This window comes from Apium graveolens, chromosome 1 (genome assembly GCF_009905375.1).
Source record: "Apium graveolens cultivar Ventura chromosome 1, ASM990537v1, whole genome shotgun sequence".
NCBI classification, from domain to species: Eukaryota; Viridiplantae; Streptophyta; class Magnoliopsida; order Apiales; family Apiaceae; genus Apium; species Apium graveolens.
In genome coordinates this window covers 196736257-196878268 of record NC_133647.1, presented here as the reverse complement: position 1 = coordinate 196878268, position 142012 = coordinate 196736257, and the positions used below count along the sequence as shown (strand labels likewise).

The 142012-nt window shown below is 34.6% G+C and overlaps 15 protein-coding genes, 2 long non-coding RNA genes and 1 other non-coding gene across 21 annotated transcripts; 11 read left to right on the top strand and 7 right to left on the bottom strand.

The window, feature by feature from the left end:
* Positions 1-5259: 5259 nt before the first annotated feature.
* On the bottom strand, positions 5260-5634 carry LOC141723869 (uncharacterized). The gene is made up of 3 exons (XR_012576387.1): positions 5544-5634; positions 5372-5451; positions 5260-5287 (listed from the first exon to the last, which is right to left on the bottom strand). It is a non-coding gene; the product is annotated as an uncharacterized LOC141723869 (long non-coding RNA).
* A 1803-nt stretch (positions 5635-7437) lies between these two features.
* LOC141676977 (putative cyclic nucleotide-gated ion channel 20, chloroplastic) lies at positions 7438-9726 on the top strand. Its single transcript, XM_074482711.1, has 2 exons — positions 7438-8034; positions 8485-9726. The coding sequence occupies exons 1-2, from the start codon at positions 7750-7752 to the stop codon at positions 9595-9597; spliced, it is 1398 nt and encodes a 465-aa protein (XP_074338812.1). The 5' UTR covers positions 7438-7749; the 3' UTR covers positions 9598-9726.
* Positions 9727-11385: 1659 nt separating this feature from the next.
* LOC141715040 (uncharacterized) lies at positions 11386-12948 on the top strand. The gene is made up of 4 exons (XM_074518529.1): positions 11386-11722; positions 11767-12007; positions 12122-12355; positions 12453-12948. The coding sequence occupies exons 1-4, from the start codon at positions 11386-11388 to the stop codon at positions 12946-12948; spliced, it is 1308 nt and encodes a 435-aa protein (XP_074374630.1).
* Positions 12949-20024: 7076 nt separating this feature from the next.
* Positions 20025-22609, top strand: LOC141676973 (putative cyclic nucleotide-gated ion channel 20, chloroplastic). Its single transcript, XM_074482701.1, has 2 exons — positions 20025-20977; positions 21428-22609. The coding sequence occupies exons 1-2, from the start codon at positions 20741-20743 to the stop codon at positions 22496-22498; spliced, it is 1308 nt and encodes a 435-aa protein (XP_074338802.1). The 5' UTR covers positions 20025-20740; the 3' UTR covers positions 22499-22609.
* A 694-nt stretch (positions 22610-23303) lies between these two features.
* Positions 23304-27711, top strand: LOC141715035 (putative cyclic nucleotide-gated ion channel 20, chloroplastic). The gene is made up of 2 exons (XM_074518524.1): positions 23304-23594; positions 25730-27711. Exons 1-2 carry the CDS (start codon positions 23304-23306, stop codon positions 27674-27676), a joined length of 2238 nt encoding a protein of 745 aa, XP_074374625.1. The 3' UTR covers positions 27677-27711.
* Positions 27712-34762: 7051 nt separating this feature from the next.
* Positions 34763-36601, top strand: LOC141715016 (putative cyclic nucleotide-gated ion channel 20, chloroplastic). The gene has a single exon (XM_074518505.1). The coding sequence runs from the start codon at positions 34763-34765 to the stop codon at positions 36599-36601; it is 1839 nt and encodes a 612-aa protein (XP_074374606.1).
* An 11186-nt stretch (positions 36602-47787) lies between these two features.
* LOC141676965 (uncharacterized) lies at positions 47788-50441 on the bottom strand. Its single transcript, XM_074482690.1, has 7 exons — positions 50170-50441; positions 49868-49985; positions 49523-49611; positions 49362-49408; positions 49167-49255; positions 48661-48794; positions 47788-48580 (listed from the first exon to the last, which is right to left on the bottom strand). Exons 1-7 carry the CDS (start codon positions 50272-50274, stop codon positions 47891-47893), a joined length of 1272 nt encoding a protein of 423 aa, XP_074338791.1. The 5' UTR covers positions 50275-50441; the 3' UTR covers positions 47788-47890.
* Positions 50442-65687: 15246 nt separating this feature from the next.
* LOC141723863 (ARF guanine-nucleotide exchange factor GNL2-like) lies at positions 65688-70318 on the top strand. The gene is made up of 2 exons (XM_074525798.1): positions 65688-66911; positions 66984-70318. The coding sequence occupies exons 1-2, from the start codon at positions 65872-65874 to the stop codon at positions 70042-70044; spliced, it is 4101 nt and encodes a 1366-aa protein (XP_074381899.1). The 5' UTR covers positions 65688-65871; the 3' UTR covers positions 70045-70318.
* A 150-nt stretch (positions 70319-70468) lies between these two features.
* On the bottom strand, positions 70469-76454 carry LOC141676958 (uncharacterized). The gene is made up of 10 exons (XM_074482679.1): positions 76095-76454; positions 74656-74750; positions 74175-74239; positions 73826-73869; positions 72997-73074; positions 72724-72877; positions 72068-72241; positions 71277-71342; positions 71107-71199; positions 70469-70767 (listed from the first exon to the last, which is right to left on the bottom strand). The coding sequence occupies exons 1-10, from the start codon at positions 76232-76234 to the stop codon at positions 70753-70755; spliced, it is 924 nt and encodes a 307-aa protein (XP_074338780.1). The 5' UTR covers positions 76235-76454; the 3' UTR covers positions 70469-70752.
* A 2876-nt stretch (positions 76455-79330) lies between these two features.
* LOC141676949 (putative serine/threonine-protein kinase WNK9) lies at positions 79331-82283 on the top strand. Of its 2 annotated transcripts, none has more exons than XM_074482667.1 (7): positions 79331-79551; positions 79638-79675; positions 79761-79988; positions 80107-80327; positions 80456-80604; positions 80704-81142; positions 81237-82283. In XM_074482667.1, exons 1-7 carry the CDS (start codon positions 79477-79479, stop codon positions 82178-82180), a joined length of 2094 nt encoding a protein of 697 aa, XP_074338768.1. In that variant the 5' UTR covers positions 79331-79476; the 3' UTR covers positions 82181-82283. The 2 variants fall into 2 exon arrangements, with proteins under 2 accessions (XP_074338768.1, XP_074338764.1); XM_074482663.1 differs by having other exon boundaries at positions 79332-79551; positions 80447-80604.
* Positions 82284-84312: 2029 nt separating this feature from the next.
* Positions 84313-87075, bottom strand: LOC141723853 (photosystem II D1 precursor processing protein PSB27-H2, chloroplastic-like). Its single transcript, XM_074525788.1, has 4 exons — positions 87047-87075; positions 86745-86816; positions 85590-86002; positions 84313-84602 (listed from the first exon to the last, which is right to left on the bottom strand). Exons 2-4 carry the CDS (start codon positions 86809-86811, stop codon positions 84465-84467), a joined length of 618 nt encoding a protein of 205 aa, XP_074381889.1. The 5' UTR covers positions 86812-86816; positions 87047-87075; the 3' UTR covers positions 84313-84464.
* Positions 87076-89965: 2890 nt separating this feature from the next.
* LOC141676934 (cysteine synthase-like) lies at positions 89966-93762 on the top strand. 2 transcript variants are annotated; one of them, XM_074482655.1, is made up of 10 exons: positions 89966-90124; positions 90255-90364; positions 91004-91061; positions 91467-91730; positions 91815-91952; positions 92055-92106; positions 92677-92756; positions 92927-92986; positions 93099-93151; positions 93420-93762. In XM_074482655.1, exons 1-10 carry the CDS (start codon positions 90083-90085, stop codon positions 93475-93477), a joined length of 915 nt encoding a protein of 304 aa, XP_074338756.1. In that variant the 5' UTR covers positions 89966-90082; the 3' UTR covers positions 93478-93762. The 2 variants fall into 2 exon arrangements, with proteins under 2 accessions (XP_074338756.1, XP_074338749.1); XM_074482648.1 differs by having other exon boundaries at positions 93099-93179.
* A 583-nt stretch (positions 93763-94345) lies between these two features.
* Positions 94346-97020, top strand: LOC141723849 (cysteine synthase-like). The gene is made up of 10 exons (XM_074525775.1): positions 94346-94514; positions 94629-94738; positions 94868-94925; positions 95130-95393; positions 95458-95595; positions 95722-95773; positions 95944-96023; positions 96223-96282; positions 96376-96456; positions 96732-97020. The coding sequence occupies exons 1-10, from the start codon at positions 94464-94466 to the stop codon at positions 96822-96824; spliced, it is 987 nt and encodes a 328-aa protein (XP_074381876.1). The 5' UTR covers positions 94346-94463; the 3' UTR covers positions 96825-97020.
* Positions 97021-101320: 4300 nt separating this feature from the next.
* LOC141676925 (cysteine synthase) lies at positions 101321-104665 on the top strand. Its single transcript, XM_074482643.1, has 11 exons — positions 101321-101371; positions 101656-101703; positions 101831-101940; positions 102069-102126; positions 102524-102787; positions 102867-103004; positions 103145-103196; positions 103616-103695; positions 103792-103851; positions 103977-104057; positions 104361-104665. Exons 1-11 carry the CDS (start codon positions 101336-101338, stop codon positions 104451-104453), a joined length of 1020 nt encoding a protein of 339 aa, XP_074338744.1. The 5' UTR covers positions 101321-101335; the 3' UTR covers positions 104454-104665.
* A 74-nt stretch (positions 104666-104739) lies between these two features.
* Positions 104740-105339, bottom strand: LOC141715005 (receptor-like protein 9DC3). The gene has a single exon (XM_074518493.1). It carries the CDS (start codon positions 105337-105339, stop codon positions 104740-104742), a length of 600 nt encoding a protein of 199 aa, XP_074374594.1.
* A 5250-nt stretch (positions 105340-110589) lies between these two features.
* TRNAL-CAG (transfer RNA leucine (anticodon CAG)) lies at positions 110590-110669 on the top strand. The gene has a single exon. It is a non-coding gene; the product is annotated as a tRNA-Leu (tRNA).
* Positions 110670-113790: 3121 nt separating this feature from the next.
* Positions 113791-117371, bottom strand: LOC141676913 (uncharacterized). 2 transcript variants are annotated; one of them, XR_012557224.1, is made up of 2 exons: positions 116931-117371; positions 113791-116796 (listed from the first exon to the last, which is right to left on the bottom strand). It is a non-coding gene; the product is annotated as an uncharacterized LOC141676913 (long non-coding RNA). The 2 variants fall into 2 exon arrangements; XR_012557225.1 differs by having other exon boundaries at positions 113791-115525.
* Positions 117372-117498: 127 nt separating this feature from the next.
* On the bottom strand, positions 117499-120814 carry LOC141676904 (uncharacterized). Its single transcript, XM_074482629.1, has 4 exons — positions 120656-120814; positions 119991-120218; positions 117967-118042; positions 117499-117733 (listed from the first exon to the last, which is right to left on the bottom strand). Exons 1-4 carry the CDS (start codon positions 120734-120736, stop codon positions 117705-117707), a joined length of 414 nt encoding a protein of 137 aa, XP_074338730.1. The 5' UTR covers positions 120737-120814; the 3' UTR covers positions 117499-117704.
* Positions 120815-142012: the final 21198 nt, after the last annotated feature.

Sequence of the window (142012 nt, the reverse complement as noted above, 5' to 3'; positions counted from 1 at the left end):
AGTAATGCATTGTAGTAATTGCAGACTTCCAGGCCATAGAGTCTCTAAATGCCCAACTAAGAAGTCTGGTGAGAATGAAGCTGCACTTGATGAAGAGGCAAGTAAGAAAAGAAAAGACAACACCACAGAACCTGTGAACAAGTCAGCCAAGGAGAAGAAAAGGCAAAAGCTAGCTGTGAGAAGGCCTCAAAAAGGAATTAAAATTAATGAGCCACAAACTCAAAGCTCACACACTGGTGCTAAAAAGGTAAATGAGCCACCATATAAAGGTAAAGGGAAGTTGCCTATGCAGGAGGAAGAAAAAGATGACAGTGATGAAAGTGAGATAGGTGAAGAAGATGTATAGAGATTGTTTGAGCAGGATTATACAAATGATGAAGCTGATCACCAGGAAAGGGAGGATGCAGAGAAGTGTCAAGGCATTGATGATTTAATTGAGGAAACAATTTCAACATTTAGGATGAAACAGAAGAAGGCCAAGGCAGTGGCTGAAGGTGGAACAGAAGGAGTTCAGCTGGCTGATGATGAGCCCCTTGCTTTCTTTAAGAAAGTTCCAAGAAAGAAGATGCCTTTGGTGAAAGGTAAGGGTGCAGATGAATGGGAGGTTAGTGGCAAGAACTATGCTCAGTTCAGTGAGAAGCTTAGAGGTCTTGTAGGGACAAAGGCTGTGCTCATGCCTATACCAGGATTGGTCCCTTTCAGACCACCAAGATGTACACCACCTGCAAACACACCACTTACAAGAGCTAAACAGAGCAGTAGTTCACCAGAGAAAAGGACTAATGCATTTAGACTAAGCACTGAGTTAAAGAGGCTGAGTGGGTTCAAGAACACTCCAGAAGATCCAATTAACCTAGCTGAGTGAATCAAGTTTGCATTTTAGGCCTAAACATTATGACTTTAAGACATTGGATTTGCTTTTGATGTAATTTTATTATCTGTGTTGGTTTAAGACCTTGGATGTGCTTTTGATGTAATTGTAAGACTTCTTTGGATTTGGTATTCAAGACTTATTGGCTAATTTATGCTATTTATTTAGATTTTTTTCATGTTACTCTCAACTGTTATATGTCAAAATTTATTATAATTGTCATGACAAATTGCAAAGTAGTACAAGTAGCAAAATTTGGTCTTTATGACCTTTTCATTCATTGCATATATGCCAAACATACAACACATTCTGATCAAAACAATTACTCCTAACCACCATTACACATACACATTTACTGCCATAAACCAACTACTACATGTTCATCACAAATGCAACCACCAACACAGCTACCAATATACAAATCTTCAATTGTCTTTTCATTTTTTGCTTCTCAGCCTCCAACATAATTCTATCATCAATCAGCACCTTTCTTTCTTCCTTCAAAAGCTTCTTTTTTTCAACACTCACGGATAAATCATCTTCAACAAGCTTCAACTTCTCCTCCAAATAAATCCTCCTGTGATTTAAGTAAGTAATCACTTCCAAAGCTCTTGGACAGAAATCCTCTTCAAACCATTGAAAATAATGACATCCTAGCCCTTCCTATAATTACAAACCACCACAATTTAAAAAAAAAATTATCAAGTGTTCAATGCAAACAAATTATTACCTTAGCTATGTGACAAGTATAGAATCGCCTTCTAGGATTTTTTAAAGTCCAAGAAACACAAATTCTAGCTTGTCTCCCACAAAAACACAATTTATGTTCTTCCTTCTTCACCGACTGCAGAGAGGAGGAACTTCCGGTGCTTCTACCCATGGGGCTTCTATTGGTCGACATATCAGCAATAGCTATATAATCCGAATTGAAGTGAAATGAAGGGAATTTGTATTTGGGTTCATTCAACAATCAAGAACCTTAATTGTTATATATATATTGACTCAGCTGTAAAAGAAGTAACCGTTGCAGTCAGTCACGTCAAAAAAAAAGAACCGTTACATACACGCTGTCAAACAGATGCATGCCACGTCAATTCTCCCGTCAAGTCAACAACGAAGACTAACGAGCCTATCATTACTTGCAACTACAGTGGTGCAAGTGAGACGCCGGTAGCTTGAGTGTGTTTTCTGATATGTGTCCTTCAGTTCAGTGACCATATTGAGATTTAACCCTTAAATTGGTGGATCTGCAATTTGTTTACAGAGTCACAGATGCTCACATAAAATCTTGAGTAACAAAGATTAAATTACAGGTGATGTATTTTAAAATGAATTATTCATTAGAATTATCTGCCCGATGCTAAGAAGTAGGGACACTTTTATTTCCAGCTAAATTGGCCCAAAGTGGGTCGTTGTGGAGTCCCCACGTCGGATTCTCGGACACAGTATTCCCATATCGGACACACGGATTCTTCCATGATATTTTGTAGTTCAAATCTATTTTAGCAAACTACATTTACAAAATTAAGTATTCATGTACATAAATATTGATTATCGTATTCATTTTTGCATAAACTAAAAGATTTTACTCGTATTTTTGTGTTTTAGATTAATAAATAACTAGCATAAAAGCCCGTGCGAGGCACGTGCCGTTCGTTTATGCAGTATTTTTAAATAATATTTATGTGTCATTATATTATTTCGAGCGTAAATATAATATTTTATTCTTTGACAAAATATGTAAATATGAAAATGTAATATTTGCAACCTAATAGCATTAATAATAATAATAAGTACTATGTTTTTAAAAAAATTATGGATCAAAAATACATTTGAACTGGTTTTTCTATTTTCAAATTCGTTAGGATATAAGGTCATTATCATATTATCTATATGTTCAAAATTACATTCGAAATAGATACTGAAACTTTTAGATTTTAAATTTATTATACTACATTAAAAGTATCTGTAATTTATTGTTGAAAATTATTAAATTATTTCATATAATATAACATGATTTTGATGAAAACATGTTCTTGATATGTGAATTACGATATCCTAAATCGTGATTAGATGAAGATGTATGACATGTGTTATTTTATATATATTTCTTTTTTTAGCGTAGATTTGGCGTCATAGTTAAGTAATACATGTTGGAGCATATCATTAACATAGTCTTTTTTAGCATATGTTGCACACACTTTGTATAAATAGAAGTTGAAACATATGTTGTATGTAAAAAAACTTATGCCTAATTTATTATAAAAGTATAATTGAACTACTAACCTTATAATTGTACCCAATTTTTTTTTGATATCTTTAATATGGTTTACCCTTTTAATTTTCATATCAACTATATAGTACTTCAATGTCATACATTTTTATTGTTAATTTAAAATATTAGAAGATTATTACTTTGATACAGTATGTTATAAAATTGACTCGTTATAAAAATTTAATTTTTTATCATTAGTTTTCTGAGCTTGATAATTAAGATTTTTAATGATTTTCATGTAATTCTTATAAACCAAATCTCAAATAAATGATTTTCTACAATTTCAAATAGCAAAAAGAGAGTAGATATGAGTTAGGCCCTATAAAGTTCATAAAAACATGAAATATTTAGCTCAATTAGATGTGTAGTTACTATTTTAGCTTTGAGCAAATTCACATTTTTAAATAATTTTTGATACTTGTATTTCTTAGGGGTGAGCAATGTAGCATATCATGTTCAATTGTTAAAGATCAAATCAGATATTCGATATTCTGAATTATGAAAAACTATTCTTGTTCTAGTTCCCTTTAATCAGATATTAGTTTTAACCATATCGCCTGAGATTATCCGGTTCAGAATTAATTCTTTATTTTTAGTTTAATTTGTAAATGATTAATCAATTTAATTGTAGTTTGATTCATTTTTTAATTGGTATGTTATATATTGATTGACGGCATATTATAAATGATAGTTTTAAGACTTTAATATAAGAAACTTATTTCTTTATTTTATTTTATTTTAACCAATTAAAATTTATAACTCAATTCTTTTAGTAGGTCTTGTAAACGCTTTTTATTATTATTTGGTTGACTTTTGATTAAGAATATAGAATTCCCCTAAATTCACCTTTAAATCACATGTTATAATATTTCAAATTCATATATCATCAATATTACATCATTTAGATATATTTTCTGACACCAAATTTGATGTCTTTATCACTATTCTTATATCTATAATTTTTTTTAAAAGATTTAGTTACACGTCGAATTCTGAATTCATAAATTTAAAATAAAAAATAATCTAAATAAGAATATTCTTTCAGTTATCTTATTTAGTGTTCTCCAAAAAATTGCAATCTCTTTATAAATCACCTTTTATAAAAAAAAAAAAAATTAATATGATATAGTCCATGTTGAAAGTCCATCAATTTTTCCTTTCAAAGATGTTTACTGAAATTTTAATTTTTGTGCTTAATTAATTCGTCACATTCATGACTTAAAGTTTCTATAATATTGTATTGGTACTCGTTTAAACTATTAAGTTAGATTTGAATTCGTTCATTTTTATTCGAAATGAGTTATATCTGAATCATGGTTTGAGCCCGATTATTCAGATTCTTTTTCATTTTAAAATTCATTAACGTGAATTATTAATTTATAGGTAGTAATCTACATTTAAACAATATACGAGACTTACCTGAAATAATAACTTGATCTCGAATAAATAAGATATTAAAGAGAATATAAATACAACAGTCTTAATGTATGTGGTTAATGTTTTTTAATAACAAAGTGAATGTTTGTGTAGCTCAAATGGTTTATGTGGTGTTTTTACATTCAAGAGATCATGCGTTCAATTCTTGTGAATGACAATATTTTTTATATATGAGGAGGAGTTAGGTTCGGAGTTAGGTAATTTATTTGCTTAGGAGGGAGGCTTGGCAATGACAATATTTTTTATATATGAGGAGGAGCTAGGTTCGGAGTTAGGTAATTTATTTGCTCAGGAGGGAGACTTGACATGTACCTGTTGGGCTATTATATAGATAAAGGATAAAGGATGATTCATTTTTCAAGCAATTTCTGGTTTTGTTAGTAAGTTTTATTATGTTTAACATGAAATATATATGAATTTTTATTTATTTTTCCGTGTCCCCCGCAACCGTATCCGCATATTTTTATATTTGTCGAATTTCCGTATCCCCGCATGGCCGAGCCCCTACGGATTTGTTTTTGGTAACCCCAAATGGCCTTATATTTATGGAGTTAACCGGATGCTCTATATACAAGAGTATTATCTCTTATCTCCTCGATGTGATACTACGTTTTCCACCACCAAGAAAAAAATGAAGTTGTTTAGCTCTTTTATTCTCTGCACGTTTTGTTCTTGCCAGGGCAGACCCTATGTATTTGAGTGCCCTAGGCGGGATTCAAAAATGGTGCCCCATATTCATAACCAAAAAATCACAATAAGATATATTCATTGTATAAAAGAAAACTTACTTGAATCTAAAGTAGCAAGTGAATATAATGAATTTCTTGTACGCTAAATATCCAAGTTTTCAACCTCCTGCAATAATCTCCTGCAAGCCACTGATGTAGTATCATGAATATAGAATAGTCATCATTACTAGTACACAACAATGTCAAAATAAAGTTATAAAAATGAGTTTACCTTTATTGATTTTGAAACTTTTTTCTAGGCTTTTGAGATGTGAATCTCTCTATGATTTTGCTATAATCTAGAGAACTTGCCAGCTCACTTTAATAGACAATTAAGCCAATCCATTAAGTCTATCTTGAGACATCGAAGAGCGGAGATAAGATTTGATCAGTTTCAATCTAGAAAATATCCTTTCCGCCTCTACCACTGTAACAGGAATGGTCACAACGATTCTATAAGCTATCCAAGCATTTGGATAATTTATTTGTGTTGAACTAGAACTTAAATAATTAAGCACATCTATTGCCTTTGTTATCTCATCGGGTATTACCATTCGAAGCACTAGTAACTTGTTAAACAACTCTGCGCCAACAATATCATATCGCGTATCATGTCTAAGAAATCCCTCAAGCTTCATGCAACAAGATTTTAACCCCTCATCATCACCAGATAAATGCTTCTTCAGGTTAAATAAAAACCCAAATTTTTCCTTATAATCTTGAAACTGTTTAAATCGTTCTTTGAGTTGAAAAGCACCTTGATCAAATGTCTATTTCTTGAATCTTTTGGAAAATGTTCTAAAATTTTTCTAATAGGTCCTTTTCTTACCAATGAATCTCATAGCCACTGATCAATTTTCTTCTACGTACCAGGATCATAATTGATACTAACATCTGAAATTTCTTTCTCAGTCTCTTCTACATTATTCTCGACAAGCCCATCTTTTAAATTTTGAGTTTCTGGCTCCTCGGTTTCAGTCTCCTGCTCAAATTCAGTATATGTAGCTTCATTCTCAGATTCTTTTCTAATATCTGTATTCTCAATAGGAACCCCAATATCACCACTATTAGTTATTTTTTTCCCAAAAAACTTGTCAAGAGAGCCCATTTGTAATTTCTCTACTTCCGCCGCTTTTAATTTCTTTTGCCTTTTTTGATGCCCCGATAACTGGTTTCGCTTCATTTCCAAATTATCTAGTCATCAAACAAAATAATGCAATTAATTTTAGTCATCAATCCCAAATCAGTAAATGACAAAAGACATACTACTTTTTACAAAAACAAATCTCAATTATTCTCTAATTATTCACATCAAATCCTTAAATTGAAAAATAATAATAAACAAATAGTAAATTACAATATTATTAAAAAAGTAATTAGAATAGAAATCTTTAAACCATACATGTGTTATAATTGCTGAATTGCAAAGCACAGATGATCCGATCTTCACGATGAGTCGATGACTTCCAGTATTTTGATAATTGATATTCAGAATGAACAGAGAACAATCTGTGATAATTGATATTCAGAATGAACAGAGAACAATCCAGTATTCTGCATTATCGTATTCATTTTTCATAAACTAAAAGATTATACTCGTATTTTTGTGTTTTAGATTAATAAATAATGCATTTGATTCATTTTTTAAGCAATTTCTGGTTTTGTTAGTAAGTTTTATTATGTTAACATGAAATATATATGAATTTTTTGTTTATTTTTCCGTGTCCCCACACCCGTATCCATAATTGTATATTTGTCGAATTTCCGTATCCCCGCACTACGCACTCGCACTCCCGCAACCGTGTCCTTGCTTTCTAGGCCCGGTGCTATTTGCTTTTTGCTGTGAAGTTGATACTTTTCTTCATTGGATGCCTATGTCTACTTTAAGTGTTGCTCAGAAGTGAGGAAAAATATACATCAGAATTCAGCAATTTTACAATAATTAAACTTTTGTCTTCTGGTGTCACATGCAACTTTCTTGTCACTAGTGTGATTGTATCCTGGTAGTCCCCAATGCATAAGTGGTAGGATTTGTTTTTGGTAACCCCAGATGGCCTTATACTAATGGAGTCAACCGGATGCTCTATATACAAGAATATTATCCCTTATCTCCTCGATGTGATACTTCGTTTGACACCACCCAACATCAAGGATTCTCATTCACTTCCTCCTTCCTAGCAATTTCTTCTACCAAGAAAAAAATGAAGTTGTTAAGCTCTTTCATTCTCTGCACGTTTTGGTCTTGCTCCTTTTTGAGTTAAATCATAGTGATCCGTCTTCTTCTCTGATACTTTACTATCCCTCGTATTGCAAAACTCATGTTGCTTTGTAACTGAGAAACGGATGATCCTGATAAAGACAAGGCGTTAACGCAATCTTCCACTAATGTAGAAAATAATCCACAAGCAAAACCTCTGTTTAGAAGGTCCGTTTCCAGAATGCGAAGTCCATCATCAGTATCCATCCCAGTTGACTCTCTGGATTCTGATGACCAGAAGCTTTTTAATAGCCCCAATGCACACAGCTGGGCGAGAAGACTTTTTGCTTCATTGTGTCAATATATTCCCGGGGTCATCAATCCTTATGCTACAATTGTTCTGATATGGAACAAAATCTTGATTTTCTCGTGTTTATTTTCAGGTTTATTGGACTCGCTGTTCCTTTTTCTGCTGTCGGCAAAGCAAAGGCACAATTGCATAGCTGTTAATCAAACTATGACAAAAGTACTTATATTTCTGCGAAGCGTGACTAATTTTATTTATTTATTGCGTATACTTATTAAGTTTAGATTGGCTTATGTCGCACCTGAACCTGGCAACCCGGGCTTTTTTAATCTAGTCGATCATCCGAAAAGAATAGCTCTCAAATATCTTTCTGGATATTTTCTTGTGGATTTCTTTGTAGTATTACCTCTTTCCCAAGTGATTATGTGGATGATCCTCCGAAAATCATACGGGTATTCTGGGGAAGATGATGTGGTAAATGTTTTGCAATTAGTAATGATTTTTCAGTACATGGCCATGTTAAGTAGAGTTCTTCCAATGCTTGTTGGTCATAAGTCTAAAAGCAGCCTCATACATGATTCATGGTCAACAAAGTTTGTTATCAATCTTCTTGGTTTTGTTCTCTTTAGTCATGTGGTTGGGTCATGCTGGTATCTTTTTGCATTACAGAGGTTAAACCATTGTCTCCGAAATGTTTGTAGCCAGTTTTGGTGTTTTAAGTATTTGTATTGTGGCCAAGAAAACGGCAATGGAAGATATAAAGATGATCCAGCATCACGGAAAAAGTGGAAGGACAACACAAATGCTACTGCTTGTTTTGGTCCAGGAAATTTCAACAATGGAATCTATGTTCAAGCTGTTGGTCTTACAACAGAAACCAACCTGCCAATAAGATACTTATATTCCCTATTTTGGGGGTTCCAGCAGATTAGTACTATGGCTGGAAATCAAATTCCAGCTTTCTTTGTGTTGGAAGTTATTTTCACTATGTTTATTACTGCTACGGGTCTTGTGCTGTTCTCTCTTCTCATAGGAAATATGCAGAACTTTCTCCAAGCTCTGGGGCGCAAGAGTTTAGAAATGTCTGTTAGGCGTTTGGATATTGAGCAGTGGATGAGCCTTCGGCAGGTGCCAGAGGAACTTAGAAAGCAAGCCCGTGAATCAGAACGATTTAATTGGGCTGCCACCAGAGGCCTAAATGAATCGACGCTCTTGGAAAATTTACCTGAAGACCTTCAGAGAAATATACGTCGACATGCCTACTATTTTGTTGAAAGATTCCCAACCTTTGCTCTGATGGATGACTCCATCTTGGATGCCATTAGGGAAAGATTGAAACATAAAACATATATCAAAGGAAGCAAAATCCTTGTTTGTGGAGGTCTAGTTGATAAGATGGTTTTCATTGTTAGAGGGAAGGTTGAGAGCATTGGAGAAGATAATAATACTGTTATTTTGTCCGAAGGGAATGTTTGTGGGGAGGAACTTATTACATCTTGCCTTGTGTATTTTGGTATAAATAGAGATGGAAAAAGAATTAGGATTCCTGTGTACAAATTGGTAAGCAGTAAAATGGTGAGGTGCTTAACTAATGTGGACGCATATACACTCCAGGCTGCAGATCTCACGGAAGTCATCGGTCTTTACTCGGGCAATCTGACAAGAATTCCTTATGATCAAGGTGTAACTAGGAAGGTATCTGCTTACAGGAAGGGTCTTGGATCAAATCATATTAAACTTGCATGGAGATGTAGGAAGAACAGAAGAAGCGTGAACAATTAGTTAGAAAGCTGATATAAGGTGTTAACAGATTCTACATGTAATAGCATACCTATACATAGGTACTTAGATTTGCATTGTATGATTTGCATTGTATGTTCTTATTAAATTGCAATTTAGTTTCCTCTTTTACAGTTCTTGTAAAACAAGTCTTTTTCTCCAGTCCTCGGACATCTGGAGATTTCAAAAAGAAAAAAAATTGTAATTCATCCCAACTGCTCAGCCTTCTAAGAAGTAGATAATGAAAATACTTAAATTGGTGGGTTAAATCTCAATATGGTCACTTAACTGAAGGGCACATATCAGAAAACACACTCAAGCTACCGGCGTCTCACTTGCACCACTGTAGTTGCAAGTAATGATAGGCCCGTTAGTCTTCGTTGTTGACTTGATGGGAGACGTTACAGTCGTAACGGAAGTTACACGTGGAGTGACATGGCAACAGGTGGCGATTTACGTGTACGCCAACTAAGCAGGAGGAATTATAATAGGCAAAAAGAAATATAAACTGTCATAAAACAAACAGAGAGCAATTGGGTGCGAGTGGAGAATTGGGGGAAAAAACCCTAATCATAAAATCGGTCAATTGAGGGTTAGATCATTCATAAAATTGATCGATTGAGGGCGTTTAGGAGTTGGATTACCAACCTACATCTTCAATCTCTGCAGTAAAAGGTATGTCCGTGTTGTTCAATATATGAACTCATATATGTGTTGAGATGTATGTATGTGTGCATTTGATTTTATATGTATGTAGGTGTATATTTATGTGTTATTTTATGTTTTCACAGCATGTCTACCACTATATATCTTCACCATCATAGTGATTTCACACCTCCTCCTACTGTCACTTATGTTGGGGGTAGAACTGAAGTTATAAAAGATTTTGATAGTGATTTGTTATCGTTTCGGGATCTTGAAGATTTTGCTGTAAAATATGAATATGATGTGAATGCTTTGGTATATTTTAAGTGTGATGGTCACAGCTTTAAAGATGGGACTAGATTAATTTATGATGATGTATCTGTCAGAGATTTGGTAGCATTATCTAAGCCCTATGGTAGGATAGACCTTTATGTTGATCATTTTGACCTTGATGAGTTAGTCGATGTTCCACACACCCCAAAATAGAGTAATAAGATTGCTAGTGTTGTGGAGAAAATTGTAGAAGTAGAAACAGTTGGTGATAATAATGAAAAGGAGGAGGATGGTTTGAGTGATGACACGGATGATCCTGATGATCCTGAGTATGAAAATGTGAGAGAAAGTGAGGAATCAAATGAAGAGAGTGAAGTTCCTGATAATGAATGTGGAAGTGATGATGAGTTGCATGCTATACGGGCCAATGCTAAGAAGTTTAAAGACAGCCTTTATAATGCTATGAATATACCTCAGAAATCTCCAAGTGAAGACTCTAGCTTTGAGTCTCAAAACTTGAGGTCTCTGTCATCCTCAAGTGAGGATGAGAATTCTAAAATTGGGTATGTAGGTCCACCTAACCCCAAGAAAAGAAGAGCATTTAAGAAAATTGGAGGTAGGGATGAGGTTCCAAAATGGGAAGTTGGGATAAAATTTGTGAGCATGGCTGAATTTAGGGAGTCTGTGAGGAGATATGGTGTCCTTGAGAGAAGAGGGATTCAGTTTGTTACTAATGATGGTAGATAATGCCAAGTATGTTGTGAGGGAGAGTGTCCCTTCTACATGTGGTGTAGTAGGGACAAAGACAGTGAGACATGCACAATCAAAACACTTGTTGACTCACACTTGTGCACTAAACTATACAGTAACAAAATGGCAACAACTAGATACTTGTGTGATTTGTTTGGAGATAGGATTAGAAAGAACCCTCAGTGGAGTTGTAAGGAGATGGCTGAGACTATAAAAAATGAATTGGAAATTCAAGTTCCTAAGATAAAGATTCTTAGGTTGAGAAAAATGGCACTTGAAGGAATTGCAGGCAGTCTTAAACAACATTATTCAAGGGTCAGAGATTTTGGTCATGAGGTGCTTCTTAGTAATGCTCGCAACACTGTAAAAATTTCAACAACCAGATTGAATGAAGAGGATCCTGTCAAGTTCAAGAGGATATATCTATGCTACTTTGCTCTGAAAAGTGGCTGGAAGGCTGGTTGTAGAAAGTAATAGGATTAGATGGATGTTTTCTTAAAACAGTTTGTGGTGGTCAGTTATTATCTGCTGTTGGAAGGGATGGAAACAACCAAATGTTTCCAATTTGTTATGCTGTTGTTGAATCTGAGAACACATATTCTTGGAGATGGTTTATTTCCTTGATGAGGGATGATTTGGATTTAGAAGATGGCTTTGGATTGACAATAATAAGTGATCAGCAGAAGGGATTAGAAAATGCTGTGAATGAGCTCCTACCATCTGTTGAACACAGACTCTGCACAAGGCATCTTTGTGCCAACTTCAAGAAGAAGTAATGTTACTTACCTTACTATTCAATTTCTTTACTTCACTGTTTTTATTTCAAGTGTAATGTTTCTAATGCTTCCACTTATTTCAGGTTTAATACTGGGATTTTGAAGAGGTGCTTTTGGACAATTGCATTATCAACACACAAGGTGGCTTATGCAAGAGCTATGAGAGAACTTGAGAAATATTCTAAGGCTGCCCATGCACACCTGTCAAAGTTTGACCCCAAGCAATGGTGCAGATCTTATTTTGCAACCCATTCCTTGGTTGACAATACAGACAATAACATGTCTGAAAGTTTCAACAACTGGATCATCAATGAAAGGTACTTACACTTAACTTTTTTTAATGTTTTGTGTCCCCTGTACATGTAACTATTTTGATCACAGTCTATTTTGATCACAGTCTATTTTGTGGACTAGGTTTATGCCCCTGCTTACAATGCTACAAGAGATTCACTATAAGCTGATGACAAGAATGACTACAAGAAGGGATGAAATGCTGAACACTAATCTCCAGATATGTCCCAGAATTAAGAAGAAATTGGATTTTCTAGTCACAGAATCAAGAAAATGGTCTGCTGCTTGGGATGGGGCCAAGAAGTTTCAGGTGAAGAGTGGAACAAGATCTGTAACAGTTGATTTGGAGAATGGAAGTTGTGACTGCAGAATGTATGATCTCACAGGCATACCATGCCATCATGCCATTGCTGCTATCCACTCAAGGAGGCAAGAACCACTTGACTATGTGTCTGTGTACTATAAAAGGGATAAAGACCTTGCTACCTACAAATTTTCACTGGAAGCAATGAAGGGGGAAGAATATTGGGATTTCCACTCAACTGAAATAATGTTGCCACCAGATATTCCTAAAAAACTAAGAGGAAGGCCCAAGAAAATGAGGAGGAGAGAGGAGTGAGAGGGAGGTAGCAGAAGTCAAGCAACACCATCCCCTGGAGTTTTACTACAGAGGTTCACCAATAAGAGAGTAATGCATTGTAGTAATTGCAGACTTCCAGGCCATAGAGTCTCTAAATGCCCAACTAAGAAGTCTGGTGAGAATGAAGCTGCACTTGATGAAGAGGCAAGTAAGAAAAGAAAAGACAACACCACAGAACCTGTGAACAAGTCAGCCAAGGAGAAGAAAAGGCAAAAGCTAGCTGTGAGAAGGCCTCAAAAAGGAATTAAAATTAATGAGCCACAAACTCAAAGCTCACACACTGGTGCTAAAAAGGTAAATGAGCCACCATATAAAGGTAAAGGGAAGTTGCCTATGCAGGAGGAAGAAAAAGATGACAGTGATGAAAGTGAGATAGGTGAAGAAGATGTATAGAGATTGTTTGAGCAGGATTATACAAATGATGAAGCTGATCACCAGGAAAGGGAGGATGCAGAGAAGTGTCAAGGCATTGATGATTTAATTGAGGAAACAATTTCAACATTTAGGATGAAACAGAAGAAGGCCAAGGCAGTGGCTGAAGGTGGAACAGAAGGAGTTCAGCTGGCTGATGATGAGCCCCTTGCTTTCTTTAAGAAAGTTCCAAGAAAGAAGATGCCTTTGGTGAAAGGTAAGGGTGCAGATGAATGGGAGGTTAGTGGCAAGAACTATGCTCAGTTCAGTGAGAAGCTTAGAGGTCTTGTAGGGACAAAGGCTGTGCTCATGCCTATACCAGGATTGGTCCCTTTCAGACCACCAAGATGTACACCACCTGCAAACACACCACTTACAAGAGCTAAACAGAGCAGTAGTTCACCAGAGAAAAGGACTAATGCATTTAGACTAAGCACTGAGTTAAAGAGGCTGAGTGGGTTCAAGAACACTCCAGAAGATCCAATTAACCTAGCTGAGTGAATCAAGTTTGCATTTTAGGCCTAAACATTATGACTTTAAGACATTGGATTTGCTTTTGATGTAATTTTATTATCTGTGTTGGTTTAAGACCTTGGATGTGCTTTTGATGTAATTGTAAGACTTCTTTGGATTTGGTATTCAAGACTTATTGGCTAATTTATGCTATTTATTTAGATTTTTTTCATGTTACTCTCAACTGTTATATGTCAAAATTTATTATAATTGTCATGACAAATTGCAAAGTAGTACAAGTAGCAAAATTTGGTCTTTATGACCTTTTCATTCATTGCATATATGCCAAACATACAACACATTCTGATCAAAACAATTACTCCTAACCACCATTACACATACACATTTACTGCCATAAACCAACTACTACATGTTCATCACAAATGCAACCACCAACACAGCTACCAATATACAAATCTTCAATTGTCTTTTCATTTTTTGCTTCTCAGCCTCCAACATAATTCTATCATCAATCAGCACCTTTCTTTCTTCCTTCAAAAGCTTCTTTTTTTCAACACTCACGGATAAATCATCTTCAACAAGCTTCAACTTCTCCTCCAAATAAATCCTCCTGTGATTTAAGTAAGTAATCACTTCCAAAGCTCTTGGACAGAAATCATCTTCAAACCATTGAAAATAATGACATCCTAGCCCTTCCTATAATTACAAACCACCACAATTTAAAAAAAAAATTATCAAGTGTTCAATGCAAACAAATTATTACCTTAGCTATGTGACAAGTATAGAATCGCCTTCTAGGATTTTTTAAAGTCCAAGAAACACAAATTCTAGCTTGTCTCCCACAAAAACACAATTTATGTTCTTCCTTCTTCACCGACTGCAGAGAGGAGGAACTTCCGGTGCTTCTACCCATGGGGCTTCTATTGGTCGACATATCAGCAATAGCTATATAATCCGAATTGAAGTGAAATGAAGGAAATTTGTATTTGGGTTCATTCAACAATCAAGAACCTTAATTGTTATATATATATTGACTCAGCTGTAAAAGAAGTAACCGTTGCAGTCAGTCACGTCAAAAAAAAAAGAACCGTTACATACACGCTGTCAAACAGATGCATGCCACGTCAATTCTCCCGTCAAGTCAACAACGAAGACTAACGGGCCTATCATTACTTGCAACTACAGTGGTGCAAGTGAGACGCCGGTAGCTTGAGTGTGTTTTCTGATATGTGTCCTTCAGTTCAGTGACCATATTGAGATTTAACCCTTAAATTGGTGGATCTGCAATTTGTTTACAGAGTCACAGATGCTCACATAAAATCTTGAGTAACAAAGATTAAATTACAGGTGATGTATTTTAAAATGAATTATTCATTAGAATTATCTGCCCGGTGCTAAGAAGCAGGGACACTTTTATTTCCAGCTAAATTGGCCCAAAGTTGGTCGCTGCGGAGTCCCATGTCGGATTCTCGGACACACGTATCCCCGTATGGGCACACCGATTCTTCTATGATATTAATATGAAATTTTATCTTTAGAAATTGTAGTTCAAATCTATTTTAGCAAACTACATTTACAAAATTAAGTATCCATGTACATAAATATTGATTATCGTATTCATTTTTGCATAAACCAAAAGATTTTACTCGTATTTTTGTGTTTTAGATTAATAAATAACTAGCATAAAAGCCCGTGCGAGGCACGTGCCGTTCGTTTATGCAGTATTTTTAAATAATATTTATGTGTCATTATATTATTTCGAGCGTAAATATAATATTTTATTCCTTTGACAAAATATGTAAATATGAAAATGTAATATTTGCAACCTAATAGCATTAATAATAATAATAAGTACTATGTTTTAAAAAAAATTATGGATCAAAAATACATTTGAACTGGTTTTTCTATTTTCAAATTCGTTAGGATATAAGGTCATTATCATATTATCTATATGTTCAAAATTACATTCGAAATAGATACTGAAACTTTTAGATTTTAAATTTATTATACCTACATTAAAAGTATCTGTAATTTATTATTGAAAATTATTAAATTATTTCATATAATATAACATGATTTTGATGAAAACATGTTCTTGATATGTGAATTACGATATCCTAAATCGTGATTAGATGAAGATGTATGACATGTGTTATTTTATATATATTTCTTTTTTTAGCGTAGATTTGGCGTCATAGTTAAGTAATACATGATGGAGCATATCATTAACATAGTCTTTTTTAGCATATGTTGCACACACTTTGTATAAATAGAAGTTGGAACATATGTTGTATGTAAAAAAACTCATGCCTAATTTATTATAAAAGTATAATTGAACTACTAACCTTATAATTGTACCCAATTTTTTTTTGATATCTTTAATATGGTTTACCCTTTTAATTTTCATATCAACTATATAGTACTTCAATGTCATACATTTTTATTGTTAATTTAAAATATTAGAAGATTATTACTTTGATACAGTATGTTATAAAATTGACTCGTTATAAAAATTTAATTTTTTATCATTAGTTTTCTGAGCTTGATAATTAAGATTTTTAATGATTTTCATGTAATTCTTATAAACCAAATCTCAAATAAATGATTTTCAACAATTTCAAATAGCAAAAAGAGAGTAGATATGAGTTAGGCCCTTTAAAGTTCATAAAAACATGAAATATTTAGCTCAATTAGATGTGTAGTTACTATTTTAGCTTTGAGCAAATTCACATTTTTAAATAATTTTTGATACTTGTATTTCTTAGGGGTGAGCAATGTAGCATATCATGTTCAATTGTTAAAGATCAAATCAGATATTCGATATTCTGAATTATGAAAAACTATTCTTGTTCTAGTTCCCTTTAATCAGATATTAGTTTTAACCATATCGCCTGAGATTATCCGGTTCAGAATTAATTCTTTATTTTTAGTTTAATTTGTAAATGATTAATCAATTTAATTGTAGTTTGATTCATTTTTTAATTGGTATGTTATATATTGATTGACGGCATATTATAAATGATAGTTTTAAGACTTTAATATAAGTAACTTATTTCTTTATTTTATTTTATTTTAACCAATTAAAATTTATAACTCAATTCTTTTAGTAGGTCTTGTAAACGCTTTTTATTATTATTTGGTTGACTTTTGATTAAGAATATAGAATTCCCCTAAATTCACCTTTAAATCACATGTTATAATATTTCAAATTCATATATCATCAATATTACATCATTTAGATATATTTTCTGACACCAAATTTGATGTCTTTATCACTATTCTTATATCTATAATTTTTTTAAAAGATTTAGTTACACGTCGAATTCTGAATTCATAAATTTAAAATAAAAAATAATCTAAATAAGAATATTCTTTCAGTTATCTTATTTAGTGTTCTCCAAAAAATTGTAATCTCTTTATAAATCACCTTTTATATAAAAAAAAATTAATATGATATAGTCCATGTTGAAAGTCCATCAATTTTTCCTTTCAAAGATGTTTACTGAAATTTTAATTTTTGTGCTTAATTAATTCGTCACATTCATGACTTAAAGTTTCTATAATATTGTATTGGTACTCGTTTAAACTATTAAGTTAGATTTGAATTCGTTCATTTTTATTCGAAATGAGTTATATCTGAATCATGGTTTGAGCCCGATTATTCAGATTCTTTTTCATTTTAAAATTCATTAACGTGAATTATTAATTTATAGGTAGTAATCTACATTTAAACAATATACGAGACTTACCTGAAATAATAACTTGATCTCGAATAAATAAGATATTAAAGAGAATATAAATACAACAGTCTTAATGTATGTGGTTAATGTTTTTTAATAACAAAGTGAATGTTTGTGTAGCTCAAATGGTTTATGTGGTGTTTTTACATTCAAGAGATCATGGGTTCAATTCTTGTGAATGACAATATTTTTTATATATGAGGAGGAGTATGAGGAGGAGCTAGGTTCGGAGTTAGGTAATTTATTTGCTCAGGAGGGAGACTTGACATGTACCTGTCTAACCCCGGGCTATTACTGGCTATATATAGGATAAAGGATGATTCATTTTTCAAGCAATTTCTGATTTTGTTAGTAAGTTTTATTATGTTTAACATGAAATATATATGAATTTTTATTTATTTTTCCGTGTCCCCCGCAATCGTATCCGCATATTTTTATATTTGTCGAATTTCCGTATCCCCGCATGGCCGAGCCCCTACGGATTTGTTTTTGGTAACCCCAAATGGCCTTATATTTATGGAGTTAACCGGATGCTCTATATACAAGAGTATTATCTCTTATCTCCTCGATGTGATACTACGTTTGCCACCACCAAGAAAAAAATGAAGTTGTTTAGCTCTTTTATTCTCTGCACGTTTTGTTCTTGCCAGGGCAGACCCTATGTATTTGAGTGCCCTAGGCGGGATTCAAAAATGGTGCCCCATATTCATAACCAAAAAATCACAATAAGATATATTCATTGTATAAAAGAAAACTTACTTGAATCTAAAGTAGCAAGTGAATATAATGAATTTCTTGTACGCTAAATATCCAAGTTTTCAACCTCCTGCAATAATCTCCTGCAAGCCACTGATGTAGTATCATGAATATAGAATAGTCATCATTACTAGTACACAACAATGTCAAAATAAAGTTATAAAAATGAGTTTACCTTTATTGATTTTGAAACTTTTTTCTAGGCTTTTGAGATGTGAATCTCTCTATGATTTTGCTATAATCTAGAGAACTTGACAGCTCACTTTTAATAGACAATTAAGCCAATCCATTAAGTCTATCTTGAGACATCGAAGAGCGGAGATAAGATTTGATCAGTTTCAATCTAGAAAATGTCCTTTCCGCCTCTACCACTGTAACAGGAATGGTCACAACGATTCTATAAGCTATCCAAGCATTTGGATAATTTATTTGTGTTGAACTAGAACTTAAATAATTAAGCACATCTATTGCCTTTGTTATCTCATCGGGTATTACCATTCGAAGCACTAGTAACTCGTTAAACAACTCTGCGCCAACAATATCATATCGCGTATCATGTCTAAGAAATCCCTCAAGCTTCATGCAACAAGATTTTAACCCCTCATCATCACCAGATAAATGCTTCTTCAGGTTAAATAAAAACCCAAATTTTTCCTTATAATCTTGAAACTGTTTAAACCGTTCTTTGAGTTGAAAAGCACCTTGATCAAATGTCTATTTCTTGAATTTTTTGGAAAATGTTCTAAAATTATTCTAATAGGTCCTTTTCTTACCAATGAATCTCATAGCCACTGATCAATTTTCTTCCACGTACCAGGATCATAATTGATACTAACATCTGAAATTTCTTTCTCAGTCTCTTCTACATTATTCTCGACAAGCCCATCTTTTAAATTTTGAGTTTCTGGCTCCTCGGTTTCAGTCTCCTGCTCAAATTCAGTATATGTAGCTTCATTCTCAGATTCTTTTCTAATATCTGTATTCTCAATAGGAACCCCAATATCACCACTATTAGTTATTTTTTTCCCAAAAAACTTGTCAAGAGAGCCCATTTGCAATTTCTCTACTTCCGCCGCTTTTAATTTCTTTTGCCTTTTTTGATGCCCCGATAACTGGTTTCGCTTCATTTCCAAATTATCTAGTCATCAAACAAAATAATGCAATTAATTTTAGTCATCAATCCCAAATCAGTAAATGACAAAAGACATACTACTTTTTACAAAAACAAATCTCAATTATTCTCTAATTATTCACATCAAATCCTTAAATTGAAAAATAATAATAAACAAATAGTAAATTACAATATTATTAAAAAAGTAATTAGAATAGAAATCTGTAAACCATACATGTGTTATAATTGTTGAATTGCAAAGCACAGATGTTCCGATCTTCACGATGAGTCGATGACTTCCAGTATTTTGATAATTGATATTCAGAATGAACAGAGAACAATCTGTGATAATTGATATTCAGAATGAACAGAGAACAATCCAGTATTCTGCATTATCGTATTCATTTTTCATAAACTAAAAGATTATACTCGTATTTTTGTGTTTTAGATTAATAAATAATGCATTTGATTCATTTTTTAAGCAATTTCTGGTTTTGTTAGTAAGTTTTATTATGTTAACATGAAATATATATGAATTTTTTTGTTTATTTTTCCGTGTCCCCACACCCGTATCCATAATTGTATATTTGTCGAATTTCCGTATCCCCGCACTACGCACTCGCACTCCCGCAACCGTGTCCTTGCTTCCTAGGCCCGGTGCTATTTGCTTTTTGCGGTGAAGTTGATACTTTTCTTCATTGGATGCCTATGTCTACTTTAAGTGTTGCTCAGTAGTGAGGAAAAATATACATCAGAATTCAGCAATTTTACAATAATTAAACTTTTGTCTTCTGGTGTCACATGCAACTTTCTTGTCACTAGTGTGATTGTATCCTGGTAGTCCCCAGTGCATACGTGGTAGGATTTGTTTTTGGTAACCCCAGATGGACTTATACTAATGGAGTTAACTGGATGCTTTGGTTGACACCACCCAACATCAAGGATTCTCATTCACTTCCTCCTTCCTAGCAATTTCTTCTACCAAGAAAAAAATGAAGTTGTTAAGCTCTTTCATTCTCTGCACGTTTTGTTCTTGCTCCTTTTTGAGTTAAATCGTAGTGATCCGTCTTCTTCTCTGATACTTTACTATCACTCAGATTGCAAAACTCATGTTGCTTTGTAACTGACAAATGGATGATCCTGATAAAGACAAGGCAGTTAACGCAATCTTCCGCTAATGTAGAAAATAATCCACAAGCAAAATCTCTGTTTAGAAGGTCCGTTTCCAGAATGCGAAGTCCATCATCAGTATCCATCCCAGTTGACTCTCTGGATTCTGATGACCAGAAGCTTTTTAATAGCCCCGAATGCACACAGCTGGGCGAGGAGACTTTTTGCTTCACTGTGTCAATATATTCCGGCAGTCATCAATCCTCATGCTAGAATTGTTCTGAAATGGAACAAAATCTTGATTTTCTCGTGTTTATTTTCAGGTTTATTGGACTCGCTGTTCCTTTTTCTGCTGTCGGCAAAGCAAAGGCACAATTGCATAGCTGTTAATCAAACTATGACAAAAGTACTTATATTTCTGCGAAGCGTGACTAATTTTATTTATTTATTGCGTATACTTATTAAGTTTAGATTGGCTTATGTCGCACCTGAACCTGGCAACCCGGGCTTTTTTAATCTAGTCGATCATCCGAAAAGAATAGCTCTCAATTATCTTTCTCGATATTTTCTTGTGGATTTCTTTGTAGTGTTACCTCTTTCCCAAGTGATTATGTGGATGATCCTCCGAAAATCATACGGGTATTCTGGGGAACATGATGTGGTAAATGTTTTGCAAGTAGTAATGATTTTTCAGTACATGGCCATGTTAAGTAGAGTTATTCCTATTCTTGTTGGTCACAAGTCTCAAAGCAGCTTCATACGTGATTCATGGTCAACAAAGTTTGTTATCAATCTTCTTGGTTTTGTTCTCTTTAGTCATGTGGTTGGGTCATGCTGGTATCTCTTTGCATTACAGAGGTTAAACCATTGTCTCCGAAATGTTTGTAGCCAGTTTTGGTGTTTTAAGTATTTGTATTGTGGCCAAGAAAACGGCAATGGAAGATATAAAGATGATCCAGCATCACGGAAAAAGTGGAAGGACAACACAAATGCTACTGCTTGTTTTGGTCCAGGAAATTTCAACTATGGAATCTATGTTCAAGCTGTTAGTCTTACGACAGGGTCTAATCTACCAATGAGGTACATTTACTCGCTGTTTTGGGGGTTCCAGCAAATTAGTACTTTGGCTGGAAATCAAACCCCGGCTTTTTTTGTGTTGGAAGTGCTCTTCACGATGTTGATCACTGCCATGGGTCTTGTGCTGTTCTCTCTGCTTATTGGAAATATGCAGAACTTTCTACAAGCTCTGGGGCGCAGGAGTTTAGAAAGGTTTGTAAGGCGTTTGGATATTGAGCAATGGATGAGTAACATGAAGTTTCCAGAAGAACTTAGAAGGCAAGTCCTTCGATCAGAACAATATGAATGGGCTGCCACAGGAGGTCTTAATGATATCATGCTAATGGAAAATCTAGCTGAAGACCTTAAAAAAAATATACGTAGACACCGCTTCAAATTTGTCAGAGAATCCCCAATCTTTTCTTTGATGGATGATTCCATTTTAGATGCCATTATGGAAAGACTGAAACGGAAAACGTATCTTATGGGAAATAAAGTCTTTGTTTGTGGAGGTCTAATTGATAAAATGGTTTTCATTGTTAATGGAAAGCTCGAGAGCATTGGAGAAGATAAGAATGCAGTTTTTTTGACCGAAGGAGATCTTTGCGGTGAAGAACTCATTACACTGTGCCTTGAACATATTGCTTTACACGGAGTTGAGAGAAAAATCACGGTTCCAGCACACAAATTGGTAAGCAAAAGGATGGTAAGATGCTTAACAGATGTCCAAGCATACACAGTCCAAGCTTCAGAGCTTGAGGAAGTCATTAGTCTTTACTCCGGGCTACTAATTAGAAATCCTCATTTTCAAGGTGCCATTAGGCAGGAAGCTCCTTACAGAAAGGGTCTCAAGCGCAGCAAATCATTTTAAACTTCCACAGAGATGCATGAATGAGCTGTTGTAATTCTTCAAAAACGAAAGTTCCCTGTATTATGTCCATACTTGACGTGTGCTAAAGAATCAAACGTATCGTTTGCAAGACTTTTGTTTTGGTTTGTACATTGTCATCACTACCACCAAGCTTAAAAACTTAGCTTACCCTCTCAGCTTGAGGGGGAGGGGGGGGGTGGGGTCAGGGAATAACTGCGAAAAGATTGTCTGATTCTTATTCGAATTTAACTTGAGTGTGATTTTGTCTTGTGCACTATCAATCCATAATTTGTTATCATCATTTGTTATCTACAAAATTTTGATGTTTTAGGGACAGGCAGAGGGTTCGAGGGAGAAGGGGTGGGAGAAACAGCCCCGAGAGCCTCGACCAAGGCTCCAGCTCCCTACAAGGGAGGCGTAACAGGATTACAGGAGGGAATAGGATTCCGAGAAATGGTGTAAAGATGAGAAAGGCCTGACAATAATTTTAAACTGAAAAAGTAGCAGGTTCCTTTAACTAGACATTTTTTTACTTGAAAAAGTAAATTTTTGTGATTCCAGATAACATATTTTAGGATATCACATGTACACCTTGTGCAAACTTTTAACTGGTGCTCCAAATCTTTAGTAAAGGGACGAGTTAGCATCACATGGATGGACACTTTGTGGTTTTATGCAAAGAGATGTTAAAAGTATAGGAGTTATCAAGAAACACTTTGATAACGTATGGTATACTAGTACTAACTGCTTCATATGTACTAATGGCTGAATACGAGACCCTCGGTTTAGAAGGTCTGTATCTAGAATGCCATCATCAATATCTGTTACAGTAAATTCTCTGGACTCCAGTGACCAGGAGTTCCGTAAAAGCTATTACAGGGATACTAAAAGTAGTTGGGCAAGGAGAACTTTTTCGTCAATGTATCAATATTTTCCAAGCAGTGTCCTGCATCCTCATGCTGAAAGTGTTCGAAGATGGAACAAGTTCTTCATCTTCTCCTGTGTTTTTAAAGGTTTTTTTGACTCTCTTTTCCTTTTTCTGCTGTCGGTGAAGTGGGATGACAAGTGCATAGTGGTTGATCGGACCATGACAAAGGTACTTATTTTTCTGCAATGCCTGATTGATTTCATTTACTTATTGCACATGCTTCTTCAGTTTAGACTGGCTTGTGTTGCTCCTGGATCTAGAGTCTTGGTTAAAAATGCAAGAAGAATAGTTTTCAATTATCTTTTTGGATACTTTCTTATTGACTTGTTTGTCTTGGTACCACTTTCCCAAGTAATTATGTACTTGATCCTTCAAAAGGCGAATAGGTCATCTTGGGTATTGTTATACCCAAAATTTGACATTGGTTTGACTCGGATCAAACGCGGGATAATTAAAGTCAAAAGGTGTTGTGTTGCAAAGAAGGGCATCTAGGCGCGTCCCTGATGCCCAGGACGCGTCAACCGTGTTGAAGTTGCTTGCTTAGGACTGGTTATGTGGCAAAGAAGTGTGGAGTACGCGTCTAGTAGGTAGGACGCGTCTTGTGTTGATGGATTGTCCTATAAGCTTTTTATAATGGTTAGGACGCGTCCTTTGTTTGTGGATTGTCTTAGGACGCGTCCCATGTGTGGTGAATGCATTCTTAAAGGTAAACCGAGGACAAAGCATGCATGCGGATGAGCAGTGGGGATTATTTTTACTAACATATTTGTTGCAGGTACTCTTTGAAGAATTCCCTCCTTGAGATGGTCAAGGAGGGGGATGTCTGTGAAAAGCTTTAAGGCCTCTAGGGGTGTGCCTGATGATTGAAGGTCTCCTCCTGTATTCAACGGGTGTCCTTGTTGGGGATGCGGGGTTAATATTGGTGTGTGCTTTGGGAACTCTGTTTTTGTTTTCAACGGGTGTACTCATTGGAGAACTTTGGAGTCATCCTGCACTTTGCACCCAAGAGCTTGGGATCACCTGTCATGTTATCTGGTGGGTTATCCTCATTCGGGGGACATGGATGCGTCCGACACTTGGGGTGAACCGTGGCTATACCTGCATCCGTAAATTAAGGGAGATAGCTGTAGTGGAGTGTTATCCTTGCGCAGGGAGATGCACTATCCGTGAAGTCATACGATTATGGACGAGCCTTGGGCCTTTACGGTTGGGCCTCATAGTTGGACATTCCTAAAGCTAGCGGAAGATGGATTCTGGATGGGCTTCTACCGGGCCTAGGGATAAGAAGTCTAAGCCCGTTAGATTTCTTGTTCCTCAAAAACTACGTCATGCTTGATCCCTATATAAAGGGTACGTAGGCACATTGAGAGGGGTAAGAAGTTGAGAGCTGAAAAGGAGCCACCACTTGCCCTAATCAATCTTAGCCACCGATTAATACACAACCACCACACACCGCTTGATTTTACGGCTAAGAACCACCATCATAGATCTTAATTCCGGCGAGAAACCTTAAACTTTGTTGTTACCAGATTCCTCAGTACCATTAGGAAGGAGTCTCGTTGCTGGCAGGGTTTTCCAGCAAATCATCTTAAACTTGCATGGAGTTACAAGAGAAAGCAACTGAATCATTCAAAATCCTCATAAGTAGTGAATAAAGATTCTACATGTGCTACATTTGTAGGCTTTTAAGACCTGTTCCTTTTTATCCGAATTCTGAACATATCGTTTTAAGACGCTAAGTCTTCAAGAATTGGGTTTGCGAGTATATACAATTGTTAAAAATGGAAATAAAAAGTCATGTTCAATACATTCAATTTTTTTACATAATCCTTAACTTTGAACTGAATATTTTTAAAATTTCGTTGTACATGCCTGTTTGACATTGTTGTTGCAATGTTTAGTTTTATGTCAAGCAATGATTCTCTGTCCAAAGCCTTGCTCCTGTCTGTATCTGATCATAATAATAAGCAGAATCTCAAGTTTGTTTTATACTGATGACAGATTGGCAAAACATAGACCAATTTTGTAATGAAACCTGAGGAAAATGTTTTTTCCAAAAAGTGCTTTTCAGAAATGACGATTGTTACAAGAAGGAAGTTGGTTAGGAGTAGGCTTTTCTGTTTTCTGGTAATTGATAGCCTACGAATTTGCCAAATGTGAAAAACAAATTTCATTGTAGAAGCAGTAGATTGAGGTAGATGATTACATAATGAGCAGGTTTACATGTTTAGCATTTATGCAACTCTGCCAATGAACTACAGTAAAGCTGTTTAACACACTCACTCCTCTTGGTTCATGAACAGTCATCGTCGCTGATTCTTCATAATCAGTCACATTCCAAATTAAGTCTTACCTGGTACCTTGAGCAAATGCATGTATCAGAGAAAGATCAGGTACTGATGCGTTGTACAACGTCTATTTCCATTCCAGTGAACTCTCTGGACTCCGATGTCATGGACTTCCCTAGTAGTCATAACAAAGATGCTGATGATAATTGGGCAAGGAAGATCTTTTCTCCACTTTATAGATGTATACCAGGGATCATGCATCCTCATACTAAAAGTGTTCAGATTTGGAGTAACTTCTTCATATTCGTGTTTTTATTTGCATTTTTGTTGCAAACACTCTTCATTTTCATGCAGCGCATAAATCTGGAAGAAAATTGCATAGCTGATTACTTAAACTCATGGACTGGTTACGGCACCTTAGGGACTGTGGTATCTGTTCTGCTAGGCCTGACAAATATATTTTTCTTACTGCACATGATTTTGAATTTTAGAGTGGCTTATGTTGATCCTGAATCTAGAGTCTTAGTTTATGATCCGAAAAAAGTAGCTCTCAACTATCTTTTTGGATACTTTATTATTGACTTTTTCTTGGTATTACCGATTGCCCAAAATATTTTAGGGTTCATACTGGAAACGTGGGTATGGTCTTTTGATCTAGTTGGGTTTTCTGGTCTAGTTGAGGTCGTATCGATTTTGCAGTATTTGATTGTGTTATGTAGAATTCTATCAATGTTGGCTGATCAGTCTGCAAGCATCTTTGTCTGCAAGTCATGGTTATCAAAGTGTGTTATAAATATTCTCGCATTTTTTCTTTTTAGTCATGTGGTCGGATCATTTTGGTATTACTTTGCAACCATAAGGGTAGCACAGTGTCTTATAAATGCATGCGGTGCACGTTTTCACCAGTCCTGCTTAACTTTTATATCTTGTAGTTTTGATCTATCCAAATATGAACCAGCATTATGGAAAGAGTGGAAGGACAACAGCAATGTTACTGCTTGTTTCGATCCAGAAGGTTTCGAGTATGGAATCTATAAGTTAGCTGTCCTTCTAATGAGAGAATCTAATCTATCAGTGAGATACTTATATTCACTGTCTTGGGGGTTTCAGCAAATTAGTACTTTGGCTGGAAATCAGACTCCAGCTTTTTTTGTGGTTGAAGTTCTCTTCATTATGTTTGTGGGTGCTACAGGTCTTTTGCTATTCTCTCTTCTCATTGGGAACATACAGAACTTTCTCCAAGCTCTAGGACGCAGGAGTTTAGAAATGTCTGTAAGGAGTTTGGATCTTGAGGAGTGGATGAGCCATCGACGGTTGCCACAGGAACTTAAAAGGCAAATACGTGAATCAGAACGGTATAATTGGCTAGCCACCAGAGGTGTGAATGAATTAATGCTATTGGAGAATCTACCTGAAGATCTTCAAAGAGATATACGTCGACACCTCTTCAATTTTGTTGAAAATTTTCCACTCTTTTCTTTAATGGAAGAACCAATCTTAGATGCTATTAGGGAAAGACTGAAACAAAAGATTTATATTAAAGGAAGCAAAGTTCTGGTTTGTGGAGGTCTTATTGATAAGATGGTTTTTATTGTTCAAGGGAAGCTTCAGAGCATCGGAGAAGATAATAACATAGTTCCTTTGTCCGAAGGAGATGTTTGTGGCGAGGAACTAATTACGTTGAGCCTTGAGCATTATGCTCTGATTAGAGATGGAAAACAGGCTAAAATTCTGGCACACAAATTGGTAAGCAATAGGTCAGTAATTTGCTTAACAAATGTCGAAGCATTCACACTCCGAGTTGCAGATTTGGAAGAAGTTACCTGTCTTTTCTCTGGGCATCTGATTAAGAGTTCTCATGTACAAGGTAACAATAGGAAGGATTCTTCTTGCAGGCAGCGGCTTCCAGCAAATCGTCTAAAACTTGCCTGGAGATATAGAAAAAAGCGGCTGAATCATTAGTCAAAAATCTGATAAAATAGTTGTTAATAATTGTGTATGTACAAGGTAACAATAGGAAGGATTCTTCTAAGATTGTTTATTATCACTCCGTTTACCAAAATTCATTCAGGTTTCTAACTTGAGCAATGAGTATATTAGAGAGTATTAAGGTATCAATGCATAATACATCAGCAATAGTCATTCCAATGAATCTTCTAGAGAAGTTCACTAACATTCATCTTAAAGATGCTAGAATTAATTGTAGAAGAATTCTTTCTTCAATTTTTCGATATATTCCAGGACTCATGAATTCTCATGCAAAAAGTGTTTAGGTTTGCAGTGAACTCTTTATCTTGTTGTATTTTTTTACATCTGTCACAAACATTATCCATATTTATGTTGCAGCCCAAGCACAATAACAATTGCATAGGTATTGCAGCTGAAGCAGGATAACAGATATAATTTTGTCTTAGTGCATCATCAACATCCATTCCTATGAGCTCTATGGCCTCCAGTGACTAGGTGTTCCCTTGTAGTCATTCTGAAGACGCGGAAAATAATTTGGCTAGGAGAAGGTTTCTTCTCCTCATCCGCGGATCATGAATCCTCATTCAAAAAGTGTTCAAATTTGGAGTAGAGTTTTTCATTTTCTTATTTTTATTTTCATTCTTGTTACCGACACTATTCATCTTTCTGCAGCACGTAGAGCCAGACAACAACTGCATAGTTGATAACAGCTCCGCGGGAGCTGTATTGTCTCAACTGCTAGGATTGACTAATTTCATTTTCTTATATCATGTCTTTTTTAGGCTTAGAGTGGCTTATGTTGATCCCGTGTCTAGAATCTTAGTTTACGATCCTAAAAAAGTAGCTCTTAATTCTCTTCTCGGATAAAAAGTCATATTAAAGTTAATTCTGCAAGAAGAGTTCTTTCTTCATATATAAATGTATTCCAGGAGTCATGAATCTGTTGGAAACGTGAATGGGCTTTACACAACTTCTTTGACTCAAGAATACAGGCAGTATGTTTATATTATTTTGATAATAAAACTCACACTCAACCCACTTTGTATATATATTAAATAGAGCATACAACATATTTTCTTTCACAGGCTTCAGCCTTTTTATCTCTCTGGAGCTACAGCTCTTTTCTTTTACTCTTACAATTCACTTAGTACATAATATTACACAGAGGGTGCCTTATTTATAGGCTTAAGACTTAGAGTTTACATCATGCCTTACATCATGCCTTAATTAATACTACAGCCTACAAACTAGACTATCCGATCAGCAACAATTTTATCTTCTAGTATGACCAGATTACCATGCAGGCTCCTAAAGATTGTCAAACTACAGACCACCATTTTTCATGGGATAATTAATTAACAACCAGGTTCCAGCTTTGCATTTCTACTAATAATTCTTCTAGATAGCCGCCTTCTTTGACTTTTTTTGTTCTTTTGAAATTTCACAGCTGCAGTGATTCTTTCTCATTGATTTCTCCAACTGGTTCATGCATGCACCTTCAACTCCATAGCTGTATTACTATTAATGTGATTCTTATTTTCTTTCATTCATATTACTCCAAGAAGTTAATTATATTAATAATGAATCTAAAAGAGTTTGAAATTCTAACACTCCCCCTCAAACTCGACTTTGCATTCCAAGCTTCTCTTTCATTTTATAGAACACGTCCGGCTTCAACGGCTTTGTAAATATATCCGCTAAATTTTCTTCTGTCTTGCAGTGCACTAACTCCACAATTTTCTCGTTCACCTGTTCTCGAATGAAGTGATATTTGATATTGATGTGCTTGCTCCGACTGTGTGATACTGGATTTTTCGCTAGAGAAATTGCAGATTTATTATCCACATAAATTTTAACCGGACCTTTCTTCGCAAGATTTAACTCGCCCAATATGTAGCCTAGCCACATAGCCTGACATGCGCATGCTGCTGCTGCCATGTACTCTGCCTCACATGTTGAGAGGGCAACTGTCTGTTGCTTCTTTGATGACCATGAAAATATTGCTAAACCGATATGAAAAGCATATCCCGATGTGCTTTTTCCGTCATCCAAATCACCGCCATAATCACTGTCTGAGTAGTCAACTAATTTCGAATCTTGAGAATGCGTGTAAAATAAGCCATGATCTAGCGTACCTTTTATGTATCTCAAAATTCTTTTAGCCGCCATGAAATGATCTTGCTTTGGCTTCTCCATGTACCTACTATCCAATCCAACTGCATACATAATATCTGGACGAGTAAAAGTTAGGTACCTCAGACTTCCAACCAAACTTTTGAATAGTGTCGGATTTACCGACTCCCTCGTTGAATCAACTCTGAGCTTTATGCTCGGTTCTGCTGGCGTGCTCACTGGTTTGCATTCCTCCATCCCGAATTTCTTTAAAATATGCTCTGCATATTTTTTCAGAGACATAAAAATCCCGTCTTTGTTTTGCTTCACCTCGACTCCAAGAAAGTATGACATTTGACCAATATCTGTCATCTCAAATTCGTTAGTCATAACTTTCTTAAAATCATCAAATATACCAGGGTTGTTTCCTGTAAAGATCATGTCATCCACGTACAAGCACACGATCATAATATCTCCCCCTGAATTTGTCTTCGTATAGAGGGCATGCTCGTATGGACTCTTTACAAAACCATTTTTATGGAAGTATTCATCAACCCTTGTGTTCTATGCTCTCGGGGCTTGCTTTAACCCGTATAGTGCTTTCTTCAGTTTGTAGACTTTATTTTCCTGGCCTTTTTGAACATATCCGGGAGGTTGCTCGATGTAAACTTCTTCTTCGAGATAACCATTTAGAAATGCTGACTTCACATCCATCTGATAAATCTTCCACTGATTCTGAGCGGCAATTGCTGTAAGAAGTCTGATTGTGTCAACTCGTGCAACTGGAGCAAACACTTCATCATAGTCAATTTCGTATCTTTGCTTGTAGCCTTTAGCCACCAACCTTGCCTTGTATTTCTCCACTTCTCCATCTTGATTCGTCTTGGTCTTGTAGACCCATTTGACACCAATTGCTTTGTGTCCTTCTGGAAGATCTGTGAGCTCCCATGTATCATTTTTCTTGATTGCGCCAATTTCTTCATCCATGGCTTTGTTCCATTTGCTTTCTTCAGAAGCTTCCTCAAATGTAACTGGGTCACATTCAGCCATTAAGCAAAACAATGAATAATCAAAGGATGTTTGTACCGGACTTGTAGCTTCGTAGATATTATCCAGACTCCGCATCTTTCGTGGTGCTCCCCCTGAGCTGCTGCTTCCTCCCGTGGATGGTGTCGATCCAGGAGTTTGTTGATTTGGACTTGGTGGAGAAGTTTGATCATCATCTCCGTCATCTTCAATGTTCTGGTTATCACCGTCATCGTCATCGCCATTGAAAAATAAACCAGCAACTTTTCTTTCATCCTCACTCCATCTCCAGTAATCTGATTCATCGAACTCAACATCTCGAGAAATGATTAATTTCTTCGTCAGGGGATTGTAAATTCTGTACGCCTTGCTCCTTTTGTCATATCCGGTAAATATGCACTTCTCGCCTTTATCATCCAACTTCTTTCTTTTCTGATCAGGAACATGGGCATATGCAATACACCCAAAAATTCTGAGATGTCCCACTGATGGTTTGCTACCACTCCATGCTTCATTTGGAGTTTTGTTTCTAACACTTTTTGTTGGACAACGATTCAACAAATAAACTGCACATAAAACGGCTTCGGCCCAAAAGGTTCTCGGCAAGTGCTTTGCTTTCACCAAGCTCCTTGCCATGTCAAGAATAGTGCGATTCTTTCTTTCTGCAACGCCATTTTGTTGAGGAGTATAGGTCGTTGTCAACTGATGATTGATTCCATGTGCTCTACAAAAGCTTTTAAACAGATTAGAAGTATACTCGCCTCCTCTGTCTGATCTGAGTACCTTCAAATAATGACCACTTTGCTTTTCTGCCAGTGCTTTGAACTCCTTGAATTTATCAAGAGTCTCCGACTTTTCTTTGATGATATACACCCAACTTTTCCTGCTAAAATCATCAATAAAAGTTAGGTAATACATATTACCTCCAAGTGATGAGATATCAAATGGACCAGCAATATCTGTGTGAACAATCTCCAATGGCCTCCTGGCTCTCCAAGATTTTCCAACGGGAAAACTTTGTCGATGTTGTTTTCCCTTTACACATGCTTCACACAAATTTTCTGGTTCGTTGATTTCTGGCAAACCGTCCACCATTTTTGTCTTTGACAATAATTTCAGACCAGAAAATCCAAGATGACCATATCTCAAATGCCACAACCACGAGTCATTTTTAATGACCGACTTTAAGCACTTCTTCATATTTGTTTGCATATCAAGCGTAAACAAACGATTCTTTGACATCTCCACATTTGCAATCAATTCCCGAGCTTGATTTCTGATAATGAGGGAATTGTCCTGCATCTGTATATTATATCCTTTCTCCACAAGCTGACCAAGACTGATAATATTATTTTTCAATACAGGAATATAATAAACATCATTTATATATTTCTTTTCACCTTTCTTTGACATGATCGTGACGGTGCATTTTCCTTTCACCGGAATCTTTGACGAGTCACCAAAAGTAACCTCTCCGCTGATGGTGTCGTCTATCTCCGTGAATAATTCCTTGTGACCAGTCATGTGATTACTGGCCCCTGAGTCAAGATACCAAACATTCTTCTTGTTTTCCTCATCTCCTTTATAAGTGAGGAACATAGCAGTTCCAACGTCTTTATCTTCTTTTGCTGCAGCAAAGTGACTCATTTCTTCCACTTTTGGTGCTCTACACTCATAACTGAAGTGACCAAATTTATTACAATTATAACATTGAAATTGAGACTTGTCACCTCGTTGTTGAAATCCGCCTCTTCCACGGCCTCTGAAATTTTGACCACGACTAGATGGCCGATTCCCTTCAGAATTATGGCCTCTATTGAAGGATTGCCTTCCTCGTCCTCGTCCACCACGGTAGCCACCTCTAAAGCCACCTCTTCCACGTGCAGAACTGCTACTGCCAGAACTGTCACCAATAGACACCTTACTTTGCAACGCCTTTTCCAAATGGCTTGCATCATCATACTGGTTCATCCGCTGCTCATGAGCTTGAAGTGAACCTACGAGCTCATCAATAGAAATTGTGGACAAGTCCTTTGATTCCTCGATAGAAGTAACAACGTAATCAAATTTCCTCGTCAACGAACGAAGTAATTTTTCCATCACCCGAACATCATCGAGACTTTCACCATTTCTTTTCATCTCGTTTGTCACGGCTTTCAAGCGCGTAACAAATTCACCAATATTTTCTGAATTCTTCATCTTTAAATTTTCAAATTCCCCGCGTAACACCTGGAGCCGCACCTTTTTGACTTTTTCGACTCCTTGGAATGATTTTTGCAGAATCTCCCATGCTTCTTTCGCCGTTTTTCATTTGAAATTTTTTCAAAGGTTGATTCGTCAACTCCTTGAATAATTGTATATAACGCCTTTTTATCTTTTTTCCGGGTCTCTTTCAAAATCATCTTCTCCGCATTTGAAAGGGCCACTTCAGTGGTAGCATCTACGGGCTCGTCATAACCACTTTCAACAATATCTCAATTATCGTATGAACCGAGTAACACCTTCATTTGGATACTCCAGTTCCCGTAATTTGTTGCCGTCAATTTCGGGATTTGTGGTTGCACCATCGTCGCCATTTTTCACGAATGGAACCTTAGCTCTGATGCCACTTGTTGGAAACGTGAATGGGCTTTACACAACTTCTTTGACTCAAGAACACATGTTGTATGTTTATATTATTTTGATAATAAAACTCACACTCAACGTACTTTGTATATATATTAAATAGAGCATACAACAGATTTTCTTTCGCAGGCTTCAGCCTTTTTATCTCTCTGGAGCTACAGCTCTTTTCTTTTACTCTTACAATTCACTTAGTACATAATATTACAGAGAGGGCCTACAAACTAGACTATCCGATCAGTAACAATTTTATCTTCTAGTATGACCAGATTACCATGCAGGCTCCTAAAGATTGTCAAACTACAGACCACCATTTTTCATGGGATAATTAATTAACAACCAGGTTCCAGCTTTACATTTCTACTAATAATTCTTCTAGATAGCCACCTTCTTTGACTTTTTTTTGTTCTTTTGAAATTTCACAGCTGCAGTGATTCTTTCTCATTGATTTCTCCAACTAGTTCATGCATGCACCTTCAACTCCATAGCTGTATTACTATTAATGTGATTCTTATTTTCTTTCATTCATATTACTCCAAGAAGTTAATTATATTAATAATGAATCTAAAAGAGTTTGAAATTCTAACAGAATCTTCATGCAAAAATTGTTCTTTCTTTGTTGAGGAAGTTCTCTTTACTATGTTTGTTACTGCTGCAGGTCTTTTGCTGTTCTCTCTTTTAATCGGAAATATACAGAACTTTCTACAAGCTCTGGGACGGAGGAAGTTAGAAATGTCGGTTAGGGGTTTGGATGTTGAGCAGTGGATGAGGCATCGGCAGTTCTCAGAGGAACTTAAAAGGGATGTTAGTTAATCAGAACGTATAATTGGCTTGTCACCAGAGGTGTTGATGAATTAATGCTAATGGATAATCTACTTGAAATTGCTAAGCAAGAGGACTGTTAGATGTTTAACAAATGTAGAAGCATTTACACTCCGAGCTGCAGACCTGGAGGAAGTATTCAGTTTTTACTCACACAAGGTGAATGTTTAATGCAAGTTGGGAAGAGATGGGCTTTTCATTGACGTTGAAAAGTATATTCTTGTTTTCTGGTTAACTTGCAGTGTTAGTTGGCATTTTAAAATTACACTTGTGGTAGAATGAGTTGAATGATTCTATCATGTTGTGGTCAAATGTCAAGAGAGCTTCATCCTCCCTTCCCTGCAATTTTCCTATTTATAAACTAAAAGAGTTAACGGTTACGTTCTTTCTCAAGTCAATGCTCTCAGTTTTAGCCCTTTTTCTCTACGTCAGTTGATCATTCTTTGTTTTTGAATCTTTGGTATCGCTCATCTGATACTATCGCCTGCACATTTACAAATGGCTGAAAATGAAAATCGTCAGGGTGTAAGATTTATGTCCAGAAAGCCATCATCAGTAATCATTCCAGTAAACTCTCCAGACGGAAATGAGCTCCCTGATCGCCCTTATGAAAATGTTAAGGCTTGGGTAAGGAGAACTTTTTCGTCATTGTCTCAATTTTTTCCAGGCAGGGTCATTCATCCTCATGCTAAAACTGTTCGGATATGGAACAAATTCTTCATCTTCTTGTGTTTATTTACTATCCTTTTAGACTCATTGTTCGTCTTTCTGTTATACGCTAATCAGGTTAACAAGTGCATAGGGGTTAACCAAACCTTGACAAAAGTATTTATTATTGTCCGAAGCCAGACTGGTTTGATTTACTTGTTGTATATGCTTCACAACTTTAGATTAGCTTATTTTGCTCATAAATCTCGAATCTTAGTTGACCATCCGAAAAGAGTAGCTCTCAGATATCTTTCTGGACACTTTCTTATCGACTTCTTTGTGGTCTTACCACTTTTCCAAGTGTATATGTGGTTGATACTCGAAAAGCTACACCTGTCTTTTGGAGCACATGGTGCAGCAATGTTTCTGGCTGTAGCCATAGTCTTTCAGTATATGGCCATGTTATATAGAGTTCTACAAGCTTATCGGTTTACAAGCTTCATATTTCAGTCATGGTGGGCACTTTGTGTTTCAAATATTTTCGGGTTTGTTTTTTGTAGTCACTTGATCGGTACAGGCTGGTATTTCCTAGCATTGCAGAGGGTGAAACAATGTCTTAGAAATGCCTGTGGTGAGTTTTGGTGCTACAAATATGTTTATTGTGGGCACGGAAATGAAATTGGGAGATCCGGATATGATCCAACTTCATGGAATAGGTGGGAGGACAACAACAACGCTACTGCTTGTTTTAGTCCAGGCGGTTTCAAGTATGGGATTTACTTGCAAGCGGTCAATCTTACCACAGAACCTAGTGGAGCTATGAGATACATATATTCACTGTTTTGGGGGTTCCAGCAGATTAGTACATTGGCTGGAAATCAGACTCCAACTTTAAATGTATCGGAAATTTTCTTCACAATGTTCATTACTACCACGGGTCTTCTATTGTTATCTCTTCTCATTGGAGATATGCAGAACTTTCTTCAAGCCCTCGGACGAAGGTATTTAGAAATGTCAGTAAGGCATTTTGAAGTTGAGGTGTGGATGAGGCGTCGTCGGTTACCAGGAAACCTCAGAAAACAAGTGCGTGAATCAGAACGTTATCATTATGCTGCCACCAGAGGTATAAATGAACTTGCGTTACTGGAGAATCTACCCCAAGACCTTCAAAGAGATATTCGTCGACATCTATTCAAGTTATTTGTCAAGAAATTCCCAATTCTTGCTATGAGGGATCATCCCGCCTTGGATGCCATTGGGGAAAGAATGAAACAAACAACGTGTATCAAAGGAAGTAAACTTTTGGATCGCGGATGTCTAATCAACAAGACATTTTTCATAGCTGGAGGGGAGCTTGAGAGCGTTGGAGAAGATAAAATTGCAGTTCCTTTGTCCAAAGGGGACGTTTGCGGTGAAGAACTTTTTAAATTAGGCCAAGAGCATTCTGCTCTAAATAAAAATGGAAAGACATTAAGGATTCCAGCACACAAATTGGTAAGCAATAGGACAGTAACATGCTTAACAAATGTTCGAGCATACACTGTCCAAGTCGCAGATATAGAGGAAGTCTTCAGTTTTTATTCTAAGCTTCTGTTCAGAACTCCTCTAGTTGAAGGTGTCAATACGAGGAAATCTCATTCCAAGCAGGGTTTTCGAGTGAATTGTGTTAGATTTGCATGGAGAAAATGAAGGAAAAACAAATTTAATGATTAGTGAAAGTCCTTCTCTGGTTACTGGACACATCTGTTCATTTCAGACATGCTAGGTAAATCTTACTTGCAACTATTGTAATCTTGATTTTTTATAGGCTATTATAATCTTTAACATACGTACACATAATCAAAACGATACTTATTTTGAGACGGAGAGAATATGTTGATTAGAACATGATAGAAAGTTGTCGTAAGAGGATGCGTCCTAACAAGAAGGCGCAACCTAATAGGCAACACTTAGTTAAATATGAGCAAAAAAAACGATTCGAACCTAATGGTGTTTCGCTTTGGAAAGTACTATCTTCCATTTCTTCTGCTCCCCCCTCTACTTCGTCGTCACTATCAACATCTATGACAAGAGAGATCGGATTACCTTTCCTAAATTTTACATACTTACATTTGGTACCAACCAAGTCAGAACGGATCCCGACTCGCATTAGGTTGGACCTCGTAACCATCGTTTTTAAATTCTATCTTTCTGTTGTAACCTTTAATAAACCTCATATCTTTCTGTTGTAACCTTTAACAAAGCCTCTGCACGAGCTTTAGGCGCGCCCTCAAGCTCGCGTACAGAAGGCTTTTCTGAAAAATAAAAGGGGTAAATGTATAAACGAAAGAAAGGGCAAAAGGAAGAATAAAAGAAGAAAAAGTTAGGGCGCGTCCTTACTTGGTTCTGTGTTGAATTGAATTCTAATTCTGGGAACATCGTACAAATAGAAAAAATTCTCTTTCCACCCCTTCTCGTGGCTGACTTTTTTGAAGAAAACCCTTTCTTGTTGTGTTGTTTATCGACTACTAAGGAATAGTAGCCATGATCAGATTTACAAAGACTAAAGAAGTGGCTCACTTCTTCCATGGTTGGCTGAGGAAAGTTCAAATCTATGTAAAAAATAAACAAAGCTAATACGAGCTTGTAGCTGTTTGGTGACAATTGAAGGGGTGTCAAGTCATACAATTCAGTTACATCCCTAAGGTAGGGATGTAAGTGCGTGCCCACACCCAGCGAGATCAACTTCGGGCTGGTAACCATTCTGGGAATTCTGAAATTTTTCCCATAATTGAAAATGTGAGGGCGCATCATGCTCAAAGGGCGCGCTCACATTCCTTCCATATCATAAAATTTCATTAACCATTCCAACTGTTCATCTGAGCAACTAGACGAAATCCCACAACTTTCCTTGCTCCTTTCTAAAACGTTTCTTCACTGCTTCAGTGTATTGCTCATACTTGCTCCAATCAAAATCGACTTCACTGTCAGAATTCTCCTAATGCTCGAAAGGGACGGGCGAAGGCTCTGGAGAATTTGAGAATTGATAAGTATCTTCATCAAAAAAAATCATCTCGTCTCGCATAGCAGGGGAATCCTCTTTAGGCACGCCCTCGGTATCCGGAGAAATAGGTGTGCCCGGTGATGATTGAGGAGACAGGCTAGGGGAACTGGATTTATAAGAAACTTTTGAAGGATCAGATCCTACATTTACCCCAATCTCTACCCCTCTATATCTATATGAGTTTAATTACTCGAGCAAGTCATCTAGATATCTGTCAACATGGGCTGGTGATCTCTCTTTCGAAATCAATTTCTTCTTTCTCTTTTTTGGAGCCAAAGGGAGATTGTCTAAAGAAGATGAGTTTGGAGATTTCGTCATGAGTTTGCCTTCTTTGAAATCCTGAATAAGACACGCTACCCGTTCTAAGAATTCAGCAGTTCTATGAATGCCTGGAAAATCTGGTTTGAAATAGGTATTTGGGGGAGAGTATATCCCAAGTTTGGTGATAAAGTCTTTGAAAGGGTGAAAGAGAGAGGACGCGCCCTCGTCTTCCAGCTGTCAGAATAAATGAAAGAATCTGTTGAGGGCGCGTCCATAGAAGAAATAAAAGATTATAAAGGAACATGAAAAAGAGAAGGCACACCTTAAAGAGTAATGGCGTGCCCTGCTTAACATGTTATTGAAACGAGCGCCTAATAGAAGAGGTGCATAGTAAGATGGTGCGCCTTAATAAGATGACGAACCCTGATTAAAATAGTGATCAGTTATATGTAACATAAACTTAAAGTAAATCTCATGGAAGCCCTTCAAGGCGCGTCCTAAATCCGAACTAGGCACAGATGACAATTAGAGTAACGGTTGAAATTCCAAAAATACGAATTTAAATTTTGAAATCCTATGATTACGGATCTAAATAATACATACGATATATATACACACACACACAAAACAAATATGAAGAACACACCAATACGAAACGAACAGTCATTTAAAAAAATGGCAGATTTGATTAATAAAATTGGAAAAAGAGAGAAGATAATTCATATCTTTGAAGAAGATGAGTAAGATGAATGGATTAGGAGGACGGGATGATTACCGTTGTGAATCTTTTTAGAGAGAGAGTGAGTGAAAATGGTAAAGTACAAAAACACAAAGTGAAAAAAATTGGTATTTATAGCTGAAAAAGACGTGTGACAGTTGTTATATCACGTCAATCACGATGTTTGTTATTCCCGAGAAAAAAGGCTCCTTAACTTTCAAGGTCGCGCCTTATTGAAAGGGCGCGCCCTGTGTTTTTAAGGCTTGTACAAATTTCCATAAGAAATGGAGAAGACTAAAAATTTCAATCCCATTTTCAATAGCATATGTAATTTGGGATAGTTGTTATGCCCAAAATTTGGTACAAGCATTATTCGGGTCAAAAGCGGGTCAAAAGATGAAGATGAGATATTCATGCCTATAATAAAAGAAGGATAGAGCAAGCCCTTTAGTCCTAGAAATGTAAGGGCGCGTTCTCTATGCAGTATGGGTTAGGAGTGCCTTGGAGGCTCAAGGTGCGCCCTCAGACTGATATGAATAAAGGAAACTTTGAACTCAAGGACGCGCCCTATATGTTATGAGTGCAGAAGACGCGCCCTCAAGTTGTATGGAAAAGGGATTTTGATTGATTTCTTGAGGTGGCACCAACACATAGAAATGTTAGGGCGCGCCCTCATTGAAGAAAGTAGCTTGGGAGATGACTTCAACAAATTGCTTGGACGAATCCTTTGAACGCTTCAAGAAGGAAGGGGATTATTATTATTAACATATTTGTTGCAGGTATTCTATTGAAGAACTTGTTACATTGTGCCTAGAGCATTATGTTCTGAATAGAGATGGACAAAAATTTAGGATTCCAGGACAGAAATTGCTAAGCAAGAGGACTGTTAGATGTTTAACAAATGTAGAAGTATTTACACTCCGAGCTGCAGACCTGGAGGAAGTATTCAGTTTTTACTCTGGGCTTCGGATCAACAATCCTCTAGTACAAGGTGCCATTATGAATGAATCTGCTTACCCAAAGATTCTTTCGCGCAGTAAATCATATTAAAGTTGTACTCTTGATAGTGTGCTACATTCTAACGTATTCGTGGTTGATTGAAGGTGAATCATTATATGATGTTCCCAGAAGTTGTAAAAATTTGTTGAACTCTTGCTTGTTCTAATTATTTTGAAGTCATTTGTCTCAGTTTTCGCCTCTTTCCCCTAGAGATTAATCAGAATGTAAAATACATCAAGCAAAGGTACAAAGTATAAATATAATTATTCATATGTTGTACAATGGCCCTTCCAAGTTCCAACTACCTCACACAAGGTGTTCCTAAGTTTTAATTCGATATTGAAAAGTATATTCTTGTTTTCTGGTAAACTTGCAGCATTAGTTGGCATTTTAAATTTACATTTGTGGTAGATTGAGTTGAATGATTCTATCATGTTGTGGTCAAGCGTCAAGAGAGTTTCATCCTCCTTCCTGCAATTTTCCTATTTATAAACTAAAAAAGTTAACGGTTTCGTTCTGTGTTCTTTTTCAAGTCGATGCTCTCAGTTTTAGCCCTTTTTCTCTACGTCAGTTGATCATTCTTTGTTTTTGAATCTTTGGTATCGCTCATCTGATATCACCTACACGTGTAAAAATGGCTGAAAATGAAAATGGTCAGGTTGTAAGATTTATGTCCAGAAAGCCATCATCCGTAATCATTCCGGTAAACTCTCCAGACGGAAATGAGCTCCCTGATCGCCCTTATGAAAATGTTAAGGCTTGGGTAAGGAGAACTTTTTTTTCATTGTCTCAATTTTTTCCAGGCAGGGTCATTCATCCTCATGCTAAAACTGTTCAGAAGTGGAACAAGTTCTTCATCTTATTACTGTAGCTGGAAATCAGACACCAGCTCTGTGTGGTTACAGTTCTCTCGACTATGATCGTGACTGCTATTAGCTGGAAATCAGACACCAGCTCTGTGTGGTTACAGTTCTCTCGACTATGATCGTGACTGCTATTAGCTGGATAATCAGACACCAGCTCTCTCTGTGGTGGAAGTTCTCTTTGACTATGATCATGACTGCTACTGAGCAATAGATGGTAAGATGCTTTGCAAATGAAGATAAGGTATCGATGCATAGCGTTTCATCAAATATCAATTCCAGTGAACTCTTTTCACTCCAATCACCAGAAGTTCCATAGTGCTCATTAGAAGATGCTAAAGATACTTGGGACAAGCAGAACTTATTCTTCACTTTACTAGTAATCTTTCAGCATCTGTTAAATGAGCAATATGTGCCATGGAAGTTACTTATCAAGTGAAGTGTCCTTGTCAAAGTGCATGGCATCTCATTCTTCCATTCCAGCAAAATTTTCTGCTATATAGAATAAAGTTGTTTAACTGTCTCAGATCAATGCTTTAAGTTTTCACCCTTGTCCACTAGAATCTATAAATGATCAGTTGTCCTCCATGGCACAAAAATCTGATGTTTAACAAATGTAGAAGCATTTACACTCCGAGCTGCAGACCTGGAGGAAGTCTTTAGGTTTTACTCTGGCCTTTTACCCAAAGAGTCATTCACGCAGTAAGTCGTATTGAACTTGTTTAGAGATATAGGAAAATGTGACTGAATGATTGTTAAAAGATCCGTCCCTGGTGAAAGGACACATAATGTGCAGTTCAGATATAAATGATCAGTATTTTCATTTTCCTACAAATAAACTATTGAAGTTGTTAACGGTCTCAGTCTGTGTTCTTTCTCGAAGTCAATGCTATCAGTCTTACCCCTTTCTACTAAAATCTGATGTTATCGGCCATATATTAGCCCTCCTGAAGCCAATGAGCTTCCTGATAGCCACAATGAAGCATCTGTTATAATTCCAGTGAGCCCTCCTGAAGCCAATGTGAGAAGATGGAGACTCTTCTCCATCTTAGACTGAAATTGAGAAAAATATTTGTTTGTTCATTGATGCTCAATAAACTCTCTGTTCTCCTCTGTTACAATGAAAGCCTAAAAATATATATAATATCCTGTTCTAGTAACTAACTTTCCCGCCAAAAATACTAAAAAGCTATTTAAATATTATCCTTCCTAATATTATTTACAACATGAAAATATATTTCAATATCCCCCCTTCAAGCTGGACGAGGATGTTGAAAGACAAGGCCAAGCTTGGAACAGAAAAATTGAAGTTGGTCATGATTCAGTGCCTTGGTAAAAGGATCTGCCAGCTGAAGAGAAGTCTTGACATGAAGAATCTTCAAAAAACCATTGTCAACATAGTCTCTAATGAAGTGACAGTCAACTCGTAAATGTTTTGTTCTCTCCTGAAAAACTTGATTTTCAGCAATGTATTGAGCAGCAGTGTTATCACAAAACAAATTAATTGAAAGAGGAACAGTAATCTGTAAATCTAAAAGTAAACCCTGCAGCCAAATAAGCTCACTTGTAGTGTAACTCATGCTTCTATACTCTGCTTCACAAGTACTCTTGGAAGTTGTTTTTTGCTTCTTTGTTTTCCAGGCAATGAGAGATTTTCCCAAGAAAATGGCATAGCCAGACAAAGATTTTGCAGTGAAAGGACAATTGCCCCAATCAGCATCACAATAGCCTTGGAGCAAAAGATCAGACTTGGATGGATAAAATAGCCCCATGTTTACAGTACCTTTAAGATATTTCAGCACATGTAAACCAGCTTGAAAGTGAGATTGCGCAGGAGTATTCAAAAATTGGCTCAATTGTTGAACACAATAAAAAATATCAGGTCTTGTCATGTTTAAGTATAACAGTTTACCAACCAGTCTCATGTATGGTTCAGGATCAGGCAACAAAGGTGTATCTGCAGTACTTAAATGTAAATTTTTTTGGAAAGGAACAGAAACAGCCTTGCATTCTTCAAGATTAAAATCCTTCAAGAGATCTAAAATGTACTTTCTCTGATTTAGAAGAATACCTGAAGAAGTTCTAGTAACTTCAATCCCCAAAAAATATTTTAAATGACCAAGGTCCTTGATTGTAAAAGCTTCATGAAGAGATTTTTTAACAAACTTAATCTGTGTCAAAGAGTTACCAGTGATCAAAAGATCATCAACATACACCACAATAGCAGTAAAATCGCCATTCAATTCAGTTTTTGTGAACATAGAATAATCCTGTTTAGATTGTGTATAACCAATCTGAATCAGATGTTTAGATAGCTCAACATTCCATGCCCTGGCAGCTTGCCTTAGACCATATATAGACCTTCTCAATCGACAAACTAATCCTGGTTGAACACTATAACCTGGAGGAGGAACCATGTATAACTCCTCTTCTACATAACCATGCAGAAATGCATTATCAATGTCACATTGATGAATTTCCCAATCCTTAGAAGCAGCAAGAGCAATTAAGACTCTAACAGTAGTAAAACGAGCTACTGGACTAAAAGTATATTTGTAATCCTTCCCTTTTATCTGTTTATCACCCCGAGCAACCAATCTGGCTTTGCATTTATTTAATGTACCATCTGGATTAAATTTTGCCTTGTATACCCATTTACAGCCAATAGTAGATTTTTCAGAGGGCAAAGAAACTAAATCCCATGTATGATTTTTCTCAAGAGCCTGTATTTCTGAATTCATGGCGTCAACCCATCTAGGATCATGTTGTGCTTGAGAATAACAAGTAGGTTCATGGACAGATAAAACCTGAGATAAAGTAGTCAAATATGCCGAGCTAAAACTAGACAATTCGGGTTGTATAAAGACATTAAAAGCCTGAGAAGTAGATATAGATCTATCAGGAGGTTGAATAGATTTGGAAAGAAGAAAGTCATTGTATTTCTGAGGTAAAACCACTGCTCTAGTAGACCTTCTTAAAGGTATAGTTGCATTATCAGCAATGTCCACAATAGTAGTAGAAAGAGGTTGTATAGGATTGGTTTGATGTGAAAAGGAATTAGAAGGAGAAATAGGTGATGAATATGAATTATCAGAATCAGAACCATGTGAGAGGTCTGGAAAAGGAGGAATAGAGTCAGTTGATTCTGTTGAAAGATCAACAGATGAAAAAGGAATATTATGAGAAATATTTTCAGAGATTGGTTGTTTATAAGGAAAAATATGTTCCTTAAAAATTACATCCCTACTGATAATAATTCTGTGGTTATCAAGATCATAAAGTTTGTAGGCTTTCTTTGCATATGGATAACCAAGAAGTATGCATTTAAAAGCTCTAGGAGCAAGCTTGTCAGAAGTGTGAAGCCTAGCATAACACAAACAACCTATAACTCTTAACCTAGAATAATCAGGTGGTTTCTGCATAAGAACTTCAAAAGGAGATTTCCAAGACAATACAGAACTGGGCATGAGATTGATTATATATGTAGAAGCTAAGATACAATCTCCCCAGAATTTAATAGGCAAATTTGCATGAAATCTGATAGCCCTTGCAGTATCTAACAAATGTCTGTGTTTGCGCTCAACTCTGCCATTTTGTTGAGGAACCCCAGCCACACTAGTTTGATGTACAATTCCTTTAGAAGCAAACAAGGTATGACAATAATGTTGAACAATTTCTGTTCCATTGTCACTCTGAATTTTCTTAACAGTCTTATGAAAATGGTTATCAACATATGATAGAAAAGCAGAAATTATATCTGGAACTTGTGACTTAGTATGCACCAAATGTGTCCAAGTTGTTCTAGTATGGTCATCTAAAATTGTCAAAAAATAAGAAGCTCCAGAAAAGGAAGGGGTTCTATAAGGCCCCCAAAGATCAATGTGTACCAAATCAAAACATGTTGATGCTATAGAACTAGATGCAGTGAAAGGCAACTGATGATGTTTTGCGAGAATACAAGATTCACAATCAGAAATATTATTAGTATTCTTGTCAAAAGATATATCATTCAAATGATGGAATTTTGATACAGACATATGTCCCAAACGAGCATGTAACAAATCAGAAGAAACATTACATTGGAAAGAAGATGCTAAAGCATCTTGTTCAAAAGAACCAGAATTGTTTCTAATAGAACCAGAAATAGAAGACATATCAGAAAGAAATCTATATAGACCCCCATGCCTTATGCCTATAGCCTTGATTTGCTTAGTTGTAAGGTCCTGGAAATAACAGGAAGAGGTTTGAAAATTAGCAATTAAATGATGTTGATCAAGAAGCTTTGCTAATGATAGAAGATTATGTTTAAATTCTGGAATGTAAAAAACATTTGACAGAGTAATTTGATTGTTTAAGATAACAGTTCCCACAGTATGAACTGTTTTAAGGGTACCTTCTGGCAAAACAATTGTAAGTGGTTGAGATAGAGGTTGTGTTGAAGAAAAAATATCTAAATGAGTTGCCATATGATCACTAGCACCAGTATCTATTATCCAAACATGCTTATCATTGAACAATTGAAATGTATTTGCAGAAAAAGCTGATAAGGTACCTGCAAAGTTAATCGAAGAAGACTCAGCTGCAGAAGAATTTGTGAAATGTTGATTTAGCTGCATGAACTTGAGAAACTCCTTATAAAGAACTGAGTTATTTCCTTGAGAATCAACATTAGAGGAACCAGCAATTGTATCAAAATCATTTGAGTGAGAAGTAGTCAAATCCAGAGGTGAATGTCCAAGAACACCAGCAGAAGACTCTTGAACATTCCCAGCAAACCTTTGATCAGAATTTTTAGAATTAGCCTGTTGATTTGGAAATTTGCCTTTGTACCAATCAGGATAACCAATAATCTTGAAACATTGCTCTTTAACATGTCCTTTCATCTTGCAAAAATCACAGAACCTGTCCAATTTATTCTTCCTGGAATCCTTCATATCTTTTCTCTGTGGTCCAGTGAATTGTGAACCAGAAAACTTGGATCCAAACTGAGATGGAATATTTCTTGCAGTAAACAAGACACTCATTTTAACAGATTGTGAATTAATGATTGAGTTTTGTCTCTCAATCTGCTGTAACATATGATAAACTTTGTTGACGGAAGGTAAAGGATCCATACTTAAGATATTGATTTTTGCTTGATCAAAAGACTTGTTCAATCCAACAATGAACTGTATCAATTTACTCAACTGATCTGACTCAATAATCTTCTTCATTAAGCCACAAGTACACTTAGTAATTGCTCCACAAGTACAATCAGGAAATGGCTCAAGAATTTGTAACTGATCCCATACTTTCTTCAACTTATTATAGTAATCAACAATAGAATCATCATTCTGAGCAATAGACATCAAAGTTTTGTGATATTCATACAATTGAGGCGCATTAGAATGTCCATACCTTTCTTTGATTTCAAGCCATAATGCTCTCGCAGATGGAGTGAAAATAAAACTTTCAGCAATAGACTTATCAATTGAGAACAGAATCCAACCTGTAACCATGTAATCATTCTGAATCCACTTCTGCAAATCAGGAGAATCATCTGCTGGACGAAGCAAAGTTCCATCAATGAAACCGGTCTTATTCTTCGCGCCAAGAGCCAACATAACACTACGATTCCAGTTGACATAATTGTTTCCATTAAAGATGATCTGACCTAATTGAGCATTAGAATTGTCATTAGAAGAAAGGAAATACGGATCATTATAATTGATCGCCGTATTATTGCTGGGAGCATAAGTCTGAGATGAAGATTCAGATTGCGCCATAAGTGTTTGATAAAAGGTCTGAGAGAAATTTTGTAAAATTTAAAGACGAACACTGAACAAATCAAGGAAGAAACAAACTCAAGATCAAAACAAGAACACAATTAGTCTTGAATCTGATGAATGTATAAGAGCGAAACTAAAACAAATCTAAAAACAATTCGTTTGGATTTTCAATAAAGAACAAACTAAAAAATCTGAAACAGAAATGTAACAAGAAGAAATGATGAAAATGCAACGGAGATCAAGATGATCTTCACTGCTCTGATACCATGAGAAGATGGAGACTCTTCTCCATCTTAGACTGAAATTGAGAAAAATATTTGTTTGTTCATTGATGCTCAATAAACTCTCTGTTCTCCTCTGTTACAATGAAAGCCTAAAAATATATATAATATCCTGTTCTAGTAACTAACTTTCCCGCCAAAAATACTAAAAAGCTATTTAAATATTATCCTTCCTAATATTATTTACAACATGAAAATATATTTCAATACAATGAGCTTCCTGATAGCCATAATGAAGATGCAAATACCGGGGCTTGGAGAACTTCTTCATCGCTGATTCAGTATGTTCCAGGCAGGGTCATGCATCCTTATGCTAAAAGTGTTCAAAAGTGGAACAAATTTCTCATTTTATTGTTTTTCTTTACATCTCTTTTCGACATACTGACATTCTTTCCGCTATATGTTAATCAGGATAGCAGGTGCATAGAGGTTAACTCAACTATGACCAAAATACTTATTATTCTGCGGAGCCTAACTAGTTTTACTTGCTGTACATGCTTCAAATCCCAGTTGTTGCTTTGATAAATGAGTCTGTCTTAGATGCCATTAAGGAAAAAATGAGGCTAAAAACATATGTAAAAGGAAGCAGAATCTTTGTTCATCGAGGTCTAATTGATAAGATGGTTTTCATTGTTCGTGGAAAGCTTGAGAGCATCGGACAAGATAACAATGCAGTTCCTTTGTCTGAACACTACTAGAAAAAACAACTTAGACATCGGTTACTATATAAAAAATGCCGATATCTAGTATTAGCAGTAAAATCGTTTTAAAAATAACCGATGCCTAAAATAACTTTAACATCGGTCGTCTGAGCAACCGATGTCCAAGGACCGATGTCTAGTAGGGGAAGGGGATGTTTGCGGTGAAGAACTTATTAACTTGTGCTTAGAGCATTCTATTACGCATTGTTGATCAAAATTCGATGCACTCTAGAGATTTGGATAAATAAATTTAATACGACCACAAAACATGCAATTCCTTTTGAAATAAGTCCCAAAAAATAAATTAATAATATACTAGTATTCACATTGGCCGTTTTCTTGAATCAGAACCGTTGAGAGATTGACACGTGTCGACGTCGAAGCTGAGGAGAGATGATGGAGATGAGGCCTCCTAGTGGCGGCCTCATTTTAGACCGATAAGCCATCTCATCGTAAGGGCGCCTATAGAACTTCAAGAACATGGAGAACGATTCGCGACATTTGTCGGCCTTGCTGACGTGGCACTCCTTTTTACTAGTGAAGAATGACATGGCTGGTGACTGGAGAAATGAAGGCTTAGGTGTCCTTGGCTGTTTGATACTTGTGTGATCAAATGCTTGAGTCTTTTGTGGCAATGGTGTGGATGGATAAAAGCTCTTCCTCGCGACTTTGTCGATGTTGCCACGTGGCGCCCTGGCGGTTGGTGACGTGAATGAGAATGACCTGGCATTGGCTGCTGACGTCAGTGCTGGACCCACCAATGTCGCGTTGGTGGGACCTACTTTGGATGTTGACGTGTCACCGAAATTGAGGTACCAAGGCTTAACGGAGTCAAAGTGATGTGCCACGGTGAACGAGAATCGAGACGAGGAACAAGAACCGATCTTCACATTTGATAGTACTGAAGAAGGGTTAAATCGGAACGATGAGGCCCGGGGATACGCTGTGAGATCGCTGAACTCCATCGAATCTTCGAATTCGAGTGAGCAAACAATTGTAGTAAGTGAAGACAACTCAACAAATGGCCTCACACCCTGCATTACATGTCACAGTGTTTAAAATCATAACTAAAATACAAAAATTACCGTACAGTCGAAAAGTAAAAAGTAATTACCTTCCAAAGATAAGAGAAGATGGAAGGAGGATCAATGACAAAGGCCTTATGAAGACGAGAAGGGTAATAGTCAGCTATGATCTTCAGAGTAACAAGCACCATGTTCATGAATGCTGAGCCTGATCTGAAAAAGCCTGTTACAGTAAAATTGAGAGCGGAAAGAATATGTTAATCTTTTGACGTTATTCAGTTCAAGAATATTTATTTATCGAGATTCTACTCAATGTAGTATAGTACATGATCCTTTAATTTTGAGAAAAATGTTACTCTCTCTCTCTCTCTCTCTCTCTCTCTCCCTCTCTCTCTCTCTCTCTCTCCCCCTCCCTCCCTCTCTCTCTCTCCCTCTCTCTCTCTCTCTCGCCCCCTCTCCCTCTCCCTCTCCCTCTCCCTCTCTCTCTCCAGAACAGCCCAAGAACAGGGATATTTAATGATTGTACACTGTACCCTTAAAATTAAAATTTTACTCAATACAGGGAACATGAATTTAAAGCACAAACTGGACTTACTTGCATCAATTAAAAGCACAAATTGCTCCACATTTTTTCCCATGCTTTCTATTGCAACCTCAAGTGTAAATACCACCAGACGAGTCAACCTATAAAATTAATCAAATTTATCATATATGCATTCGAAATTCGAAAAGTACTAGTTTGTACATGCAGACAAACAACTGCAGTGACTAACAGTGACTATAAACTTACATTTTCTGCGAGTGAAACTTGTGGTAGTCTTGCTTGATTCGGAGAATCTGAGGAAACACAAGGAGGTCATGGGTTCAAATTCTTACTACTAGAGTACTCGTATACCTAAACGACGATGCTATATTATGTATCGAGAAAATATATAGAGGAGGGGACTGTACCAAAACAGGCCTAGAGTTATCGTCGAAGCCGGAGACATAAGCTACACCATCAGCAATCTCTGCAGAGAACTCATCAGCTATCAAATTCTCTGCACTTCCACGAATCACAACGATTAATGAACAATGAATTATCACATTTCATTTATTCGCTATTTACTTCTCCGTTTTGAATTTTACACGTATTTTAAGGTACATTGAGACGTAAGACAGGAGAAAAAGGAAAAAAGCAAGATTCCAGCTATATTAGTGTGCAACCAAACAAAATAAAGCAGATAAGTGTACATTTGATAAGGGTACTGCTTTACTAAAGATACTTTATATCAAACAAGAAGAATGAAGTTGTACCAATGCCAATGCTCTCCCTCCAAGAAAGGCAAGCCCTTAAATGCTTGGCAGCTTTTTTTACATTCTCTCCTTTTGATTTCAAATATCTCTCTATGCACCTGCTACTGCAATACTTCTCCTGCAAATCAGTATATCTGTGTTAATCCAAATTTTGGTTTTTACAACATATTTAGGTTTGCAATCACGGCTAGCCCATTTCATGCACTGAGAGAGAGAGAGAGGGCGAGAGAGAGAGGGAGCAGAGAGAGCAGAGAGAGAGAGAGAGAGAGAGAGAGAGAGAGGGTAGGGAGAGAGAGAGAGACCTGTTTGAGGGAGAGAGGAGCTTGTTTCTTGAGGAGATGAAGAACAGCTTCAACTCTATCTCTATTTTTCTGAAGCTTGTGATTATGAAACTCTAGCTTTCCCATTTTTTAATATTTCACAATCTAACTAGCCCTGCAACTTCCGCTATAATATATAGCTGAGCTGATGTAGCAAAAATTCCAGACTTCTTGTTCACGCAATGTGTTTAATTTAAAGACAGAAAGCAGTACTCTGTAGCTCAATAAAATCCCGAGAGAGAGAGGGAGAGAGACAGAGAGAGAGAGAGAGAGAGAGAGAGAGAGAGAGAGAGAGACTACTTTGTGTTTTTGGTTGGGAGTTGTAAGAAAAAAGGGTTAGAGAGTGGTATTTAAAGCAATGAGAGAAGCCGTTATTTCATAAAGCTAGATTATATAATACCTTAGTTTGGTCAAGTCAAAATCATGACGTTCGGAAAGCGATTCCTAACGGAAACCATTCGATTTGTGTCATCATCCATTTTCCACGTGTGCCCAATTATCTGTATAAACGAAATCATTATTTTGTACTGCTGAGAATTTGTAATAGTAGAGGGCAGGTAACACATACCATTGTCAATAAATTTGGGGAAATGTTAATTCCTGAGCTTTTTTTTTGTTTCCAAAGCAATGGAATGCGAAATTATCGAATTATCCTTGTATTAATCTTTTCAGAATATGTTTATCGTAAATGTATGGTACAGTTTAGTATTTTCACTCTGTTCTTGCTCGGGAAACAAAAAACTTGCTCTGAAAATAACATTTCCCTAAATTTGAATCGATAAGTAACAAAATTTGAGGTAACACATGCAACTCAGACTAAATGGATGTTTGGTTAGAGCAAGTTGAATGATAAAACTAAAATAATTAACGATTGTTATCGTTTAATTTCATTTTTTTTTGTCTAATTGTAATTTCAAGACCACTAGACTATCATATTTTGTGCTGGTTTGAAAAACCTTAAAATAAGTAATTTATAATTTAAATTGGATAAATGACTTATAATGATAAGTTGATGAATGATAAGTTAACTTATCAAATAAATTATAATAGTGTTTGAATAATTTTACTAATAATTCAGAATTCTTTTACTTATGTGGACTAAAATAAATAATTTTTAAATATAATTATTTAATTCTTATATTTTAAGTTGGATTATCAATTTTTTTAAAATTAAAAACTAAAATTAATAAAAAATAAAAAAATTGAAAAAAAGTTTGTCGTTACCAATATTCAACTTATCAGCTAATAAATTATATATTCAACTTATAATTTGAGTTGATAAATAATCGTTGTTGCGGACTTATAAGTCATTAAGGCTCTGTTTCAGATTACTGTTAAAAATTATTGTGCTGTTACAAAAAGTGCTGCTGAAAAAAGTGTTGTTGTAAAAATCAGATTATTGTTTGGTAATTTTTTGATACGTATATGTGTTGATGCAAAAAATTAAAAATAATGATGATTTTGATAAGGTTTGATGGTGAAATCAGCATCTGCTTCCCGCAACAGCTGAAAAGTAGGGGACTTACTTTCTCTAAAGCACTTTTCCGAAAAGACGTTTTTAAATTTTACCAAACAATTTTTTAACTGTTTTTCAGCGAAAAGCTGTTGTTGCTGTCTTGTCAGCAACAGCAATACCAAATATACCCTGAATAATTGTTGTTGTGTTGCAAGCAATAGACAACGAATACAACAATTTTTTATAAAATTGTCCCGATACAATGTAGGCAAGTGTCCGTGATTTTAGCAAGTAGTTTTTTTATATATATATAATATTTTAGCAAGTAGTTCCTTCTACTTGCATGTAATGTTTTGTTATACTTTTTCGAAAGTGCTGGCTGAGCCTAGTCACATCACATATACACTACTCACTCCGTCCCGTTAAACGATTCCTAATTTAACTTTCGGTACTGTTCACGGTAAGCGATTGATTACTAATTTACGTCTAATCTATAATATCAAACATAGTCATGAATGATCTCGTTGGATTCATATTTATCAGTACTTTAATACAGTGAAATTTTTATATTTAATACTAATAAAAATTTAAAGATATTAACAATTAAAAGTGTGCATTGGCAAACGTATCGAACATAAATAGGAAACGTTTTTAGGGACGGAAGGAGTACAACATATAATATGCACAAGATTATGCAGCGCAGACATAAAAATCCAACAGATTTGTACAATGAACCCGTGAACGTTGTTATTTTATTGTCCGTATCACTGTCAGGGGGTGGTATGATATTGTCTAGCTAAATACTACACTAATTTATCGATAATTCCCTAGATATGTGGGCTCTAAATTTCATAGAATTCTATGAACGTAGGGATGACAATCGAGTCGGTCGAAAATAGTTTAGCAACAATCAAACCCGAACCTGATTATTTTGCCAAATCTGAACCCGAACCCGGAAAAATCCGAACCCAAACTCATCGGGTTCAGGTTTGAAACAAAATTATAAAAATAAATATATATCTTATTATTTTAAAAATAAATATTAATTTTTAAATATATGAATATAAATGTTTTATCACATAAATTATGAAATTTAGTAATTAGAGTGTAGTTTCGATTAAATATTTAATAATTATATATGACTTTTCAAGATATAGGATTAAGGTAAGATAATTATATACATGAATTTTGCTCCATTTAGATTTGGGCCGGATCGGACCAAAGACCAATTTTTTTTTTTAATTTTAAGGACCGGGTGATGAATTAACTATACTTTAGATGTTTTTAAACCAATTTATATATAAAAATCGTATATTATTGGAATTTAAAAAATTTCGATCAATTCTTAAAAAAGTTATTTGATTAATTCGATTAATCGCAATGAATACTTTTAGATGGTGTATTTTCTTTAAAACAATTAATATATTATTATTGAAATATACTCCCTCCGTCCCTTGGGGTTATATACGTTTGTTTTTTGCACGCATTTCGAAACTTTTATAAAGTATAGTTTCGTAATGTTTTTTTCTAATTTTTTTTTTTTGAATAAAAGTTTAAACATAAAACTTTTATAGAGAAAAAAATTAATTTAAAAAAATTAATAAATATATACTTTAAACGAACATTGAAAAACGTGTCAAAAAGTGATGTAGAGAATTGAATGAGATAGAGGAAGGGAGTATCCAATTTCTATATTAATCTCCAGTTTACCCTTAATCCCTACCTAATCCTATCTCAAACAATTAGCTCTGATTCCTGATTTATACGATCAAACAAAATCATCTCAGTTCCTGCCTGAAAACTGCATGCACTTGAGTTCAAATTTGAACTTAAACATCCACTGTCATTTTAACTTGCTCCCCTTCCCACTATTCTAATATCCCACTATAATTTTTATGATCATTACCTTGCAAATTCAAAACTGTCGATTTTGAAATCAATCTCTCCCTCCCTCTCTCTCTCAACTCTCTCTCTCTCTCAACTCTCTCTCATATCTCTCTCTCTCAATGAAGAAGTAAAATCCAAAACAAATATATTAGTAGTATTCTTAATAAAGCAAAAAACAATCAGTTAGATTCATTCCTTTTTGTTGATGTTTTTTTTTGTAAAAATTGTCATTCTTTTTCCGTTTTTTTAATTTAGGTTTACTCAAATCCCTTCATGCTCATTTCCAATCTCTGCTAGGTATTTGTTTTCTAATTCCAACTTTTTTTTCATTTTGATTATAATTTAAATCTTACGACCCAAAAAATAGATAAATATGTAAAGGGTGAAAAAACAAAATACCCACCATTTGGGGTTAGTGCCCAAAATATCGTTTGGCGGTAGTGTCTGCCCAAAATGCTCACTGAACACCCATTTTATATATGCGCATTCACTTTTTTTTTAAAATAACAAAAGATGCGCATCACAGGAATGTGTATTCACTTTTGTCTTTTAGTGAATACGCATTCTTATAATGCGTATTTCTTAATTTTTTTAAAAAGAATATGCATGTACAGTAGAACCTCGATAAATGAATAATCTCGTCTAATGAATAAATTTCTTCGGTTCCAACTTGATTCAATGGACTTAACGAATAATTTCGCTTAATGCATTAACGAATAAATACAAATGAAGTCTTTATAGGCCCTATGTAAATATAAATGAATAATCATTATATTTCAAATAATATATTTTTATTTATATAATATATCATGAATACATTTCATTCAATGACTAATTTTCAAACACATTAATAAGTCATATTTTTTCGAAAAATGCCTCCAAAGTTGATTGTTTCTTTCCTCCCCCAAAATTCATCTGATCCTTGATTTTGTGTAAAGCATGCACCACTTCTGGAATATTTTGATCATGTTGCAGCAGGTAGTTTTTTATAGTGACAATAGCTTGAAAAACTTCTCTTGAGGATATTTATGGTATAATGATGCTATCATCGGGTTCGGGATCATTTGCCTCATCATCTAGTACAGCTTCAATGATTTCTTCGTCCGTAGGAGAATCCATAACCGCATTATTCTCTTCAGGATAGTTCAGAAGATGTTCAACATTCATCACATTTCTATAGTTCAATTTAGAAAGGAGTTTAGTTAAATCTTGGATCTCTTGTTCTAGCTGACCATCTTCTACTTCAGGAACATCAACTTCTTCTGATCGAATTTTATAGTGGCGAAAACAGTTTGCTATTGTTTTTGTTGTCACATCAAAACTCCAAGCCATGGTAGCAAAATTAATAGCACCCAAAATATTTATTTTTTCAAGATTTGGTGAGTCAGCCTCAAGCATCTGCAAAATGCATATACAACTAATCTAGAATTCTAAAAATATGAATGTAATTAAAGTTTGCATAAAAGTTATAACTATCAGGTACATTTGAACTTAATATATACAAAATGATATAATTACAAAAAAAAGTCTAAAAATATCATCTAAATGAATTATTATTCATTTATCGATAAATAAATATTATATTCATTAATCGATAAATAAATAATCTCGCCAAATGAATATTTTTTTTGTCCCAAAGGTTTTCATTTATCGAGGTTCTACTGTACATGATGCATATTCTTTATTTTTTTAAAAAAATGGAATACGCATGTCATGAATGCGCATTCAATTGGTATTTTGGGCGAACGTACCGCCAGTAAGCATTTTGGGCAGTTGAAACTGAAAAGTAGTGTATTTTGGACATTTTTTCATATGTAAATTATCTTTTAAAAATTAAAAATAATTTTTATTTAGCTCAATGGATACAAAACACCCATGCTTAGCACACAGTGCAACGGCTCCGGGTGCAATAACAAGCATCAGTTTAATTTGGGTAGTAACGTGGAAGAATTTTATTATTAAATACATACGTTATGTTAGAAGGTGCATAATCAATAGGTGTCGGAGCTGCTACAATTGCTTTGGCGGGAGCTGCTAATGGAATTGGAACGTTTTCAGTTCTTTGATTCATTCAGATTCATTCTGGAGCACGCAATCCATCATTGGCAAAATAATTATTTGAATTTATATATTTAAAATAATTTTGTTAAATAATATATAGATGTTATAAATTAATTATATTAATTTATTTTTATGCAAACATTTTTATTCTTATATATATATATATACATTTGACTCTTTTTACATTATATGATATTAGAAAAATCAAATGTTAATATAATCAGGTAATTTTTCATTTTGTTTCCACATATGAACCAAACAAGTAAAACAATTCAGAATCATTTCTTCCCATTCTACTCCTTTCCCTTTCTATATTCATTTCCGTTTTCCCGATACGAACCAAACACCCCTTGTTATCGTTAAAAAATAATTGATGCTTATTATTTTGACGCAAAATTTTTATGAGATTTGACTGTATAGTTTTTAAGTTTGTTATAGAATAAATAATTAAAAAAAGTTATTATAAAAAATTAAATTAGATATATTAAAAAGTAAAAAAAAACATCCAATAATGGAGGGACTAAATTCAAATTTGAAACAATTGATCTTTTAATAAATTAAAGAGAGAGGATACAAACTAGAAAGTACAAACATTACTTTGCAAATATATTTAATCTATTAAACTGAACCCGCCTGGCTCCACTATCCAAAATGAAACAAGGAAATGGCCCTTGTCATGTCTCTAGGGCTGGGCATAAATTACCCAAACCGACCGAAACCGCCCAATCCAAACCGACCAAACCGAATTTTACGGTTTACTAACGGTTTGGTTCGGTTACGGATTAACATTTTAAAAACCGAATTTTTTCGGTTTGGTTTCGGTTTTTACCTCCAAACCGACCGATATAACCGAACCGAACCGAATATTTTAATGTATTAGTAAAGTGCAATTAATAATAAAATTATTATGTTCAACATATGTGTAAACTAAAACATATAAAAGAACTAATCATAATATATTTTATTCCAAGATATAAATATTCATGTATGTGTTATATTTTCACTATTTTTATTTTTATTCTAAAAAAGCATAAGAATTGGTCGCATCTTTTTCGTACGTCTTATTGCCTTTTTTTATTTTTCAAAGTCATTATTTTTATATATATATATATATATTTTTAATATGATTATAATAGAAAATATAATTGTATAATATGATACAAAATTTTGATTCTTATTTACAATTTCAAGTTTAATTTAATTTCTAACTTTGTTTTATAGAAAAAACGGTTTAAACCGAAATCAAACCGAACCGAACCGTTTTAAACGGATTGGTTTGGTTTGGTTTTTTCACATAACAGTTTGGTTTCGGATTGGATTTTAGAGAAACCGCTAATTTCGGTTTGGTTCGGTTTGGACCCTCCAAACCGCCCAAACCGGCCGATGCTCACCCCTACATGTCTCCATGTACAAACCTTTTATTTCGAGTCATCGACCGCATCTCCATGGGCAAGAATCCTTGGAGCAAAGTTAATGGTGTGTTAAATATAAGTGTAGTTTTTTATATAATTTAGCAAAAAGTAATATCGGTGTTTAGAGCATCTTCAATGGTGTGAGTTATAATTGGTTGGCTAAATCGGACGTGTAAGACTATATGTAAAATTTGTTGAATCTAGCTATATTTTAAAAATAGTATGTTATTAAAAATTTATATTATTATAAATAGAATATATTACTTCAATATGATAATAAATGATAAGAATTTATTTAACATATTTCTTACAGGTTTGTACTGGTTTAACAAATATAGTCAACATCAAGAGGTTGACTATATTTATAGATAAGGGGAATGTATCATTGGAGATGATTTTTTTTTACATAATCTCTATATTTTTTATTTATAGCATATATTAATGATTTTTAGCTAAAAGTTCTGCATGATGCTCTTAGATAGCACCATGTCTCCCATGATTTGTTCTAAATCTTGTTTCAAATTTAAATAACTTTCAAAATATACTACACTTTTCATTGCAAATTTAAATACCTTCCAAGTACCCCACGCTTTTAATTTCCTACTTCATCCATTTCTCCTCTCTTTTCACTTTTTGATGAGTTGGCAATTATAGCACAATGCTATATTTTGTGTTAAATTTATCACAAACTATAGCATTGTGCTATTTTAGCACAAAGTTTAGCACACCATTGGATTGAAATTTTTTACTTTTTTGTTCTATATTATAGCACAAGATATAACACACCATTGGACATGCTCTTAGTACAAACCTTTTACTTCAACTAAACAAGAACATCTCCAATGGACAAGAATCCTTAACTAAAAAGTTGTCAAACAGTTAAAAATAATTATTATAAATATTTTTTTAAAAAATTGTCCTCTCCAAATTTTAGCCAACCTATCTATGTTGGCTATATTTATCGAACATGTATAGACCTATTTTAAAATATGAAATTACATATCATCTATTACCATAATAAAATAAAATATTCTATTTATAATAACTTGAAATAATAGCAACATATTATTTTTTTTTAAAAAAGTCAATCGTTATAGCCAACTCCACCGGAGTAAATCAGATTACAAGTTTAGCAAATTTTACATAATCATTATTTTATCTATTTTAACCAATCATTTTAGCTCACTTTCGTTGGACATGCTCTAACACTAGGGGGCTACTCCAATAAAAACTAATTTAAGAATAGAAACTAGAAACCAAATAATTTTTTAAAAAAAACTAATTCAAAATATAACACATATGGTATGCAAATCGATCGTTGAGAGATGTAGAAAAATATAGTGAAATCGGATTTTAAAAAAAATATACGGTTTGACGGGAAAAATCAAATTAAAAACGGATGGGAAAAGCTGAAATTGGGTGTGGGAGGGTGCAGAGTAGTTGGGTGGGGTGATTTAGGGGGACCATTAGATTAGGTAGATCTAATGTTTTAGATTGGTTTCTAATTTCTATTTTAATTTTAGTTTGTATTTGATCATTCCTCTATATATATATATAGAGTATTGTTCCACTAGAAATCTCCTTAAAATGAAAACTAGAAATTAATGATATTTTTGTAAATAGTTACAATTTCAGTACCCAAATATTATACACATATATACACCCTACCCCATCCTCATCTCCGTCATTGCACATCCATTCATCCCCCCACACCAACACCCATCTCCCCAACTTGCACCTCCTCCCCTCGCTTCCTTCCTCCGTCGTGGCACAGCCTTTTCCCACCCCCTTCCGCCGCAAACCAAACTCTACCGTTGCCGCATCACTGTCGAGCACCATATCTCTCTCTCTTTCCACCACACCCCTGCTCCCTCTAGTTATCACTTAAATTTACCGTGTCCTTTCATCTCCTTAGCCCACTCAAACTTCCGATCTACCCACTACCCCTCCCTAACCCCACACAACCTCCGGCCCGCCACCTCGCCGGTGACAGATTTGTTCATCTCTTTTCCCTCTTTTTCCAAACCAAATTCAAAATAAAAGTTTAGATCTATTATCAATAAAAATTCCACCCTGTGCAGATTTGATTGTGTACATAAAAATAATTTTTAATAATTGTGTTGGTGAAAACATGTTGGTAATAAAAATATAGTGATTTTTATTATAATATTGGGGGTCGGAACTAATGAATGGAGCTGATGGCCGGATTTGGTAGCCGGAAACAATGGCTCAATTTGTTGATTTTTGTTTCATGTTGGTGATTTTTTGTATTCTGGTGGCCGGATATGGTGATATTTATTTTCCAATGATGATTTTTTATTTTTCAGATGTGGTGATTTTAATTTTCCGGTGATGATTCATTTTTTGGGAATGATTTTTCATTTTGGTGGTGATTTTTCGGCGATGACGTTGCAGTGAGTCCCGCTACTGACATGGCGATGACGTGGCAGTGGGGTCTATGCTGATTTCTGTTGGGGGTCATTACTTATTTAGGGGGCTAAAATGTAAAATTAAGGAAATTATTGTGTGAATTAGGGGGGCATAATATAAGTTTTAAAAATAAAGGAAGCATAATATAAATTAAAAAAGTTATTTTTAGTTTTCATTTAAAAATTATTTCTATTTGAACAATTGCCTATATATATCAGGTTGCATTATGCATATAGTAAAGGTAATTTTAATCCTAATGACTGCATTAATAAAGTCGTTGAGGCTTTTTTTTTGTTGGAAAAAATTGTACATATGCTTTGATTCTGAAGCAGAGAAATAATAGAGTTTCTGAAAACTATTCAAAAATGTGTCCCCATATTATTAGTTACTCCTATTTTTTAATAAATGAACTATATATCTCCTCTATTTAAATTTCATATTAAAAATTATACCTGTCATGTGAACAACTAATACGTGTAATTTGGAGAATGTTTAATAAAAATGGGCACGTGTAAGCTCTTTTCTTTTTAAGTTAAAAATGTTAAAGCTTTTCTATGAATGTATCTGGGTCCTAAATCATTACCTTTTCTCTGCCAAAATATAAGTCCCTTCGACTTTTTTCACGTAATTCAAGATGTACAAATGTCATAGTTTGATACATTAATTTTTAAAATTTCTTTTATAAAATTAAAGTTTAACATTAATATATTTTATTCAGAAAAAAATAAAAAATAGTTTATAGAGCTATCATTATGTTCACCTTAAAATACGTGAAAAAGATCAAAGAGATTTATATTTTAACACGGAGATAGTATTTTAATTCAATAGGGATGCAAATGCACAGAGCTATTCGTGAACAAAACTCGGGATCGGCTCATTTAAGTAAACTCGATTCGGTTCGGTTCGTTTTTTTAAACGATCCGGTCTTAAACATGAAAATGAATTTAGATAAATAAACGAGTCGAGCTAAACTTTTTGTCTGTTCGGCTCGTTTAGTTCGGGCTCAGCTCGGACTCGGTAACTCGACTTATCTCGAATAAAGTTTATATATATTATAAATAATAAATTATTACTAATCACTTAAATATTTTTAATGTTACATTTTTTCAGCATTTATTAATAATTTAATTATTTTAGAGATTTTGTTTATTTTTCTAATTTTAACATTTACTTTTTTCGTAAGTAAACTATCAAATTGATATCATGATACATTCATCTTCAATTATTCATATTTCATAAACATCATTAAGTAACTTGTAATTTACATAAACCAAATTTAAGTAAAACAGCAAAACATAAAAAAATTGGCATCGTCATTTTAAAAAGTAATATACGATTTATAAAGTTATTAATGTCTCAATAATTTAAAATAAAGTTGGATATATTTTTAAAAATCGTCTTGAACAATAAAATGATATAGCTAGATTAAGAAATAAGTGTGAATATGCATATATAATTGTCAGGTAAAACTAGTAATTGATCTCGATACAACTTGTAAAATTATAAATTATAATTTAAGATTATTCGATTGAAAAATATATTCAAAATATTAGGGGACAACTTGACTCGGCTCGAGTTCGGCTCAGTTCGGTTGTTCGTGAACAAATTCGTGTTCGGCTCGGGCTCGAAACGAGTCGAGCTTGAACATCATTTTCCGTTCGGTAATTAAATTCGGCTCGTTCTAAAAATAAATTAAACTCGACTCGACTCGGATAGAACTCGACTCGACTCTGATCGTTTGCTGCTCTATTCAATTGCATACCGTAGGAGCAATAGTGCGTTTTGTGGTATCCAGCAAGCAGTTAAGTTAAAAGTGATGATATTATGAGACCTTAAGCATGTGGAGATCAAGCGTGCTTGTGGATTAGCAAATAAGTGTAACCTTGACTAAGTAAGTGGGAGTACCGTCTACTAATTGGTTTTTTGAGATGTAAGTCCGTAAGCACATATCGATGATTGTTTGTCAACTCAATTAATAAGTTGAATTTATAATTTATAAGCTAATAAGTTGAATATTAGTGATGACATACTTTTTTTATACTTATTTTAATTTTTTCCTTTTTTTTAATTTTAGTTTTGAAATATATGTTTTTAAATGTTATTTAAATTTAAAATTCACGAATTAAGATAATTATATTTTAAAATTATTTATTTTAGTTCATTTAAGTAAAAAAATTCTGACATATAAGTAAATTATCCAAATACTTATATAACTTATAAGTTTTCTTCTATTTATCACTTATAGTCACTTATGTATTTTAAGTTATATTACTTATTTTAAAATTTTCCAAACAAACACTTTATATATAGAGTAAATTGCAAAGTGGTGGTTAAATTTTACCCGCTTTTATATTTTGGTGACTGAAATTACAAATTTACAAAATATGGTCGAAATATTGCTTTACCTCTTCTAAAATGTGGCTAAGGGCCACTTTTTAAAGAACAAACATCAGTTTTTTCTCAAAAAGTGGCTCACAGTCACCTATTTAAGGTCCCGTTTAGTATTGTTGTTGAAGATAGTTATAACAGTTTTTTGCTGAAAATCTGTCAGAAATGTGTTTGGTAAACTCTAAAAGCTGATGTCTGAAAAAACGTTTTTGGTCTAAAAATTGCTGTTAGCAAAAACATGTTCTCCATGCTTTTGGAAAAAAGCTGTTTTCAGTTTTTGCAAGAAGTAACTATCAGTTTTAATGTCAAACCTTCTCAAAAACAATATATATATATATATATATATATATTATATCTCAAAATATGCATAAATTTTAAAAAAATTACCAAACAGTCATCTAATTTCCTGACAGCAATTTTTCCACCGACACTTTTTCTCACAACACGACAGTTTTTAACAGCACTCCCAAACGGAGCCTTAATGTTCGATCACCATATAGTAAATTTGAAATTTCAGTTACCAAAATGCAAAAGCGGGTAAATTTCTGGCCCACCTATGTACTTTACTTTATTGTATACAACGTTAGTTAACCATTTAACAGAATAAACTTGCTCAACTTCCAACTTAAAGATGCTTTTTTCTCAAGATATTCAAGAAAAATAGGCCCAAAAAAACGTCGACAAGGAAAGCCCAACCAGAACTTGATCTGGCCCAGGTTATTTGATGTCATCTCATCCAAACCGGCCCAGTGTACTTTACAAAATCAATTTAATCCAGTTTAACAACCGACTACCAAGTACCGAATAGAAAGTTTTGCTTTATATTCAAAAAAAATAAAAAACTAAGATCTAATTGTATATCAAATGGATAATTTATGATATTTTCTTTCGAAATTTATTTTTTAACATTAATCATCATTTATTAGTATACATTCGATCGATTTAAATTAGAAAAAACCAAATTATGGCCATTTGATTTAGAGAATTTATCAAAAATATTAACTTTTCTAAATTTTTTTGCGATTTTACTATCTTCTGATTTTTTTTGCAAAAATACGGAATCAACCAAAATCAACCGCAACTAGCTGAATAAAGTTTTTTTGGTTGATTTGAGGTTGCATGTAATTGCAGAAACTCATCAAAAGTTGCATGCAGTTGTAGCTAGTTGCAAAAAAACCGTATTTTTGCAAAAATTTTTGAAAAATAGTATTTTTACAATTTAAAAAGTAATTTTGCAAAAAAAAATTTAGATTTGGGTATTTTTAAAAAACCTCAGTTGATTTAAGTGTGATGGAGGTGTAACGCTGCCAAAATAGGATTAAGAGCATCAAAAAATTTATGTGATATTTTTATGGTGATAATTGTGTGAATACACTGTGATTCAATTATAATATTAAAACTATTTGTATCAAATTAGAGATATCTAGTATCTTCATTTTTTTAATCACACATTTCAATGTTTTTGAATCTTCTTCCAATATCTTCTTCAACTTGGCAAAAAAGAGCAACAAATATCAACAAGAGGCAAGTATTTTAGAACAAGCTAAGAAAATTTCAACCACCAATAGATTAATATGTAAAAACAACACTAAAAAAAAGAGAAATCCACATATATAACTGGAAGTAATAACCAAACATCAAGAAGAAGATTCCTCTCTAGACTATCTACATTAAGATAAACAAAACAAAAAATAAAAGAATACTTGTAGCTTACTCTAAGGGGCATTGCTTTCTTAAAACTTCAATTACAATAGGTGTCCCAAAATGGCAAAGAAACCAAACCCCACATGTTTAGGTATGTATGATCCTTAACATTCTAGTAGTGTAAGAACACCACAAGTAGCTTAAGGCACAAGCAACACCTATAACCGGTGCCGAAACCGGGACCAACCTAGGCTAGAGTCTCGGCTGAACTTTATAATTTAGTAGAACTTTCTTTTTCAAACCCTGATTTTAGTTTAAAATCAAGACTCTAACATCCAAAAACTAGACTTAATTTTTTTTAGTCCCGACTGTTTTGAAATTCTGGTTCTGCCACTGCCTGTAATATGATCAGGATTATAGGGAAAATTTGAGGAGGGGGTGGTGACTGGTAAAGTGGCTTCTTCTGCTAGAAGGGGGAAAAGGTGTGACAACAGACATTGCACCAATAGCAAGAGAAATGTGATATAGGAATGATTGGGCTGCAAGGGAATGTAAAGGCTTTCAAGAACAAAGACTTTGAGACTGAAACTTCACCCTTGTCTAAGCAAACTACAGGTCTCTCTCTCCCTCTCCAACTCCCTTATTTTTTCACCCCATACTTCTTCACCTACCATGAGCCAAACCATCTTCTCCAAATGGGATGGCTGCACTCTCTCTTCTCTCCATTGAAGAAGCTCTGGTTTCGGTTCAACTCAGCTAACAAGAAGAGTAAATCGCTTAAATCTTTTGCAGAATTCTAATTACTCATCATATAATGTTTGTTCCACATTGCATGATTGCATCTAAAATTGTGCATTGTTCCACATTGCATCTCTGTCATGGTATAGTGTCATATGTATGCTCTTTCCATGGTTCATGTTTGACTGTTAATATGAGATCCAGTCGGTGCCTTCCTCTAACAACTTGACGTTTTAGAGTGACTGGTCACTCACAGTTACATTCTCTACTCTAGGAATATCTCTATACAAAAAAATCATCCTTTCACTTCTACCATTTGTCTTCTCCCACATTACCTATTTTAACAAAATATATTTCCACCGGACCCTGCTTTATACGGGATATACAAGATACGTTTGGTTTGATTTGGATACATTTCAACCAATTTGACTACTATAATCTTCATTTTGCAGGCAGAGGGATTTACATTCTGTATGAAGATGTCAGGTCTTGTCCTTATGAAGATGTACAAGTGCTTTGGTCAATACTGGTGGAATCGAATGCACCTGCTTTGCCACCTATCAATTAAAGCTTCTTACAGTTGCAGAAACACACAAACATAACAGAGAGTCTACCACTGATTTTCAGAAATCAGCATGTACATAAGTTATATCAATATCATGTTTTTCGGGTTTTTTCTTCTTTCTACCCTATTTTTGCATAAGCTATCCAGCGAGCAGATTGCCTAGCTTGTAATTGTGATATAATTTACTGAAGTGACTTGTTCCAATACCAAGTTTCAGCATGTACATAGACGACTTCTATATAATGTTTCGTGATTGCATCATACATGATTCTGTTTGCAGACTGTCAAAAGTTCAATCAACTACTTAATGACATAACCACCAAAGCAAAAACTTTATGAAGAAACTCAATGAAATCAGATTTACTATAACTCTGCGTTCGCCCTTTGGTGCTAACACAATTTAACGACCAAGTTCTTTATAATTTCATAAGAAAAGAATAGATTGCACATAGTGAGCAAGAGGCTGATAGTACCACACATTTGAGAATCCAGTGCAAGATATCCGGATTAATGCTAATCAAAGATTGGACTAGTCACATAAAAGTTCCATCCTGCATGCAGAAAAGGGAGTATTGTCAATGCAAAATTGCCAATTTTCTACAAATGTCTGGCACAACACAAGTTTACCTTCACTGAGATTTAGATTTATTTGTATCTGACGCGTTGTAACAGTATATTAACATTAAAATATCTAAATAACTCACTGAACCAAATAAAACTTATATTTTAATTTTTTGTTTTGTCAAAACAGGGGTGCACCTTCTTATATAACTAGGTGCAGTATTATTTTTCTCCCTGAAATGAGGAGAGGTGAAAGGTAGGGATCAAACACTCACTTTTAACCATTCAAATGAACCAAAACTAAATTTTACCTTTCACATTTGAGCCCATTTATCCTCCTGTTTAGCTTACATTCAGGCTTTTTTGTCACTTCTTTCCTTACCTGCATCATTTAGCAAAAAAATATTTTTCATGAAATTGAAATTAATGTCCCCAGATTTCTATCAGAATGGTGGAGTTTGTGTCACAGTCTACACACAAATTAGTCATTTTCAAGAACCGGTAATTTTAACGGAGTTTTTTTGAATCTGTAGTTGAGGGGGATGCAGGGAGGTGAGAAGGAGAATGAAAGGATGAGTGGTGTAAGAAGGAGAGAGTTTGGACGTGCATGCATGCTGAACACAGAAGTAGGAGCTGTTTTAGCTGCTATTCGTCGAAAAACAGATTTACATCCTCATTATTTCTCCCAGGAAGATAGTTACTATGATTCCTCCATTCTTCAATCATTGAAATCATTGAGATCACTCATTTTTAGTCCTCAACAAGAATGGAATACTATTGATCCATCTATTTATTTGTCTCCGTTTCTTGATGTTCTTGAAAGCGACGACGTTCCAGCAACTGCAACAGCTGTGGCTCTTTCTGCCATCCTAAAGATTTTTAGAAATAATCTTTTTGATGAGAGAACTCCTGGGGCCAAACACGCGATGGCTGGGGCCGTGACAGCTATCACAAGCTGCAGGCTTGAGAAAACTGACAGTGTTTCTGAAGATTCAGTTATGATGAGAATCTTGTATGTTTTGACAGAACTTGTTAGGCATCCTGCTTCCGTGTTGTTAAGTGATCATTCAATTTGCACCATTGTGAATACATGTTTTCAGGTTGTGCAACAGTCTGCAAATCGAGGTGCTCTGCTCCAACGCACTGCAATGTACACAATGCATGAACTTGTTCAGATCATATTCGCAAGATTGCCTGATATTGATGTTAAAGATGAGGAAATTTCAGATTCAGATGATGAAGATACTGTTGATCCGAGATATGGGATACGCTCCGCAGTTGATATCTTTCATTTCTTGTGTTCATTGCTTAATGTGGTTCAAGTTTATCATGGTGAGTATGACCCCGCCCAAGGTGCACTGCCTCGTCAATCTTTTGATGAAGATGTACAACTTTTTGCGCTAGTTTTGATCAATTCCGTTATTGAGTTAAGCGGTGACAGTATCATGAATCACCCAAAACTACTGAGGATGGTCCAAGATGATCTTTTCCACCATTTGATTTACTATGGAACACGATCTACCCCGCTAATCTTGTCAATGATTTCAAGTATTGTACTCAATATCTATCACTTCCTTCGCAGGTAAGAGATATATTGTTTACTGAATTGAATGTAATACAGTTCTGCTTGAAAGCTTCCTTTTGTGCTCTGCAGGTCAGTTCGTCTTCAACTAGAAGCGTTCTTCTCATTTGTGTTGTTGAGAGCAGCAAGTATCGGAAATGCAGTCCAAGTGCAAGAAGTAGCCATTGAAGGAATCATAAACTTTTGCAGGCAACCTACTTTTATCATTGAAGCCTATGTCAACTACGACACTCACCCCACGTTTCGTAATGTTTTCCAAGAATTGGGGAAGTTGCTGTGTATGCATGCCTTTCCAGCTAATGGCCCTTTAACAAGTTTACAGATTCAGGCTTTTGAAGGCTTGATTATCATTCTTCAGAACATTGCTGACAGTGTGGATAAGGAAGACAATTCAAGTCCTTTAGGAGAATACCCCATTGAAGTTTCAGAGTATAGGCCTTTCTGGGAAGAGATAAGTACAGATTCTAATAGCTCAGAGAGCTGGGTCGATTTTGTGAGAATAAGAAAGGCACAGAAGAGAAAGATAACGATAGCAAGTAACCATTATAATCGCGATGACAAGAAAGGTTTGGACTATTTGAAAGTTTCACAGTTGGTTTCGGATCCTCCTGTTGCTAAGGCATTTGCTATGTTCTTTAGGTTCACTCCTGGGCTAGATAAGACCATGATTGGAGAATATCTCGGTGACCCTGAAGAGTTTCACCTTCAAGTTCTGAAAGAATTTACAGAAACTTTTGAGTTCGCTGGAATGGCTCTTGACAGTGCTCTTAGGACTTATTTGGAGTCATTCCGATTGCCAGGAGAGTCGCAAAAGATCCACAGGATAATCGAGGCATTCTCTAATCAGTATTATGATCAACAAACTTCAGATACGTTCCAGAATGGATCGGCTGTTCTAGTGCTTTCCTACTCCCTCATTATGCTCAACACAGATCAACATAACCCTCAAGTAAAGAAAAAGATGACAGAAGATGAGTTTATAAGAAACAATAGATCAATCAATGATGGAAAAGATCTTCCAAGAGAGTACTTATCTGGGCTTTTCCATTCCATTGCAACAAAAGAAATCACAGTGTTCGGACAAAATGGTATGACAATCGAAATGAGTCCAAACATTTGGATCCAACTTATAAACCGGTCCAAAAAGATGCAATCCTTCACAGTGTGCAATACAGATCGTACTCTAGGAAGAGATATGTTTGCTGTTATAGCCGGCCCTTCAGTTGCAACACTATCAGCAATATTCGAACATTCTGAAGAAGAAGAAATGCTACATGAATGTACTGAAGGCCTGTTTTCGATAGCCAGAATTGCTCAGTATGGACTTGAAGATACTCTTGATGAACTCCTGGCTTCATTATGCAAATTTACTACCCTTTTAAATCCATATGCATCTGCTGATGAAACCTTATATGGCTTCACCAATGACATGAAACCTAGAATGGCAACCCTGGCAGTTTTCGCTATAGCCAACAGTTTCAAGGAATCTATCAGAGGGGGCTGGAGGAACATCGTTGATTGTCTTTTAAAACTGAAAAGACTTAAACTACTTCCCTCAAATGTTGTTGATCCTGATAATGTCATCGAGTCTTCTGATTCTGCAGCAGATGAAGATTTAGAATCACCTGATGCTAGGCAACGACAATGTACTGGCTTGATAGGCAGGTTCTCACATTTTCTTTCCATGGAAAGCGTTGAAGAATCATTGAACCTCGGCCTAAGTGAATTTGAACAGAATCAGAAAGTCATCCAACAATGTCGAATTGGATGCATCTTTAACAATAGTTCAAATTTATCCAATGAAGCATTGCAGGATCTTGGACGCTCCCTCATATTTGCTGCTGCGGGAAAAGGCCAAAAGTTTAGTACACCTGTGGAGGAAGAAGAAACTGTTGCATTCTGTTGGGATTTACTCCTCACTATGACACTGGCAAATGTTAACAGGTTTTCGACATTCTGGCCTAATTATCATGATTATCTTCTCACGGTTGCTCAGTTTCCGATGTTCTCTCCAATTCCATTCGTAGAGAAGGGAATCATAGCACTTGTCAAGGTTAGTAACAGGATCCTAGCAACGTACAGACCAGAGAAAGTCTCTGAAGAGCTCATCTTTACATCAATCAACTTGATGTGGAAACTGGAAAAAGAAATCCTCGATACATGTTTCGAGTTTCTTACAATACAAATGAGCAAAATTCTTACCAAGAGTCCCGCAAATATACAAACACAACTAGGCTGGAAATCGGTGCTTCATTTGTTATCAATCACAGGACGCCACCAAGAAACCTATGAGAAGGCAGTCGAGACCTTGATTTTTTTGATGTCAGATGGTACTCACATTTACCGGACTAACTATATTTACTGCATCGATTGTGCTTTTGGTTTTGTCGCCCTCAGAAACAGTCCAGTTGAGACGAACAAGAAGATCATGGATTTAATGGCAGAATCAGTTAAAAATCTAGTTGAATGGTACAGAAGTGGATATTCAGATCCAGGAAGTAACACTAGCAATTCATCATCAGCAGACGATAACTCTAAAGCTTTAGCTTCTTCAAACTTCACTGTGAACTTGTTTGTGAGGCTTGGGGAAGCTCTTAGAAAGACCAGCTTAGCAAGAAGAGAAGGGATACGAAATCATGCAATCACTTCTTTGCAGAGAAGCTTTACATTAGCTGAGGGACTATATTTCTCCCCATCTAATATCATAAGTAGTTTAAATCTTGTGCTTTTTGCAATGGTTGATGACTTACATGAAAAGATGCTGGAGTACTCAAGAAGGGAAAATGCAGAGAAGGAAACACGAAGCATGGAAGGCACATTGAAGCTCTCGATGGTGCTCTTGACAAACGTTTACCTGCAGTTCTTAAAGCCAATATCAGAGAGCCCTGGATTTAAGACATTCTGGTTAGGAATCTTGAGAAGAATGGATACATGTATGAAAGCCGACTTGGGAGTCTATGGTGTGCCAGATTTGCAAGAAATGGTACCAGATTTATTGAGAAAGATTATAATAGCAATGAAGGACAAGAATTTATTAGTGCCTACAGAAGGTGATGATCTGTGGGAGATTACCTATATTCAAATACAGTGGATTGCTCCATCCGTAAAAGATGAATTGTTCCCTGATGTGTAACATGACATAGGGTTAATCAAGAGACTAGATAGTAGCAGTAGAATAGATAGTTTTTTGCAAATGACACAGACTCACATTTTTGCCAGCTGACTAGTTCATACAAAATTGTATGTGAATCATTGTATATAGGAAATATATTGAAGGCCATGACAGGGTTTGTTTCTCAGTTGAACTAAATTCTCAGTTTCGTATTCTGTCATGTATTCAAGTTCTTCAGGCCAATATTGTCACTTGATTTCTCTCCTTTAGTTATGACAGTTTTAAGACGAACAAAGTTAATAGCTAAGTCGTTCATTCCCAAAGGAGTTATCAAATACCTCTAAGAGTAACAAGACTGAGTTTATCACCAGAACAAGTAAGAAAAAATAACAGCTGAAGAGGACATAGATACAACTATAAAATTAAAATTTCAATAAGCATCAAGTCCAAGTCAAGTCAGTCCTTCTGAATTATGAAGTTGATAATATTATTCACAAATAAAACATTTATTTTACAATTAATAGGTCTTCTAATCGTTCACTAGAAAAAAGGGAACCTTTCTTGATGGATGATCACGATACTTCCCAGAAATTAAAAAGATAAAACATATTACATCGAAAAAGTTCACAAGTTATAAATGATTTACTGGTTTGACTGATAGTACCACACACTTGAGATCCAATGCAAGATATCCCGAATTAATGCTGATCAAAGATTGGATTAGTCACATTACAAGTGTCCATCCTGCATGCGGAGAAGGGAGTATTGAGAACGTGAAACAAATCTGGAATCACCCTATCACAGTGTTTGAGCATATTTCATTTGTTCGGGAAACAAATGACGTAAAGGGAGGCACACGAGTACCACCAAGGAGCTAAGAAAAAATTAAATTTAAGCATAAATGCCAATTTTCTGCAAATGTCTGGCATAACACGAGTTTATCTTCACTGAGATAAAGATTTATTTGTATCTGATGTGTTGTAACAGTATCGTGAGGTAGCTAAAGAAGACCTGTGACATACATTATGATCGTATGAATATAATCAATTCTACTGTTGATTGTTAAGGCAATTTCATTCTTACCATGGTCGATTCAACAACAGGAAGCCACTCTTGGAAGTATTCTTGGCACACTGTCTCTGAGTTAGTTAAAGAACTAAGAGGTGTAACAGTTATCTGAAACAGAAAAAATGTAGCATGTTAGATGTCATTCTTCGGTCTTGTTATTTCATCCAGTAAAGCATGCTACGCACATATCCTTCTTTAAGGAAGCCATAGTCTTCTGAATCTTTTTCTGTTGCTCGTGCTCGTCCTTCTCCCTAAAGAACAAAAGTTAGACGCTTTATCAGATCTAATGTTAATAAATAGGAAAAGATTCTAACCTGGACAACTAATTGTCATGTAGTAAAAAACCGTAATTTAATAATGCAAACTCCACTGCCAAAATATTTGTACTTCTTATGTTTATATGATTCCATCTGAGTATATATGTACATCTCTACAAAATATCTCCCTAACCATGTAGATAATAATTTAATCTTCCTCATGGTGGAAGGGACGATAACTTGAACAATTTTCCCAGCATATTGTTTCCTGACCAAAGATAATTCGAATACACACACAACAGTAGTTACAGAAAAGCATAACCTTTCATCTCTGCCCACGATAACAAGGAACCAGAACAGGGATAACTAAGAATTTACATCACTTGTATGTTTACTTTTCACTCCATGCACTCATGATTTTGAACTTGATATTTTCTTGATATTAGTGACACGATTTCAATTTTATAGCCAAGTTTGTGACGGTCACAATTACATTTGCAACACAAGAAACTCAAGAGACTTCAAATAATATAGTGAATAACACAAGATCACGATAGAAACAAAACATATACAGAGATTAAAAAAAAAATCTGTGGCTTGATTCTAGTGTTATATGATTAATCTCAAATCTTGCAAATGAAGGAACTGTTTACTGTTACTCTAGAGCTAAGATAATGTAATAATACTTTTGGTACCAAAATAAGGACAAAGTATCTTACTATCACTCGTTTGAAAACGAGCATCTCTTGTGATGCCGTGGTAACATCCATATTAGCAAGCGATTCTGTCTCCATATTCATCGTTGGTAATGTTTTTTCTCTTTGTGCATCAGCGTTAACTTGCTTCCACTCCATACTAACAATGGTCTTGGTGTGCCTGGCAAGCTTATATCCCTATCATAGAATATAACAGCCACAGGTCATGATAAGCCTGTCCTTGCTATATGTTAACACAACTAAATTAAGGACAAGTCTCGTGCAATTAGTAACTGAAGATAACTACACAGTCCATTTACAATTGATATAAACTAACAAAATGCACTTATGCCTTAAGTTGTGGGCTTGGAATATTATCATGTGAGCACAAATAGATTGGCAAAAAAACGTTTATTGAGTTCCGCAAAATTATGGTATTCATCAGTCACCTTAGATTTTGGATTTGACAGCAAGTCTTTACATTTAGCAAGGATGAAACTTTTTATTGTTGTGCATTCAAAAAATTAAACTACTAGAGGTTCAGCTAATAACTTGGTTGATTCCAAATTTTTAGCTGGATAGCAGATTGACATGCCTTATTATCACGACTCTTGCAATCTCATGTGTATTCCTTACCAATTTAAAATAATAAAAAGACTTAGCTAGTCACCCAGTCTCACCTTATGATTTAGAATATTAGCAGGCACATTTATATTCAAAAAACAGTTCAGAAAATAATCCGTCTTTCTGATTTCAACCAGAATTGCGCTTAGTATGGGTAAGCAAGCCTCAGCAGCTAGTGTGAAGTCATTAACACTGCTTGTACCCCTAAACCTGTAGTCAATGACAAATACTGATTACTATCGAACAACCAACATGCTATACCGAGATGAGAGCAACGTAAAGATAAGTTGATGAGATGATATTTTTTTTACACTAAATGGTTTACATACCAGTGATACGATATGGACACAGAGGGTACACCTTGTAGAAAGGCTTGGCGAGCACCTGCTACTGTCCCAGAGTACCAACTGTCAGTCGAAGAAACTATATAACTTGAGTGTGAGAGCATAGACAATTCCTAAATGCCTTATAAACAACACAAACACATTCTTCAGCAACAGTTTCGCATTTAAAAGTCTTCATAAACTGCTGGTTTAAATCCGGGCCTAGCCAAACAAAACAAGCCCTACTGGGCAAGAGTATTTCTGATCTGACATAACAAGGTACACCTGCCCTATGAGAAGTCCCGATCTTGCCACCTCATACAAAGGTGTAATTGCATCTGCCTGATTTTTAAAATGTTTAGGCCTCATCTAAAAAAGGTAAAGCACAAAGTTCCCCCTGGACATCTTTACCTATAGAGCTCCATTGTTTAACCTTTATTTATTCAGACACTGAACTGGATTGTGGATTCCATCTCACGAGTTGTCCAGGTCTTTTGGTGGTTTCTTTATGACCTCAAGGGTGATGAAATCCAGCAGCAAGGACACATCAAAACTTACATAGATACATATGACTGGAAACCCGATAGCTAGTATTAATTGTACATACATATGGCTAGATGACTAGTAATACAAGGAAAAATCCGATGTGAGTAACAAGACTCCTTGTTCACTATAATAGGCCGATATCAGTGACATAACTTCTTCCCCGCAATATAGTAATAATAAGAGTAATTTTTCTGTTAAAAACAGGCACTTGAATATTAAATAACAACTTGTAAAATTGTTAAAGATGTCGAAGACTATAAGGCTGAAGAGAGAAAAGAACTATACTAACATGCGATGGCCACAGTTGTTGCCCTTATTTATGCCACTGATAACCTGCACCAAAGAATAGACGTGCGTAATTTTTGTTGCCATACAAATAGACAAGATTATTGAAACCAAAGAGTCCAGGATAGAAGTTTCGTATATTCACAGGTTGACCGGTGGACAAATAACTGACTCGTGGGAGACTTTCGTTAGTTTGGTGTACAAAAGGCTAAATTAAACTCCCCGGGCTATGGATGCACCCAAATGTTGGAGAAAAAATGGCCCTGAGTTACTTTTATTTGTTCAAAGAAATTTTGTTATAGGGAATACTGCCCTAATATGAATACACTATAGAGTGAAGTGTAAATAACTACCAGATCAGGCGCGGAAGGAAACAGAGCTTTGGACAGTCCTAAAGCTGTACAATCAGCTGGGGTTCCTGCAAAGTGTATCAATTATGTCCAAGTGAGATGCAAAATCAATTGATATGGCGTGCACATGTAAACAATACCTTGTCATGCCTCCCTAACAATGAGATGGTAACAGTTTCCATGGTTTTCGGCACACTTACTGAATGAGCCAATTATAATTTATCATACTCACTAGCAGAGTTATATTCCCAAAATTTTATTATTTCCAGAGCTGTATTTTTGTTCTATGTGCATTAAATTTAATGTACACTTCATATATAATTCCATTTCTAATATTTATACTTATGTAGACATACATTGCAAAATGAAAATAGTAGAAGTATTTAACATTTGACAGCAGAATTGTAATTTTAAACTTAAATTAACTGTATGTGTTGAAGGGGAAAAACATTCGTAAAATATTTGTTATGTGAAAAGAGCAAACCAGATACTCTAAATGCTTTTGCTCCACTAATTGCCACCTCCTTGGCTTGGAGACCGTATTTCCATGTAATACAGTGGCTAACAGCTGATTTTTCGCTGAAAATAAACCAGGTCAAGGCATTAAAGAGGGCAACTGGTGCAAATCGTCAATATTCATGTACTGCTAGATGATAAAACAAAATGAGAAATACATTTTCTTTTTATCATCTGCACTAGAAATTCAGTATTAAAATTCCCTTTCCAGTTGCCATTGCGATTCAAATTAACATATCATCATAAAAAAATATTGAAATCTCTACAATATATTAGTTAAACTTTGTGGCAATTTGGTTGTGAATATAAATTGACTTCTGCTCTTCAGTAGGTAACATCTTACTAGTGGTACCATTAGGCATACAGGTGCAAACAGTAACTTCCTATAATACCATAAATTTTTCCAGACAGACGAAAATCCAAGGATTATTAGATGATTTTGCCCTCGTGAATTTTAAATAAGTTAAAATATAATGATATATAAATGTGCCTTCAGTGATAGGCACACAATATGTGCTTCTCTCTGCCAGTGCAAGTGCGTCCTTGAACACCCAGATCTCTAAAGTTAAGCTTAAGAGTACATTCCGAGAATGTAATACAGGTAAGTCAAGAACCTAAAGAATACTTTAAAGTGTCTGTGAAGCAAACCTGCAGGTCCTTATCAACGTAAAAACTAACCAAAAATGATGGTGATATATTTATATGTCATGAATAATGTGGACAAGAATCTAGACGAATTTGGATTGGAGTCTCATTATTTAGTAACTTGAACTAAGGAAGTCATGTCTTAAGTCCCTACACTATAGTATCTGCAGACAATTTATCCATTTAATAACCTCACATATATCATCTGACTTTACCAATTTCAACAATTGAAAAACCATTTTTCTATTGTCTAACAGATGAAAATTCTTCTTCTATTCCAAATTCATATTAGTCCTACATATTTGTAGCTTCAACCAATTTATCGAAAAATCAAATTGTTCAGCGAAACATTCGTTTTTCATTACATTTAACTCCCAATTCAACAAGTCAACTAAAAGTCCTCGACATCAGGAAAATTAGCCAGGTCAACGGATATTTCAATTCTATACAATCACCAAAACTATAGAGTGACGGAGTAGTCAAAACTCACTTAAATTTGTACTAATATGCATCCAATTAAAATTTTCTAATACAATCAAAATTAAAATTAACATACTCGAGTGCAAATTGAAAATTAGTAATGTGTAGTGATCCAATAACAAGATCAATTTAAATAGAGAGAGGGAGGGAGGAAGAGAGAGAGAGAGACCGAGAGAGAGAGAGGGAGAGAGGGAGAGAGAGAGAGAGTGAGAGAGAGAGAGGGTGAGAAAGAGAGGGAGAGGGAGAGAGAGAGAGAGAGAGAGAGAGAGAGAGAGAGCATACGAATCAGGAGCGCAAACAAAAATTCGATAAAGATTAGTAGAGACAAGGACACGAACTAAAGCTTGTAATCCAGGAGCATCGATGCCGTCGTCATTCGTCACCATGATCGTCGTCCGATTGTCGCTGCTGCTACTCTCCATTTCCAGCGATAATTTCAAAGTTGCCTATAATATAATAACCACTAATGATAATGTATATGTACCTGAACAAGAACAATTATTTTAAAAAAATGCTCGTATTTTTTTGTGAGTGCGCGATCACGTATAAATAACATGTTCACAAACAACTCGCGAAGATTTACGATAAAATATGAGTGAAATGTTTGTGGAGGCTCCAACTGCCAACCTGGAAATTGAAGGAGAAATTGGTAGTTAAACTAAAAGCTTACCTAACTTAACTAACGAACATGATTCGTGTTATGCGCCTTGCTGTAAGATATTAAGATGGGCCGGCTTAAATTTATTACCAAACAAATAGTTTGAATGTTACTTTTTTGATTTGGGTCAGTTGTGTAAAATACTTGGGCTGGACCACGGACAGCACAAGTAAGTTGGGCTGGACCACGGACAGCACAAGTAAGTTGGGCTGGACCACGGACAGCACAAGTAAGTTGGGCTGGACCAGTGGACCCTGGACAGCAATTTACTTGAAGCAAATTATATTATTTACTAAAGATATCTTTAAATTTCTTTTACCATAAACGCCTATTTGTCATTGAGAACCGATTGTTAGCAGCATATATGTAAAATGATGGATCCGTACAGCAATTACCATACCATATATGGTATATGTATCGTTCAAATTTTTCGCGATACAATATAATGTAACAATCGTTCGTTCCGGAACAATTTCAATAGAAGATTAGTTTTCGCTGTACGGTATATCGAAACAATCGTTTGCTCCTAATCAAACTCGGAGAAAGATGACATTGTATGGAACATGCTTTTGCTTTTGAAATCTAGAGTATTAAATATTGAAATGTGGTCCATTTTCGATGTGTATTTTATGAAAGTGATACGGTTATTGATTTTGGAGAGAATTCAAATAAGATAATTATTACTTAATGTGAACAAGATCTCTCTAAGGCTAGTGGCTTGAACCATGCTGGGTTTGTATGACAGCATGCTTGCTCCGAGAGATCAAAGTGATACAGTTCCAGAACACGTGATTTGGTTCTAAAATATCCTAGTCATCGCACCAAATACTCCGAATCGTTACAAACGTGAATAAAGTATTCGATGCACATCTGAATCATGAAATTTCAACACTCTTGACGAAATTTCAACCCTTTTAACGAAATTTCTTAAATATCCCAGTCATCACACCATATACTCCGAATCATTACAAACCGTGAAGTATTGGATGCACGTTCGAATCGTTACAAACTGTGAATATTTGGTACACGTTTGAATCATGAAATGTCAACCCTTTTCATTAAATTGTGAACAAATTTTTAGCACAAATATACATCATAAATTTACTCTCATTTTCATAATCGGGCTGAAATTTCATGATTCGAACATCAAACGGTCCTCTTGAAGATCATCACGTAGAACTAGAGTTCCGACTTTTGTTACATTTTATCGAAAGTAGCAAGGAAAATAAGAAAAACAATGAGCTACTTGCGCTATCGTTGGATATTAAAATACGCTATACCATCTTGCGTTTGTTTTTAGGCACAAAGTTGTGAATTCTATCCTACCGTCTACAGCCCTCGACAAAGCTCCATTCACAGGCTCTGTTTCCTGTGTGCTTAGGACATAAAAGTCTCTATCAACATTTAGGTCCTATTTTTTTATTTTTTTTTAAAATAAATTATTCTTTCTCATTATATACTTATAAGAATATTTCTGGTCTTTCCTGTTGGTTTGTATAAAGATGACGCTGTTTGTCAACCGTTAACTTTTATCTGTAGCGGTCTGAAATAGTTATTTTCGGTAATGATTGAATTAGTTGTTTTAAGTTCTAATTGAATTTAGTTGTTTTGAATAAACTGTTTGAAAAATAAATGTTTTAATTAATTTTGTGTATGATAAACTTGAAAAACATGCTCAAGTAGTTTTTTCAAAATTAGTTTTTAGGGATTAATATCAAAAACCTGACTACTAAGTACTACTAATATTAGATGTTTTATTTGATCAAATCTCTGATTTAATTTTGAGCATTTTCAGTTATACATGAGTTTCGAATAACTATATATCCGTTTCGACTCGATTTATTTGTATCATAGTAAATATTTGATTCGGCTCGATTGAGTTATATAATGGTATACATTTTGTTCGGCTCAGGTCAGTTATCTCGGGATATATATTTGATTCCGTTCGGCTCAATTTTTAAGTTTTTTTTTGTTGTGATAAGAATTGTCATATTGTAACTTTAGAAGTCAAAACAACTAGACAATTTTAATATTTGGATTTGTCTAGTATGTATTTATGGGTACATGCATCATTAGTAATAAGTTCTGGACTAATATTTTGTAGACAACTCTTAGCCATGGACCCATACCGGAAAAATCGTTAATGTTTTACAAGAAGGATGAATTCGTCATAGTGAAAATCCTGGTTTGAATTCAAAATAATAAAACCAAAAAGCATTGCGACTTTGGTCAACATTACATCAATCTATGTTATCTATAGATAATAGATATACAAACAGACTGACAAACATTTGTAGATATATATTTAATTGGATGATCTACATGCTTAATCTTGCATCTCGTGATGAGATAGATATAAAGAAAGTAGAACACACAGGTGAAGAAAAAGATGTCCATGCTTTTTCATGACTTGTTTGTGGGCCCCTGATTTACATAACCAACACAAATCTTACCCTCCTTGACAATTTTTTGATATTATAACGTTCTCGGTTCCGATTCCTAACAATCGATTATTATACGTCGTAATGAAACTTTTATCCGAATATTGAGATTACTAATCCCATTCATCGTTGAAATCAATATTTCAAGATAAAAATCAATTTATAACAATCGATTATTGTAACAGATGATCTATATACGTGACTGTTTTTTATGTGAATATCGAGATCACTGATCATATTCGTTATTAAGATCAACATTTTAGGATAAAATTTTATCAGCTCTAGTAAGATGACAACAATAGTTTGTCAAGAACATCGAATTTTGTTATAAAAAAAAAATATTTTTTTTCCATATTCTTATGATTAGCTTTATCTTTTAACTACCCTTTTAAAACTGAAAAGTAAGCACTTATGTTTGGATGATCTACTCATGCATATCACCATCACTTTAGCTATGATACTACATATATTGATAAGTAAAATGGAATATATATAAGTTAACTACAGCTAGACACATATTATACAAGACAAGAATCTGTTTAGCAAATAGTAGGAGAAATAGGTAATGAATGGTGTTACTTCTTCTGAACAAGATGACTCTGAGTTTGTTGAAGTTGACCCTACTGGAAGATATGGAAGAGTAAGTCTTATTCTGTTAGTTCATTTTATTGTCTCTTCATTTTTATTCTATTAGTTCAGTTTGTTAAGTTTGTTAACTTTCTGCAGTATAATGAAGTTCTTGGAAAAGGAGCATCAAAAACAGTGTAAGAATATGTTTATTCTATACTCATTTCAAGAAAGTTTGTAGTTTTTTATGTAAATAAATTTTCCAATTTTTTGGTTTTTTAGTTATAGAGGTTTTGATGAGTATGAAGGAATTGAAGTGGCCTGGAATCAAGTGAAGTTCAATGATTTCTTGCAAAGTTCTGAGGATCTTGAGAGGCTGTTTAATGAGATTAATTTGCTTAAGAGTTTGAAACACAAAAATATCATGAAATTCTACACTTCTTGGGTTGATATTGCTAATAGACACATTAATTTTGTCACAGAGATGTTCACTTCTGGTACTCTCAGACAGTAAGTGCAGTTCTTGGTTTGTTAGGTTCTAATAATTCATTTATTTGGACTTCTTTTTCAAGAAACTTAATTTTTCAGTTTTTGATGATCACATAGTTGTATTTTATGGTATTGATAGGTATAGGCAAAAACATAAGAAAGTAAACATCAGAGCAGTAAAACATTGGTGCAGGCAGATTTTGGAAGGCCTTCTGTACCTCCATAGCCATAATCCTCCTATTATACATAGAGATCTCAAGTGTGACAATATTTTTGTGAATGGTAATCAGGGGGAAGTTAAGATTGGTGATCTTGGCCTTGCTGCAATACTGCGCAAATCACACGCTGCTCACTGTGTTGGTAAGTTCAGCTTTTATGTTTTTAGAAGTCCTAATTGAGTCCTGCAATCTTGTGGTAGAATTTTTATCTTCTCCTGATTAAAATTTTACGAATTTTGGGGTTTTATTGTTCATCATCAGGAACACCAGAGTTCATGGCTCCGGAGGTTTATGAAGAGCAATACAATGAATTAGTGGACATTTATGCATTTGGAATGTGCATTTTGGAAATGGTCACCTTTGAATATCCATATAGTGAATGCTTTTACCCTGCTCAGATATACAAGAAAGTTGTATCTGTAAGAAATTTTCAGACAATATTTTTTTAACACATTAATAGAGTTTAAACTGTGCTATGATGTTAAGTTATTAACATACAATTGTATAAATCTCTGTAGGGTAAAAAACCAGATTCTTTATACAAGGTCAAGGATCCTGATATTAGACAGTTCATTGAGAAGTGTTTAGCCACTGTATCTTGTAGGCTCCCTGCCAAGGAGCTCCTTAATGATCCGTTTCTTCGAGTTGATGATAATGGATCTTGTTTGGCACCAGTAGAGAATTGCAGAAGTTGGGATGGAAACAGCCCCATGTTAAGACAACCTCTGTTAAGAATTGATAGTAACAACTCTTTGAACAATCCTTACTCTGGCTATTGTGGTAAATATGAACCAGGAGTTGATTTGGAATACATTCCACCTGATTTTGAATCAAATGAAATCGACTTTATGCCAGTTACAGAAGATGAGCATTTTGAAAATGTTGATATCACCATTAAGGGAAAAAGGGAAGATGATGGCGGTATCTTTCTAAGGCTTAGAATGGATGATAAAGAAGGTAGCTCCTTGCATTCAAGAACTGTTGATTGGATTTTTTGAACAATTTTTTTTCCAAAATATCTAGAAAACTGATGTAAACCAATCTTTTGCAGGTCGTGTCCGAAATATATACTTCCCGTTTGATATGGAATCAGACACTGCTCTGAGTGTTGCCGCGGAAATGGTCTTGGAATTGGATATTACAGATCAGGAAGTGACTAAAATAGCTGACATGATTAATGGCGAAATAGTATTGTTAGTACCGGAGTGGCATAGAGAATTAGGCCTAGATGAAGAATCTCCTGGTCATACAATTTGTGGTAACTGTCATAATTGTTCTTCAAATGGGGACTATTTTCCCCCAAGCAATCTGTGTGTTGAGAACCTTCAAGTCATTCATTGTTCAGCAAATGGCTACGGTGAAATGCATGGCCGGTTTGAAGAGATCATGTACCAGTACGAAGCATCTGAGCAATGTGTTACAGAAGGTGCTCCAGTTGTGTCAAGTCAATCTGCTGGCACGCACTATGACCTGAGCTTGCAAGGATCAGATAATGACAATGAGCTAGTTGAAGAATCTTGTTTTAGTCATGAGAAGGTCGTCAATGTTGACAGGGAACGAGATAGAAAACCAACTCGCGATTTGGCAGATGATTATGAAAATGAAATCAGGCAAGAACTAAGGTGGCTAAAGGCCAAGTATCAAATGCAAATGAGGGAACTGAGAGATCAACAAATACGAGTCATTTCAAGAAACACGAGTTTCTCCAAGAATGCTGATGAGAGAAAAGAACGAAAGAATCATCAAAATTCACGTTCTTCAGCTTCTACAAACGAGGAAACAAACGATATCCTTCTTAGAAAAATTGCCTCCGAGAAGCATTTAAATTTTAGCTTTGCTAATGGCAACGAGAAGGTGAAAAAGTGTGATGCCGCGGCTTATGATTCTTGTAGTCCAGAAGTTCCGGTGAAAGGCAAAAGTTTCTACACAGAGGTTGTGCTTCCACAATCTCTTCATAGAGCTACTTCTCTTCCAGTTGATGCAGTTTATTTCTAATCTCTGCTAATCAGCTCATTACAGAATGTGAAAAACAAAGGATACTGAAATTTGTTGTACTCTTTCTTGTCACAAAATTAATGAAAAATTAGCTTACTGGAAAATCTACACTTAAATTAGATTACCTTCACTAGGTTAAACATCCATCTAGTACTTAAATCCTGCTTATAATTTTATAACAGTGTTCAATAATTATGAATTCACTTTAAATCACCCCTTCCACTTGCACAAATCACTCACAATTTGGCAATTTGCATCCAATTCACCAGACTGAAATACACAAATCATCTGAGGTTCTCATTTTAACTCGGTTCTCGTTGTAGCGGATATATATAATGTATGGGAGATGGTCCGGGACAAACGAATGTTAACAGAATATCACACCGTGATATTATTCTGCTAAAATGATGCGCCCCATGTATTCACACCAAAAACTCTACTGGTACACGTACCGCATAATGATACTATGATATGGTATGCTGCAACGATCGTTTGTCGTAAATTACGGTAGTGTCATAACTAAAGAGAAATGGGTAGGCAAATACAGAAGCAGCTTCTGAAAATGGCAGTTTTTCTGACCAAACAAGAGCATTGATAAACTTGGGATGGTGAAATTTGACAAATCTATTGCTTAGATTCTATCCCCACAGATTCCATGTTCTAAAAAGATCAAGTTTTCCACTCCTGCTTCATAACAATAAGGTGTGCTATCATAACTGATAGAATGGTCCAAAATCTAAACCACTAGCTGCTGAGATCCTAAGATGCTATGGCTAGTTTGATCTATCAGGAACCTAAATTTATATTCCCAATGCTACAAGTACCAACTTTCGGTTAGGATATGTTTGGTACATTTCAATTCAGTAGGCTGGCAGGCATGTGCCACATGCTGTGTTGCACAAATCGCTCGATTTTTCAAAAATTGTCGATAAATTATTTAAGAATTCGTTAAAAATATTTGTCCGATTTGACCGATTTCCGATAAATCACATATAAATCATCTGATTTTTTAAAAATTGTCCGATAAATTGTAAATCGGCACCTCAACCGAATAATTCTGATTTCCGAAATATGTAACAGTGCTCGTATACTCATATGTGATATGTGTGAGTGAGACAATGTGTGATTCTATTCATATACCCAGTTATCTGAAAAAATTAAAAATATTCAAAACTTCAATAATACTGAAACATGACTTAGTTTCAACTACTAATGTTCTCAATAAAAATAGTATAAACCTATTTATAAGCTTTCTGCTTTCTTCTTGTAACCAAGCCAAGCATTTCTACATAATCTGGGGAGATGGCTTAATTTATGAAAATTATTTCGGTAATTATTTACGGAAAAATAGTGAGATGAACGTAGATCTTACTTTTCGATAAATAAAAAGACTATACAATCACAAATATATTGTTTAACTAGTTAAACAGAGTCACGCACTTACCTTATATTTGACAAAGTTCGAAACCTTAACGTTCCGTAAAGAGAGCGAGGGAGATACCAGCGATCACAAATATAAAATTGACATCAGCTGTACGAATAGCACTAATTCAGTCAGTACCCTGCTTTATATGTAGGCGTGGATTAATTAGTTGATACTTGTCATCTCCCACTGTACCACTTGATGTTTGTTTCTTTTCGAAAAGAGAATTTTTTTTTCCCTCTCAAGTGTCTATAATTATCTAATTTTCCAGCAGAACAACTGTACACCTTGCTGATTTAGGTAAGCTTCATTTTATAAGTTTGTTTTTAGATCAACTGCAGGCATTTCCCTTGCTTTTCCATAGTAGAAGGAAAATGCCTTCAATTAAACTACTTGAATTGATAGAATTGATAGGATATAAACATCCCAGCTAGGGTTTAGATCAACTGAAGGCGTTTCCCGTTTGACATTATTCTTTCCAACCAAGTACGGTTTAGCTCAGCTGAGTGCCGCTGCATTCTGCAAGTATGCAGTTAACCAAGGAAAACGAAAGAACTAAACCTAGCGGTATGGTGTAATCTCCTTGTAGTTTGTATGAGAAAGTTCAGCTTTCTGCATATTTTGTCTGCTAAATTTCAGTCAGACCACACTTGATTGTTGCAAAGTTGCAAATGAGAAAGCCAACATGCCACTCTAGAACTCCGACAAAGATAAGAAGCTTACAAGTGCATGCCTCTACAATAAAATAGAAACCAGTAGGTACAAACAGAAATGCCGTATGCAGTACTAGAATGTATTAATAATTCTATTGAATGACCTTTATGTGTTATGTTATATGCATCAATGGTAGAGACTCATATATTACAAAGATTCTTCCGCAGTGTTCAAATCATATAAAATGTCAGATTTAACCTCCTCCGGAAGTGCAGCAGACGGGCCTGCTTTGGAGTAGAAGCTAGCTAGTGATCTGATCGCTTTTTCAAGCATGACATATGATTCCTGTGTTCAAGTACAAGTTAAGGTTAAAAACCAAATTTCCAACAGAAGTCTTAAGCAATGAAAATACTAGAAGTTGCCAACACTAATAACTAGTCTTAAGGATGCAAGTAAATAAAGTAATGCAAAGCAATATGAACACATGCACATGACTCCTCTTATATATCCCTTCGTTAAGAAAGGAGTAGTAAATTAGTGCCTACAAGTGCAAGGTAGGAATTTTTCAGGCTGGCCTAAAGTGGTGCTTGGTTGCTGTGTCTAAAGATCAATTTCAGGATTTGCTCCACCATACAAAATTTGACCTCTTTAAGTAGTGGTAAAATGAAAAACAAAAGGCGAGAACATACAGAGAGTGTGGTTCTTCCTTTATTGGGGGGAGATGCAGAATCATAAGAAAAATGGAGAGCTTAGACCTTAGAGGATCATTGTATTCAAGAAGCTTACACACTCCGGTGACATAGATAGACGCCCTATATGTAGTGAGTTGCAAACTTGCAATATGACTTATAATTCGTATGCAACGAGCAAAATGTAACTGCACATATTCTGGTGATCTGAGCCTGAACTAAGCTTCCACAATGTAAGCATCCATCAATACTTTGTTCCAGCAACATATTTGTTACCATGTCAAGACTCAACTCAAATATTTAAGGCCTGGAATAGGATATAATACTTGGATCGCTGTTACATGTAATCAGAGAGCAGTTTTTGCTTTGATGATTAGCATATATCACAACTTTCATAATACAGAAAAAACGGTCCAGAATTTTGATTTTTATTTTTGGAAACCACACACAACAAATAGCAATTTCAAATAGCAAGAACTCAGGTGAATGAGAAACATTAAACATTTACTACTTCCCATGGCCCAAGGAGAATGATCATTCTTTAAAATCAATTTCATGCATGTGACATACTTAAATAAGAACCGTTTATCTATCTAGACTAAACTAGGACTTTAAAAGTAAATGCCGCCAAAATGTATCATACCTCCTTAACAACTATTTGATTTCCCCTCCAGTTACCAAGATAATCTCGAATTGATGCCTTTGCTGCATCTGCCGTCCGTCTAAACTTGGCATTATCCTTAGGATCTTCATTAACTGACTCACGCAGCGTCTTTACTACCTCTCTTGCGGATTTCAGATAAGCCTTAGGCAACACCTTACCTGACTTTGTTTTCTCGTCAGGATCAAAAAGAGACTTTATGGCATCAACAACAGTTTCATCCTTGTCTGCTTGGCTAGTTGACTCCTCTGCAGCCCAAGCCGGTGAAGATGTTAACGGCCAGTTGAGGGTTAATATTGTAACTAATGAAGCTCCACCACAGACTAAAACATGTCGACGATGTAATGATGTTTTCTTAGAAGGTAATACGGCACGACTCCTAAATTCCGGTTTATCTGAAACATTGCCAGGACAACAAATACATTCTAAATAATACATGATACAACTCATTAACAGAACTAAAAATCTTATGCTAATTGTAACAAATGCACAACAGACTCTTAAAATACAGGAGTTTAAGTTGTAGGACATCATTCAGGTAAGAACATTTTTTTATGTGAGAACATTCAGAACAACGGTTTTGCACTCTTTTAAAAGTGTAGAACAACGGGTTATGCATGTTTTTCATATTTTCAATATTGCATTGTTCTACCACAAATCAACAATGTTATCACTGTTCTAGGCTAATATCTGTTCTTACCAGAGCTTGACCCTTAAGTTATATACTATAAAAGTAAATAAAGAACACATAAAGAACATCAAAACTTTATTTTTATTTTTTTGTCGGAATCAACACTTTATTTTATCTTTTGCTAATTAGTCAACACAGTTTTTTGTTAAAGTGGTGAATTTACATCAATTACCATTTCGAGTACAATATGCAAAAGTAAAATTACCGTAAATTAGGCCAAATCAAGTCATATTATGCCTAATGCACAGTTTCAAGAGGTCAACGTTTCGAGTCTCATTAGAGAAACGTGAGCAAGTATTTACATTTATAATCGACAACAATATAAAAAGACGTAATGCACAATATTGGCATCATTATTTTCCTTAATTATTAATCACATTAGCTTTCTTGAATTCTTGGCCTCAAATTTACATTAAAAAAACAGTATTTTAAAAAAAAATGCTTACATTTATTCAAGCCTCCATGTTTCTCAACACAAACAACAGCAGGAGACAATGCAACAGAAACACCCATGTTTCCTACAAAACATAAACACATTTCATTACAATACAAACATGTATGTAATAAGAACCATAAATATCACTTATATTATCACTTAAATTATTACTTAAATTCAAGAAACTATAATTTATATCAGCTTTCACTACCAAGATTCATAAAATTACATACATGTATGTGTTTAACACAAAACCCATGAATAAAAATTAATAAAAAAAGGTTTAAGACAGAGAAATTGAGTGATTCTTACTTGAAAAGAAGTGGATAAGCAGAAGTGGTTGTTTTTTTAATGGTTAGCCAAACGAGGCCTTATTAAGGGAAAATTGCTAAAAGATCACTCAACTTTTTAATATTTTTCAGTTTTGGTATTGATGTTTGAGAAAGATCTTTTTACACCCTCAGTTTATCAAATGGGCTGATTATTTTACTGGCAGAGAAGTTAGGATTCACTTTGGGCCTATCTTGGACTCTTTCTTTATAGAACTACCCGTCCATGTCAAGCAATTGTTGTAATTAAGTCTTAGTCCGTTATAAATTTTTTGCAATTTTGTATATATATTTTTTAGAGAAAACGGATACGGGGTTATAAACTCTCTCATACGAATTTAATGACATTTTTATAAATACTAATAACTTATCCTAAAATTATAAATTTATCCTAATATATTTATATATGATTAAATTTTATGGAGTCTCCTATTTCATTGGAGTCATTAGAGTCCATATATGTTCAGTGAGTAAAATATAGCTTAAATTTTTGCAAAACGTATTATTTTTCGAATGATATTCTACAAATATCATAATTTTAATGAAAATCTTGCAGATTGCATAAATTTTACAAGTAAAACGTTGCAAAATATATTATTCTACAAAACATGTTTAGTTTGCCGAACATAAATGTTCATGTTGCATAACATACATATTGTACTTGTAAATATATGAGATTTGCATTATTTTATTGAAATAATGATATTTGTGAAACATGTTTTGCAAGATAACACGTTTTTGAAGATATTTTATTTGCAGAACATAAATGGACTCCGATGACTACAATTAAAAGGTGGACTCCATAGAAATTTACTCTATATATGTAAATGTTATAATATTAGTGAAGTTACGAGAGGTCATCCTCAGGTACATGATACTCTATTTTTTATTTGAATTTTGGGGGATATATTTAGTACTAATTTTTTTATAAATTTAGGAAGTCACGTCCTATATTTATGCTTAATTGATAGATGGTTAACAATACTCTCTCTATTTCATTTTAACTGTCGTTTGACTTTTCTGCACGTATTTCAAGATGTTTTGACCGCATAGTAAAAAATATTATTTTTTAAATTTTCTTTTTGTATATAAAAATTTAAGTTATATATTTTAAAAATTATTGTTTTAACTACACGGTCAAAGCACTTCGAAATGAGTGCAAAAAAGTCAAACGACTATTAAAATGAAACAGAGGAGGGAGGTAATACGTAACTGATTTCCATCCTCGTAAAAAAAGAAATAGAAATAGAAATAGAAATATTGAAGTCAATATATTTTATTACAAATATTTAACAAATATGTTTTAAATATCTGATTTTCCGTAAAATACGACCGATGTATAAATATTTAAAAAAAACGATGAGAAATATCCACCAAATATTCTATTATTGTTCCGATAGATTTTAAATAAGTCCAAAAACATCATCATATCAACATAAGTTCAAATTCGATTCCCGCACGACTCATATTGCGACCAGTTCTTCATTTCTACGTCGAGTTGAACAAATGATATATATTTTTAACGGTTCAAGCCATTGTGGAAATTGATAACCAGAAATTGACACTTGAATCATATAATCTTGAGACTCCTCTGCTACACATATATTTTAACTTTTTTTAAATATCTCAAAAATATATGAAAATTAATAAAAAAACTATACTCCCTCCGTCCCTCCCAAATGTTTACATCTGGGTGAGACGCGGAGTTTAAGAAAAATGATAAAATAGTGGAGGAAAGTTAAAAAAGTGAGTAAAGTAGTGGAACCGATTAATATTATATGTATAAAGTGGGTATAGTGGAGAGAAGAAGTGGATGTAGTTATTTTAAAAATTATAAAAACTTTACAATTTTTGAAAAATTTTGAAATGTAAACAATTGGAAGGGTCATGCAAAAAAAAGTGTAAATAAATGGAAGGGTCAGAGGGAGCAATTTTGTAATATTTTAGAATATGTCCATGTCTCACGCTAGTTTTTAACGTAGCACGTATATTGAATTAGAGAAACTAAAATAAAGGACCACCAATTTTAGAAGTATTACGAAAGATATAATTCATTGACTCGGCAATAATTTTGGCTTATCAGAATTATTAATTTTAAATTTATCCAAATATGCTCAAAGTCTTCTTGTCTCTTGAAACTTGGTGAGCAAAAATTTATTCACAATTTTTTTTTTTATTTAAAGTGATATTTTTTTAGATAAAAATGACTTATAACTTGATAATGAATATATATTCTAAAAAATTCTCAGGGTGAATGAGGGTTAAACCTAAAACTTAAAGACAACAGTGGATAAGCTAGTAATCCTGCTTAGTTAAACATATCTCTTCGAACAAGAATTAGGACAAGAATCTAACAAAAACTGCCCATTTGAAAAATCTTAAAATAAATAATTTATGAGTTAAAATGAATAAATGACTTATAAGTAATAAATAGATTAATACTTATAAGTTATAGAAGTGTCTGGATAAAAGTCAAAATTTATTTTACTTAAATGAAATAAAATAAATCATTTATTAAATTAATTATCTTCATTCATGAATTTTAAATTGGATTAATATTTAAAAACATATATTTTAAAACTGAAGTTAATAAAAAAACGAAATATCAAAATAAGTTGGGAACAAGTAGCTCGTGACTAACATTCAACTTATCAGTTTATAAGTCATAAATTCGACTTATAAGTTAAGTCGATAAACAGTCATCAATAAGCTGATAAGGAGTTATAAGAGATAAGCCCCTTATAAATCACGAGTCAAAGCCCAAAAACTTTCTTAAAAAATACTACAATTTTCACGATAAAGAAACAATACAAATTTTATATTCTCATGATAACTCGAACAAAGTCTAGTACCATCAAATAAAAATCCAAAATTGGTATTTTTATGAGCTGCAACAAACTGTAGCGTGTACATAAAGAAGTTTATAAATCTCCAATTTTAATACACAACTCGTAAGTGCTATATATTCCACATAAATAAATTTCATTTCCACTGCTTATCTGCTTTGTGTTAGCAAGTCATGGCTCAAGAGAAGACTGTAATTGCCAAAGATGTCACTGAAGTAAGTGTGCACAGACACACACTGAAACACACACACACACTCACACATAGCACATCTTTTGTTCTTCTACTGTTCAGTTAGCTAGTTTGTTTTGTTTTCTTGAACTCATGTTTAAAAATTGTTTGAACAGTTGATTGGCAAAACACCATTAGTGTATCTTAACCATGTGGTTGATGGTTGTGTTGGCCGTGTTGCTGCTAAGTTAGAAATGATGGAGCCATGCTCTAGTGTTAAAGACAGGTATTTCACTTTCATCCTCCCTATTTTTTAATAGAATTTGTACTTTTTGAGTATTTATATATAGTATGGGTTCTATTTAGGTCAAACAATTGTTGCAGCATACATATGGCCAGTGCTATACTTGGTGAGTTGGTGTAGTATTGTATTGTATACTGCTAACAATCGTTTGTCCTGAACCATTTCTGGTATTAGTAATGTGTGAATATTTTTGGAGGGTTAATCATCCTATATAGTATTGGTAATGTGTGAATATTTTTGGAGGGTTAAGCATCCTATATAGTATTGGTAATGTGTGAATAATTTTTGAGGGTTACTCATCAAATGAATCATTTATTCCTCTCCAATTTATCAAATAGGTCATCAAGAAATTTTTGGTCTCTATTACACTACTCAACAAACGAGTTATTGCATTTTGTAAAGTTATAGTGGGCTTGCCATTTACATATGCTTATTATGTTAAACTGGTCAGCAAGAACTTGAGTACTTGACATGCAGATTTAGATACATGTTAATTAAGTGACTTAATAGAGATAATTAAAAATACCCCGATAATCCGATTGATATATTGGAGTGGAATAATTGATCAATTTGATAATTAACCCCTTTTTTATTGAAATTAATGTTGTTTTTGTTATGCAGGATTGGACATAGTATGATTACCGATGCTGAGGCTAAGGGTCTTATCACCCCAGGAGAGGTAATTTTTTTTGCTTTATGTTCTTGTTTATGCATTTAGCTTCCCTAGCATTAAAGGTCTACTAATGAAAGTAGAAAAATTCATGCAATATAATGTTATGAGGTTTATTGATGTGGCCTTTAAGCGGATCCATTTTGATATCCAGAAAGGGATAGCAGATTGCTTGAATTTAGTCTCGAAACAGTTCATTTATTGTGGATTTTTTGAAGGTTGATTTTATGTATCAAAGCAATTCATAAAGAAAATATTGATAGCTAGTATAGCTGATATATTATCTTTGTATTCAATTGGTTTGGGATTTTGTGTTTAGGCAGTGATGTAAGTTTCTAATTTTCGCGCTCTATAATCTATTCAAGTGAGGGTGTAATTAGATCTAATTCAGTGTTTTTTGATGTTGTGTTAAAGAGTGTCCTGATTGAACCTACTAGTGGAAATACTGGCATTGGATTGGCCTTCATAGCAGCAGCTAAGGGATATAAGCTTATACTTACTATGCCTGCTACAATGAGTCTCGAGAGAAGGATTATTCTTCGTGCTTTTGGAGCTGAGTTGTTTTTAACAGATCCTGCTAAGGGAGTGAAAGGTTGTATTCAGAAGGCTGAAGAGATATTGGCTAAAACACCTAATGGTTACATTCTTCAGCAGTTTGAGAACCCTGCAAACCCGAAGGTATGATTTACTAGTTATATACTTCTTCCCGTTGATTTTGTTTGTTCCTATAGGGAAAATGTTAACTTTTATCTTACAATGCAGATACATTATGAAAGCACTGGACCGGAGATCTGGAAAGGCTCTGATGGGAAAGTTGACGCCTTTGTTTCTGGCATTGGTACCGGGGGAACAATAACAGGTTGCGGAAAGTTCCTTAAAGAGCAAAACCCTGCTATCAAGGTTAGCTACAATAAACCGATGACAGTTCTATGTGACATGACTCCCCTGTGTACTTATCGATTTTTGTAAGGGACTGAAAAGTTGTATTTTTTACAATATCAGCTCTATGGTGTAGAACCGGTTGAGAGTGCTATTCTATCAGGAGGAAAGCCTGGTAAGGTTTTGATGGTAGATTATTAACAAAGAACAATTGAAATTTCTATTTGTTAGCTGCATAACCGATTTATCGTCTGCTCCTTTCTAGTTTAAAAATGTAGATATTAAGATTACAAAAAATTTGTCAATGTTAATTATACTAAACTACTAGGAAGTATCACAAGGGACAATGAAAATAGACTGCAAAAAGTTGATCCCCCTCTTGCAACTAGTTACGCGGTGAATGCCTTCTTATATTGTAAAATCTCAGGTTTAACGAGAAAGGGCTGTTTTCTTAGAGTGAAGGGATATTTCTCTTGTATACTACTTGAGGTAGAATATGTAGTTGTCCCGATCTTCAAACATTTATGATAGTCCACATATCTGATTCAAATTTTTGGAGATGAGGATGGAGTATATATATGGCTGCAACTGCAGATAAAATACATTATATACTGATCATAGTTTCTTATTCCTCCAAAATATGGATCCAATTAGACTATATATCCTCATAAGGATGATGATCTTATTTCTCCGAATTTTTTTATATTGCTCAAAAGCCTAATGCATAAATCATCTAATGCCTAAGGTCCACATAAGATCCAGGGAATTGGAGCTGGTTTTATTCCCGCAGTACTGGACGTCGACCTTATTGATGAAGTTGTTCAGGTAAGACTACATGAAATTATATTAGATATTTCTGTTTCATTAGTACTACCATAGACTAATCTGTAACTTCAATGAAAAAATGACAGTACATTAAATATTATGCTATAGAAATTTTTTATAGCAATGTATACTTTCTATTTAAGATGTAATTTTGTTTCTGTCATTGACAGGTATCAAGTGATGAAGCCATAGAAACTGCAAAACTACTTGCCTTAAAAGAAGGATTGCTGGTAAGTCTAACCATATATGCACTCTAAATGGATTTCTTTTCGTCCAGAACAATTTGCAATGCATGATGCTCTGTTCAGTTTTCTGCATCTGATTGATAAGTATCGTTTACAGGTGGGAATATCTTCCGGTGCTGCAGCTGCAGCTGCTATTAAAATCGCAAAGAGGTCAGAAAGTGCAGGAAAATTGATAGTTGTAAGTTTGTCATTAACCATCTGCAAGAATATTACTTCTGAATTATATTTTTAATGAACCCAAAAGAACAGTCAAGCAGACAATTTGTTAGTGATTAAGATCTATGGTCAATGTCTGTCTACAGGCTACAAGGCTGAGCTTCTAAAGATACATTCGACATTTGTAAAGTAAAAAATTTGTAATATTTTCTTATATACCTAGAGTACTTTGTTCACCTGTCTCCTCTCAACAACTTTGCAGGTTATTTTCCCCAGTTTTGGAGAGCGATATCTGTCTTCGGTGCTATTTGAATCAGTGAGACATGAAGCTGAAAACATGTCCTTCGAGATCTAAGTCTGAGTTTTTGGATGCACAGCAAGATAACATGGGATGAGCTTTCCATGACAATGGATAGATTGGTTTTTACAAAAATAAGTGAAATGTGTTCTGTTTTATGTTGCACAGGAAGATGATTGATAGTTGGTTTGCAAGCCTATAATTTGTATATGAGTTGCGTTACATTTCAACTACATATTTTTCCATTTTGCGTGTATTAATCTTTGCAGAACTGATTATGTTTAATAAACACTTGAATGGACCTTAAGACTGTGCTTACCAAAATTATTGTGTTGTATTCAGAGCATCTCAAGGGAGATAATTGGTTAGTTAGCTGGAAATAGTTGACTTATATGTATTAACAAATCTCGGGATGAGCGAGAATCTAACCCAGAATCTGGGACAACAAGAGACAAGCCCTTAACCTCGCGCTCAATAAAGCCTTAATCACTTGAGCTATCTCATCGAGCTCAATAAATAAATAACTCATTTTCATAAACGAAGATACTTGCATACTTTTTCCGAAAATAAGTAACTTATCTCCGAAAATAATAACTGCTCAATGAGTGTAGATTCGCCCAGACGGCCACAATATCGTTGTCTAGCATTCTTGTACAATGCTACATAAAAGAAGCAGCCTAGCTGTTCATGGACAAATATACAAAATTCTTTTACCAACATAGAAAAATATTCGAATATAGAGTATCCGATCAGTCTGCAACTCTGTTAAAATGTTTCACCGAATAATCTGGTTAATCAAGGAAGCTGAACATTGTTTTTTTAATAAATACCTTAACATGTGTTAAACAGTATAAGATCATGTCAGACCCTTCTTCAATCACCTTAAAAAAAAGTTTGGTTCAGGAATAGACTCAGTTCTCGAGTAACCAAGTTCCGATAATAAAACAGCCTTCTCTTTTTGAGTAACAAATTTGCTTACATATAAAAATTATTTCTTCATCTTTTTGCATGCAAGTCATGGCTCAAGAGAAGATTGGAATTGCCAAAGATGTCACTGAAGTAAGTATGCACACACACATACACAAAAACATAAGTGCATCTTTCTGTTTCTTGTAATGTTACTCATAGTTAACTTATTTTTCTTGGGCTAAAGTTTAAAATTGTTTTGAACAGTTGATTGGCAAAACACCATTAGTGTATCTTAACCATGTAACATATGGCTGTGTTGGCCTTGTTGCTGCTAAGTTAGAAATGATGGAGCCATGCTCTAGTGTTAAAGACAGGTATTTTATATTGATATTTGATCTCTCCCTGTTTTTTTCTGATTCAAATTTGTATTTTTTGAGCTTATATAGTATTGTTGATGTGTGATTGTTTTTGTTAATGAAATTGGTGTTGTTTTTGTTGTGCAGGATTGGATATAGTATGATTACTGATGCTGAGGCTAAGGGCCTTATCACTCCTGGAGAGGTTAATTTTATTCTCTATGAGCGCGGTTGAATGCAATATCTATGAATTTTCCTGTTATCCAATTAATGATATTGTAGAGGGGAGGTGATATTGTAGTAAACTCTGATTGTACACTGATGATCAGACTCTGATGGTAGAGATTCTGATGGTCACTCTGACAGTATCAAACTAGTTCCTAACAAAAATTTTGTCGTTGTGTTGAAGAGTGTCCTGATTGAGGCTACTAGTGGAAATACTGGCATTGGATTGGCTTTCATGGCAGCAGCTAAGGGATACAAGCTTATAATTACTATGTCTGCTTCAATGAGTCTCGAGAGAAGGATTATTCTCCGAGCTTTTGGAGTTGAGTTGATTTTGACAGATCCTGCTAAGGGAACGAAAGGTGCTATTCAGAAGGCTGAAGAGATATTGGCTAAAACACCTAATGGTTACATTCTTCAGCAGTTTGAGAACCCTACAAACCCAAAGGTGTGATTTACTGGTTAGATTCGAGTCTTACAATTAAAATCTTTAATTTTATCTTACAATGTAGATCCATTATGAAACCACTGGACCGGAGATCTGGAGAGACTCCTATGGAAAAGTTGATGCCTTTGTTTCTGGCATTGGTACTGGGGGAACAATAACAGGTTCCGGAAAGTTCCTTAAAGAGCAAAACCCTGCTATCAAGGTTAGCTACAAAATACCTTTTCCCAGTTATATGTGATGTGAACTCCACTGTGTACTCATCGATATTTTTTAGGGACTGAAGTTGCACTACCCTTTTAAATCTCTTTTTTCTTTCTTACAAAATCAGCTCTATGGCGTAGAACCTGTTGAAAGTGCTGTTCTATCAGGAGGAAAGCCTGGTAAGGTTTTGATGGTAGATCAGTAACAACTGATATTTCTATTTGTTAACTGGTTAATCGAATTATCATATGGATCCAGTTAGACCATATATCCTCATTACGATGATGATCTTATTTCTCCAAAAAGAGGTTTACTATAGACCTAATGCATACATCTTCTAATGCCTAAGGTGCGCATAAGATCCAGGGAATTGGAGCTGGTTTTATCCCTGCAATACTGGACGTCGACCTTCTTGATGAAGTTGTTCAGGTTAGACTACAGGAAATTATTGTGTTCCCTCTGTAAAGATTCATTCAATTTATCTGTTAGCTATCACCAGATTCAACCATGCGCTTAGCCTCTTTCTGAAAAGAAAAGACATTATTTCTGATTCATTAGCACTACCATAGAATAATCTCTAAGTTCAATGAAAAAAATGACAGTGTTTTAATGTTTCTGTCATTTATAGGTGTCAACTGATGAAGCCCTAGAAACTGCAAAACTTCTTGCCTTAAAAGAAGGATTGATGGTAAGTCTGATCATTTATGCACTCTAAATGGATCTCTTTCGGGACTTCTGTGTCGTCTAGAACAAGCATCTGATTGTTAAGTATCGTTTACAGGTGGGAATATCATCTGGTGCTGCAGCTGCAGCTGCTATTAAAATCGCAAAGAGGCCAGAAAGTGCAGGAAAATTGATAGTTGTAAGTTTGCTTTCGTTTTCTTTTCGAACACCAAACACCTCTATGTATATGACACCATCTGGAGTGGAGGAGATGCCATTATCCATCTTCAAGAAACAATTAAGAAACAATGTGAATCAAGTAATTTATGTGGTCAATGACTATCTACAGACTCTACAGACTACAAAGCTAGGCTTCTAAAGATGTGTTCAAGATTTGTTTAAGTAATTTTTTTTAGATATCTTTTAGATGCCTAGAGTACTTTCCTCACTCGTCTCCTCTCGACAACTCTGCAGGCTATTTTTCCCAGTTTTGGAGAGCGATATCTGTCTACAGTGCTATTTGAATCAGTGAGACATGAAGCTGAAAACATGTCTTTTGAGATTTAAGTCTGAGAATCTGGATGCACCGCAGTATAACATGGAATGAGCTTTACATTATATAATTTGATGGATTGATTGTTACAAAAAGAACTAAAATGTGTTCTGTTTTATGTTTCAAGTTTTTTTCTTTTGTACATGACTTGTGTTATATTTCGGCTACAAATCTTTTTCTTTTTGCGTGTATTAATCTTTGTAGAACTTAAGATATTATTACATCCAATATTTGTGTGAATAGCAAAGAGAACCAGAGATACTACTACACCATGAGATCGCCCTGCTCAATGTCCCTATGAGGTTGTTTTGTACATGACTTGTGTTATAGTTTATTTCAGCTGCAAATTTTTCGGGTTAAACAAAGTAGATGAGTGATTGCGTCTAAATAATCCAAGTATATTACTCATTACAAATTTGATCCAAAGTGATCATTGATTTACTTACTTAATTTGATTATTTCGATAAAATCAAAAATTGAAATCACCTAAAATTAAAAAATGGCAACATAGGATGGTAAAGCTTGTTTTGAGCTTCAATATGATTACTAAAATTTTCTATTTAGCTCACAAGATTATGATAAAATTTGGCTTTGATTTTCCGACTTGAGTTATTTTCAAAACTTTGAATATTAGAAACGAGATTTGATCATGATTTTGTGAGTCAAAAAACAAGTTTTAATAATCATATTGAAGCCCAGAAACACTCCTACCCTCCCGTGTTAACATTTTTCGATTTTGGCTAATTTCAGTTTTTAACTTTAACGAAATGATCAAATTAAGTTAATTGATTATCATTTTGAGTCAAATTTCCAATAAGTGACCTACTATAGTTTTTTGGATGCGGTAAGTCACTTACCTGATATTTAACCCCAAATTTTTCCTTTTTGCGTGTATTAATCTTTGTGGAACCGAAGATATTACATCCGATTTTATATATTAATCTTTATATCCATTACTTCAAATTGTATACGTTTTGAAGTGCTTGGGATTCTTGATTTATTATCCTTCCACGGTTTTTGTCATTTCTGGAGAGATGTTAATTTGCTTAATGTTTGTTGAAGCCATTTTGGAAAACGAGATCGTTTTAGTGGATTTCCAAGTTCATTTTTCAATCTTCAAAGCAGTTATTTTCTTCTCCATGATAGTTATGTCCAGGTAAGCCCTATATGAATAATGCCATAGGCTCAGGCTCGACCTAATTTTTTAAATTATGTTATCAAAGTTTATTCTTTTAGTTAAAATTTTTACACTTTTTATATATTGTGCACATACACACAAGTCGGGGGTCTTTCGGGAAAGTCTCTTCATTCTTACGAATGAGGGGAATGCTGCGTAGATCTTAACCTCCCCAGACCCTCGAAGTATGTTTGGTTTGATTTGCTTTGGGTTACCCTCGGCATTGCCGTAAAGAGGGAAAGAGATACCACTACACCATGAGATCGCCCTGCGTAATGTCCCTATGAGGTTGTTTTTGCAAATGGGACCGAAACAGATACGATGGTACGGAGTAGTTGATTTTGCATGGGAATATGAAAGATATGATTCATTCGGCTGAGCTTTCCAGCCAGAAGCCCCCAAAGCCAAAGGGCCCAAACCACTAGCATTTGTTTTGACTCGGTACGAAACAATAATTTGTTGTGTGACTTTTCAGACTTACAAGAGACATTTTATTGTCTTGCATTCTCATATAATCTATTTCATTTTCGATTACATATAGTAACAAATTTTAATTATTAATTTAAAAACAAAATTGTACATTTCTTTTATTTAGTAAATAATAAAAGCTTAATGAAATATTTTAAAGTAATTTTCTAGTACAATCACAATTATTCAATATTATTCCATAGAAGAATTATATTTAATTTTTTTTTTCAAATTTCAATTGTTAAATTTTTTATTATATTTAAATATAATTATTATTTTACATTAGCAACGAATTTTATATTCTTTAAAATAAAATTTTATAATTTTTGATAAAATTCTAAAATAATATTAATTTTTTTTACGATTTTTCATATGAAAGGGCTCCCTCGTAATCATGTTTAATAATCTATTTAAAGGTGTTTAAATTTTATGGAGTTCACGATTTGAAATCTGCAAATAAAATATACATTATACATAATTACCAATTCTTTATTTTTCTCTCAACTTATCTGTTTCTTAAACATCATAACGGGGTTTTTACCCGTTTATTCGGTAAAAAACCTCAATCCTTTTATTTGTTTTGTTTAATTTATTTATTTTAATGATCCTCTTAGGTGAAGAATTTATATCCTCTTGATTGGGGCTTTGGGTTGGTTATTTTCCGATTCAAACGAGACTTATTGGAGTCGAGAATTTACGGCCGATTTTGTGATTCCTATTGTTAGATTTAAGTGTTTTTTATTTTTCATTTATTCCCGTTTATTTTATTTCAATTTTTAAATTGTATTATTGGGGTGTTTTCTATCCCTAGATGGAAGATTTGTTTTTCGCTTCTTGATTGTAAGTGTGGTCTTAATTCAGTGATGAAATTGGTCAAACAATAATTTTTTCGGGATATGATGAATAGGGTACCAGTAATTAAACGAGAATATATGAATAATACTTGTATTTGTATGTACATCATCTTCAAAATATCAGTTAACTGTATTTTCATGGAAACAACCGATTATAATTTAGTGTTTGTTCGATTCGATTATTAATATAGATGTCATATGACTTTTATTAGTAAATTGACATCTTTGTTCTTAAAAAAAATTATGAATATAAAATAATTTCTTTGAGGGGCTTAATATTTGGTACTACAAAAAATTTGTAGTTCACAACTGCTACGTCAGCCACCAAACTATATATTTTTTGTTGTGTTTACGCTCGTAATTGTAAGTTCTTCTCGAAAACAACTATTCCATTATAATTAATAAAATAAAAACTTTCTGTCAAAAAATTTAATACTCTCTTCGTCCCGTACTATATTTCTCATTTTGACTTTTTACACTGTTCATGTTAAGCGATTGACTATTAATTTACGTCTAATCTATAAGATCAAATATAGTCATAAGTGATCTTGTTGATCTTGTTGTATTCGTATTTATGAGCACTTTAATACAATAAATTTTTTATATTTAATACTACAGTAGGACCTCGATATATGAATATTCGATAAACGAATAATTTTGCCAAATGAATACTTTTTTTGGTCCCAACATAATAGAGGCAGTGTGTTTTTTACCTCGATAAATGAATAATCTCGATTAATGAATAAAATATATCGGTCCTGAGGGTATTCATTTATCGAGATTTAACTGTAATACGAAATTAAAGATATTAACAATTAAAGTATATATTTATAAACGTGTTCAAAACAAAAAAGAAACGTTTTTAAGTACGTTGCCGGTATAAAAAAATCGTGTTCATGTTACCAAAACTTAGTCGAGGTCATCTCAATGTTTTGATTCTCTTCATAATTGGAGCATAAGAATCATCGACAACGGCGTCCAATTCCCGTATCTTCACAATATTTTATTTTAATTATTATAATATTTATATCCCCTTGTGGGCCATACAATAAATAGGATAAATGTTATATTTGCGAGACGTGGAAACGTAATTATTGATTTTGTTGACCTTAATTTAAAAATCCCATACTAAGTATATTATTTAATATATTATTGAATATCTTCTCCTTTATTTATTTATTTATTATTGAGAAATTGCCCCATTTTTTTCAAAATATTTATATGTCATTATATAGTTACTCCCTCCGTCCCATAAAACAATTCATATTTTAACTTCTAACACTATTCATGGTAAACGATTAAATACTAATTTACGTCTAATTTATAAGATCAAATATAGTCATGAGCGATCTTGTTAGATTCGTATTTATGAGTACTTTAATACAATGAAGTTTTTATATTTAATAATAATACGAAATTAAAGATATTAACAATCAAAAGTGTGCATTTACAAACGTCTCCAACACAAATAGAAAACGTTTTTAGGGACGGAGAGTAGTAAGTTTTCAAATAATACCTTTTAAAAAAACGAATAATGATACGAGATCTCTTATATATAGCTATCACAAACTAAAATCGGTAATTTGTTATGATATATTATTTGAATTTTTTTTAGATAAATAGTAATATTTTTTATTATTTTATACATAGAAGCGGATTGCTTGCAAATTATCTCTATTCATATTCATGTCAATTTTTCGTGTTAAATACGGCGAAATGTTATTTTCAGAGCAATTTTTTATTTTCGGGGCAAGTGAGGGATGAAATGACATAATTGACCCCTCTGAATAGTGAATACACATAAATAATTCTTGAAACAAATCAATACAAGGGTAATTTGATTCTTTCACTATTTTTTATTCTGAAAATAAAAAATGCTCTAAAAATAACATTTCCGTAAATACCAAGTGCAAATGAGGTGTGATTGCTGAATTATCGGATCAAGTCTGCAACTCTTTTAAAATGCTTCTTTGAATGATCCGGTTAATTAAAAAATCTGGACATTGTTAATCATATACAGTACAAAATGGAGTTCAAGAGAATCAAGACTCTTTCAAGAAATGTACTAAAAAAATTATTTTTTCAAACATATAACTTGTTATATTCAAAAGTCTCAACTTTCGATCAGGACCTTAACGATAAAAATATTTTTCTTAAAAATTATTGATATTTCTAGATGACAACTCACTTTTTAAAGAGATAATTTAAACAATGTCCAGCAAATAAAAGTAAAAAGTGAGTTTCTTGTATATAAACAAGAAAGTTTATAAATCTCATAAGTGCTATAACTTGCTTGCAATCTTGCATATAATTTTTTTTTGACATTGCTTATCTGCTTTTTGCTAGCAAATCATGGCTCAAGAGAAGATTGGAATTGCCAAAGATGTCACTGAAGTAAGTATGCTCATACACACACTAACACACACACACACAAACATAGTACATTTTTTGTTTCTTGTAATGTTACTTATGTAGTTAAACTTAGTTTTCTTGAACTTATGTTTAAAAATTGTTTGAACAGCTGATTGGAAAAACACCATTAGTGTATCTTAACCATGTGACAGATGGTTGTGTTGGCCGTGTTGCTGCTAAGTTAGAAATGATGGAGCCATGCTCTAGTGTTAAAGACAGGTACTGCTTTGTATTGATCTCTGATCTCTCCCTGGTTTTTTTATTCAAACTTGTATGTTTTGAGCAGATATAGTGTTGTTGGTGTTGATTGTTTTTGTTGATGAAGTTGGTGTTGTTTTGTTGTGCAGGATTGGATATAGTATGATTACTGATGCTGAGGCTAAGGGCCTTATCACTCCTGGAGAGGTTAGTCTTTTTCTTGATGTTCTTGTATTTGCTTTAGTCTCCCTAGCACTAAGAAATATCGAAAAATTCGAAAAAGTATAAGGTTATGACTGACTCTGGTTTATTGGTGTGGTCTGTAAGAGGCTTAATTTTGACATCCAGAAAGGGATAGCAGATTGCTTGAATTTAGCTTGGAAATAATTTATTTGTTGTGGACTTTCTGAAGTTTGATTTTACATATTTAAGCAATGAATGGAAATATCGAAAGCTAGCATTGCCTATATATTTTTCTTCATTTTCAGTTGTTTTTTGATTTTGTGTTAGCTAGTGATTTAAGTTTCTGCGTTTTGCTATCTATGATTTATGCAAGTGAGGATGTAATTAGATCTAATTCAGGTTTTTTTTGGTTGTGTTGAAGAGTGTCCTGATTGAGCCTACTAGTGGAAATACTGGTATTGGATTGGCTTTCATGGCAGCAGCTAAGGGATATAAGCTTATCATTACTATGCCTGCTTCAATGAGTCTTGAAAGAAAGATTATTCTCCGCGCTTTTGGGGCTGAGTTGATTTTAACAGATCCTGCTAAAGGAATGAAAGGTGCTATTCAGAAGGCTGAAGAGATAATGGCTAAAACACCTAATTCTTACATTCTTCAGCAGTTTGAGAACCCTGCAAACCCGAAGGTATTAATTTTCTAGTTATCCACTTCCTTTGATTTTGTTTGTCCTAAACTGAAAACTCTGTTGCTGTTATACAATGTAGATACATTATGAAACCACTGGACCGGAGATTTGGAAAGGCTCTGATGGGAAAATTGACGCCTTTGTTTCTGGCATTGGTACTGGGGGAACAATAACTGGTTCCGGGAAGTTCCTTAAAGAGCAAAACCCTGCTATCAAGGTTAGCTAATTAATAGCTACAACATATTAATGCCAGATTATATGTGATTTAACCTCCACTGTGTGTACTATTCGACATTTGTTAGAGACTGAAAAGTTGCATTCCCCTTTAAATTCTCTTTTTTTCTCTTACAATATCAGCTGTATGGTGTTGAACCTGTTGAGAGTGCTATACTATCAGGAGGAAAGCCTGGTAAGATTTTGTTGACAGATCTTGTATATAATATTAATACGTTAACTGCATAATTCTTTCATTATCTGCTCTTTTCCGGTTTAGAAGTGTAGATATTCAGAACGTTAACTATACCAAATAAGCTGAAGCATCAGAAGCGGAATATGATAATAAACTGCACAAGCTTGAAGTAGAATATTAAGTTCTCCCAATCTTGAAATAGTTATAATAGTCCACATATCGAATTCAGTTTTCTAGATATTAGGATGGAGTATATAAATAGCTGCAACTGCAGATAAAATTCATTATAAACTGATTATAATAACTTCTTATTCCTCCAAAAATTGGATCCAGTACACAGACTATATAGATCATCTTATTTCTTTAGAAAGATGTTTATCGCTCAGTAAACCTAATGCATACATCTTCTAATGCCTAAGGTCCGCATAAGATCCAAGGAATTGGAGCTGGTTTTATTCCTGGAGTACTGGACGTCGACCTTATTGATGAGGTTGTTCAGGTAAGGTTACAGGAAATCATTGTGCTTCCTATAGAAAGTTCTATAGCAATATATACTTTGTACTCAAGCTGTAATGCTGTTTCTGTCATTTAACAGGTGTCAAGTGATGAAGCCATAGAAACTGCAAAACTTCTTGCCGTAAAAGAAGGATTGCTGGTAAGTTTAACCATTTTTACACTCAAAATGGATCTCTTTCGGACTTCTATGTTGCCTAGAACAATTTGCAATGTATGATGTTCTGTTCAGTTTATCTGCATCTGATTGTTAAGTATCTGTTACAGGTGGGAATATCATCCGGTGCTGCAGCTGCAGCTGCTATTAAAATCGCAAAGAGGCCAGAAAGTGCAGGAAAATTGATAGTTGTAAGCTTGTTTATTTTCATTATGAACACCAAACAACTATACTTGGGAAATTAGCTTGTCATCATCCATCTGCAAGAATGCTGCTACTTAATCGTTTTTAATGTATCCTATAAACAGTTAAGCTGACAGTTCGGTAGTGTTTAAGATTTAACATTTACGAAATTATGTGATACTATCGATAAACAAGAAACTAGCTAAAGCAACTAATCATGTATTCCTATGGGGTCAGTGACTAATACCAGACTTAGCTTCTAAAAAATTGTAATATTTTCTTATACTTATCTCCTATCGACGCCTTTTCAGGTTATCTTCCCGAGTTTTGGAGAGCGATATCTGTCTTCAGTGCTATTTGAATCAGTGAGACAGGAAGCTGAAAACATGTCCTTCGAGATCTAAGTCTGAGTTTTAAAGATTGAAGTGCAAGATAATATCGGATGGGCTCTTCCATTCGATATATTGTTTTTTACAAAAATCACTAAGATGTGTTCTGTTTTATGTTTTTTTTTTGTTTTCTGCAAAGAGAGATGATTGGTGCTTCGTTGCAAGCCTACAGTTTGTTAATGACTTGTGTTAAATTTCCATAAATAAATTTTCTCTTTTTGCATTTATTAATCTTTCTAGAACTGAGGATTAAAGAAGTAGTTAACATGTAACACAAAACAAGCCTGTAGTATGCCTTAATTTAGTTCTGTCTTTGAATCTCAATCCTTCTGATCTTGAGACCTTGTTCCCAGGCAATGATTTGAGCAAGCCATTTTGGTTTTCCAGCCGATAACATTAAGTATCCGGTACTAAATGTTGGCACCACTCCACAACTATATCCGATCACCAAAGCTTCCCAGGTAAAGCCACTAAAAGAATTATCATTCTCATCTTCTTCTTGGTCTGGTGTCCCAATATCGTTTTCACACTTTCTGGACAACGGATTTCCACACAGTCTCGTGTTACCAATGTAGCTATCGTTGTCAAATGTACTGAATTGAGGCCCTTGTGGAATATGACCGCTAAGTTGATTGTGAGACAGATTTAAACGTGCAAGTGTATATATACTGCTGAGTTGTTGAGGAATTTCTCCTTCGAGATGGTTGAATGAGGGGTCTAAGGCCTCCAACACCGACATCTTGCCAATCAAGGATGGTATGCTGCCTGTCAGATCATTGTGAGATAAATTGAAATGTCGAAGTGCCACTAGATTTCCAATGTATTCAGTAATTTTCCCTTCAAACTTGTTCCTCATTACATCAATGGTTGTGAATATAGTTAAAATCTTTACTAGCTCCATGTCTACTCCTTTGATCACTAGAACTGGGAATCAGTGTAATCCAGAAATTTTCCCTCAATTTGATTGTTTGATAGATCAAGATATTGAATGATCTTTGCATATCTCAAGAAATGTGGAAATTCTTTCAGTTTGCAAACTGATAAGCCCAATCTCTTAAGCTTAGAATGAAGTGTGAACTGTGTGGTTGTGCCTGTACTTCTTACTGATAGATTATTGTTAAAGAGAAAAAGACTCTCTAGGTTTTCAAGACCTGCAACCGATTATAACCTAAATCCATTGTTGTTAATGATGGATGCTCAAACAACCAAAGTGAGGGCAGGGGTCCAGAAAGTGAATTATTTGACAGATATAAAGTATTGAGTTCCTTAAGACTGGCAACCGAAGAGGGGAACTGGCCAATGAAGTTGTTGTAAGATAGGTCAAGAACTCTGAGGTTTGTAAAGTTCGCTACAAAATCTGGGATTTGGCCACTCAGACGATTGTTCCAGAGCAACAAGTCAGTCAAGTGAGTGAGGTTCCATATTGATCTTGGTATCGGCCCAAACAAATTGCAGTTTCTCAGATACAAAAAGGTTAATGACTCCAGGTAACCTAGTGAATCAGGTTTGCCTTCATATAGGTTTAAGCCTCCAAGATAAAGATTTCTGAGACTACCACTACTTCCCCACTTAACCTTAGGTAATACAACAGTGAGGTTACTATATACTGTATTGTCGAAATCCAGTACTTCTAAATTTGGAAGGTGGAGAACCTCCTGTGGTAATACTCAGTGCAGACCAGTATTCCCAAGGTTAAGATATCTCAGTGAAGTAGATAAATTCTGCGGTAGAGCAGACGAGATGTAAACTCCTTCGAGATTAAGCACTCTCAGTTGAGATAAATTGTGCAATAGTGATTCAAACACATCATATTCAAGCGCAAGTTTAGCAAACGATTTAGAGAGATCAAGTGAGACCAATTTATGCAGACGAGAGATTTCAGATGGTACATTCCCTGAAAATCCAGTATTAGAGAGGTTGAGATGTGTCAAACTCAAACCTGTTGCAAACAAACCGAATTCTCGAGGGAACTGATTCGACAGAGAAAAGTTGTTTCCGAAAAGGTTCATGTAACGGAAAATCTTTGGCGCAATATTCGGATGCGGATGCGGATGATATGCTGACAAGTTCTGCATGAACTGAAACAATGCAATTTTTTGCATGTGTGGACTTAAATGTATAGCAGCTGATGAAGCAACCAGTTGATGCAAGAAGATGTACATTGTCATGCTTCTAACAAAGCACATAAATCTCAACTTATTCATTTTGGCTTTTAAGTTTGTGTAGCATGGATAGATTATGCATCAGTCATAACCAAATTTCATTATATACTTAAAGCTAGAGCCGTCAATTTCGTACACGACACGAAAACGATACGAAAATAACGGGTTTGGTTTGACATTTTTGGTACACGAACACGAAAGTACACGGATGAATTTAGTGTCGATTTTGGTTTTACACTTGAGTACACTACACGAAACGAAAGTACACGAAATAAATAAATATTAAAATAAATTTATCAAAATTATATGAATACATATATCTTACAATAATATTTTACATATAATATTTACAGAATATAGATACAAAATATATTCAAATTTAAATTTCATAAGACTTGACTACACTCGAGTCTTTATGACTTATTGACTTATGACTCGACTAGTAAAAACTTAATATTCAAATATATATTTTATTTATCTTTATTTTTATTATTAATTTTAAATTACACAAAACACGACACGAAATGTACACGAAATGAAGGTACACGAACACGAAACAAAACGAATCCTTAACGGTTCGGGTTTGGGTTAGACATTCATGACACGAAATACGAAAGTACACGACACGAAAGTACACGAAACGAACGAATTGTCAGCTCTACTTAAACCTATTTAAAAGTAAGAGGGTTGAAACCGAAAAAAATATTAGTTTAGCGAGTTTATTACTTTATCGGAAGTAAAAATATACTGTATTAATATCGGAAAAAAATATTATTTTAACGAGATTATTACTTTAACGATTATTACTTAATCGAGGTTTAATGTGTGTTCTTCCACAGATGTCGCTTGTCCTTTTCGAGTTGGGAAATTTGGTTAATTTTTCAACCGAATTTAATGACTTCATTGAACCTCTAGTGATGAAGACTGGTTCCCACAATAACCAGAAATGGTAACTTCTTAAAAAACGTTTATCAAAATTGTTAGTTGTCAAAATATTATTAAATATTCATTAATAAATGAAATGGATCCCTTCTACGAAAAGTGATCAAATTATCGTGACAAAAAAGAGTGATCATATTACATGTTAATAAATTTATCAAAGTAATTATATACTATAGATAACCCGTGCAAAACATGGGTCGAGATCAAAATATTAATATTAAATAATGATTATAAAAAATTATTTTAAATTATTTTAAAATATATAATAAATAAAATTGTACGATTATTGCAATTTTTCTTTTTAAATTATATGTAATTTTCATTAACTCAAATCTTATTAGAAAAACAAACTCAACGTTATTTGTATCCGTTGTTCAAAAAGATATAATTAATATTTTACATCGAAACTTTAGTCAAACAATGAGCAACACGATTGACGGATAATTTAATAAAAAATTAAATCAACATTACTAAGTAATTGCATATTAAATTTCTTATTGTTAGCTGGATTTGCCTTTTTATATAGTTTGTGATTGTATAATTTTTTCTAATTAAATATTCATTATGTATGTATAAATTTGCATTTGGTGCTACAAATAAAATTTTGTAGATATGAATCTAGAAATTACAATATATATGTGATTCCATTTATATAAAAATAATATAAATATATGGTATATAAGAATCAAAAACGGGTAAAATATTACATATAGAATTATAACTTATATAGGAATAAAAAAAAGAATGAAATGGTATATTTAGAGCTATCGTAAGATTTAAAAATGGGTGAAACCAAAAGTTCGTAAAACCGAAAAGGGGTGAAACCAAAATAACTCTTAAAAGATGGTTTCCTTGTTAATTAATAATAACAATGTATAAAGGATTCCATTTTATTATTTTAATAAAAATAAAAAAGAATTATTCAAAAATAGAAATATCATAATTATAATATAATTTCAATCTATATTTTGTTAAAAAACAACATAGAACTCTAAATGAAAGAGAAATATAGGGTGAAACCAAAAACGGCGTAACCGTATTAAGATGAAACCAAGTATCCTATCACGAAATAATTTAGAGTTATACGAAAATAGATTGTAATCATATTATGGTTTGAACAATTTTATTATTTTCTAGTGGTACCAAAATACAGTTTTTATAATATTCATATCATTTTATTAAAATGGAATTCCATCAACAAATTAAAAAATTCTAAATTAAAAAATTTCAATCTAACACTTGGCCTATTTACTTGATCGTGGTTTATATTTTTCGGAACTTATTTAGTTGGGTAAGTCACCAAAATACCCACCATTTGGGGGTTTGGTGCCCAAAATACCCACCGGCGGGAGAGACCGCCCTTTTTACCCACTGAATACGTATTACCATCATGCGTATTCTGTTTTTTTAAAAAATTACAAAGAACTGCTACAGTAAACAGTGAATACATGCGTATTCTTTGTAAATTTTTAAAAAAACAGAATACGCATCTATAAAATGCGCATTTCGTCGGTATTTTGGGCACTTGAAGTTGGAAAGTGGTGTATTTTGGGCATTATTTCTATTTAGTTGGGCCAATTTATGAACTTATTTATTTTAAAATATAATTAAAGATAGGATTGAAACATATAAAAATAATAAAAAAATCATGGTTTGTAAAATTTAAAAAATGAGTAAAAATAATACATATAGAATTATAAGTCATATAAGTATAAAAAATGATAAAAATAATACACTTAAAGTTTTAACATGAATCATAAAAGGTGAAACCAAAAGGCGGTGGAACTAATAAAATAAGTGAAACCAAATTACCACTTAAAAATAGGTTTCGTTTATTAATAAAGAAAAACGGCTAAAAATAATACATATAGAATTATAAGTCATATAAGAAATAAAAAAGGATGAAAATAATAAACTTAGAGTTATAACATGAATCATAAAGTAAAACCAAAAAATAAGTGAAACTCAAGTACCAGTTAAAAAGTTTGTTAATAAGGAAAAATGGGTAAAAATTATATATATATATATATATATATAAAATTATAAGTCATATAGAAATAAAAAAGAATAAAAATAATACACCTAGAGTTATACATGAATCATAAAAACTGAAATCAAAAGGTGGTGGTACCAAAAAATAAGTGAAACCAAAATATCTCTTAAAAAGAGGTTTCGCTTATTAAAAAAAGTTATTAATATCATAAAAATGAGATTTTTTTGAATTTTTTTAACAAATTTGTTTCTCATATATTCATTTGATAAATATCGTATCCTACTAATTATAAATATCCAAAATAAATAATTTTATTAATTTTATATAAAAAAAATACTCTTACATCTATACTATACTATTACAACCGAAACATGGTTTCGTTTGGTCGGTTGGTTACCACCTTCCTAAAAAATATGTTAACACCTTCCAAAAAAAGTTTAAACAAATATTATTTAATCAAAATAAATAAATCACGTATCTCATATAACTACAAACTCTATGAATTATAATCCAGCTTGATATCTAAGAGCACTCAACTTCTTTCTTAGTAGGAAATCAAACACTTCCAAAATTAATTTTATTAATTTAAATTATAATATAATAAATTATTTATTAAATCAAGGATAAATTTAAAAACAATAGCAAATCATCCATATGCACTTATATTCAAGACTCCCACATATAGATTACACAAGAAGAAAAGACTTTTTAAAATTTTAACTATTGAAATTTTAAATCCTTCAATAATATATAATACATAAAAAATAATACGTAAATATTTTAATTTTATTAATTTCAATAATAGATAACCATTATTTTTATAATTTAGTTTTACAAAATAACAAAATAATAAAATTACAAATATTATTATCAGTCCATGTATCGTACAGGGTTATAGGCTAGTATCATTAAATGCTCTTAAAAATCTTACACAATTGCTAGATAATTGCACAATTTAACTTCCGAGTCTCGATTTGTAGGTGTCAAAAGTTTTAAACCGACTATAAATCTTTATTATGGTAATATAATATGTTTAGAAAACTTAACGTCATCTGACAGTTTGGCCGAGTGGTTTAAGGCGCCAGATCCAGGTTCTGGTCCGAAAGGGCGTGGGTTCAAATCCCACAGCTGTCAATCTTTTTTCAATCCTTTTAGCACAACAAAAATACTATAAATTTCTTCTTATTGAATTTTGATTATTAAATACACTCGGGCATCATTTTTGTTGTTACACGTTAGAGAAAGAGAGAACTGTAGATATTTTAATATACGAAGAGAACTTCGTTTTTTGTTGTTACAAATTAGAGAGAGAAGCGGAAATATATTGTTATATCAATAGGACTTCGATAATTTAAAAAGAGTCCTATAGGGTCGATGGGGTCGTGTGGTTCTCGATTATCCGAAATCAAAATCTCAATTTCATACGTTAGTGTTGGATTAATAACTTTAATATATAAAATGGGAACTTCATTCTCACAATAAATCATACTCTCATCATCTTTGAACATTTTATATCATTCTCATTTTTCATTTACCTCCATTCTCGTATTGTTCGTTCTCATTCTCGATTCGAATAATGGACTAAAATGTCATTTTTGAGTGTTAAATGGTCTAAAATGTCATTTTTGAGTGTTAATAACCTAAAATGTCACTTCATAACGGTACTTCATCTTACATTTTGTATTTTTAATGCAAAACGGTACATAGTGTGTCGTTTTGGTACTTTATTTTTTTTAATTTTTTTATAATGTGAAAAACGTTAGTTGAAGTAGCGTTTTGACTCAAAACAGTACATCATATAGCGTTTTGCACCAAAACGTTACTTTATCTACCGTTTTGTGCATAAAAAAATTCAAAATATCAAAACGTTACACGAAATTCCGTTTTGGGTGTTTTGCATAAACGTTATACGATGTACCGTTTTGAAGTAACATTTAGAGTCATTTTTAACCTCAAGTGACATTTAGGACCACCACCCTCCCGATTCCGATTCCGATTTTACAACGATTTTAAACCAGAATCCAATCACCCCATGTTTCCGAGAAAAGTCCTTTTTTTAACCCAAACAGATGAGATTCCGGTATAACATTTGCACTAGATATGCTGTGTGCTGGATACAATACTACTAACAATTAGAATAAATACAAACATGAATAATTCACCTATCTAAAAGAGAAAGTAACTGACACTTTTAACCAACCTAAATCTAGTGTCATTGTCACCAGGATATAGCTTCGATTGTTTTCTATATACATGACAAAAAACAAATTGTTTGACATATTCCACAATCTGTTCAAAAACTAATAAACTTTTGTAATTTGCTATTCCATAGTCTTGATGATGACATACCACAAAAATGACAATTTAGAGGTAAATAATAGAGAATTTACCAAAAATACTAACTTTTCTAAGTTTTTTATGATTTTACTATCTTGTGATTTTTTTTTGTAAAAATACAGAATCAACCAAAATCAACCAGATATGCATGTAGTTGCAGAAACTCGTCAAAGGTTGCATGCAGTTGATTTCAGTTGCCAAAAAATCGTATTTTTTGCAAATTTTTTAAAAAAATGACAGTATTTTGCAAAAATATTTTTAGACTTGGGTATTCTTCAAAAAAAGCCCTAAATAATACTTAAATTTTAAAACTACTAGTTTGATTCTTTTCAAAAAAAAAAACTACTTGTTTGATCATAAAGTTTATGTAGATCTTCGATCAAATTCGCTTTTGGCAATTGGTTACGGGATGAGTAAATAAATATAAACGATGTGTATATTGGTATTTGATGATTAACGGATTGAAATAGCGGTTTGATTACAATCTACTAAATTTGAAAATATATATTTTCAACAGTTAATTATCAAATAATTTCATTTAAAACAACTAATTTAGGCTCTGTTTGGGATTGTTAAAAGTTGTTGTGCTCTTTGAAAAAGTAATGTTGTAAAAATCAGATAGATAACTCATTGATAATTTTTTCGATATATATATGTTTTGATGCAAAAAATTAAAAACAATAATGCATTTGATAAAATTTGATGGTAAAATCGGCATTTGCTTCCTGCACAAGCAGGTTTTTCTAAAAGCACGAGAGATTTGCTTTCTCTAATAACGACTTTTATGCCAAAAACACTTTTCCGAAATCAGATTTTAAATTTTATCAAACAGTTTTTAAATTGGTTTTCAGCGAAAAACTGATGCTACTAATAAGTTAGATAAAACAACCGACTAGTTAAAATATCTAATTTAAACATTACCGCTAATATATATCTAACCGTTAATTGTCAAAAAGGATCAACATATTGTGACACTTACACCTAAAAGAGTATTTTGCTAGACCAATATCCCAAAAATTACAACCTTACATAATTACATATATTTCATGAATGAAGACTATTGGTGGGAAGCAGGTATTTGTGGTTCTACCTAAACCAACAAATTGTTCAGAATATATATGTGAATTGTGATATGATCAAATAATGATTTAAAAATGTCCCCAAAATCATTCATCTACTCGTTCTTTCTTTCTTGGATACTCTTGCTTGTCTGTTACCCTGTTACATTTAATAATAATGTAATGGTTTCATTTCTCGAATATAAATTGCAGGATACTGCTGTTTAAAAGATCCTTTGGACAATATGTAGTTGGAGTTGATATTATAGCATTATTCAATGCCTTTTGGTCTATCAAATCTTTGTATTTTCTTTTTCTTTTTGCTAATTGATAACACACGCACACGTTAGGAAAACTTCCGTAAGTGGTACAAGAGCTCAACCACTGCACCAACACTTCGTCGGCAAATCTTTGTATTTTCAGTAAAGGGCAATTATAGGTTTTAAACATTCGCATCTTATCCAGTTCGAATTCTCGACAAAAATGTTTTCAATTAGGTAATTCTTGCAAATAATTTTGAATTATTATACATTTGTACATCCCAGGGGCGGGGCGGATCCAGAAATATATTTTCAGGACACTGAGCAAATTTTGTAAAGACACTCTTATAATTTTGAATTTTATGGGGGTACTTTCATATATTTTCAAAAAAATTAATGGTGAAAAAAGACAAAATTTGATTTTAGGGGGACACGTGTCCCCAGTAACCCTTACTAGATCCATCCACGTGTACATGCATTGCTGCATGATTGCATACACTGATACACACCCATTGCATTTGGATTTCTGGCAAACAGTACAGTAAAAAGTGTACAGCTTCCATATTGCAACTAAACTGTTATTTGGAAAAAATAAGTGCAAAAGCAAAAGTAGCATCAGTGTTATATGCTTTCACGGCAAACGATTGTTACAATATAACATATCGCAGAAACTTTTCGCAATACGTTTAAAAGATATATGCACATCAAAAATTCTACCGTACAATTATCACGAAAACATCAAAAAGGCAAAAACTTTCCGTCATATGTTATGCTGTAACAATAGTTTGCCCCTGACCGGACCCCTTGCTATACATGCAGAAGATGAACATACTTGTGGTGCTAAAATTTTATTCACCAGTCAACATGTAACAAAAAATATAAATAAGGGCTGAACTTTTGTTGTATTCCGGGATATTGAAATGAACATTGAGTAGCAGGTGCCCTCCCCAAAGTCAAAAAAGGACAAATAACAGGCTTAAGCTCCCTAAATGTGTTAAAATATCAATGTCCTGAACTTTGTCTGGACTTGCTTTCTGGACCACAAAACAAAACTGAAGACAACTTATGGAGTCCTAAATCAAACTTTACTTTTATATTTGCATTACTAAACCAGTAAGCATGAATCTATTGACTACAGTGAACATTCCAAGAACTGAAACAAATTAAGCTAAACAAGAAAAAAAACATTCTTTACAGCATAACATCTTACACAGACATAACAAGTTAAAAAAATTACATCTATCAATGCTGTATTAGCATCCCACGCTTATCTTGGTTTGGTGTTTTAATATGTAGATTTGACCATGTCTTCACAGAGGAAACATATCGTTATCGCCAAGGACAAACTCCAGAAAACTAACCTCGAAAAATTAAAATTAACAGAAGAGATTAGACCAGTGGTGGTGATGTGGTGCCATGTTGACAATCTTTGATTTTCGAGCAACTTTCAGATGACATGAGGGAAACTAGAAGATCAGAGAAGGCATTGATGATGAATTTGTGTGTGTTTTTAGGGTTTAAGGTTAAGTAACAAAGTAGAAGTTCATGCAAAAATTCCCAATCAGCTTTAACGTCTATGATTCCGTGTGCTTCCACCATTTCCTGCATTGAGTTCCTAAAATCTTGTACAGGATCCGGGGAGTAGGTTTGAATGGCGACGCTGCCAGGGACAAGAGTATTATAATCAGGGTCTTGTGGGGAGTTTAATGAGTCAATGATGGAGTTTGAGCGGCCAGGAGAGGAGAAAAAGAAGCGTTGTGAAGCAAATGCAGTGGCGAAATCAGGAGGGGACTCATCATCTTCAGAAGAAATGTCTGAGGCATTGGAGAAAAAGTCATGATCCGCGGAGGAAGTGAGGTTTGATGTGGAGATGGAGGTTAGATCATAAAGGGAATTGAAGTTCTTGATTAGAGTAGTCGAGTTTGTATGATTTTGGTTCGAAGGTGAAGTATCAGGGAGAGTTGTGATGGGTAAACTTTTTACGGTTGAGAAGCAAAGTAAGTAATTCTTCCAGGTGAAAGGAAACATTGTTTACAACTTTCTGCAGTACACACAGAGAACAAATACAGGGACAAACTATCTATATGGAGAAAGAAGAGAAGAGGTGGGCTTAAATCTTAATTCTCTATACTTCTAATGTGTTTTATGTGTGTGTAACAGATAGAGATAGAGCAAGATGATGATTTATTTGTTTAGCCTATTATGCATAGAATATTAGTTTAGACTACCTTTTCAAGCTACTGTTATGTGTTTTGTGCATGTTCATTGCCAAGGGACAATGTAATGGGGACATGCATGAATTAAGTTGTCCTTTTCATCATTTAAATAGAGCTACCTGCACGAGATGATTAAAAGTTTTCTATAATATAAATAAACTTAACTTATTCTAAACAATCAGACACTATAGGTAACCACTCTTTCTGGGAATAATGACATTCAATAGTCTTTTGTTTAGGTGAAATCTATTAATTACATGGACCTTCTTGACTAATCCTTGAGGTATTATAGATCTCCATAAATCTGTCATTGTCATGTATACTAATTAAAAGTTCTGAATTAAGTGCCCGTTTGGGAAATCTTAAAATAAGTAACTTATGACTTAAAATGAATAGGGACTTATAAGTAATAAGTACATAGATACTTATAAGTTAAATAAGTGTTTGGTTAAACGTTAGAATTTTTGTATTTAAATAAATTTTAAATATAATTATCTTAATTCGTAAATTTTAAACTAGAAAGACATGTAAAGACATAAATTTTAAAATAAAAGTTAATAAAAAATCGAAAAATAAAAATAAATTGAGAAAAAGTACGTCATTGCTAACATTCAATTATCAGCTTATAAGTTGTAAATTTGACTTATAAGCTGGGTCGACAAACACTCATCGATAAGTACTTACGGGCTTATAAGTGAATAAGCCACTCTGACAAAGAGTTGGGAATTATATGATCTTGTGAATTATATGACAGAGAGCTATGTGACCTTTGTCAATACCCTGCTATTAGGCATCCTCTCTTTTCTTTTGGACTGTAGATACTTGTACTAGCAAGGTCCAGGTAGTTTAACTTGATTGTTTTTCTGATCTCCATTTCAACTCTAGTGCTATGCACCACTTGGTAAAGAATCAGATTCCCTATTCTGCTACTACCACTTTAAGTCATACCAACCATTCATACATTCATTTTTAGCCAAAACCAATGTAACTATATGCTGCACAATATGTACCTAACTAGACCCTTGGCACACCAGGAAGTATGTAGGCTGCAGAATGTAAATCTATATGTTGCCCTACTAGAATTTAGCATATTTCTCACCTAATAAAGGGAACTTTTTGATAAATTATATATATGTATAAAATTTCTGACAGTTTTAATCTCAGTAAAGTCCTGAGCTAAGTGCACACAGATTATGAATGTAAAAGTCTGAAGTATGTGCTCAGAGAACTTGTCCGGCTTCAACAGCTGGTGCTGGGGCACCAATTGTGACTGCCTCTTTTCACTCGAACACAGATTTAGAGCAACAAAACAACAATCTTCAATTATTGGGGTGTGTGTGGGAGTGTTTTCATAATAACAGGTCTATAGCATGCATGATTTAGTCCTTCGCTGAGATGTTTTGCAACAGCATAAAATATTGTGAATTCAAAATATGGTATATCAGTAGTTCAGACATCCAAGTAGAACGTACGATTTGAGAAGATAAATTTTTCCAACGTTTGAGTTTAGAAAATAGCAATTACCTTTATATCAGGTGTGCTCCTGCACCAACTCTACCAAGCAAGCTTCACGAAGAAAGCTCACAAGCTCCAGCCCAAGTTGCATCATGGAAGAGGCTTGCTTCACTTTCCAATTTTTCTTTTCACTCGCAACAAAGTACAGACAAAATGAAAAGTTTTGTGGATAACATAACTAAGTTTGACAAGCAAATTCTAAAACGTATTCTTCACAAACTAACTATTGCAAGTCAAGGACAAATATCACCATCATTCAATAATTAAATTCAGGAGAAACGTCTTAACACTAAACAGTTCTATTTCGATATACTCAATTGAAAGAGCACCTCCATATTTCATATTGACTGGAAAAGGCAAGGCCACGTCCATTCTCAATTCAAGTCCTCAAGCCAATTATCCAACAACGTAAAACCAATATTAATATATTATCAAGAGATATATTATTGAGTTCGAGCCGAGTTCGTAAAGAACTTGGATCAACTTGAGTTTCCAACCCAGCCAATATATTTGTTCAAGCATAAAGACGAGCTGATGTCGACCTAATTTATCAACTCGATCTTCAGCAAACTCAGTCTACAGTTATTTTGAGGAAATAAAACTAGTTAACTTGTACATAGTACATACCACACTCGTTATATTTAATCCTTTTACAAAGCAAAGCAGCTAGTCCAGCTATAAGTTACCACCCATCACCATGAGTGCTTGTTTTACATTATGTAGATACATACACTAGACTCAACAACTTTGCCTTCAGTGAAAAGGCCGCTGCACTCTTCCGCCTTACTGGCTCGTAGCCTCCAAACCGTTTCCTGAAAACAAGATTTACAAAATGCTGGTTAAAATTTTTTTGCAGGAGATGTAACATGTTAACCGATATTAAAAATGAACTGCAAATAGAAAGTTAAATATTAATTTATAAAAAAAAAAAGTTAAATAATAATACTACTAAAATAGCGCAAACATTGATAATTATGTGCAATAGAATTAACATAATTTAGACATGTCGGTCAAATATAATACATAAAAGAAAATCAAAACCCACCATCAGGATCAAAGAAGAAAACTTGTTTTGTCTTCCCATTTGGTTGAGTTTTCTCATGTGTCTCAATTCCTTTCTCCTGCAGAGCACAGCTACATAGCTCAAAATGCAAAAATAAAAAAAGACTACTAACGAAGAGCTGGAAAGGTCACTCGTAACAATATTATTTCCTTCATTTACTATCATACATCTATTGTTTATATCATAAATCCATCTTAACTGCTCACACTACCGAAAGAATGTTCTCGTTCTTTTCAAATACTCAATTATGTGACACGCACATTTTAATAACCATATAGCAATTTTCCAACATAATGCTCTATGACGAAAAATTAATCTTCTACAAAGTACTGAAATAAGCCAGGAAATTCTGCAATACTTCTATAATTCTACCTGATATATACTGTACACAATATCAGTGCATCGCTTATTAAATTCTGAAAACAGAGGTCACATACAGGACATACAATTTTACATATTTTTCCTGAAATAGGACTGGACTGCTTATAAGACCCCAGATGCATCACACATAAACACAAAAAGGAGGTGTTCTTGGTATATAGAGCATACACATCCTCTCTCCTCTTTATAATCTCTCATCCATGTTAATATCATGTCGACGTTTTACTACATTCCACTTTCACGTCAGCCTGCAACATCTGTGAGAAACTAATGATTCACGGCCTAATCATGTAAGCGTAAAGCTACCAAACACCAACAGATAAAGACATCGACATTCTTGGTTATTCTGTAAAAAAAGCAAAGCATCAATAAACTAATTCAACCATGGCCAAATTCTTCACCAAAAGCACAAAAATGTAAGATTACCACTAATTTAGATATTATGCCATTCCATCCAGTTCTCAAGTTGTTACATCGGAGTGTACTGTTTTTCAGGTTATGGTGCAGAATATTTTTCCTAATGAAGAAGAGTAGGCATAACCAAAATTAACAAATCATATGGAACTTAAAAACCACTATACTACGATAACCCAAATTTGACAAACCTTATAGACAACATTTCACATCAAAGTCAAAAGCCCTATTTACAACAAATCAACTAATAAACTACTAACTTCATTCAGGACATATCATAACATACCCTTGTATAGTAACAATCAAAATCATGAAGTACTAATTCTATTCTTACAAAAAAAGCTCATATTATCCTTCAACCATTCCCTGGTCTGCTAAGCAAAATACTATTGCAAAATCAATGGATTTTCTTTTATTGATAGTTCATATTACAAATCATTACTACCCTAATCATAATATACAATAAACCATTTCAGCCTTCAAAATGTACAGACCTCCTGAAAGTAAATATATTTCTAACATCCCCTTCACCAGAAAGCCAATTTATTTATGTGTGGTAGAGGGGATCACTTGGTGGCTCCTCCCTCTTATTTTTTGGGTCCCACCACAGGTCGCTATGCGGCTCTATCTCAATTTCATATTCCACCATAGTGCAAAATAATTATAAGAATACCGAGTGATACCATGTTAAGTTACACATAAAGGATCCAGACAGAAAAGTGTATACCACTCATGTTTACACATAAAGGATTAACAGAAGAATGTGCACCACCCATTTACATAAAGTTTATGCTCATTGTATTGCTGAAAGTCTGGTAATTCAGATGCACTAGTTGAGTAGTAGTCATGATTTCACAAATCACCACTTATACTCACAAAAATCAAGAGCGAGTAGTTTCCAAGTTACAGATTTCAACTATACAAATCACCACTCTTAACTCTCGTTTTAAGTTGGTTTTCATTGGCACACAGAAGCGGATCTAGTAGTGGCTTAGGGGAGGTGTCCTTCCTAAAATCCAAATTTATGTTTTTTCACAATTAATTTTTTTGAAAATATATGAAACTGCCCCGTAAAATTCAAAAATATGAGGGCGCCTCCCCAAAATTTACTCAGTGTCCCCCTAAAAAAATTCCTGGATATATCCACTCCGGGGTTCATAAATACATAACTTAGTAACATCCGGGAAAGAGGGTAATGAAGAAAAAATAACCTTAAGGGTGTTAACAAAGGAGTCGAAATTGGCAACAGAGAAAGCAATATGATGACCTCTGGGGAGATTAGAAGGTTCTTTCACAGCAGAAACAGCACTCCAAGGACCTTCTGGAAGCTTAGTAGTAGGATCTCTTTCAATAAGATGGAGATAAAACGAAGAGGAGAGCTTAAGCCATATCACCCCAAACCCAAAATCTGGAGTTTCTACCTTCTCAAACCCTAGTATCTGCACACAATTAAACACACAAAAAACACTTTCAAGACATATTTATCTACACAAGTCTACATAAATCTTTTGGTTCGAACGAGTTACTTAAATTTAAGTTACCAGTTCTCTTAAAAACTCGCAATACTACTAACTATTTACAAAAACATATTTGTATTTAAGAGATTCATTGCTTCTCAAACCCTAGTATCCGCACAAAAGTAAACACACAAAAAACACTTTCAAGACACATTTATCTACACATGTCTACATAAATCTTTTGGTTCAAACGAGTTACTTAAATTTAAGTTACCGGTTCCCTTAAAAACTCGTAAAACTAAAACCTAAGTTACCGGTTCTCCTAAAACCTCGAAACAGGCTAAACAGTTACCGGTTCACCTAAAATCTCAGTTTGAGTTCTTGATTAATAATTCTGCTCTATTATTTGTAAGAGTTACCTCGTGGTAGAAGTGAGCAAGGCGTTTGATGTCGGAGGATTCTCGAGCGACGTGATTGAGTGTTGCTCCTTGAGCTGCCATTTTTTCCCACACAGTTTAGAGTTTCGGACACTCTTGCTTTGATATTTATAATAGTTTAAAGGATAAGTGTACCATGAGCCTTTTATTACTTGAGCTGCCACAACTGTCTTTTACTTTTATTTGCAGTGTTCCACGTAGTATGTACATTAATGATGTCCTCACACGTGTGCTTCATCGGGAACAAAAATTTCTTGCGTTTTTTACTCCGTCCCTCCTCTTGATTTCTTATCAAGAACACGAAATTTAAGAAATATGTACAAAATACTGTAAAAAGAAAAAAAAGTGGGTGAACTGATGTGACACATTGAATTTTAATGTATAAAAGAAAGATATTAAGGTAAAAATAGTGTGAAAATGATGGAAAAGTGAGAAAATGATGGGACTCATTAATTATTTTCAGTTTTGAAATGTAAAAAAATGAATGACAATCCTAAAAAAAAGTGTAAAGAAATGAAAATGATGGAGGGAGTATAATTTATCTTTTGTTTAAATAATTATATTAGCATAGTAGCAACTAGTAAGTGCAACAAATTATATTAGCATAGTAGCAAGGCCAGACGGTCGGGCCGTCCGGGCCGTGCCGAAATTCCGGCGAGCCGATTCAATTATCCAGTAACTCGTGAACGGCACGTAAAAGTGAACGAGTCGAGCCGTGTCGTGCCGGTTTGATAAAATGATAACCCGGGATCGGCTCGTGAATTAGGCGAGTTTCCAGAGTTAGGCGAGTTACGCGAATACGAGCCGATTAACCGTTCGTTTGGCGAATTCAGGCGAGTTAGCCGGTAATTATGTAATGCTTACAGGCTGGAAAGTGAGTGAGGATGGAAACTTGGAAAGTGGAAAGTGGAAACTGATGATATGAATATTATATAACCATTTTATCTATGTATAACAAAATTGCAACAAGTGGCAAACAAAGCAATGATTTTGGTCCACTACTCCACTCAGTTGTTTTTTTTAATTTTTTATTAGGAATGTACATGTTTGTGAATGCCAACCGTAAACTGTTGTAAATTGTGATTCAATCAGAAATTGAAAAATTGATAAATATATATTTATATTTATGTAAACTTGTACAACTAGAATCAAATATTTAGATAATATTTAGATGGCTACGAATTATGATGAAAACAAATTTGTTATTTTTAAAAAGCAAATAAGTGACTATAGTACTGAAGGTGCGGAAAGAAAGAAACTATATTTTTTGTAACTTCAATTTTTCTTTTCAAAATTGTGTTTTTTTTTAATTTATAAAACTAACATGTTTATAAGGAAAAGAGGACGGTACCTCTATAAATTTTATTAATTAAAAAAAATGTTACAATTGATTTGAGAGGACTCCTCTCTAAAAAAACGAAACAAACTGTGTTTACATTTTAAATAAGATACAAAATATAACAAATTTTAAAAATACAAGGCAAACAAATATTATCAACTATTCAAATTCTTCTTCTTCTTCTTGTGGATCATTCGCTGACAAACCCGATTCCGATGAAGTGTCCATCGTCATCCAAGTATCCTCTTCGCCGTCCGAATCATCCTTTTTCATCCCTTGTTGTCTCTTTGCCGCTTGATCCCAATCCTTTTTGCAAACACATATCTTGACCACATCTGGTGCAAGACTTGATCTTTTCTCGTCCAATACTCTTCTACCGGCACTAAAAGCAGACTCGGAAGCAATGGTAGAGGCGGGAACTACTAAAATGTCCCTTGCAATTTTAGCTAATACCGGAAATTGGTTCTCGTGATTCTTCCACCATGTTAGTATTGAAAAATCCTCATCGAACTCATAGTTATATGAAAAAAAACTCTCTAAACATGCTAAATGAAGTTTGAGGTGTAGATGCATTTTCGGAAATTCTACACTTTTGTTTTTTAGTTAGGATACCAAGCAATGTGGGATTAAACCTACTAGACTGACTAGTCTTAGGTGGTATAATATTTTGAGTTCTAGGAGTATATAGATCTATAAGACGGTGTAACAAGTCTAAACAATTTTGCACATAAAGCACGTGATTATATGAAACTCCTAATACCGAGTAATAATGTTCTAACATATTTTCTAAACCTTCTTTTCTAACACTGGGATCAATAAGACATGCAACACCATAAATAAAAGGAAATTCGGTAAAATATTCTATCCACTTTTTTTCATATCAACAATAATTGCACCAAAACAATTATCTTTTTCATATGCTTTTAAAGTAGTAATAATATTAACACACTCAATAATAACAAGATGTACATTTGGCTCGTAAACGTAAGAAAATATCTTAGTACCACGTGCATAACAATCAAGCAAATCACGTACCCTATTTGCCAAGTCCCGATCATTTTCGGTAATAAGTCTATCCTCCACTTGATTTCTTGGATCAGAATTATATAACTCGGTGATAACTATCTTATATTTAATTGCCTCGCATAGTAATTTATAAGTCGAACTCCATCTCTTGGGACAATCAATTCCCCACTTTTTAGGTATTAATCCATTTTATCTACACAATTTTTTATATTGTCTCTTTAATGTGTGTGCGATACGTAAATACTTAATTATTTTTCTAATAAGTGCTAAAAATTCGGTTATTTGTTGAATACCCTTTTGAGCCGATAAATTGACAATGTGTGCACAACATCTAACATGCAAAAACATATCGTCTAAAGTAGTAGGAATATCTTGTGCAATATAATAAATAGCTTTATTATTTGTCGAAGCATTATCCGAAGCTTTAGTAAGAATATCTTGTGCAATATAGTAAATCGCTTAGAAGGAAATCTGTAAAGATGCAATGGGTTATCTGTCGGTTCCCAGCCGGAATCGATATTGTTTATTTAATAATATTTTGGGGTTGTAAGTTATATTTTATGATTGATAGTTGTAATCTTGTCTCATACTTTATCCTGTTGATCCTGTTAGTAGTTAATCGGAGTTTATGCTTATTTAATTATTAGATTAGAGGAGTGTGGGTCCTCATTTCCTAACCCCGAGATTGAGGGCGTCACAAGTTGGTATCAGAGCTACATGATCTAGTCCCTGAGACAAGTTAGGAATAAAAAGGGGTATTTTGGGTATATATCTATATCGCGAGAGAGTTCGAATCATATAGAGTTGAGTTAGACTATTTGGTATAGTCCAAGGAAAGTGTGTATCAGTTAGAGTGGAAACTAGAGTTAGGGTGTGAGTTAGCTGGAAGCTTTATTTAACCCTAACATTGTTTCTTGGTTGTTGTTTTGTGTTTTCTCTCAGGATCCCATAGTGGTAGTGACTCAGATTCAGAGATTAGTTTGACTGGTACCCCAGTGGACCCCATTTCACCCTCTCCAGAGGAGCCTGTGTATGTTAGTTCAGACCTAGAGGAGGACCCTTCTGAGAGTAGTGAGATCCCTATGCAGATTTCACCCTTGAGGCCAGATTCAGAGACCCATCCCCCTGAGCCAGAGTCTGAGATGCCTAAGACTGTACCTGTCAGTGTTGGTGGCAAGTTAGCCCAGGATCGAGACTTTGTTTACTCCCGCATTCCTGAGTTAGGAGCTTTGGTGGATAGGCTAGCCCGAGAGTCTAGGCAGAGTGCTTCGGTTATGGATGATGGGTGGCGAGTTCGGGTGAAGATGGTGGAGCAGGTTGCCATGAGGAGATTGGATGAGGGTGTTGGGTTCCGAAGGCATAAAACGCAGCGGATAAACGTAAATAAAACAAAAATTCGAAACCCAAAAACAGGATCCATGTATAATTATGGGCAGATTATGGAGATAACGAATCATACCTTTCAAGAGATTAACTTTTACGAACTCAACGGAGATCCTAGCTATCACGCTTTGTGTCTACCTCTCGGAGAAACACCTCTATGGTATCCACACGAGCACCTTCAAGAACGTCTCACGAACTTGACTACGGAATGGATGTACTAGCCTCCTTCTTGACGATCTGAATTGCCTCTGCCTCTCTTTGCTGCTAGGGTTTTCTTAAAAAACGTTCAAGCCTCTTTAACCTCTCATTATCTATTTATAATGACTGATTAAAAAGGCCCATAATAGCAAAGCCCAACCCTAGTAGGTATTGGATTAAATAATAAAAACGAATTTCTATTATTTAATTAATAACTAAGTCATACTTAATTATTATGGGCAAAAACATTCCTTTTAATTCGAATTTATATTATCTCAATTAAGTCTTACTTAATTATAATAAAATTCAAATAATCATCAATTAATTTAAATCCATAATTTAAATTAACTATTCCATTAAGTGCTCTATTTGTGCGACCCTATAGGCTATTATTTAATTGGCAATAATTTTATTCTCTAATAAAATTATAAACAATGAGCGGTATCTAGTAATACATCATTGTTACCCAATTAAACAATAATTAAATCGTGATTAGATAAAACCTTTCGTGATTAATGTTTTTTCCGTGTAATATAATCCCTTTAACCATACATATTATAGATTAAACTCGAGGCATGTATTTAGTCATCCTCTTCAACATTTAATCTGGGTTTACTTGATGCATGAGTAGATTATTGAAACAAATCATTATTTGAGCATGGCCATGCTTTTATAATCTCACTCAATCAAGAGGCCAATAATATCTCTCCTAATTATAGGAGGGTTAAATCCTTTATCTATCATTCATATTTCTCATACGACTCATGATATACCCGATGTCCACTTTTATCATCACCCGATCAAAAGTAACTTTTAATGTAGTCAAAGTATATTAATCCTCGTATAGAAATATAATGATTTCAAGTCAAAGGATCATTACACCATTATCACTGTGAGTCTTTCTTATGACTTTATTAAACATGAAGAATCTCACTGTGGGTCTGTCCAGTACCATGTACTCTCACATGTACCTATGTATTGACTTCAGTATCCCCATACTTATAACCAATGAGATGTGGTTATCTTGTCAAACAACATACTAGTCTATCTATGTATTATTATTGTCCTATATAATAATACTCGACTAGGGACCTTTAAGAATATGATATATTATATAATCTCAAGTTCAAGTCATGTACTTAAACTATACAATTTGTATCATGATTCTAAGGACATTTATTATGCTAACAAAATATCGCAGTAATTAAGGTCATAATAAATACATTTATTGAATGATCAACTGACATAAAGATAAAAAAATAATGTATTGCCTCTAGGGCACCTACACTAACAATCTCCCACTTGCACTAGAGCCAATCACCCATATATCTAATACCCATGGAACTAGTGTGACCATCGTGCTTCTGCTGCGACAAGCCTTTGGTCAGTGGGTCTGCAATGTTATCATTTGTGTGCACTTTACATATGTGTATATCACCCCTTTCATTAATCTCTCGAATAAGGTGAAATCTCCTGAGTATATGTTTAGCCCGGGAGTGTGATCTAGGTTCTTTAGCCTGTGCAATGGCTCCATTATTATCGCAGTATAGATCAATGGGATCTGCGATCGATGGAACCACTCCCAAAACAGAAATGAACTTTCGAATCCAAACGGCCTCCTTAGCTGCTTCACAAGCTGCAATGTACTCAGCCTCCATTGTAGAATCAGCTACTGTTTCTTGCTTTGAACTCTTCCAGCTTACAGCACCTCCGTTTAGACAAAACACAAAACCAGACTGTGATACAGTATCATCTCTGTCTGTTTGGAAACTTGCATCGGTGTAACCTTTTACAACGAGTTTCTCTTCTCCTCCATACACCAAGAATGAATCTTTAGTTCTTTTCAGGTACTTAAGAATATTCTTAACTGCCGTCCAGTGACCTTCACCCGGATTAGACTGGTATCTGCTCGTCATGCTCAAAGCATACGAGACATCTGGGCGAGTACATACCATTGCATACATGATAGATCCAATTGCTGAAGCATATGGAACTTTATTCATGTGGTCCTTCTCATCCAATGATTTCGGACATTGGTCCTTAGAGATCGTTATCCCTTGAGACACAGGGACATATCCCCTTTTTGCATTTTGCATTCCAAAACGATGCAAAACCTTATCAATGTATGTGCTCTGACTTAGACCGATCATCCTTCTAGATCTTTCTCTATAGATCCTCATTCCTAGAATGTAGGATGCCTCTCCTAAGTCTTTAATGGAGAAATTGCTCCCTAACCACGTCTTAACAGCCTTTAGAGAAGGTATGTCATTCCCCATTAGTAGTATATCATCAACATATAGTACTATGAATGCCACATAGCTCCCATTAACCTTCTTGTAAACACACGGTTCATCTTCGTTTTGAACAAAGCCATACTCTATGACTATTTCATCAAAACGGATATTCCATCTCCTAGAGGATTGCTTCAATCCATAAATGGATCGACGCAATTTACATACCTTGCCAGCATTCCTTGGATCGACAAAACCCTCAGGTTGTGTCATGTACACATCCTCTTCAAGGCTTCCATTAAGGAAGGCTGTTTTGACATCCATTTGCCAGATTTCATAATCATGGAATGTTGCAATGGCAAGTAAAATCCTTATAGACTTGACCATAGCCACTGGTGAGAAAGTTTCATCATAGTCAATACCATGAATTTGTTTGAAACCTTTTGCAACCAGCCTAGCTTTATAGGTCTGAACATTTCCATCCATGCCCTTTTTCTTCTTAAAAACCCATTTGCACCCTATGGGTTTTACCCCTTCAGGTGGATCAACCAAAGTCCATACTTGGTTTTCGTACATGGAATCTATCTCGGATTTCATGGCTTCAAGCCATCTCTTAGAGTCTGGACTGTTCATAGCATCTTGGTATGTGAGAGGCTCATCTTCATCTATGAGCATCAAATCACCACACTGAGTCATGAGAAATCCATATCTCTCTGGCTCATGGCGAAATCTACCAGATCTACGAACAACCTGTGTTTGTTGAGCATTATCATTATTCTGCTCTTGTTCCACTTCAGGTTCAATGCTATTTTGCGGTTCTCGATCTTCATCGAGATCTATAGTTCTCCCACTGTTTCTTTTGGAAACAAAATCTCTTTCCATGAAGACAGCATCTCGAGCAATAAACACTTTCTGCTCAGAAGGACTATAAAAATAATACGCCTTTGTTTCATTAGGGTATCCTACAAAAATGCACTCTTCGGATTTAGGTCCAAGCTTGTCAGATTCTTGACGTTTCACAAATGCCTTACATCCCCAAACTTTCATAAAGTTCATGCCTGACCGTTTCTCTTTCCATATCTCATATGGAGTCTTTTGAACCTTCTTAGTAGGAACACGGTTAAGTGTGAAAGCCGCTGTTTCTAGAGCGTAACCCCAGAAACTAATTGGAAGATCTGCATGACTCATCATCGATCGCACCATGTCCAACAAGGTGCGATTTCTCCTCTCTGAAACTCCATTCCATTGAGGTGTTCCTGGCGGAGTGAGTTGCGATACAATACCACACTCTTTCAAATACTTTCTAAATTCGGTGCTTAAGTATTCACCCCCACGATCGGATCGTAAGATCTTAATACTTGCATCTCCGCCAATTTGCTTCTCTACTTCAACCTTGTATTCTTTAAATTTTTCAAAAGAATCGGATTTGTTCTTCATAAGATATACATATCCATATCTACTGAAATCATCAGTAAATGTTATGAAGTAGTAGTAGCCTCCTCTAGCCATTACACGCATTGGGCCACATACATCACTATGTATTAGCTCCAGACGTTTAGTGGCCCTTTGACCCTTACCAGTGAAAGGGGCTTTAGTCATCTTACCAAGCAAACAAGATTCGCATTCTTGGTATGATTCAAAATCAAACTTATCCAAGTATCCATCCTTATGTAATTTGGATATGCGTTTCTCATTTATGTGGCCTAGACGACAATGCCAGAGGTATGTTTGATTTGAGTCATTTATTTTAAGTCGTTTGTTTTCTATATTACAGACAGGGTTATCTAAATCAAGAACATATAAACCATTAAATAAACGCGCAACACCATAGGTTAAATCATTCAAAGCAAAAGAGCAACTGTTGTTCTTTATTGTAAACGAAAAACCTTTCTTGTCCAAACAAGAAACAGAAATAATGTTTCTGCGAATCGCAGGCACGTAAAAACAGTCTTCTAGTTCTAAAACAAGCCCAGAGGGCATAGATAAATAATAAGTCCCTACAGCTAAAGCAGCAACTTTTGCTCCATTGCCTACTCTTAGGTCCACTTCTCCCTTAGCCAGAGTTCTACTTCTCTGCAGGCCCTGCACATTTATACAAATGTGAGAAGCACATCCAGTATCAAATACCCAGGATGTAGAAATAGACAAATTGACTTCTATAACATAAATACCTGATCCAGAAATCTGAACTGCTTTCTTTTTCTTCAGATCCTCCAAGTAAATTGGACAGTTTCTCTTCCAGTGACCATCTTTCTTACAATAGTGACATTCACCCTTGGCCACACCACCTTTAGGCTTTAAAGCCTGTTTGGGACCTGACTTTGGCTTGGTTGTAGAATCAGATCCAATCTTCTTCTTACCCTTCCATTTTCCCTTCCCTTTGGCCTTACCTTTATTTCCCACCATCAGTATGGGAGCAGGTTCAGCTGTCTTCATGTTGGTCTCATATGTTCTCAACATATGCAACAATTCAGTAGGTGTTTTGTCAAATTCATTCATATTGTAGTTCACAACAAACTGAGTGAATTTGTTGTTCAAAGAATTCATGATTAGGTCAATACCAGTTTCCGGACCAATCGGGAAACCCAAAGTTTCAAGGTACTCAATGTAACCAATCATCTTCAGAACATGTGGGCCAACTGGTTCACTCGCCCCTTGTTTGCAATTAAAAAGTGACTTACTCGTGTTGAACCTTTCTTGACGAGTTTGGCTTGCAAACATGCTTTGCAAGTGCTCATTGATAGTATATGCATCCATATGCACATGTTGTCTTTGAAGCTCAGCACTCATAGTTGCCAACATAAGACATGCAACATCATTTGCATCATTCTCATCCTTTGTGCGTGCTGCTCGTTCATCAGCAGTAGCACCCTCAGGAAGGGGGCCTGGAGGAGGAATATCAATGACATGAAGCTTGCGCTCCTGCCTGAGGACAATCCTCAAATTCCTCTGCCAGTCTAGGAAGTTGTTTCCTCCTGTCAGCTTGTCCTTCTCAAGGACTGAACGTACGGATAGTGTGTTTGTGTTGTTTGCCATTACTCAGTATCTACAATAATAAAAGCGCAAAATAAACATTAGATTGTCTGAGTTAAAATTTTATGTTCATATGATTATGATATATATTCGTAATATATCTCCCACTATTTTTTTATCAAATTAATAGCCCTAACTATTAATTCGGAAAGTATATCCCATAAATCTTTCTAGTGAGCCAAGATCCATATTTCGTCATGTTCTAAGTCAACCACTGGTATCCTTAAAACATGATTATTTAGGTAGACAACAGTTGTCAATTATATCATATATAATTCTTGGATAATTTGGTGAACAACAATTGATCTTATCTATCTAATAGATTTTTAACCAAACTCTATGCTTCTAAGTTCATAATAGTTGAATATAACCGTTTATATTCACCTTATTATGATGACTCAGTTAAGTTAGACCCAATGATACAACGTCCGAATATAACCGTTTATATTCGTCGCATTTCACCATGATAGATAGGAGTCCCCTGCCACTGACAGCCCTTCCCCTTATCGATCTAGGATTTAATGAGTGTTCATTCATTGGAAAGCATCTGATTAAAACTTAATATTTTTACTTAGGGATTTTAATTTAGAACGATCATGATCCCATCATAAAGAGATTCCCAATTTTTCCTTGAATAAAATACTTCAAATCAATACTCGTCAATGGTTTGATTTCCAGGTAGTGGAGGAGTCACATCGGTCTCGCTTAAAACCCACAGCCTTACAAGTTCTATGAACCCGTTGTTGACAAAATCGCCCCATGTCAGAAATAAAGAAAATTCGTATTTTATTCCGTGTTTCATAAACACGAGAATCTCATGATCGTTTGTTAATTTTAAATCTTGAGTCGTTACAGATTTTATCTTGTTTAAGGGCATGGCATGGGTGATGTATCTAATACATACATACATCATTAATCTAATTAAAACATGCATTTTTCTACTCTACACATACTATTTATACATCATATGAAAAGTACGTAAAGTAAACGTGCAATAGTTATGGCCCAATCCTATGTGATCTTTTCAGGCTAATGAAAAGATCAAGGTCAATCTATGGTGTAAAAATAACTATTACATATGTCTTCTCTATTGCTTCCATTGTCTCCTTGGCCTCCATAGGATGCCTCCTCTTTCCCTTGTCCTTCTAGGATGTTACATTAAGAATTATACTAATGAACTTACAAAAGAACTCGAGTTACATTCGAGATAAAACAACTACAAATAGAAAACGACATGCAAGTCGTATTTATTACAAACCAAAAGAATAAACCATTACAACTAAGGTCTTAAGGCCATAACTATGCACCATGCTCAGTAACCATTAAAGAACATGATAGATCATATAAAGATGACATACTATTTATCACTTATCATGATCCAATCAAGAATAATAAATAAGTAAAGCATATGTCATAAGCACAAATTAAAAACGAAACCCTAACCCCGATGGCGGAAATTTTTGCAAAATCAAGTATCAGAATACTAGAAAAACATGTATCAGAATACTATTCCAGAAGCATGTATCAGTATACACACGATCCATATCCCAGTTACCAAAAACGTGTATCAGTATACATATTTTAAGAGATCGCATACATATGAGTTATGGCAGATCTTAAACATACTAGTATCATCATATAGATCATTAACAGATTCATCATATCATTCATATAACATAACTGTTATCATGGCAGACTCATATAACATAACTGTTATCATGGCAGACTCATCACACATGCATACTTGTAAAAATACAGTAAACACGTAACCAAATCAGCCCCTTATACACGTAGCTCTGATGCCATTGTTGGGTTCCGAAGGCATAAAACGCAGCGGATAAACGTAAATAAAACAAAAATTCGAAACCCAAAAACAGGATCCATGTATAATTATGGGCAGATTATGGAGATAACGAATCATACCTTTCAAGAGATTAACTTTTACGAACTCAACGGAGATCCTAGCTATCACGCTTTGTGTCTACCTCTCGGAGAAACACCTCTATGGTATCCACACGAGCACCTTCAAGAACGTCTCACGAACTTGACTACGGAATGGATGTACTAGCCTCCTTCTTGACGATCTGAATTGCCTCTGCCTCTCTTTGCTGCTAGGGTTTTCTTAAAAAACGTTCAAGCCTCTTTAACCTCTCATTATCTATTTATAATGACTGATTAAAAAGGCCCATAATAGCAAAGCCCAACCCTAGTAGGTATTGGATTAAATAATAAAAACGAATTTCTATTATTTAATTAATAACTAAGTCATACTTAATTATTATGGGCAAAAACATTCCTTTTAATTCGAATTTATATTATCTCAATTAAGTCTTACTTAATTATAATAAAATTCAAATAATCATCAATTAATTTAAATCCATAATTTAAATTAACTATTCCATTAAGTGCTCTATTTGTGCGACCCTATAGGCTATTATTTAATTGGCAATAATTTTATTCTCTAATAAAATTATAAACAATGAGCGGTATCTAGTAATACATCATTGTTACCCAATTAAACAATAATTAAATCGTGATTAGATAAAACCTTTCGTGATTAATGTTTTTCCGTGTAATATAATCCCTTTAACCATACATATTATAGATTAAACTCGAGGCATGTATTTAGTCATCCTCTTCAACATTTAATCTGGGTTTACTTGATGCATGAGTAGATTATTGAAACAAATCATTATTTGAGCATGGCCATGCTTTTATAATCTCACTCAATCAAGAGGCCAATAATATCTCTCCTAATTATAGGAGGGTTAAATCCTTTATCTATCATTCATATTTCTCATACGACTCATGATATACCCGATGTCCACTTTTATCATCACCCGATCAAAAGTAACTTTTAATGTAGTCAAAGTATATTAATCCTCGTATAGAAATATAATGATTTCAAGTCAAAGGATCATTACACCATTATCACTGTGAGTCTTTCTTATGACTTTATTAAACATGAAGAATCTCACTGTGGGTCTGTCCAGTACCATGTACTCTCACATGTACCTATGTATTGACTTCAGTATCCCCATACTTATAACCAATGAGATGTGGTTATCTTGTCAAACAACATACTAGTCTATCTATGTATTATTATTGTCCTATATAATAATACTCGACTAGGGACCTTTAAGAATATGATATATTATATAATCTCAAGTTCAAGTCATGTACTTAAACTATACAATTTGTATCATGATTCTAAGGACATTTATTATGCTAACAAAATATCGCAGTAATTAAGGTCATAATAAATACATTTATTGAATGATCAACTGACATAAAGATAAAAGAATAATGTATTGCCTCTAGGGCACCTACACTAACAGAGGGACCATCCACTAGTGATGCTGATGCTGAGGCCCGGAGGTTGCATAAGATCATTCGCCGGATGTTGGTTGTGTTGAGAGAGATTCTGGATGATTAGACGGGACTGTTGGTTGAGCCCGTAGATGGTTGTTTTTCAGCGCCAGTAGGCTTTGGGATACTTGGTTAGATGTCGGGATCCCTTTTTCATTTATCTTGTGGTATTCCCGAACTATGTTGTAGCAGTAGCTGTTGGAAGTTAGGGGTAGATAGGGGGATATTTTCCAGTTTTTCCTCTGATTAACCCTGCTATAATATTGTACCTTATTTCAGAATTGGTGATAGCCAGACTTTTCTTTACCCTTTGTTTAAAATAAATCTATTGTCTTGTTTTCCATTGTGCACCCTAAATATCTCATAACTGTTCTAAATATCATGTTTCCATACAACCATATTTTCGTATAACTGTGTTTAAAGATCGTAAAACTCTATTTTTTTGCCATGATAAAACAACACTGATATGAGAATTATGAAGTAACAGGATTGCATGTACAAATTGGGTAAAGCTTAAAACCCGCAAAAGAGATTTTATAGAAAATGTTGTTATATCTATGTCATGCTATCATATTGCTAAATAATTGCTCAATCAGGTTTGTAAGAAATGGCCAACTCACCAGATCACCAAGAAGAAGAAATTCCAACTCAAGATTCAGAAATAAACCCAGAAACCACCATGATGAGTAGACTTGCTCAGCTTTTGCAACAACCTGTGGCCCCTAAAGTTGGAAATTGCAAACATTTTCAATTTGTTCATCCCCCAGAGTTCTTAGATTTGCCCGACCCGATTAAAGCACAGTCGTGGTTGAGAGAAATGGAAAAAGCTTTTGAGTTAGCAGAGGTTAAAGATGACAAGAAAGCTCAGTATGCGAGTTATTACCTTAAAGACGAAGCAAGTTTCTGGTGGGAGTCTTCGAAGGCGTTGTTGGAAGGTAATGACTTAACATGGGAGAAGTTCACTGAGATGTTTCTGAAGAAGTATTTGCCGAGCTATATGCAAGATCAATTAGAAATGAAATTTTTGGACCTTAGACAAGAGGATATGTCAGTATCGGAGTATGAAGTGAAGTTCTCGGAATTGTCTAGATTTGTACCTGAATATGTAAATCCAGAGGCAAAGAAGGCTAAGATGTTCCAACAGGGACTTAAGTCGTGGATTAGGAGTCAAGTAGCATTGTTGGAGATCAAGAATTATGCTGCCTTAGTTCAAAAGGCAGTGATAGTGGAAGGTGAGCGTGAAGCTGCGAGGAGAGAAAAGGAAGGAAGAAAAAGGAAATTCGAAAGCTCGGAGCAGGAGCAATGGAGTTCAAAGTTTAGAGGAAAGTTTGGCAAAAATGGTGGAGATCAGAACCAAAAGTTTCAGAAGTTTAAACCCGGTAATGGAGCTCAGAAGAATCGTTTCCAAAATACTGGACAACCGGGGAAGGATAATAGACCTCAGATTCAGGAATGCAAGAATTGTGGAAAGAGACACCCGGTAAGGTGTAATAAGTTGGATGTGACGTGTTTTAAGTGCAACCAGAAGGGGCATTACTCTTCAGAATGCCCAAGTGGAGCGAGGAAGCCTGATTTGACTTGTTTCAAGTGTGGTAAAGTGGGCCATATGGCCATGAATTGTAAAGAGCTTGTTCAGAAGTCTAATGTTCTCAGGATTGCTGGACCGCTGTCTCTCCCAGCACCATCAGCTCAACCCAGAGCTAGAACCTTTAACATGACAATGAAAGATGTGGTGCAAGATATGGACATGGTAGCAGGTATGCTTGTTATAAACTCAGTAGAAGTAAAAGTATTGATGGATTCTGGAGCAACTAGATCTTTTATTTCTGAAAGTATTCTTGATAAGTTAAATTGTGTTGCGTACCCTCTAGAACCCAGTTTGATTATAGAGGTAGCAAATCAAGAGAAAGTTATTGCTAGCAAAGTTTGTCCCAGTTGTGATGTGGCTATAGAAGGTCGGCACTTTTCTGCTGACTTAATTCCCTTTAAATTAGGAGAATTTGAGGTTATACTAGGAATGGATTGGTTGTCAAACCATGAAGCGCAAATAGAATGTAAAAGTAAGAAGGTGAAGTTAAGAACCAAGGATGGTGAAGAGGTGATATTCAAAGGAAAGAGGCAAGAGAAGAAATTCCTAACGGCTATTGAGGCAAGAAGATTAATACGTCAAGGATACGAAGTTTATTTGGCTCATGTCATGGATGTGGAGAAAGAATCTGTAAGGATCGAGGATATTCCAGTAGTAAGGGATTTTCCGGATGTATTTCCTGGACTACCTCCAGACAGAGAGATCGAATTTACGATTGATTTGGCTCCTGGAATGGAACCAGTGTCGAAAGCTCCCTATCGCATGGCGCCAGTTGAAATGAAGGAATTGGCAGCTCAGTTGCAAGAATTGTTGGATAAGGGAGTAATTCGACCGAGTGTATCCCCGTGGGGCGCACCGATGTTGTTTGTAAAAAAAAGGATGGAAGTATGAGGTTGTGCATTGATTATCGCGAACTGAATAAATTGACGATTAAGAATAAGTACCCTCTACCGCGGATCGATGACTTGTTTGACCAGTTAAAAGGAGCTTTGTGTTTCTCCAAGATTGATTTAAGATCTGGGTATCATCAATTAAAGATTAAAGCGGAAGATATACCCAAGACAACATTTCGAACGAGATATGGACACTACGAGTTTTTGGTAATGGCATTTGGCTTGATGAATGCGCCGGCCGTATTTATGGATCTTATGAACAGAGTGTTCAAGCAATATTTGGATAAGTTCGTTATTGTGTTTATTGATGATATACTGATTTACTCCAAGACGGAAGAAGATCATAAGGAGCATTTGAGGATTTCCTTGGAAATTCTGAGGAAAGAGAAGCTGTACGCTAAGTTTTCAAAGTGTGAATTTTGGCTAAAGGAAGTGCAATTTCTTGGTCATGTAGTTAATAAAGAAGGAATCAAAGTGGACCCAGCCAAGATAGAAGCTGTAATGAATTGGGAAAGACCCAAGACTCCTACGGAAGTCAGAAGTTTTCTGGGATTAGCCGGATATTACAGGAGATTTGCGCAAGATTTCTCTAAGATTGTCGTTTCGTTAACGAAGTTGACAAGAAAGAATGAGAAATTTGTATGGACAGAAAAGTGCGAGAAAAGTTTTCAAGAGTTAAAGAAAAGGTTGGTAACCGCCCCGACAGAGGCGGATCCAGGGGAGTCCAGAGGGGTCCTTGGCCCCCCCTGAAATTTGAAGATATAATAACTAGGATATGATCCTTACATATTGATGCTGCAGTTTACGTGGTTTGTGCTGTTACATTTTATGACCAAGAGCAGAGTTCGAGTCCCCTGTACTGCATTTTTTCTTACTTTTTAGTGACTCCATTATTTTAGTTACTCCCCCTTTGCAAATGTATCCCACTTCAATTCTAGTCAAAGTGGACATGTATGCATTTCATTTGTGTACTAATATAGAGTTAGGTGTTTGTGTACTAGTATAGAGTTTGGTGTTTGAATGTTTCTTGCGAGAGGTCGAATATGATCAAAATTATCTAGATTTTATTATAAATTTCGGTTAAAATTAGTGGATTTTATTCTCGGGAAAGATGTTTATATTAGTAAAAAAAATTGGACCCCCCTGAAAATAATTCCTGCGTCCGCCACTGCGCCCCGGTGTTGGTATTACCAGATGAAAAAGGGGAATTTGTGATATTCAGTGATGCTTCATATAAAGGACTTGGATGTGTGTTAATGCAACACGGAAAGGTAATATCATATGCGTCAAGGCAACTCAAGCCGCACGAGCAAAAGTATCCAATGCATGATTTGGAATTGGAAGCAATTGTGTTTGCCCTTAAGATTTGGAGGCATTATTTGTACGGGGAAAAGTGCGAGATTTACACAGATCATAAGAGTTTAAAGTATATCTTCACTCAAAAGGAATTGATTATGAGACAAAGAAGGTGGTTGGAATTGATCACAGATTATGACTGTGCGATAAACTATCATCCTGGAAAGGCAAATGTGGTAGCAGATGCTCTAAGTCGCAAGCAAAGGTTGTATATGTTAACATCATCGGAAGAATTGATCAGATATTTTGAAAAGATGGAAATAGAGGTGCAGACTCCATAATTTGGAGATTAAGCTATATATGCGATGTCATTTCAACTCGAAATTTTGAAAAGATTCGATGATGTCAAGAGCAAGTAATGAATCGCGAAAAGGATAAGTTGACGAGAGAACAAATTAAAGCTCAAAAGGATGGAAAAGGAATATACCGTGCTAACTCACGTATTTGGATACCTAATGTCGTGGAACTAAAGCACGAAATTTTGCAAGAAGCGCATAACTCGAGATTTTCAATTCACCCTAGAAGTAGGAAAATGTACCAGGATTTAAAAGAAAGTTATTGGTGGCCAAACATGAAGAAGGAAATTGCAGAATGGATAAGTAAATGTTATACGTGCCAAAGAGTCAAAGCGGAACATCAAAGGCCGAGCGGATTGCTTCAGCCACTTGATATACCAGAATGGAAATGGGAGCATATAGCGATGGATTTCGTGGTAGGATTACCTAAAACCAAGTCAAATCATGATGCGATTTGGGTGGTAATCGATCGGTTGACAAAGTCAGCACATTTCTTGCCGATAAATGAAAGGTTTTCGTTGGAAAAGTTGGTCAAATTATATTTGGATGAGATTGTGATGCGTCATGGAGTTCCTGTATCTATCGTATCTGATAGATTTCCAAGGTTCAACTCGAGATTTTGGAGACAATTCCATGATCACTTGGGAACTAAGTTGAAAATGAGTACGGCATATCATCCGCAGACAGACGGACAAAGTGAAAGGACAATTCAGACAATTGAAGATATGTTGCGAACCTGCGCAATAGATTTCAAAGGAAACTGAGACGATCATTTGCCATTAATTGTTTTTTCCTACAACAACAGTTATCACGCGAGTATTGGCATGCCGCCTTATGAAGCGTTATACGGAAGAAAATGTAGATCCCCTACATATTGGGATGAAGTTGGTGAGCGCAAATTAATTGGCCCAGAGCTAGTTCAACAAACGAAGGAAAATGTAGAAATGATTCGAAAGAGATTATTTGCAGCTCAAGATCGCCAAGCAAAGTACGCAAATCAAGAACGAAAAGATGTGCAATTCGAATTTAAAGATATCTCCTTGGAAAGGTTTAACATGATTCGGAAAGAAAGAAAAGTTGAGTCCTAGGTATATTGGACTATTTGAAGTATTGCGACGAGTTGGGAAAGTGGCATATGAGTTGGCGCTACCTCCGCAAATGCAACATCTGCACAATGTATTTCATGTATCTCTTTTGAAAAAGTATAATGCTGATGCGAGCCATGTGATCGAGTTGGAACCAGTGGAAATCCAACCCGATTTGTCTTATGTGGAACAACCAGTACGAGTTTTGGACCGAAAGGAGAGGACACTCAGGAATAAAGTTGTACCTTTAGTTAGAGTATTGTGGAGAAATCCACTAGTTGAAAAATCAACTTGGGAACTAGAAAGCGAAATGAAAGAAAAGTATCCCCATCTATTTGCTTAGATTAGATTATGGGGACAGAATCCTTTTACGGAGGGTAGATTGTGACGACTGAGAATTTTGCAACGTAATTAAGTCAATAAAGTATGCTTTATGTGATGTGATTATAATTATATGACTAAGTGCTGATTAATTGTCTTTTCTGTATATTAGAATATATGAGCGTAAATAAAAGCGTTCCAATTTAAAGAGTCAGCTTAGGAGTTAAGCTGTGTTCTCGGGCCGTCGGGTAGAACGGAACCCGTCCTAATAAGGAGTTAAAGAAAATAAAATATGAATTATGTGTGATTGAATGAAATGAATGTGTAAATAAAGTATTTCGTCCTCAATGACGTGTCGGTCGATAATGATAATGAGAAGCGTAATCAAAATGCTGAGCGTCGGGCCGTCAGGCTGAACGTGACCCGGTACGCCTAGAAAAAGATAAAGATTAAAGAAGGACAAATTCTCTGATCAGACCTGAGTTGTTATGTGTTCGTATATGTGTGATTACTGGTCTGTGTGCATGACTATGTGCTCTGTGACATTTTTATGAATTTAAAGGAATTATTTGATTTAAATAAAGGTTTATTTAACCTTCGCGCATTTTTATAAAATTATCTGAGTAAGATAAAAATATGGGATTTGTTTTGTTATCTTCATGATAGTCCTAGAGACTTTTTAAAAATGATGAATGGATTTATTTGGTGGTCATTGTATTTTAAATTAATTTTTATGTAGAAAAATGGTATTATTGAGGCAAGCTTGCGTAATTCATATAAAATCAACCGTTCACTCAAAAGTTTATTATGAGTAATGGTTGGAAAACTAATTTCGAGATCTACGTATTAAAATTGTCACTTGTAATAACTTTCGACTTTCCGAGAGAGATATATTTTATAATTGATTTTTATTACATTTGAGTAAAAAGAAAGGATCAAATAAGCATAAAAGGGATTTAGTAGATTACTAAATTGCCCTTGTCTTTGATAGTTTATAAACCCATCTCTTCCCCCCCCTTTTTCTTTTCTTTCCCGTGCACCCCATTCTCCCCTTCTCTCTTTCTTTTTTTTACTCCCTCTCGGCCACTCTCTCTCTCTCTCGGCTTCCTCCATCTCTCTTCTCTCTCTCTTACATGCAACACCTAATCTTCACTCAAACTCAAAGATATTGCTCTCTATAGTTTCTATTTTCGGTATACTTCTCAAATTCCATTTGCATGTAAGTATTTGTGTAAGTGTTTTGGTGATGATCTCCATGGTTGTGTTCAAGGAAATTGATTTCTTGATACAAAACTATAAGAGTAAATTCAAGAGGATTATGTGGTTTAAAACTCAAGAGGAGACCCGTTGCGGGGTCTCTTAAGTTCGACCACCACCGGCTATGATCCAAGGAGAGCCGGTGGAGTTTTAATGATGTGTTAATTTGATTTTTAAGCCTTTCATGTTTAGTTCTTGAAAGATCAAAAAGAGTTTTTGGTATTTTCTTTGAAAATTTAGTATGTGATTGGAAATGGATTGTTTTGATTATTGATGTGTGTGTAAGTCATTTGATGTTTAGGAAATCAAAATTTAAGGTTGCATGTTGGGTTTATAATTCGGCTTTGTGCTAATTAAAAAGAGGAATTGGATTTGATGGCTTGATCTTAGTGTACACCAAGCTTATTTAGCATAAAAAGTGATTGCATGTTAGTTTTAAAGAAGAACAAGTAGTGCATGTCATTGTTTGATCCTTGAGAGTGTAAATCTTGATTTAGCCGAATGAAAATGGGTTTAGAAGAAGATTGATTTGATGATTAAGTGAATGCATGCATGTTGATTAAATGATTTGATTAAGTCACTAGGTGATGCTTGGATTTGTGTTTCGGAAATCTTGATGAAAATGAATGGGATGACTAAGTTAAGGTTTAAAACAAGTTGGAAATATAATATAAGACTTTGCATGTCAAAAATTGATCCTTGCATGTATGATTATTTAAAAACCCGAATGGGTCATATGGTTAAAAGGGAATTCATTGGACTTTTGTGAGAATATATGCTAATTACTAATAAGGATTTGGTTGCATGACATTGATTGGAATATGCTTGTGTTCGAAGTTGATTTTTAAATGAATATGATTCGAATTTTGGACTAAAAGAATGAAGCTTGTAATATGTTTACCAAAGGAGTTTATTGTGTTTGATTATATGAAAATGAATTTGAGTATATGTGATTGTGTTTTATGTGTATGGCCGAATGGAATACAAGTAGAAAAGTGAGTGAATTGGTTCCAATACCTTGCTAAGTAATTGCATGTGAAATTCTAGGAGATAGATGACTTATTTGTGGTTGTTTTGGTTCGAATAAGGAATAAAAGAAAAAGGGAATTAAATGGTTTGTTATTAAAGAACTATAAGTGACAGTTATGGTCGCAAAAGGTTTAGTTGTGAATAAATCATGTACTCGTAAGAGTTATATTGGTGTAAGGTTAAGCAAGTACGCGTTGATCGATAAGTATATAAAGATATAAAGGTTACGAGAAAGGAATGTGTTATGTGCTATGTGCTTATGTGTATAAGCTATACTCGTATATTTGAGTCAAGAGTATAATCGAGCTATCGTAATTGAGTGATCGTTACGGGAACGAGAGTTGAGAAACTGATTAAGATTTTGGTTTTATTGTAGATCCGGAGCGTGAGGGCATTCAGGCTAGGAAAGGAAAGGGTATACTAGGTGGCAGTAGTTCAACCTTTAGGAAAGCAAATTTAGGCAAGTAACTCTCATTACTTGTGAAAATGATTATAGAGAGGTTGTTGTTCATACTATGTAGAGTATGGAATTGTTAATTAATGAACCCCTGTTAATGACTTGAGATATCCTGTTTTGATCTTGATACATTGTTATTGATAAGCTTACTGATTCAACCCATTTGGTAACCTGCCTTTTCAGTTCAAGTCATTTGTTAAGCCATGAATTGTATTGAACCCTATAATTCCCTTTGCAAAACCTATTTAATGATACCTCATTACTTGATCACCCTATTGATCCTTGGAACAGTCTGATTCTTTTAACTTAAGTACCATGTTATCATTGAATCAAAACCCCTAGAAATTCATCTTGTTAATCCTTGATTCATTTCCTTAACTTTGAATTCTTGAAATTAAATCTAAGAATGAGTTTCGACTTGAAAGAGTCCGAATGATTTCATATTCCCGGTAATGATAAAAATGAATCTAGAAAACCT

Excerpts from the sequence above, each read along its gene's own strand:
- LOC141676977 (XM_074482711.1), top strand. The coding sequence starts at position 7,750 with ATGCGAAGTCCATCATCAGTATCCATCCCAGTTGACTCTCTGGATTCT. Across the intron at positions 8,035-8,484 it reads TTAATCAAACTATGACAAAA|AGGTTAAACCATTGTCTCCG; the intron begins GTACTTATATTT and ends TTTGCATTACAG.
- LOC141715040 (XM_074518529.1), top strand. The coding sequence starts at position 11,386 with ATGGCAACAACTAGATACTTGTGTGATTTGTTTGGAGATAGGATTAGA. Across the intron at positions 11,723-11,766 it reads GAAAAGTGGCTGGAAGGCTG|TTTGTGGTGGTCAGTTATTA; the intron begins GTTGTAGAAAGT and ends TTCTTAAAACAG. Across the intron at positions 12,008-12,121 it reads GAACACAGACTCTGCACAAG|GTTTAATACTGGGATTTTGA; the intron begins GCATCTTTGTGC and ends CACTTATTTCAG.
- LOC141676973 (XM_074482701.1), top strand. The coding sequence starts at position 20,741 with ATGACCAGAAGCTTTTTAATAGCCCCGAATGCACACAGCTGGGCGAGG. Across the intron at positions 20,978-21,427 it reads TTAATCAAACTATGACAAAA|AGGTTAAACCATTGTCTCCG; the intron begins GTACTTATATTT and ends TTTGCATTACAG.
- LOC141715035 (XM_074518524.1), top strand. The coding sequence starts at position 23,304 with ATGCCATCATCAATATCTGTTACAGTAAATTCTCTGGACTCCAGTGAC. Across the intron at positions 23,595-25,729 it reads TTGATCGGACCATGACAAAG|TCATCGTCGCTGATTCTTCA; the intron begins GTACTTATTTTT and ends GTTCATGAACAG.
- LOC141715016 (XM_074518505.1), top strand. The coding sequence starts at position 34,763 with ATGGCTGAAAATGAAAATCGTCAGGGTGTAAGATTTATGTCCAGAAAG.
- LOC141676965 (XM_074482690.1), bottom strand. The coding sequence starts at position 50,274 with ATGGGAAAGCTAGAGTTTCATAATCACAAGCTTCAGAAAAATAGAGAT. Across the intron at positions 49,409-49,522 it reads ATAACTCTAGGCCTGTTTTG|ATTCTCCGAATCAAGCAAGA; the intron begins GTACAGTCCCCT and ends GTGTTTCCTCAG. Across the intron at positions 48,795-49,166 it reads TGTGCTTTTAATTGATGCAA|GCTTTTTCAGATCAGGCTCA; the intron begins GTAAGTCCAGTT and ends TTACTGTAACAG.
- LOC141723863 (XM_074525798.1), top strand. The coding sequence starts at position 65,872 with ATGCAGGGAGGTGAGAAGGAGAATGAAAGGATGAGTGGTGTAAGAAGG. Across the intron at positions 66,912-66,983 it reads ATCTATCACTTCCTTCGCAG|GTCAGTTCGTCTTCAACTAG; the intron begins GTAAGAGATATA and ends TGTGCTCTGCAG.
- LOC141676958 (XM_074482679.1), bottom strand. The coding sequence starts at position 76,234 with ATGGAGAGTAGCAGCAGCGACAATCGGACGACGATCATGGTGACGAAT. Across the intron at positions 73,870-74,174 it reads TTCCTTCCGCGCCTGATCTG|GTTATCAGTGGCATAAATAA; the intron begins GTAGTTATTTAC and ends TCTTTGGTGCAG. Across the intron at positions 72,242-72,723 it reads CTAATATTCTAAATCATAAG|GGATATAAGCTTGCCAGGCA; the intron begins GTGAGACTGGGT and ends ATTCTATGATAG.
- LOC141676949 (XM_074482663.1), top strand. The coding sequence starts at position 79,477 with ATGAATGGTGTTACTTCTTCTGAACAAGATGACTCTGAGTTTGTTGAA. Across the intron at positions 79,552-79,637 it reads CTACTGGAAGATATGGAAGA|TATAATGAAGTTCTTGGAAA; the intron begins GTAAGTCTTATT and ends AACTTTCTGCAG. Across the intron at positions 80,328-80,446 it reads ACACGCTGCTCACTGTGTTG|GAACACCAGAGTTCATGGCT; the intron begins GTAAGTTCAGCT and ends GTTCATCATCAG.
- LOC141723853 (XM_074525788.1), bottom strand. The coding sequence starts at position 86,811 with ATGGGTGTTTCTGTTGCATTGTCTCCTGCTGTTGTTTGTGTTGAGAAA. Across the intron at positions 86,003-86,744 it reads ACATGGAGGCTTGAATAAAT|ATAAACCGGAATTTAGGAGT; the intron begins GTAAGCATTTTT and ends GCAATGTTTCAG. Across the intron at positions 84,603-85,589 it reads ATCAAATAGTTGTTAAGGAG|GAATCATATGTCATGCTTGA; the intron begins GTATGATACATT and ends ACTTGAACACAG.
- LOC141676934 (XM_074482648.1), top strand. The coding sequence starts at position 90,083 with ATGGCTCAAGAGAAGACTGTAATTGCCAAAGATGTCACTGAA. Across the intron at positions 90,125-90,254 it reads TTGCCAAAGATGTCACTGAA|TTGATTGGCAAAACACCATT; the intron begins GTAAGTGTGCAC and ends TTGTTTGAACAG. Across the intron at positions 93,180-93,419 it reads GTGCAGGAAAATTGATAGTT|GTTATTTTCCCCAGTTTTGG; the intron begins GTAAGTTTGTCA and ends ACAACTTTGCAG.
- LOC141723849 (XM_074525775.1), top strand. The coding sequence starts at position 94,464 with ATGCAAGTCATGGCTCAAGAGAAGATTGGAATTGCCAAAGATGTCACT. Across the intron at positions 94,926-95,129 it reads GCCTTATCACTCCTGGAGAG|AGTGTCCTGATTGAGGCTAC; the intron begins GTTAATTTTATT and ends GTTGTGTTGAAG. Across the intron at positions 95,596-95,721 it reads AGCAAAACCCTGCTATCAAG|CTCTATGGCGTAGAACCTGT; the intron begins GTTAGCTACAAA and ends TTACAAAATCAG.
- LOC141676925 (XM_074482643.1), top strand. The coding sequence starts at position 101,336 with ATGGAGTTCAAGAGAATCAAGACTCTTTCAAGAAAT. Across the intron at positions 101,941-102,068 it reads TGCTCTAGTGTTAAAGACAG|GATTGGATATAGTATGATTA; the intron begins GTACTGCTTTGT and ends TTTGTTGTGCAG. Across the intron at positions 103,005-103,144 it reads AGCAAAACCCTGCTATCAAG|CTGTATGGTGTTGAACCTGT; the intron begins GTTAGCTAATTA and ends TTACAATATCAG.
- LOC141715005 (XM_074518493.1), bottom strand. The coding sequence starts at position 105,339 with ATGGAGCTAGTAAAGATTTTAACTATATTCACAACCATTGATGTAATG.
- LOC141676904 (XM_074482629.1), bottom strand. The coding sequence starts at position 120,736 with ATGGCAGCTCAAGGAGCAACACTCAATCACGTCGCTCGAGAATCCTCC. Across the intron at positions 118,043-119,990 it reads CCTTTGTTAACACCCTTAAG|GAGAAAGGAATTGAGACACA; the intron begins GTTATTTTTTCT and ends TGTGCTCTGCAG. Across the intron at positions 117,734-117,966 it reads TTTCTTCTTTGATCCTGATG|GAAACGGTTTGGAGGCTACG; the intron begins GTGGGTTTTGAT and ends TCTTGTTTTCAG.